The sequence below is a fragment of the Malus domestica genome, chromosome 16, assembly GCF_042453785.1.
Source record: "Malus domestica chromosome 16, GDT2T_hap1".
NCBI classification, from domain to species: domain Eukaryota; kingdom Viridiplantae; phylum Streptophyta; class Magnoliopsida; order Rosales; family Rosaceae; genus Malus; species Malus domestica.
The window spans coordinates 20,445,080-20,589,258 of record NC_091676.1 but is presented as its reverse complement, the minus strand read 5'-3'; the positions used below and the strand labels follow the sequence as shown (position 1 = coordinate 20,589,258).

The 144,179-nt window shown below is 38.3% G+C and overlaps 2 protein-coding genes, 3 long non-coding RNA genes and 2 pseudogenes across 6 annotated transcripts; 4 read left to right on the top strand and 3 right to left on the bottom strand.

Annotated features, from left to right (window-relative positions):
- Positions 1–2,809: 2,809 nt before the first annotated feature.
- Positions 2,810–5,290, bottom strand: MYB23 (myb-related protein Myb4-like). The gene is made up of 3 exons (NM_001294040.1): positions 5,118–5,290; positions 4,586–4,715; positions 2,810–3,844 (listed from the first exon to the last, which is right to left on the bottom strand). The coding sequence occupies exons 1-3, from the start codon at positions 5,248–5,250 to the stop codon at positions 3,295–3,297; spliced, it is 813 nt and encodes a 270-aa protein (NP_001280969.1). The 5' UTR covers positions 5,251–5,290; the 3' UTR covers positions 2,810–3,294.
- Positions 5,291–21,225: 15,935 nt separating this feature from the next.
- On the bottom strand, positions 21,226–23,411 carry LOC139192945 (uncharacterized). Its single transcript, XR_011577523.1, has 3 exons — positions 23,114–23,411; positions 21,838–21,934; positions 21,226–21,603 (listed from the first exon to the last, which is right to left on the bottom strand). It is a non-coding gene; the product is annotated as an uncharacterized lncRNA (long non-coding RNA).
- Positions 23,412–63,704: 40,293 nt separating this feature from the next.
- On the top strand, positions 63,705–114,692 carry LOC103404055 (actin-depolymerizing factor-like; annotated as a pseudogene).
- A 4,208-nt stretch (positions 114,693–118,900) lies between these two features.
- LOC103425741 (cryptochrome-1-like) lies at positions 118,901–129,498 on the top strand (annotated as a pseudogene). The gene is made up of 6 exons (XR_011577140.1): positions 118,901–119,146; positions 125,689–126,251; positions 126,807–127,030; positions 127,140–127,845; positions 127,931–128,603; positions 129,112–129,498. The product of XR_011577140.1 is annotated as a cryptochrome-1-like (transcript).
- A 215-nt stretch (positions 129,499–129,713) lies between these two features.
- Positions 129,714–132,665, bottom strand: LOC139192817 (uncharacterized). Its single transcript, XR_011577237.1, has 2 exons — positions 132,550–132,665; positions 129,714–130,230 (listed from the first exon to the last, which is right to left on the bottom strand). It is a non-coding gene; the product is annotated as an uncharacterized lncRNA (long non-coding RNA).
- A 2,767-nt stretch (positions 132,666–135,432) lies between these two features.
- LOC139192870 (uncharacterized) lies at positions 135,433–136,498 on the top strand. The gene is made up of 3 exons (XR_011577376.1): positions 135,433–135,569; positions 135,682–135,767; positions 136,369–136,498. It is a non-coding gene; the product is annotated as an uncharacterized lncRNA (long non-coding RNA).
- Positions 136,499–141,728: 5,230 nt separating this feature from the next.
- LOC139192900 (uncharacterized) lies at positions 141,729–143,496 on the top strand. Its single transcript, XM_070815791.1, has 4 exons — positions 141,729–141,875; positions 142,494–142,550; positions 142,892–143,016; positions 143,169–143,496. The coding sequence occupies exons 1-4, from the start codon at positions 141,864–141,866 to the stop codon at positions 143,389–143,391; spliced, it is 417 nt and encodes a 138-aa protein (XP_070671892.1). The 5' UTR covers positions 141,729–141,863; the 3' UTR covers positions 143,392–143,496.
- The last annotated feature ends 683 nt before the right edge of the window (positions 143,497–144,179 follow it).

Sequence of the window (144,179 nt, the reverse complement as noted above, 5' to 3'; positions counted from 1 at the left end):
TCTTCATAACATCAGCATAATCCTAGCCTCTTTTGGATTCAATTTCGTCCATCCCTCTTGCTCCATGCATGTGATATTCCTTCCAAGCCCAAAACTGCTCCAAAAAGCTCCAAAATGCACTTTCTTGGTACTTTAGCCCTTTGGACCTACAAACACACGAAAATGGCTTGAAATACTAAATTAACTAAGAAATAACAATATAATTGCACAAGAACAAGCTAACTAAGTCGCATAATACGCTCTTATCAGGCTTCCGCCACGGGCATATTTTCGACCAGACACTTATTCAACTTGGTACAACAGATAAACTTGTTGTACCAGTAAAATAGGAAGGCTTCATGTTCGCCCTTCCGCAGACTCGTCTCCCCTCAACCGGCAAAATGAAGGATGAGGGTGTTGTAGTTCAGAAAATTCTTGTGCAACTTCTGAACGTCCTCTTTTGAGAGCTTTTGACCTTCTTGGCTCAACGCCTCGACGGCCCGTTAGTCGAACAGCGCTTTGAGGTCGAGGTTTGATAGGCATCCAATAAGGTTGCCGTCTATTCGAATGTCAGAAGGAGGAGTCCCGAGGATAGCCGAGATGTCGAGGATGGTAGAGGTTATAGGGCCGAACGGAAGGACCATGGTGTTGGTGGCTGAGCACCAGAAGCTTAGAGCTGCCATAAGGAGTTCTTTATCCATGGTAATCTCCATGATCGTGAACTTGATGGCATCATGGATGCCGAGAGCCTCCTACTCTTTGCCAAAGAATTTTTCCATTTGTACGACCCAGGCCGCTCAGTTAGCGTTGGTCGAAGGCCAGGCTCATTGAGGCTTTGTCTGGCACCACTTTGACCAATCGAATCCTTGCAACAAATGTGTGAGGTAGTGCTTTTTGAACAGATTGATGATGGATGATGGCAATGTGTCCTTGAAAAGTGGGCCCAAGATTCGGTGAGTAGTGTTTAGGTCACTCTCGAAATGCAAAGTCTTGATGGCGTTTCGATCTATGAAGTCCTTGCGCTTGTTGCACTCGTTAGAAAGCTCTGAGATGAAGGGGGCCATGGATGAAGGCTCAAAGATTTCTGAGATGAAAGCTCGGGATTTTCTGATTTTTGAAGGTTTTGAAAACAAAGTGATGAGAAAATTTCAAGGGTTTTGGAAAGCGTAAGGTACAGACTGAAGGGATCCGGGTATTTATAGGCATTTGAGACGGAAGGTTAAACGTTTGATTTTCAAAATCAAGGGTAGAATTGAGCGGGAAAGTTGGTAATCATTGTACATGCTTAGAGAATCAAGGCGAATAGACCAAGGTTTTCGGGGTTTGAGGACGCACGATGGCGTGTTATGGCGGGTTTAGTGCAAGAGAGACGTTTTGGCGATTACATGTTTTCGAGGATCATGATTGAGGGCTACTAGGTTAACCAGAAGGCTGACATGTGGAAGGACAGTTAGGAAATCGAGATCGTGGGGTTATGTCTCATAAATGCGCATGGTGGTATTTCTCAAGAGGATTCAATGATTGTCCTTAGGTCGATTTCACTTCTTCAAGGTCGAGGTTCGAACCAAGGAGTACATGTCGACGACCTCAGAAGCGAAGGGGCAATGTTTAGGCCTAAAAATATTGGTTTGGGCCGAGTTTAGATTTGTTCTCGGTCCTGAGGCCGTGCTTAGGAGTCACTGGGAGGGGGCATTCGGCTTATGGGCCACATAGCCAAGGCCGGTCGTGTTCTATTAGGAATCCATGGGGGTTAAATCTTGATACGAGAAGGAGTTTCGGTATGATAAGAATGTAGAAGTTTGGATTAAATGCGGCTTGATAAGGGGGTTGAGTTCAAAGTCCTAGTAGGAGTAGGACTGGCCGAGATAAGGTTAGATCAGGGGAAGAAGTTCTAGTCTGAGTATGGTTGTGATTCGAGCAGAAGCAGGTTGACTACTATAAATAGAGGGAGGAGGACATCATTAAGCCCTTTCCGATTCAACACACAAATTGCCCTGCGTAAACCCTCGTTTTCGCGAAACCTCTCAACAACCTTGAGATTTTTTATTTTCCTTTTCCGCCGACACATCTTTAGTTTGGATAAACAACACTGTGAAGGCAACCGGCGACATCTTTAGTTTGGATAAACAGCATTGGAGCCGTAGAATCAGGCGGCTGCGGAGCACCTTTAGTTTGGATAAACAACATTGCATCGAGGCTGACTGGTTATTTATCCAAGTCTCGGTCGAGAAGGGTTTTCGAATCCTTATTGATAGAGGTAATCTCATTAGCCTTCTCGGCGAAGTGAGGTGTCACGATTTACTAGGCTCGGCACATTGAACGCCGAGTTGTTTATGATTGGTTATTCACAAGTAGGTTTTAGAGTTCGGCATTCTGACGGCCGAACTACTTTCACAATCAAGAAATACATTTGTTTTGAGTATTTGTGTCCATATACTCTGGTGTTGATTTGGCGTGCTTATACTCTTACGAATATAATCACTGTGACTGAATCCGGGGCCGACGATTTGTGAACTTCGCAGAACTAGTAGCCTTGTCTTCAGGTTCTAGAACCCGAAGACCGAGACATGTTCCTTCCTCGGCCGCAGTTACAAGATTCAGAAGTCAGCAGCACACCCAACGCAACATCAACAAATTTTACTCCTCGGCCGAGCTCGGCCGACGAGTTGGCACGCCCCGCATATAACCGAAGGACGTAGTTAGCTCATTAGTTACTCGGCCTGCACGCCACGTGGACTTGGTAGTTTTTAAGGTCAACAACTATATATAATTCTTTAACACATAATATATGACTGGAGCACTATCAAACAAATTACTGCAAAATTGAATATACATATTAAATATGCATACATTAAAACAATGAATTTTTTATTTCGGAGTAAAAAGGTCCAGCTACATCATTTTCATCATCATCATTATGGTTACACAAACTTTGAACAAATAAAACCTACTAAGGAGGATTATATGTCACCAAAGTCTCTAAAATATTAAATTATTGTAGCTATAAATATCTATACAGAGTAACAAAACTGTGCTCCAAGTCGATTCTTTTGTCTCACATTATTCTGTTCTTTATCCATCTCTTTTCTCCTTTTTATATGATGAAGAGCAAATTAGCTTTAGTTTCTTAGTCAATGCACAAGTGGTAGTCTAACTTTTGGATGTACGAGGACAAACATTGGCCCCCGCAATTGAAATTTCTGTCCAACCTAGCATTTGTTAACGGTCAAATTCAAGATAAAAATATTTAAAAACTTTTTCAAACCACCAATATAAAATATCCTCCTAAACTCCAAAGAGAGAAAATAGTAAAACTCAAAATTCTGGTAATTCTGGCGTTCCCCCATGACCAGTTCTAATGAAAAGATCATACCAAAATTCCATGCCATCATCCATGTTTAGACCAAAACTAAAACCAAATTCCTCCGAATCGTTTTTGGTGATGGGAAACTCCGATATTGGTTCATCATTTGAGGCCTTTGGAAATTGTAATGGGACGCTGGAATTATCAGTTGAAAGTGCCTCTGACCAGAAGCTGTCATCATCAATATCGGGGAAGGTTTCCGACAACTCCATGTTTTCGCCCTTGACGACGATTGTGTCCTGATCGGTACTCAATGCAGCTGAGACTTTTGTGACTGAGGAGGAAACATCACTAGAAGATGGTTGTGGATAATTCAAATTTTCAGGTTCATCAACAAATTGGCTTTTTACATTGGAAGTACTGTTACTACTACTTCTTGTTGATGTTGTTGATGATGTTGTTGTAGTATGATCTTTGAGTCTTTTTTTCAAGTGGGTGTGCCATACATTTTTTATTTCGTTATCGGTGCGTCCTGGTAATCTTGCTGCAATTGCTGACCACCTGAAAACGAAACAAAAGATTTAAATTAAGCATTTGCAAGATAATTTAACTAACAAGTATGTAATTTTGGGAAAATAGCTACAATAACATGCTTTGATGTTTGGTTCACAGTAATGATTATTTTTTAATAATGACAATCACATATCGACGACACAACAACAATATAATGATAATATAATAATGAAAAAAAAAAACACTGATCATTTCTGTAATAAAATGTCAAATGTCAAAATATATTTATTTCAGCTAATTGTCCTAAAATTTTTTGCTTAAATTTGAGATTTGAGAGTTGTGACTGCATCGTAAGACAATCATTTATCAACCTCATGGTTGCATGTTATTTACAATCAAATTATGTCTATTGTGGTGGCTTCCAAATAGAGAATATTTTTTGCCAGCTCCCACTTGCTATTCTCTAACAGAAAATCAGTGCCTTTGATTTGTGTGTCCGAGAAACGATCCTGTATTTTATTTTTTGGTTCATAAGCGAGGCTCGAGAGTAGGGTGTGCATATTTGACCTCAGATCTCGAGTACATGTATAAATGCCCTTCTTCTTTGAAAAAACAAGTCTTAATGAGTTTGATAGAAATTTTCTTATTAATTTGACTATGTTAATCCTCCTTATGATTGATAACTTGATAGTTGGCAGCAGGGTAAAAAGGCTAGATAAACATGCATGTTTTGAAACTAGCTTAATTACGAAAGTTTCATGAAAATTAAAATTTGATGCTTTTATTTACCTGTTACCCAGCATTTCATGCAACTTAATGATAGCTTCCTCTTCTTCTCTTGTGAAGTTTCCTCTCTTAATATCCGGCCTCAAATAGTTTATCCACCGGAGTCGGCAGCTCTTTCCACATCTCAACAACCCTATTTCAAGAAAAAAAAAACAAGTGAAAAAGATGAATCCAAGGCTCAAAGCAATCATAGCAACGTTGCTATTTAGCAGCTATTGAAGTGTTCTTAATTATTATTGTTAATTTTCCAGTTTTAGTTTTTGTTTAATTAATTCAACATGAAACATGCATAAATGGTGTGTAACATTTTTTAGAAAAATGGTACTCTACACTAAATTCATTTAAATTACGAGAAGCAAAATTCGAAGTTGGGTGCAACAGAGGAGAATAAACTTCTATAGCTAGCTAACTTAATCCAGGTTTGCAATCATCATGCAATGCAAAGATGTGGAATACTATCTTTGATTGGAGAACCGATCTTTGTGGCCTATATATCTTTGGAGAAAAAAAAACCCAGATGGGAAGTTGTAATTACCAGCTTGCTTTGGCAGGGCACGCCAATTTCCATGGCCATATTTGTGGATGAAGGATGTAAGAATTTGATCTTCTTCAGAGGTCCATGGCCCCTTCTTCAGTCCCATCTTCTCACAGCAAGGAGCTCTCCCCATTTCTCTCCTAATTAATTTGGGTGAAAAATGCTAAGAATACAGCAGTACTTGCGTTTGAGAGCTCAATATTTCTGAGGCCTTGGCTGGCTATTTATCTTAAGATCCACAGTACACAAAGGGATGTTTGACTGGACCAAGATAGACAAATTAAAAAGAGACTCGCATGTTCCTCGAAGGAGCTCGTAATCTATCGATTAAAATAATAATTAACCTAATTACTAATTAGCAATTCGTTATTATGATTAAGATTTAGAGAGTTGCAGATTACTAGATTTTGGCATATAGATACTATTAAAAGTACGGGACCGAGGAAAGAGGATTCTCTCTGGATCCACATGGTTGGAATTCTAGGATTCCCACATCCTAGTCGTTCATCGTAAATCGTGCGATCAATTTTTGTTAGATAATATTTGTGTTTAATTTTAAATAAAAAAATCAATTGATTTATGACCACATGATATACAATGAATGATTGAGATGTGGGAATCCCTAGGATCCCCACAAAGTGAATTTGGATGGGATCCAATTCTGAGACCAAGGACGTACAGCAGTCAAAAAATCTTGGCCTTGATCTCATAAAATAATCATTGCTACACCCCGGTGTTAGTGCTCCCCCGAGGTTAGGGCCAGTCTTTCACGTGTTGTTCACCTCCGCACCGCACGCTCGCCTTAGATCCAAGTAGGTGCCAGTCCTATCGTACATGTTGCATTAGGCGAATTCGACTCGTGTGCTAGCATAGATTGATGAACAATTAGGCCAATCGTACAGGTCGCATTAGGCAACTCCAACTTGTGTGCTAGTATCGATTGATTGAATCCTTGATTTTACTTACATTACTGTTGAGGTATTGTGATGTGGCATACTTTTGGATTTACTATTGATTTACATTTGATTTCATACCTATATGTAGTATGGTTTTCTAGAAACTATACATGTTTTACAGCAAGGGGTTAGTATGTTAAGAAAATAAATGGTTTTATAAACTTTTGTTTTTGCCTACTCACCCTTCTGTTTTTCACCCCTCCAGGTCCTAGATAGTTGAATTACTCTGTGGCGTAAGAGGATTAGCTGGCGATTTTGACATATCCCTGTTTAAGTGTAGGAACTTATCCCGTTGTGTATTAAGTACTTAACTAGTTTCGACTGCACTACTTTATCATCTATGCTTTGAACATTTGATTCTACTTACTACTGTGCACTCACTTTATTAGTTTAAATAAGTTCTAGATGGAAATAATATAATTATCCACCGAATAAAATGATTTTGAGCTGCTCAACTGATTGAAGTGTTCAAGTCTTCAAAAGTTTTGATGAAAATAATGATTTCTATAGGGTTGGGTAAAAAAACAAATTGTAAATTCGCAAGTGTTCATGAATTTGATCCTTGAAAAGTCAACAAGTTTGACTGCTATTCCTATCTCAAGGGTCAGAGAAACACGCATGGGCGGGTGCTATTCTCAAAAGCACTAACAACACAAAAGACAAATGATTGGTGATCTTACTTATAGGGGTGTGATATCCATATATCCATTTTTACTTCTCTCATATCTTTTTAGTTTTTGACCGTCGGATCTAATAAATTGAAGAAGATTAACGGACATAAATTTAAAAGGGGTGTGTGATAAGTAAAAATGGATGTGTGGATAACACACCCCTACTTATATTATGAAATAATAGCCTTTTGGAAATGAAAACTTTTCATAAATTCAAAATCCGAAGACTTCAGTGCCTCTTGACCTGCTCGGCTAGCACTCGGGTTTTCAGTAAGGTCTTCTCGAATAAACATTTGCATGCATGGATTATTATTGAGAGTATAAATTTCATATAGAGAAAAAAAGAAAGGATCTAAAGTTGTATTCCGCACCAAAAACAGAAAGGACCTAAGGTTGTATCAATCATTCGTTGACTTACGAAGCTCTAATAGTTTACAAATCATTGTAAGTTGTTGCATTAGTTAGATAAATTATATACAGAGTTCATTTAATGAAAACGCGTGATGTGTTAAGTTTTGAACTGAATTTTTAATGTTTATTTATAATTTCATGAATGAGAGCTAAATGGATGAACTATGAAAATTCTGCATCAATCTATCAATAAGAACTCAGTCATGTTGAGCAGAATTATTTAATTTGTACTTTTGAAAACCTCTCTGCAAGTATATGATTGAATTATAGATACAGCTGCAAATGTTTACCTTGTTGACTCGTTTCCATTGAAAGATCGTTGATCCATGATTAAATAAGCAACTTGATCCCATGATTATATATCTTTCAGTCATAATATACCTGTTTATTGACGTTGACTGTATCCCACCTTTGCAAGTAGCTAGAAAAACAAATATACATGTGTGTGTGTGTGTGTGTGTGTTTAGTTGACGAGAAACTTTAAGAGTTTTGCTTTTAATTTTTGTGGCGATTGTAGGTTCTGTGTAGCCAAGCCAAACCCTACATCATGACAGGGAAGATATGCACGTGTTCTCATTGTCCAATAATATATTTAATAAATCTCATTCGCTTGCATTTTGGTGTTGTCAATTTTGAAAATGTCTCACATATATTAAATCCAAGAACAGAAACTTCAAACTCTTAACCGACTTAAGGTCATTGTTTAGGGTTTAGGATGAGGGATATAGGCTGAGTCATATAATGTGTATGTCAGCCATGCATTACTCACTAATAACGAAAATTAAACTTAAGATCTCTCATTTAAAAATAAAAATAAATATAATTTAAGTGGCAGGATTGTTAGTACAATTTCATCTGTCATTAGTTGATTGGTTAAGGTTGTTATACTAGGGTTAAGGTTTTGTTGTACGTGAGCAGTCAAAGGTAGCTTAACAATTAAGCTAGCCTAGTCGGTTTTAGTCCTCCTATATGATAGAATAGAGATATTGGTGTATAAGATGTTGCCACTTGTAATTAGATTAGAAGAGATGTTAGTTAAGGAAGTTAGTTTTGTAGTTGTAAGAAGATAAATACTTCAACATTGTATCACTTGGTTGTTAAGAAATATATCAAGAACATTCATCTTCTCTCTAAGTTCTCTCTCTCTCTCTCTAAGTCTGTTACATTCTTCTTCTTCTTTACTGTATAAGATTGATCTTAATTAACATGGTATCAATCGTCATTGTTGCCTGCGCATAATCTTTGATCCTCTGCTTCCGCTCAGATTGAAGGTGTATTCGTTCTTCTCGTCTTGTGCTTTGGTATCTCTGATTCTCTTCGTCTTCTTATAATTTGGATTTCTAGGGTTTCTTGGGTGGTCGTGATCTTTCTTCGATCATCTTTCCTGCTTCCTTCCGTCTTGCATATTAACTGTTTGCTATAATTCCCCAGAGAGTTTTTCAGACGAAATTTCAATGGTGACTGCAATGCAGCTTCAAATTGTGCAACGCAGCTTCAAATTGTGCAATCTCAGATCACCGCCTTAATCTCCACAATCTCGACTTCGGTTAATGTGAAATTGGATGACTCCAATTATCTCAATTGAAATTTTCAGATACAACTTTTGTTGGAAAGCAATGTTATTATGGGGTTTGTTGATGGCTCGCACCCTTGTCCTCTTCAATTTTCAGTTTCTCCTGCTGAATCTGGTATACAATCTAGCTCTTGTCCTTCTGCTGAACCAGATGCATTTGTGGTTTGGAAAATGCATGATCAGGCTATAATGCAATTGATCACAGCCACTTTGTCACCTGTTGCGTTGTCTTGTGCTATTGGTAGTAAGAGTTCTTAGGATCTTTGGATTCGTATGAAAGAACAGTTCTTTACAGTGTCTAAGACTAGTATTTTTCAAATGAAGTCAAATCTTCAGACAATAAAGAAAGGGTCTGATTCGGTGTCTCAGTATCTTCATAGAATTAAAGAGGCTAGAGATTACTTATCTGCTGCTGGGGTTTATTTTGCTGATGAGGACATAATTATTCTTGCTCTCAATGGGTTACCCTCTGAATATAACACTTTTCGCTGTGTTATTCGGGGACGTGAGAATGTGATCTCTCTTAAAGAGTTTCGATCTCAGTTGCTTGCTAAAGAGGTCATTGTTGAAAACTCTACAACTGCACCCTTTATTACTGCCATGGTTGCTAATAATGTCTCTCATTCTGGAAACAATCAATCACCTAATCTTGCATCTGGGCAGTCTCAATTCTTTTCTGGAGGATACAAGCAGTTTAATGGGAATAAAAACAAAGGGAAAGGCAGGTTTAATCAAGGGGCTCGTTTCTATTCACCCAAACAGTATACTCAAACCCATGTGCTCCTTACACCAAGTCCAGGCATACTTGGTCAATCACCAGTACAATATTTTGGTAATCCAAGTGCACCATTGCTGCCTACTTGTCAAACGTGTAATGTTGAAGGACACATTGCTCCATATTGTCAGTCTAAACCTCCTGATAGAGTTCACTGTCAAATATGTGGCAAGCACAATCACAGCACATGGTACTGTTTTTACAATGACAAGGGTCCTAATTTTGGTGGTCCTACTTGACAGTTCTATCCTTCTCAAGTGCAAACATCCACATATGGTGCTCCAAGTTATAATGCTCTATTTCAGCATTCATCAATGCAATCTCAACCTTTTCATCCTCATCAACAATCTCCACAAGCATTGCATACTGTGATGACTCAGTCACCATCATCACCGTCTACTTCTTATTCTAATTCTCAAGTGTGGATCACTGACTCTGGAGCTACTAATCACATGATTGTCGATCTCAGTAACCTATCTCTGGCATCACCATATCCTACATCTGAGACCATTCAAACTGCCAATGGTGAAGGTTTGCCTGTGTCTCATATTGGTAGCACAGTTCTCAATGTTTCCAAACTGAATTCTGTGCATCCGATTAAGCTCAATTATGTGCTTTATGTTCCGAAGTTGACATAAAACTTGTTATCTGTGCATCGAATTTGTTTAGATAATAATTGCTGGCTAATTTTTGATGCTTTTTGCTTCTGGATTCAGGACAAGGCAACATGGAGGATCATTTCCAAAGGAAAATGCATTAATGGCCTCTATCTAATCCCTTGCCTTTCTGCCACCTCTCATTCCACACATTCAGCTCCATTTCAAGCTAAAGCATTCCTTGGTCAGCATTTTCATTCTACAATTTGGCACAATAGACTAGGTCATCCATCTAATAACATTGGTTCTTTGATGCTAAAGCAAGCTAATATCCCTTGTTCAAAGTTTTCATTACCTGTAATGTGCTCTAGTTGTTTGGAGGGCAAGTTTTATAAACTTCCCTTTTCACTAAGTACCAATAAGTCTGTAAAACCTTTTGCTGTTATTCACAGTGATCTTTAGGGTCCAACTCCTTCTGTTTCCATTGATGGTTATTGATATTATGTGACCTTTATCTATGAATATACAAGACATTGTTGGCTGTTTCCATTGATCAACAAATCTGATGTCTTTGCTACTTTTGTTGCATTCTATTCATTTGTTCTTACTTAGTTTGCAACTGCTATTCAAACCTTACAGAGTAATGGAGGGGGAGAGTATGTTAGTAAGGTTTTTCAGTCATTTCTTCTTGATAAAGGAATTACCCATAAACTTTCTTGCCCACATACACCCGAGCAAAATGGTCTAGCCGAGCGAAAGCATAGGCATATTATTGAAACCACTGTGACCCTATTACAAACAACTAGGTTACTTGCAAGTTTTTGGTCGTATGCATGTCAAACAGCTGTCTACCTCATTAATCGAATGCCCTCTTCTGTGCTAGGAAATAAATCTCCTTTTGAACTCTTGTTTGGTCATCTTCCTGTTATCTCACATCTCCGAATATTCGGCTGTGCATGCTATCCATTGTTAAAGCCTTATAATGATACTAAATTACAAGCCAAGACCACCAAGTGTATTTTTCTGGGGTATGCTACCAAATATAAAGGGTATATATGTTATGAGGTTTCTAAATAGCGAGTTTATATTTGTAGACATGTCGTGTTTGATGAGAATCAATTTCCTTACACAACCTTGTTGGTACACCCTAAACCCTCATATCAATCTTCTTTAATTCATAATTTCCCACTTCCAGCACCTGTGATTTCTAATGACAATGTTGTTTTGCCTATGCCTACTTCTCTTTCATCCTCTATATCACCATCATCTCATACCAATCATGACTCATCATCCTTACCTGCTCATTCTCCCATATCAATCTCTCCCATTCCTTCATCACCACTGTCTTTTCAATCCATTACTGGTTCTTCCAATTCTAGTCCTCAAGTCCATGTGGCACTTGTCAATGGTTCTAAAGCTTTTCCAGAAGAGCCATTTGGTCGTGGTACTTTGCAAGTGGTGTTGGAGGTTCCACCACTTAATTTGCATCCTATGCAAACTTGGAGCAAAAGTGGTATTATCAAGACCAAAGCTTTTTTAGCTACTATTCAGGAGTCTGACTGTACTGATTTGTCTTTTATTGAACCAACTTCTTATAAAACTGCAATGAAGGATCCTACTTGGTTGAAAGATATGCAAGAGGAGATCAGTGCTTTACATAAACAAGGTACTTGGAGTTTGGTGGTATTACCTTTTACAAAGAACTTGGTAGGTTGCAAATGGATATTCAAGATTAAGAAACATTATGATGGCACTATTGCTCACCATAAAGCTCGGCTTGTCACTAAAGGGTTCAGTCAAGAACCGGGTCTTGATTATAGGGAAACCTTCAGTCCTGTGGTTAAACCCACCACGGTTCGCCTAGTATTGGCTTTGGTAACTCAATTCAATTCGCCCCTTAGGCAACTCGATGTAAAGAATGCCTTTTTACATGGCATTTTGGATGAAGAGGTGAAGCCTCTTGGTTTTGCTGATGTCACTACTTCTCACCTTGTTTGCAAGTTGCACAAGTCTCTATATGGACTTAAGCAAGCCCCTCGAGCTTGGAATGACCGATTTACCAAGTTCTTGCCTCACTTGGGTTTTCAATACACTTATTCTGACTCCTCCCTGTTTGTCAAGATAGTTGATTTTGGTATTGTCATATTATTGCTTTATGTGGATGATATTATTATCACAGGGAATGCAGCTGCAGCTATGCAACAGGTTATTAGTGCTTTAACCAATGAGTTTGATATCAAGGATCTAGGGGATTTGCATTTCTTTCTAGGCATTCAAATCTCTAGAACTGCACATGACTTATGTTTGTCTCAATCCAAATATATTTTAGATCTTCTTACTAAAACTGAGATGCTTGAGTCCAAGCCATGTGAGACTCCTTGTTTGCCCTATAACAGGCTTCTCAAAGATGATGGTGCTCCCTATAACAATCTAACGTTGTACAGGAGTGTAGTAGGAGCATTGCAGTACCTCACATTTACAAGGCCGGATATAGCATTTTCTGTCCATCAAGTATGTCAATTCATGCAACGGCCTATGATTGCTCATTTCACTGCTGTCAAACGCATTTTGAGGTACTTAAAGGGTACCCTTCATCATGGCCTCTCTTATTCAAAAGGACCACTGCAATTAGAGGCCTTTAGTGATGCTGATTGGGCAGGTGACCTTAATGATAGGCGTTCTACTACTGGCATGGCTGTGTTTTTAGGAAACAATCCTATATCTTGGTCATCCAAGAAATAATTGACAGTCTCTTGCTCATCCACAGAGGCTGAATATCGAGCCTTGTCCTCTACTTCCGCTAAATTAGACTGGATTCAGCAACTGTTAGTCTTTCTATAGGTTCCTCTCACATCACCCCCTGTTTTATTTTGTGATAATTTGTCAACCATTGCTTTGGCTTTTAATCCGGTTCAACATCAACGTACTAAGCACATTGAGGTTGATGTTCATTTTGTGCTTGAACGAGTTGCAAAGAAATAGCTTTCTGTTCAGTTTGTGTCATCTAAAGAGCAGTTTGCTGATATTTTGACTAAAGGGTTGAGCTCTCCTTTGTTTCGTACTCACTGTACCAATCTCATGCTTCGAGCATCGAATCATGAGTTTGCGCGGGGATGATAGAATAGAGATATTGGTGTATAAGATGTTGCCACTTGTAATTAGATTAGAAGAGATGTTAGTTTTGTAGTTGTAAGAAGATAAATACCTCAACATTGTTTCACTTGGTTGTTAAGAAATATATCAAGAACATTCATCTTCTCTCTAAGTTCTCTCTCTCTCTCTCTCTCTCTCTCTCTCTCTCTCTCTCTCTCTCTCTCTCTCTCTCTCTCTCTCTCTCTCTCTCTCTCTCTCTCTCTCTCTCTCTCTCTAAGCCTGTTACATTCTTCTTCTTCTTTACTGTATAAGATTGATCTTAATTAACACTATAAATAGTCTTCCTTTCTCATTTGCAAATTTTGATGTACATTTGATTGTCGTGGGATAAAATACAAAAATTACAGAGGTTGTCCAAATCTTCTTCTTGTTCAATGCTTATTTCATTTTCTTGTACAAAGTTATCAAGGGTAATCACGGTACATTGAATGCGAGAGAGATTAATAATGTTAACTTGACAATTATTTTTAAACCGATTTATTGACAAATTTATTTGATTAACAATCTCATAGCTAGACTCTAATACAAAAGGGTGGTGCTATTCACATACCTTTCTTCATCTATCACACTAGTCTAACAATTTTTTGCACGACCAGTTAACCCGACTCAAAACAACAAGAAAATAACAGGTTCCGGGTCAACTAGTTAACGAATCGGGTTGTTATAACAGAATCCGATAAAATAACAATTATGACACAAAAACGACACAAACAAGACCCATTTGTCAGGTCTAGACATTAGACATGACAATTTCATTCATGACCCATTAACTCAATACGAAACGACACGAACACTACAAGTTGTCAGGCCCATATATTAGACATGACAATTTCTTGCATGACCCATTCACTCGATACGAAATGACATGACCCATTAACTTGATACGAAATGACATGACCCATTAACGAATCAGGTCATTATCCGGTCACCAGTTAATTAAGAACTCGTTAAGATAATAAGTTTGATACCACATGACCCGTTAAGATAATAGGTATGAAACGAAAACGAAGCAAACATGACAAGCACAACCCATTTGCCAGGTCTATTCCACACAGTCCTTGTAAATTTTTGTCCTTGATCCTCTTCAAATTATTTAATTTGATGGCCCAACATTAAGTAGTATATTTGAAAGATAAAAAAGAGTGTGGATAGCACTACACATACAAAAATGCGACCGCGATCCAATGTCTAAAAAGATTTTTTTTAATTACTTGGCTTTTAATTGGTTCGATTTCATTATCATTGACTAATCCAAGTAAAGCTTTAGTCCAGTTCGTGCACTATATTAATTCTAATGCTGCCCTAGTCATCCCACTTTCTTCGACTTCTTCCTGTTGATAAAGGGCTACCTTCATTTCGTTACTCAGTAACTTAGTTCATGGCTATCTTTTCCACACATTTGTCTTTCTTGGGCCATATGTTGTTGTATTTGCATTCTTTAGTTGCAGTCTCCCCATCCTTTCCGAGCAGTGTAGCTCATCAAGGAGACCTTAATTTTGTTTTTATACTACGGAGATCTTAATTTGTAATATAATTAGTAAAATCCAGAGTGTATATAATGTGAGAAAAACATAGCTGTATAACGAACTACAAAAAAAAATAAAAAAATAAAAAAATAAAAAAATAAAAAATAAAAAAAGTTGTCATTTAAAAAAAAATTGTAATATTTATTTAAAATATTTGTTAACTTTTATTTTTTTTATTAATATGTTAAAAATACGTATTGTATATGTGAACTCTATATGTACTATTGAAAAATATATGAATATAATGTATTAAACGTGAAAAATACATATTTATATAAGATGTTGGTGTTTTAAAAAGTGTAATTAACGAGTCAATAAAATGTGTATGGAAAACAAAATTATTTTTAAAAAATATGCAAGTACATCATACGCATAATATTCGAAAATTTATTATGACTTGCACTACATACTTATGTTATTTGTACGATATTTACTGACTATATGAATTAAGTATGTCATGCCTGCATATATCATCATTTCCAAAAGTTGTTAACGATTCGTCAATGAAGAAAAGGCCTTCTTTCGTTTACCTTGGGTAATTAGATTATTGAGGATTATTTGCACCAAGACTATTTTATGTTCATAATTAATAGACATCCCATCAGTAAATTGCGTATATAGTTTTGGATGGGATTTTTCTTCTACCCTTTGTATCACATACGCAACTTCCACCTTGCTGATTGTCCTAGCAAAAGTTGAAGCTTGCCTTGTCTCGTTACGTAAAGGAGATAATATACTCTAGTGAACAGGTAAAGAATTTTGGGACATGACTCTTATAAGGGTAACTCCAATATCCCAAATCATATCTGACCATGATTGCTATTTGAAGGTCAAATATGTTTTCTTTGTATTCAGTATTTGTAAGTATCATAGCCAACATTCTTGGTAGAAAGTGAGATTAGTACAATGGTATTTATGTAGGACTAGGTCCGGCTCCTAGAGTAGCCAGGCGGCCACCTAGGCCCTCACTCGGGAAGGGCCCCAAGTTTTTTGATATTATATTATATTACACACACACACACACATAAAGATTATAAAAATTTTGAGTATGTTTAAACAAGAAGTTTAGCAACTTTGAATCTTTGTCTAAACACAGTAGCCAATTGTCTCTGCAGAAAGAAGTTTTCCAAAATTAAAGTTGATCAAATCTTATCTTTGATCAACTATGTCACAAGAAAGATTGAACAGGTTAGCTATAGATTATGTAAACTAAGTTAGTCCATTTGCGTCTAAAACGAGACATGTAATATTTAATGATATTTGATGTATAAGTAGACTTTTTCTTCTATTTCGCAAATTATTTTTTTATACATATCAATGTACAAGGGTCAGAGATCAGAAACTCTATGACTCCACTTTGAAAGCTCACCTAGGGCCTTGAGAATTGGCTGGCCTTGTGTAGAACTTGCAAATGAATAAAAGTAAGATATGTATTAGGAAAAATGGAGAAGAATGGAGATATGCCATTTTCAGTGAATATTTTCATGAGAGAGAGAGAGAGAGAGAGAGAGAGAGAGAGAGAGAGAGGAGAGAGAGGAGAGGAGAGGAGAGGAGAGGGAAAATTGTATTGAATCTTGTATTTTTCTTAATGAGAAAGTTATTACATGAAAGAGCATTTATAGTAACTCTAACAGTCTCTAACAAATTATGTAATCTTATTACAAGTGGCAATATCATAGCCATTCATTCCATTCACTCATAATACTCTAACATCTCCCCTCAATTTCATGTTTGGATAAACCTAACATGAGATTGAAGCAATGTGTAAGAAATAGAAGAGCACTTAAACCCTTTGTGAGAATATCTGCATATTATTCCCTGGAAGTCACAAGCTACACTAGTAGTTTATTCTTAGCAATTCTTTCTTGAACAAAATGCACATCCACTTCTATGTGTTTTGTTCTTTTGATGTTGAACCAGACAGAGAGACAATGCAATAGCAGAAATATTGTCACAAAACAATGTAGGAGGAACATATATTGGAACCTACAGAAAAGAGAGTAATTGCTTAATCCAATCCAATTCTGCAACAGTTGTGAATAATGCCCAATATTCTTCCTCTATTAATGATCTGGAAATAGTTTATTGTTTCTTTGAACTCCAGGAGATTGGATTTGATCCCAGAAATACCACAAATCCAATGGTAGACCTCCTATTATTGGGGTCCCTGGCCCAATCTGCATCACTATATGCAGTGGGATTCAAATCACCCTTGGAATATGACATACGAATCTTCATTGTTCCTTTCAAGTACCTTAAGATCCTCTTGACTGCAATAAAATGAAAAATCATAGGTTCTTGCATGAATTAGCACACCTGATGCACTGAAAATGCAATATCAGGTCATGTAAAAGTGAGGTACAAAAGAGCACCTCCTACACTTCTGTACAAAGTTGGATTATTGAACAATTCTTTATCATCTTTAAGTAACCTGTTGTATGGCAAACATGGAGTATCACAGGACTTTGATTCAAGCATCTCAATTTTCTGCAACAAGGTTTTGAGATCAAACTCAGTAGTTAGGAGTCAATAACCTGCTGAATAGCATCAACACTGCTGCATGTTGATGATAATATCATCCATATACAAGAGTCACAATATTGGAACTTGCTTGCTTGACAAACAATGAGGAATCAGAGTATGTATTCTGGAACCCTATAATTGGCAAGAATGCTTTAAATCTCTTCCAAGCTCGTGGAGGTTGCTTAAGGTCATACAAAGATTTGTACAATTTACAAACTAATTCATGATGATTAGAGTCAAGAAATCCTGGATGTTATGCCATTTAAACTTCCTCTTGAAGAATGCCATGTAAAAAGACGTTTTCAACATCCAATTTCCTTAAAGGCCAATCAAACTGAGCAGCTAAATACAGAATTAACCTCACTGTTGTTGGTTTTACCACTGGGCTGAAAGTTTCTCCATAATCTAATTTAGGTTCTTAACTAAACCCTTTTGCCACTAGCCTAGCTTTATGTCTAGCTATGGAACCATCTAGATACTTCTTTATCTTGAAAATCCATTTACAACCAACCAAATTCTTCTTAGTTGGTAATGGCACCAAACTCCATGTTCCGTGCTTATAGAGAGCATCTAATTATTCCTCCATAGCATTCATCCAAATAGGAACCTTAAGTGTAGAGTTATATGTGGATGGCTCAGTGACTGATAGGAGCATATTTATGCGACTTAGTTGGCTTGTTCTTGTGCATTTATGTCGTGTTTCCTTAGTTATTTTAATGTTTAAAGTCATTTTCGTGTGTTTTCAGATTTTATGGACAAAGTAGGCAAGAAGATGCATTTTGGAGCAAAATGGAGCTTGGAATGCATGTCACATATTTGGGCCAAAGTGGATGGACGAATTTGAGAACTAAAGAGGCCAAGAATGTGAAGAATTATGGTCCAAAAGATGAAGAACTCAGCCCAAAAATTTGTCACCCCAACTTGCCTTCATTGCCATGCAAAACAACATAGAATTCCCTTTGGATTCCCATGCCATGCTTGATCACTCTTGTCCCCTACATAATTTCTGATTTCATGCTTTAATTCATTTAATTATTACACTTAATTGCTTGATACCTCTTGTTCCCTTCACCCACAAAATTTTATGCAACTTTCACAACCATAACATGCACCAATTGATGCTCCATCATTCACATTTGGAATCCCATGCCTTGTGTACCACATGTTGCTGCACCTTTGACCCATTTATTGACACATTTTCACCTCCCTTTCCATCTCTATGCAATGTACACAATTATTCATGCCCCCTAGCTACAAGACCACTCCATTTTACCCTTCACACTTTGCATCATCACTTCATTTTCACCCTTGGACCATTGCACACCACATACACTCTTTGCCGTGCATTCTCCCTAGCCTAACTTGATTCTCTAAGGTTTTTTGGGGCCTATATATACATGTTTACACCCCTTGGCAAAGGGTTCACACTCTCATATTCACCATTCATCACAGAAATTCGTCCATACTCACCCTAGGTAGCAAAACACCCAAAAAACACCATTCTAGTGCCTAGAAAACATAACAGCCACTCCACCTTCTTCCACCCTCTTTGCCTAGTTCTCCACCACCCTCCAACCCTTAAACACTCCTCCACACTTACCCTAAACCTTTCCATACCATTCCCCATCCATTCTACATCATAAAACTACCCAAAAATCCGTCCACAAAGCAATCTGCCGCAAGCAAGCAAAGGAGAATTCTTGGATGCACTTGCTACCCAAGTTGGAGCATTTTAGGTGTTTTCTTTCCTTTGATTTTAATGTCTAATTTTATGTATCTTTGCTTTGTGAGTATGAGGAACTAAACCCCTCTTAGTTAGGGGGTGATTCGAAACCATGTTCATACTTGCAATATGATTTGATTACATCCAGTTGTGATTCATAAGTTGTGAATTCAATTTACTTATCCGATCGTATAAAAAATGATTTGTGTATGTTGGTTGAGAGTGCACGCTTAATTTTCATGCATGAATTTAACGCAAGAATATAAGGGAGTTTCACCTAATCGTTATGAACTTATATTCACAAGTAGTGAAGGTTGCTAGTCACAATCACGTTAAGTAAATTCTTGGCATAAGTTTCATGCAAATCATAGTAACGAGTGCCTCGTCAATGCTTATGTTTTTCATAGAACTTAATGATTCTTGCTTGTATCTCTATTATGCAATTCATGTAGGGAACTTGTAGGGAATGTTTTGGGTTGTCGTATGCAATCATCCAATCCAATAACTTGTGGAAAAACTGAGGGTTAATTAGTGCAATTCACGGTTAATTTGGGGCGTTGAGTATTCATAGCCTATCGAAAAGCAACTGGAAATCGTTTTGTATGCAAGCGTGACATGTGTGGAGAAGAACCTCCTAGCTAGCCTTCCATCCATAAGTTTCATTCAAATTCATTTTACAATCTGTTTTGATTCACTTAAATTTGTCTAAGAATTTGTTTACTTTGTTCTTGTCTTAATTTAATTATTTTCGTCCAAAATCAACCCCATCTTATTTCTTTGAGTCATATTAATTAGAACTTGTCTTAGATTATGTTTTTAAGTGTTTTAGTTCATTAGAAAACCAAAATTCGTCCAAGTTTGTGTTAGAGTCCCAAAACTGCCCAGATTGTGTGTTTAAGGTAGTTTTGAGTGTTTAGGGGCTGTTTTGAGTCTTTTGGTTTGTTTTAGTGTTTTAAAGTATAGTTTTGCATTCTTTGAGTCTAGTTAGTGTTTTAAACTTTGTTTTTACGTTTTCAAGTCAGTTTCCAAGTGATTTAGCAATCCCTCCTAATCCCCGGTCTAGAACGATCCCTACTTACATACTGTACTACAATTGATAAAAAGAGGGTTTAATTTGTGTGCTTATATATTTCGCATCAGTGACTGTCAATCGACACCACCAGATTCTTCCATAGTACTAAGTAAAACTTTCTTCTTGACAATTCCATTCTTACTCCTTGTATGCATTGGATGAAGATTCATGGGTAGAACTGAAAATACTACTTGAAGACTCTCAAGCCTAAAGTCAATATCCGCAGGGATGTTGGAAGATGAGTGTGCAGCATCAGTATGGTTTGGGATGAGTTGGTGGATGTACTTGAGGTGAAGCTTAAGGAATTAGAGCCTATAATGTTTGGTGAATGAGTAGGTGAACCTATTTTAGGAGGTAAGGGTATTGGATACTCTCTATGTTGAGAAATAGGTTGAGTTGATGATGTACTTGGTATTGAAGAAACAATTTCATTGTCAAAATTAACAATTGGCAAAGGTATAGAAATGGAAGATTATGTATATGTCATAGTATTGTGTTTAGCTACTGTCAATAAGGCCATATATGGAAATTCTTGTTCATTAAAAATCACATGTCTTGATATGTAAAACATGTGATTTGTAACTACATAGCATATATGACCATTAAACTTAGAGCCATAACCTAAAAGGACACATTTTGTGGTTTTAGTTTGGAACTATTGTAAGGTTTCAGTAGAGGAAAGCATGCACATCCAAAGATCTTTAATTGAGATGTCAAAGGAATTGCACCAAATAAAGTTTCAAAGAGAGATTGATTATGTAACACAAGGGATGGCATCCTATTGATCAAATAATTGGTAGTTTGAACAAAAAATGACTAGAATTGAGATGGTAAGTGTGATGACTGCAATAAAGTCACTATGGTTTCAACAAACTGCCTATGTTTTCGTTCTGCTAATCATTCTATTCATGAGTATAGGGACAAGAAATTTGATGTGTAATACCCTTCGTTTTGAGAAAGGGATTGAAACCTGTTACTCACATATTCCCCACCCTCATTACTTTTTAATGTTTTAAGTGATGCAGAAAACTGAGTAAGTATAAATGAATGGAAGGCACAAAAGATGGCAAATATCTGATTTATTCATTAATGGAAAAATCCAACAGTATCGTGTACATTCACCTATAAAAATGACATAGTACTTAAAACCATATACAGAAATGTAAGGTGATGGTCTCTATATATCACTATGCAGTACATTAAATGGTTTTGTAGCCTAATTGACATTTAACTGAAATAACAGTTTACTAAACTTGCCTTCTAAGTAGCTTTGACACATCACACGTAAGTTGTCTTGTTTAAAGGGAATATTGACTTTTCTAAGTATTAAGGAGACAATGGGATTTGAAGGATGACCTTGTTTGCTCTGCAAAATAGTAAAGTGAACTAGTTGACCAAACAATGGTGAAGGTTGAAGTTGAAATGAGTTGACGGTGGACTAGGATGGAATTGGGTAGAGGCCATTATTGCACATTTCTTTGTATGGCATCCTCCCTGTTGCCTTGTCCTGAATCCAAAAATTGAATGCATACAAAATCAACAAACAATTGTTGTCCAAACAAACTATGCACATATAATAGATTCTAAGACAACTTAGGAACATATAAAACTAAATTACGTTTAAGTTGATGTAATGGTGTTCTTATAATGGTGTTACCAATATGAGAAATATTATAACCTTCACCATTTATTGTCTGCACAAATTCATTAGAAGGATAATGAGTAGCCAATGAAAGATTACCAAACGCAGATGTCATATGATTAGTGGCACCCGAGTCAGTTAACCGCACTTGAGGACTGGATTGATAATGAGACATGCCAAGAACAATCTGTGAATGCTGAGAGATAACAGTGTTAATTGCTTGCATAGGATTCTAAGAAAGAACTTGACCATTTAGCATTGAGAATTGTTGCTGAAACTATAGTACTTTGTCTTTGTGAAAGCAATACCGAGCAATGTGATTAGATTTGCCACAAATGAAGCACTTATCTCAAGGAATGTAGTTACAGTATGGAGCCGTATGACCATCTTGATTGCACAAGTAGTAGGAAATGATAGGTTTAGGATATCCACCATATATAGGCATGGGAAACTGACCAAGAACACCAGCAGTAGGAACAGGCAATACATGAGTTTGAGTAGGCAAATTGTGTTTGGGATAGACATATCTATTATCCTAATTAAATTTGCCCTTGCCTTTGTTCTTATTGTTGTTGTATGGCTTAAAAGCATAGTTAGATTGACCATAATTGTTCCCTTGATATGCCTTGATAGTTAGTTCCTTGAGATGAAGTGGCTTGAAAGGTAGGACCTTTATCATTTGCATCAACCAACATGTACACATGAATGGTGTAGCAGCATTAGTTTCAAGAATTGCCTCCTCAGCAAGCAATTGTGCACAAAATTCTTTGAGGGAAATGACACTTTCTTTTCCTCGAATAACACACCTAAAGTGTTATACTCATATGGCAAACCATTAAGAGCTAAGATAACAATATCTTCATTCTCAAATTTCACTCATGCAACAGACAAGTGGTCCCTTGCTTCTTTAATCTTCTAAAGATACTGAGGCCTAGTACCTTTCTTGATATTCTGTAAATTAGACTTAAATTGAAATACACTGGTCTTAGATATAGTAGAGAAGTTTTCCTTCAATCTTGTCCACAAATCATTAGAACAAGAACTACCAATTGCACAGAAGACTGCAATAGGTGACAGGGTAGCATTAATCAATTGCATAATAGCCCTATCATGCATTTTCCACACTTTATACTCATCAGTTTCAAGATTATTCGAAGGACTACAAGAATTGGTAGAAATATATGGTGATAAATGAGCAGGACATGGGTTTATACTGTGAACAAAACTCATAATTCCATTCTTCCAACAATAATTCCATTTGAAAATGCCAATTCAAGTAATTTGCTTCATCCAATTTCACATTCACAAATGAAGAAACAGTAGAAATTAAAGCAGTAATCGGAGACTGTAAAATCTGAAGTTGCGATGCAGTTACCATTTTCGTAGAAGAAAGGAAATTGTTGACTTGAGCAATTGAACAAACACCTTAAGTGTGCCTAAAGAATTGATGAAGACGATGAAGAGTGGTCAATCAAGAACCACCTAATTTCTTGAGATTGTAGAGGAAATCGACAAAGTTGAACAATCTAGGAGAAAACTGGATCAAAATCTTCTGAGAGCAGACAAAGTTAATGAGTGGCAGCCAATTGCGAATCAATTGTAACGCGAGCAAAGATGGCGACGGATACCATGTAAAGCATGTAAACCAAACATGAACTCACGAAAATGAAAGCTTGTAGGAGGGAGGGAGGGAGGGAGAGAAAGAGAGAAAGAGAGTGAGAGAGGGAAAATTGTATTGAATCTTGTATTTTTCTTAATGAGAAAGTTATTACATGAAAGAGCATTTATAGTAACTCTAGCAGTCCCTAACAAACTCTGTAATCTTATTACAAGTGGCAATATCATGGCTATTCATTCCATTCATTCCTAATATTCTAACAGCAGACAAGCTTAATCAACTTCACTATTTTTATGTTTATAATTGATTGTTTGTCTACAAAAGTGTACCACAAATAGTTTTGAGGTAACCTTAACAACTTGGAATCTTGGAACCAAAATACAATAATTTTTGGAATGTTGCTCTTAATTATTTACAAATAGCTCTTTTTTTTACTTTTTAAAATTATTTCACGATGCTCGAATCTCTATAATATAAGAACGATCCCCGCCTCCCAACTACCAAAATACTAAAGTCTAATTATGTTTGTTCAATGTACGAGTCTTTTTGTGAAATCATTATCAAGAATGGTTAGTAATTTAATAGCAATCAGAACCATTTTCTCTATTTCCAGTCGTATTTTGCGAACTAATCCAAGTCCAAGCAACTGCTATGATTGTTAACATATATAACAGATACATGTGATATAATAACTAGTCTATGTAAAGACTATATATCCAACGCATGCATGCATGTTAAGAAAATTCTACCAATCCAATACAAGAAAAATCAAACCACGTGGTAATATTCTAAGTGCTAAACTCATTGTGAGGCTTAGCCTACTCCCCACACCCTTAGTGTAAAAAATATTGTTTGCTAAAAAAAAAAGAAAAAAAGAAGTACTAGTAGAATATAGTGTTAGCCATAGTGTTTATATGATAAAAACACATAATCATTATCAAGAACAAGAATGAAACACTTACTTGTAGAAGGTACAGTAGCCATGGAAACGTTATGCAACTGAGAACACACTATTGGAAGAAGTTATCTGTCACTTACCCTAGCTGGTAGGTAGCATGGGTGTATGCATGGGGTGCTGTTTAACAACTTGAGTATGGCTGTCATTCTCACTAATTCAAGGGATTGCTGACCTTGCTTTAGTTGTTAGTCTAGTTACTGCCCTTGCTTTAGTTGTTAGGTGATTAGGTGTAACTCAAGGAAGGAAGATTGTTTTTTGTTCCTTGTTTTTCTCTTCTTCTCACGCTCATATATATGAGCTATCTTTGTACTTTGTTTCTTTATAATAAAATATACACTTTCAAATTTCAATATGGTATCAGAGCAGTGATCCTAATCGACCTGCTTCTGAGTAGTTTCTTGAAAGATCTGTGAGTTTTTCCTGATTGTCTATCATGGTTGAAGAGAGTTCAGTGCATGGCAAAGAAGTTAGCTTGCATGCTGCGCCATCTTCATTTCATTTAGATGTTGATGTCAACCCAAATCAACGTCTCAGTTCTGTCTTACTAAATAAGTTCAATTATCTTCCCTGGGAGAGAGCAGTCACTCTTGCCTTGGGAGGACGATCGAAACTTGGTTATGTTAATGGTGTTATTCCAGCGCCTGATGTGTCCTCATCAGATTACAATGATTGGTTGTGCAAGGACCAGTTGGTCATGTCATGGCTACTCAATTCTATGGATCGAAAGATTGCAAAAAATTTCAGCTATGTTGAATCCTCCTGCATCATTTGGAAAAATCTCAAAGAAATGTTTGGGAGTCAAAATAATGTAGCTCGAGTGTTCCAGTTAAAAAAGGATATTGCTGGTCTACAACAGGAAGGAAACTTATTTGTGCAGCACCTTGGGAAGTTAACCACCATGTGGAACAAGTTGAATGTTTATCGGCCACACACTATTGATGCTGCCGTGCTGACCAAGAGAGCTGATGAAGACAAAATATTTCAACTTCTTGCAAGTTTAAGTATTGAATACAAAGATCTCAGGAGTCATGTCCTCATGAATCCTGATCTTCCTTCCTTCTCAAGTGTGTGTGCCACGATTCAAAGGGAAGAAACTCGCAGAAAAATCATGACTGTGGAATTAAAGGCAAATATACCAGAAGCTAGGGTATATCTCTCTAACCACAAAACTAGTGAAGAGAGGGGCTACAAAGGAAAGAAACCTATTGTGAAATGTAGCTACTGTGACACTGGTGGACATACACAAGATCATTGCTGGATTTTTCATCCTAAACTAAAGCCCAAGTTTTCTAGGGACAACTATAAGGGTTTCCCTAAGGGCTCACACAACTCATCTTACAAGGCAAATCATACTGTCACCACTCATTCCGAGGGAGCACAGAAGTTCACCTTTAATCCAGCCATCCTGATCAATGAATTTGCTGCCTTCCTCCTTAAGAAACAAGGTCATGGAGACAATGAAGGATCAACTAGTCAAGGTGACAACAAACAAGCTGCTCTACTAGGGCAATTTGCTGGTTTTTTGGCTGAAAATGAAGGTGTGACACAATAAGATATTCTAGGTATCTTACAATCCTTCTCAACAGCTCTCAAAGTAGGTAATGTGCATGATTATTGGATTATAGATTCAGGAGCTACTAATCATATGACTAACAAGTCTACAAATCTGCATAATTTTGAAAAACTCTCATGTCCATCTCAAGTGTTAGTTGCTAATGGCAAGGGTGCTATGGTGGTAGGGAGAGGGAAAACACATTTGATTTCTAGTGATGTCGAGTCTGAGGCTCTTTATGTTCCCTCATTCCCTTTTTAGCTCTTATCTGTTGGAAAAATCACAAACTCATTAAACTGTTTTGCTATTTTCTCCCCAAAAACTGTGGTTTTTCAGGATATCACCACCAAGAAGACGATTGGTGAAGGTTTTTTCTTAAATGGCCTCTACTACCTTTCCAAGCATGTCCAAATTCCCAAGGTTTTCCAAGTCACGTCAAGCCTGGTTCAAGCACAACAACTTTGGCACCAACGACTTGCACATCCTTCTTATAAAGTTCTGTCTTTTTTGTTTCCAAACCTGTGCAAAGTTACAAGTTCCTATGATGTTTGTCACTTCTCTAAGTTCACTAGATTACCTTTCACTTCCTCCTTGTCTAGGGCTAGTAATCCTTTTGAAATCGTGCATTCTGATGTTTGGGGACCAGTCCTAGAGTCCTTTGACGGATACAAATATTTTGTAACTTTTATGGATGATTTCACAAGGATCACTTGGTTGTATCTCTTGAAATTTAAAAGTGAAGTGCTGGAAGCTTTTCAAGATTTTCATAGACTTGTAAACACAAAATTTTCTTCAAACATTCATTTCTTACGATCAGATAATGGCTCCGAATATATGTCCCATAACATGTCTCACTATCTAAGCACACATGGTATATTACATCAAACTAGTTGTGTTGGAACACCTCAACAAAACGGGGGAGCAGAAAGGAAGAATAGAGATCTACTTGAAAAAACTAGAGCTCTTATGTTTCACTCGAATGTGCCTAAAAATTTTTGGTAACAAGATGTTCTTACTGCTGCATATCTCATCAATATATTGCCTAGTAAGATATTGAACTTTAAATCACCTTATGAGGTCTTGAAAGATAGACAGATCAATCTATCCCATTTGAGAGTTTTTGGATGTACTTGCTTTGTTCACATACAAGCACCAAATCGTGACAAACTAGATCTAAGGGTTGCCAATGTATTTTCCTCGGCTATTCATCCACTCAAAAGGGTTACAAATGTTACAATCCAACAACTAGGAAAATTCAAGAGATGTGAAATTTGAAGAAATCATGCCTTACTTCACTCAACCTCTGAACTATTCTAGAGAGGGGGAGAATTTGCTTGATTTGTTCCCAATACCATATCCAAGTGAAGAGGATACAATAGATATTTCAAGGGACCAAGTATTGAATGAGGTTGATTCTCGCAACCTGCAGAATTCTCCACCTGTGGTTCCTGAAGAACCTATCTCATCAGAACCCTTAAGTAGTCCTTCCAACCAAGAAATTTCTCAATTGCCAGCAACTCAATCTCCCACAGTTCGTCGAAATCCTCCCCGTGAGAGGAAACTTCCATCCAAGTTACATGATTATGTAACTTACAATGCCAGGTATCCCTTGACTTCTGTTATTAATTACAGCAAAGTTCCATCCTCCTTTGCTGCATTCCTCAGTGCAATTTTTGAAACCTATGAACCACAAAGCTTTCAAGAAGCTAATTTACATAGTGAGTATAGAGCTGCTATGGCAGAAGAGCTTCAAGCTCTTCATGAAAACAATACCTGGACTATAGTGAAACTTCCCAAAAGAAAAAAGGCTGTGGGAAGTCGTTGGGTATATAAGACCAAGTTCCATTTAGATGGCACGATTGAAAGGAACAAGGTTGGGTTGCTCGAGTATTTACTCAAACCTATGGAATGGATTACAAAGAGACATTTGCTCCCGTGGCAAAGATGAACACTGTGAGGGTGCTGTTATCTATTGCCATTAATAATGCATGGCCTCTTTTTCAAATGGATGTGAAAAATGCTTTTCTGCATGGTGAGCTTGAAGAAGAAGTTTTCATGAAACTGCCTCCAGGTCATCCTCAATCAAACAATCTAGAAATGGTGTGCAAACTTCATAAATCCATTTATGGTCTCGAGCAAAGTCCACGTGCCTGGTATGCCAAGCTCAGTCATTTCTAGAAAGAGTTGGTTTCTGTCGGAGTAATGTTGATTCTTCCTTATTTGTGCGTTTAAGCACATCAGGTAAACTTATGGTGCTTATTTACGTTGATGATCTCATTGTGACAGGTGACAATATGTCAGAGATTAGTGCTCTTAAACAATATCTCAATCACAAGTTTGCTATCAAAGATCTCGGCATTCTTAAATATTTTCTAGGGATCGAGATGGCACACTTTCACAAGGGTTGTTTTCTAAATCAGCGCAAGTATGTTATTGATCTTCTTCATGAAGCCAACATGACAGATTGTAAACCTGTTCGCACACCTTTGAATAGTAACTTGAAGCTGCAATCTCACGGTGATCTCATTCCCAATATAGAGTACTATCAGAGATTGGTCGGCAAAATCATTTATCTAACTATCACTCGCCCTGATATAGCATATGCCGTGTGAGTCTTGTTAGCCAGTTTATGCATGCTCCAAGCATGGATCACATGAAGATTGTTCATCGTGTGCTTCGATATCTGAAGGGCTCCATTGGTAGAGGGATTCTCATGCGCAACAATAATCACACTCATATCTCAGGATATACAGATGCAGATTGGGCGGGGAACGCTCTCGATTGCAAGTCTATCACTGGTTTCTGCACCTTTGTAGGAGGTAACCTAGTCACCTGGAAGAGCAAGAAACAAAGCGTAGTTGCGCGCTCTAGTGCAGAAACAGAATACCGTGCTATGGCTTCAACTACTTGTGAACTTATTTGGCTCAAAAATCTGTTATTGGACTTAGGGTTTCCTCATCAACAACCTATGTCTCTCTACCGTGATAATCAAGCTGCGATGCACATAGCATCAAATCCTGTCTTCCATGAGCGGACTAAACACATTGAAGTTGACTGTCACTATATTCGAAACCAAGTGCAATCCAAGATGATTAATACACACTTCATTAGTAGTCATGATCAACTTGCAGATATCTTCACAAAAGGATTACCGTTTGCTATTTTTCATCACCTCTTGTCCAAGCTTGGATCAATCGACCCGTTTGATCCAGCTTGAGGGGGAGTATTGGAAGAAGTTATCTGTCACTTACCCTAGCTGGTAGGTAGCATGGGTGTATGCATGAGGTGTTGTCTAACAACTTGAGTATGGCTGTCATTTTCACTAATTCAAGGGATTGCTGACCTTGTTTTAGTTGTTAGTCTAGTTGCTGCCCTTGCTTTAGTTGTTAGGTGATTAGGCGTAAATCAAGGAGGGAAGATTGTTTTTTGTTCCTTGTTTTTCTCTTCTTCCCACGCTCATATATATGAGCTATCTTTGTACTTTATTTCTTCATAATAAAATATACACCTTCAAATTTCAATACACACCAACTCTTCTGCAAACTCCTAGCTTGATGACAACGCTTTATGGGAAGCCTTCTTGTCGTGTCTAGGGTTAGTAGGGACCAGTGTTTATATACTAGCCAAAAAGCCTTAGATTCCGTCCATAAGGGAAAACTAAAACTCTCATTTCTTGGCTCTCAAGTAAAGTATCATAATCATATATTATTAAGGATTCAATCAAAACCTACTTATTATGTAAGACACTTAATGTAGGGTTGATATACAAGAATCAAATCGCAACTTTACTGATTTCCAACTTATACATTCCTATTACACATAGTAGACCATTTATGGTTGATTTATGTTGAATAAATCCAACATATAGGTCTACTGACACCGTTTTCATAACTGTCTATTGATCTTATTAGAGGCTTATTTTGGGTGTCCAAAATATATAGCCGCCATGCAGCCACTAATTAAATACAAAGGGTTCTAATGTTGTATTTCCGCACAACGTACGAATTGGTGTTACAATGAGCAGCACACATCAGTCCAAGTTGCCAATTATGTTTTTTAAAAATGGGAGCCAATGCTCCCAAATAATTATCGTATTAATAATTACAAAATTTCCCTTTTTTTAAACAATAAATTGAATACATGGGACAAGGCAAGCTTTAACTTTTGCTAGGTCAATCAATAAGGTGGAAGTTACGTATGTGATACAAAGGGGAGAACGAAAATTCCATCCAAAACAAAGGGGCAACTCACTTAAATCTTTTTTTTTTTTTAACAAACGATATTATCGTCACTAAGAGGGTAGAGTAGTGGGTTAAGCCTCACAATGGGCTAATAATAATGCAGTTCAAATTTGTTTTTTGCAAGCATCAAACCTAAGGCCTCTTCCTTACAAGTGAAGAGGAATACCACTAGACTGTAGTACTAAGTGGTGACCACTTAAATCTTTTAGCCCATTGCGTTTTAGTCTATATCCCAAGCCCACCAAGGATTTAGTATTTTAATTTGTTAACCTGCAAATTTTGAGCTTTAATAGTTTGGCACCGTCTATGGGAATCACATATAATTTGGTTCTGTTTTCTACCCAGTTGTCTTAGGCCCTTTCTATGGTCATGCTCAAACGAGAGAGGTGACTAGCATAAGAATGAGAGATAAGGCCTTTGCAAGAAGATCGAGATGACCCTTCGAAGAAGAAGATGAGAAAAGAAGGCCAAGCTCGCCAGCCTGGAAGAGAAGATGAACGACATATTTGCTTGTTGGTGAGATGACTGAGGTAAGAAATGTCATCCACGCCTAGAACACCCTGCTCCAAGAGAAGCATGATAATCTCTTAGAATAGATTAAATAGCCCAATGAGAAAATCGACAGCGCATCCCAAGTGGGGGCTAATCCTCTTTCTCATCCTCCTTCTCCGGGTGACGTCGATAGAGGAGGTGAGGATGCCCATAAGGTCATCAATAAGAGGCTTCGAGCAAAAGAGAGTGCTGGGGGAAGAAAGGCGCAAGCCGCTGAATAGACGATAAAGGGCTCGACTGAAACTCCGCCCGACTGCCCTAGCTTAAGAAGCACCTTGAGAAAAGTCATGAGTGAGGAGATGAAGAATGTGTAGGACAGAATGGGAGACATACACCAAGCGTCCAAGACTAAGAATCCAGACTACTACGAAGAAGTAGTTCCCCTGGCACACTCCAAGGAACTGCTTGATGAGTCGACGAGTGGAGATACTTGAGTACTCAAAATGCAATGTTACGAGGGAATTACTGATATGTACGACCACCTGGACGGGTTCATTTATGTTGTTAAGGGCCGAGGGAAAAACGACGATACTAAATGTAGGCTATTCCTAACCACCCTTAGACCATCTCCAACGCTTACTAAAATTTTTAACCCATAAACAGTTTTTCTGCTCCAACCCTTATGTGTTAAATTTTTAGCTCGAGATTAATAAAGAATGAATTTAGAATAATTTTTTTTTTAAAGTATCTTTTTAAAAATAAAAAAAAATTATGTAGACTATCCTAATTTAATTTTATGAACAGTTTGACCTAAAAATATTTAGATTCCAATAAATATTGAAAAATCACTAAATCAACACCATGAAACTCGTAGAACACTATGAAAAAAAATATGAAACACCTGAAATAAAATTTTAAATTACTTTAGTCGTTGGATTTAAATTTGGACCGTAAGGTCCTTCTACATATTAGATCTTAGACGTTGAATTCAATGACTTTATAAATAAAAAATAAAAAATACACCTAAATAGTGGGCTAGCCTACTAACCCAGGAAGAAATCCTGGCCTAAATTGTCACATAAATAAGTTTTTGGTTAAAACTCATATTTTCCCCAAGAGTTTGAGCAAGTTGGGACGAGTTTAGAACCTAAAATTGACGTTTTACTCCAAAGATTGGAGTTAGTCTTAAAGGAACATCTAAGGATTGGTTCAAACAGATTGCCGCAGAATCCATCACGTCCTTCTCAGGGAGAGATTTTTTAGTGTGACCATCACACGAGGTGGTACACCACGTGTCCTTATATAAATGGTTGGTTATGTGTGTTAAAATGTTAATAACTTAAAAATTAAAATTTTCCACCACTTGCATAAAAACATATGGTGTACCATCCGTGTTCCTGTCACAACTAAAAATTTTTCATTCTCAAGGCCATACGGTTTTACTTGACACATATATTATTATCTTCAAAAGGCAGGGAACTGGATCCTTTCCGAGGCAAACCCTTGGGATCCTGCTGAGCGACAAATATGGGTCGTTGGATTTCGATCAACGACTACAATTATAATAACTTTAAGAGGGACCCCCATGTTTGTAGCCATTGGATCGAAATCTAACGGCCCGTATTTGTCGCTAAGCAGGATCCCGAGGGTTTGCCTCGGAGAGGATCCAGGTCCAAAAGGCAGTACACTTGGACTGACTTTACCTCAGTGAATAAGGGTCGAATGAGTCCTTAAGAGATTACATATCTCAGTTCAACAACGAGTATGCCAGATGCAAATGATGCGATGAGGCAACGACCCATAATGCCTTCATGGGGGGATTTGCAACGAGTATGCTAGATCCAAATGATGCGATGAGGCAACGACCCATAATGCCCTTATTGGGGGATTTGCCGGAGGAGATTTGTACTTCCATTTGACTTAAAATCCCCCCAAAACTTTTAAGGACCTGCTTCGAAAAGTGACCAGCTACTCCTGAGCCACACAGCTAAACAAATGAGGATGCAAATCGCTAGCCCAACGACAAGGACAGATCACTTGAGAGCACCGGCTAAGGCAAAATAGGAAGTCATGTATAATCGCCCACCAAACAAGTCAAAGTATGAAAGCTATCAACCCAGCACTGAGCATACCTTCATATCTGTTTTCTTTTTCCTGGCACTAGCTGATCCTGCCGACATGAGTAGGATAATCATGATATCTGGTGGAACGGAAAGCCATGATAGCCATATCATACATGTTAGAGGGCGATTAGATACTTATTAAAACACTACTGGGTAAGATTCACTATCCGCTAGACATACCACATAAGACAATAGTTGTATGGATAGGTGTTTAGGCCCAAAATATTGATTTAGGTCGAATTTGGAGTTACATTCAGCCTAGTGATTTTTTCTAGAATTATGGTGGGTTTTTTGGGTCATGGGCCTCCTAGTTGGGGTCGGTCGAGTCCGATGGCAAGACGGATTGATGTGGATAAGGGAGTAATCGAGACCAAGTATGATGAGGAGTTGTAAACATGCCAGGACTCGGAATGAATCTAGTCCATCAGGAAGGCAGGTTCACAGTCCTATTTGCACTAGGATTGGTCAAGGCCTGGTCAGGTTAGGTTAAGGAATCCTAATTTGACTATGCTTCTGGCTTGCCTATAGTTTGCTGCTATAAATAAACGAAGGTGTGCATCATTCAACGCTCTCCAACTTAACACACAAACTACCCTGTGCAAACTTTTGCTCTACGTGAAACCTCTCAACAACCTTGATATTTTTATTTTCTTTTTCGCCAACACATCTTCAGTTTGGATAAACAGCACTGTGAAGGTAACCTGCGAACACCTTCAGTTTGGACAAACAACACTGTTGTCGTAGAATCAGTCGACCATGGAGCACCTTTAGTTTCGATAAACAGCACTCCGTCCAGGCCGACTGATTATCTATCCAAGTCTCGGTTGAGAAGGATTTTCGAATCCTTATTGGTAGAGGTCATCTCATTAGTATTCTCGGCGAAGTGAGGTGTTACAGATTACTAGGCTCGGTGCATTAAACACTGAGTTGTTTTATGATTGGATATTCACAAGTAAGTTTTAAAGTTCAGCATTCTGATCGCCGAACCACATTCACCAACAAGACATATATCTCTTTTGAGTACTTGTGTCCGTATAGTTTAGAGCCAGCTCGGCATGCTTATACTCTTACGAATATAATCACTATGATTATGTTGGAAATATGCCCTGAAAGTCAATCTTTGGAAGTAACCTTTCAGGACAAATGAATGGATGTATAGATGATTCTTATACATCAAATGGCAAAGACACGAATTAGGACTATCTCAATAAACGATATATGTCTTAAATAGTGTATCCATGGAGGATGGATCGATTGAAGAAGTAATCTAATGATGTTAGACTACAGAGACCTTCTTCACATAACCATAATGTCCAAAAGGTTCCTGGTCATTGGATTGCCGGAGGGATACTGACAATGCTTAGACCGGTACATACTGTGTCTGCTTCAAATGGAAGGATGGAAAGTCTCATCCCATTCGTGTTGTGACACTAAGACAAGTATGTAGGTGCTCATTAAGGTAATGAGTTCACTGAACACAATCGAACAAGAGTACTTGCATGGAGGTCTACTCACATGTCAAGCAAGTAACTCTAATGGTTGGAATAATGTAAGTAGTCCTTTGACCTGAGGCATCGTCGTTGTCTTGTGGTTAAGTACTTAATCTTTGATTATGTCAAAGTCATCCCATCCGCGGGTGTCCACGGCATGATTGGGGTTAAGCCACTTAGTCATGAAGGCAAGTGTATGCGCAACAAGGGATCTCTAATCTTCGATAAGAGAGGAAGAATACTCTAAGATATGATTTGGGAATCTTCGGCCGAAGTATCGAGCGTAATAAAGGAAAGCGTTCCTATACGACTCAATTGAATCATATAAGAAGGAATAATCACATTAGGGGTTTGACATAATATATCCATACCCTAGTAATGTGATTGAGAGTATTGTTTTAGAGAAGGATTGAATTACATTGTAATTCCAACTGAATAGGTTCTCCGAATAAACTTCTACATTAGCTTGGGTAGCTATGACATATGGTTAGATGTCACTCATAGCTTGTGAGTTCTTCTAGATGATTAAATGTAGTCATCAAAGAAGAAAGGTGAATTAAAAGGAAGTTTTAATTCACTAAGTGATTGGATTAAATATAATCAATTGGATTGGTGCCAATCACCTCACTGCCTTGCTAATTAGAACCTAAAAGATTGTTCACCAATACACTATTGTAGTGAGTAATTAATGGATGATGGAAACAATTAATTGGATTAATTAAGTGTTGTGATTAATTTAGAAAGTCTAAAGAAATCATAAAAGCGATAAAGATCGTTTTGGGCTTAAAGAAACGTTCGGGTTTAATTGGGCCTAAACCCATTGGGCTTTTATTCAAGCATTGGATGACTTTAAATAAATGAAAGCCCAAAGCCCAAACAACACAAAGAGGGCCGGCTACTTTAGGTGGAAAGGGTGAGATATTTAGTCAAGTTGTTGACTAGGTTTCTTTTGTCTATATAAGGAACTTTATAGAGATATTGTTCATTAGGGTTTTTGTGTGTTTAAAACAACTAAGAGGCAAAAGAAATATCTCTCTAAAACACATCAAAGGCCGGCCACCTTGGGGTGATTTTACTAACACATCTTTCACCCTTTGGTTATTCCTTCATCCTTCTCACTACACTAGTGGGTGAGGATCTTTAGAGGTTTTCAACTTTGGAAACTTGAAGAGAACCTAGGAGCACTCATTCTTTCAAAGTGGAGGAGGCAAGGAGGGAGGCTAGGCTCAAGGATTTCAAGGAGCAAAGGGCTTGGAGGTGGTCCATCCTTGGTCTTAAGTCTAGATCAAGAGGTATAAGACTAAACCTTCACTTTGTTCTTGGTTCTCTAAAATGTTTTTGATGCATTATATATAAACCTATGAACCTTGAAGGGAATTTGCATGACTATTGCTTTGATAATTTGTGATAAATGCTTCCGTTGCTCATGTATATAAATTTTGAATTGTATATGCATGCTAGTCATTTAGAAATCCCATACATGAATCTCATAGATTTCCCTTCAAGTGGTATCAGAGCCAAAGGTTTATGTATAATGTGTCCTTTTGGATTTTATGCATATGGGTATTAATATTATGTATGACATGATTATTGTTTCATTCAAAGTATGTTTATCTTTTGTTTTTCAATAGTTGAAAAATGTTAGTCAAAAGTTGAGAAAGATATGTATGCAAAAGTGTTTTGTATGCATGAATGAAAAATGAGTTTAGAACTAGTTTGACATATTATTTCTTCATTTAAAAGTATGTTTGTCTTTTTTTTTCAATGGTTGAAAAATGTAAATCAAGAGTTGAAAAAGATATGCATGTAAAAGTTGTTTTGTATGCATGAATGAAGAATAAGTCATGAACAAAATTTGGGGTTTTGTTCTTTGTGGTTGGCACTGTTTTGGGGTTTTTTGAGCATGTGTTTGTGTTTTATTGTAAGACACTCACACATCATTTTAAAGCTAGAAAATAGAAACCTTGTCACTTTTGTTTTTGGGTTTGAAAAATCACCAAGAATACACAAATCTTGAAAAAGTGTTCATGGTTTTGTTCTTGGTGTTCATAGTTTGGTTTTGGGTGAAAATGGTTTTATTTGGTTTTCATGCATAGTTTTATGGTTTTGGATGATGTTCTTACCATCCATAACCATATTAAAACTTATAAAACCCTAGACTTGTCTAGGAGATTTCCATCACTTTTTCATTAAAGCCTTTTAATACCAAAACCAAGTGACAAGTAAATTTGGAATTTCCATCACTTTTGCATTTAAGCCCCTACTAACTAGAAAGTTAAAATATTTGATTTTAATTTTGTTAGTTGTTTAAACTCATAATACTATTATGCCCATATGCACTAAATCTAAATGTTTATGTTGCATTCCATTATGATTATTTAAATGTGTTTAAGTAGTTATAAAATGGGTGACTATGGACTTATGCCTTAAACTATAATTGAGCTATGAGATAAGGCGCTAAAATCAAATTGTTTGAACCTTGGGAATGTGTTTTAATTACTGTTTAATTGGACCTTGTCACGTTTGACGTTAATCTATCTCTCCCCTTTTAGTATATGTAATTTATAGGAATTTGTACAAATCGGTTTGTAATTCTTATTACTTCTTAATCTCTATTCGTTAGTTGATTCCCTCTAGTGCTAGACTAGAGTTTCTTTAACTATTGGTAAGGAGACATTACTAAAAGAGGGTTTTGACATGAGATTAAAGATTAAATGGGTCCAATGCCCTAATTAGCAATGAATGATTGTCTTTCATTTCTAATGGCTCAATGAAAATGTTTTAATTGGATTGATAAGCACGTAATTAAATTGACACAACCTCCCCGAGTTTATATTCAACAATGTTGGCTCGTTCTTGCAATAACCTAATAATTCCATGGTCATCCAAGAACCTAAGATAACTATAAAGTCCAATTTCAAAGGAATGCAAAAACCCTTAGTAGTAGTAGTTACTTCCAATATTTGAAAAATTCGTTTTTGATATTGATTTGTTTTTCTCAAAACAAATAGTGGAAGTATCATACGCTACTAAACCATAATGAATACAATTAGTAGTTATATATATCTCCAATATTTTGAAAAATGTTTTGATATTGATTTGTTTTATGAAAACGAATAGTGGGGATATCATATGCTACTAATTTCATTAACTTTGGACTAGTAGTTGTAATAGGACATTATTTATTTGAATATGATTAAATAAATAAAATTGATGAGACCTTAAAATCCCTCAACCAACATACAATATTAAGTTGAAAGCGTAAGAGTGCTTTGAACACTTTTTCGTGGCCTTCCACCGTGGTAGGCTCCAATCGTTTATGACTTGTACATCGCCTTCACCCTATCATGGGGGAGTGCAAAGTGCATGCTTATACTCAGGAGGAGTTTATTTAAAACATTTGATGAGGTTAAGGTAGGCAACGAGTGTGGCCAACATCGTATCATCGTGAGGTTATGCTTGAACCCCTATCTAAACCGGCATGGTGGGAAAGAACTTAACTAAGAGAAATAATGCCAACGTCGTATCATCGTGAGGCATTACTCTCTAGAGGCCAAAAAGATGGGTAATCACAAGAGGTTGTTGTGAATGGGTAATTGTACCCTCTCATTATTATTTTTGCTAGCCAACATCGTATCATCGTGAGGTGGGCTTGGTAATAGTGAGCCTCCCATAACCCGCTAGGAGCTTTCTTTGAAATCTCCCGGATTCCATCTTGGGGGATATGGAATTTGCCAAAAATGGTGGGTGGTGTCATTCGGTTTAAAGACCCGAATCGTTTGACTTAATCAACAATCAAACTAATTATTTTATTGTTTATGTATTTAGATATGGTTGGAAGCACACTCGCGAAAATACTCGACAAACATTGCCTAGAGGGGCACAATTTCCCATCATGGTATCGTAATGTCAAGATTCTCCTAACATTGGAGAAGATTGTTTACGTACTAGACAAGGCTCCACCTCACATACCTCTCGGCCCTGAGGCTACAGAGGATGAATGTGCTAAGTATGACAAGCACGTTGAGGATGACACACAAGCAAAGTGCTATCTGTTGGCTTCCATGAATGAGGAGCTACAGAGACAGCACGAGGGCATGGAAAGTGCATCTTCCATAATACTCCATCTTACGAAGTTATATGGTGAAGGGACGCGCAACCGTCGTTTTAGCACTGTCTGTGAGCTTGTGAAGACCAAGATGGTCAAGGGGGCTCCAGTACACCAACATGTACTGAAGATGATAGGATTCATTGAACAATTGGAGAACCTTGGTACTCCACTTGACGGGGAATTGGCCAGGACTTTATATTGGCTTCTCTTTCTAATTCATTTGCGCAGTTCGTAATGAACTACAATATGAATAAAATGGATAGTACTCTCTCTGAGTTACTAAATATGTTAGTAACTGCTGAGAAGACTATGAAGAAAGAGAACGTTGTAGGGACTTCTGCATTAGCCTACAACAAGCCATCCTCTTCCAAGTCTAAGCCGCAAGGCAAAGGCAAAGGGAAGGAGAAGAAGTCACCCACTCCTAAGCCTAAAGGAGGAGTGAAGAAAAAGAAGGCAATGAAGCCCAAGGGGACTTGCCACCACTGTGGAAAGGAAGGGCATTGGAAGAGGAATTGCAGGTTATACCTTGCAACTCTTAAGGACAAGCCACAAGGTATGGTTTATGTTCTTATCTTCAATTCTAAATGTTAGATCTTCTAAATATTTATATTTGATATAAAGGGCTAATCACTTGTATAATTGTATATAGGTGGAGGAGCCAAGTAGAAGAGGAACAAGCAAGGAAAAGTGTGGAGAAGAGTTCGGCCACCATGTTTTTTTTTGCTTACTACTTAGGAAGTTTGTTAGGCATTTAAAGATAGTCTTTAAACTTTCTTATTATGATAAGAACTTATTATGTGGCTTCATATGATGGAAGACCACTATTAGTGCCTAAATGTATAAAGGTATTTAAATTAGTCTCTAAATGTATAGAGCTAATACTTTTTGTATTAAACATTATGAATGTTTGAATTATCATATTAATGTAATGTGATGAATGCCTTTTCAATATACTATTTCCTTAAAGTAGTGTTATGAATTGAAAATTGTCTTGTTGTATCCTAGATGAGATACAAGAGTTATATCACTTATTGTAATGTGATAACCAAAATTTAGATTTATCAATTATGGATAGATCTCACATATAGGACATAAAAGGATACAATGAATCTTTAGATTTGGTTCCTTTTGTCTACCTATGATTCTATATGAATTGACAAAAGTCTAGAGAATCCTTTCTTGATGAAAAGGAAGATCACATTATAATGATATAAGTAATAAGAAAAACGTTTCTTATATGGTTATCACTTGAAACACAATGATCAAGATCACTCTTGATTCAATTAGTAGTTTTGAACAACTAATTGGGCATTCTTTAAAAGGTTTTAAAATGTCAATTGTGTTAGTGATTAAACCAAGAAAGAAGTGTCTAAATCTATAAAATGTTTAAAGACTTTAGTCACTTAATAACAAGACATTAACTTAGTGAAGATTGAAACAAATGAGCTTGAAAGGTTTTTTAAGCTACTACACAATGTCTTCTACCAATATAATCCACTTTTATACATTTTGAATGTATGAAATGATTTCTCATTAAAGTCATGAGGAATAGTGGGAGGTGTGAAAATGGATATAAACTTGAATATGATTGGTTTATAGTTGTCTAAAGGATAATAGTACTTGACTATTATTAAGAGTTTGTAATTTTAATTGTTAAAGGACTCAAGCTCTTCAAACGTTAAAATTCTATGTTGTGTGACATTCTAAAGAATAGTCTTTGAATGTTGGTTTCGTCAACCTAGCATAAAATGGTTATATGTTGGGAGTTGTCCATCATTCTCTTTTAAGAGAACAAGCTAAATAACTAAGCATATGGACAAGTTGATGAAACAAAAGGGAATAGTTTCAAAATGAGTCACAACATATGGTTTAACAACAAGACAATCCAAATTCAACATCTCATGTAACAATATTGCTCTATGTAGTTTTGATAAAGAATTATATCAACCACCTAGAAGGAATGGTTGATTTGTTATCCTTAGTAGGAGCCATGCTTCCACTAAAGACTTGGATAATTCTTATATGACTACATTAAAGGTCTTAGTATGACTAAAACTTAAAGTATGATGTATGACACCATATAATTTAAATGAATAGACTTGATAAAGCAAGTCACACATTTCATGGAATTACTTGAGAAGGAATTCTTTTGTGTATGATTCATTTAAAGTTAATGGGAGCAATATGCATTCAAATCAAGAAAAATATAATTGTTATTTTTGAATGAATGCTAAGTTACAACAAGGCCAGTGGGAGTGATGTCATAATTTGAGCAACAAGATATGAATAAAGTCTATTTGATAGACTTGATAAAACATAGATGTTACTCGAAAAATGACAAAACATGACACGGTCAATTTTGAAGTATAGACTTGAAATTGGACTTATTGATATAGCAAGGCTATCTCAATAATGTTATATGGGAATTAAATCTCAAATGTTGTAGATTTAAGAAAGCATTTTCCTATGTGATAGGAAGTCACTTTCATAACCCTTATAATGAATGTGTCATAAAATCACAAAAGGGACACATGTATTGACTTGTGAAGTAGATATCCAAAGGTGAAGAACCAAAGGGGTTGTCACTTTAAGATATTACTAAGTCCTAGGATCAGAACCAAAGCAACTGAAAGAGTATTATTGCCTTTAAGAAAGAAACATCAGAGTGGGACTCTGGAAGCGTGCATTCACTTAGGTTGTTAACCAAAGTGAAAATAACCCATTTTAACAAATGGAACTTCATATTGGATGAAGTACTAATCATATAAATGAATTGTTAGTATTGTACTACAATGGTCTCAATGTTGGAGCAAAGTTTGTATAAAGTATACAAACGAAATATATGTCGATATATAGTTTTAGAAACTGCTTCAAAAGGTGTTTTGAATGGAAGGGGTTCTTTTAGAACCAATGATTGAATCCAAACCATAAGGTCGTTAGTAGGATACTACGACGGAATGGGGCGATAGCTTAAGCCATGGAATCAAGGTCTCATCAAAGTATTCGAACACAATAAAGAGACATCATCAAATGTTTTTGGAAACATTTGATAAGTAAATCCCTTTTAAATAATAAAAGGGATTAATACATAACCAAGTTAACCTACGAGCATAAGCTCTCTCAACAAGATGTATAAGATACACTAGTGATTGACTTTAGTGCAAGTGGGAGATTGTTGGAAATATGCCCTGAAAGTCAATCTTTGGAAGTAACCTTTTAGGACAAATGAATGGATGTATAGATGATTCTTACACATCAAATGGCAAAGACACGAATTAGGACTATCTCAATAAACGATATATGTCTTAAATAGTGTATCCATGGACGATGGATCGATTGAAGAAGTAATCTAATGATGTTAGACTACAGAGACCTTCTTCACATAACCATAATGTCCGTAAGGTTCCTGGTCATTGGATTGTCGGAGGGATACTGACAATGCTTAGACTGGTACATACTGTGTCTGCTTCAAATGGAAGGATGGAAAGTCTCATCCCATTCGTGTTGTGACACTAAGACAAGTATGTAGGTGCTCATTAAGGGAATGAGTTCACTGAACACAATCGAACGAGAGTACTTGCATGGAGGTCTACTCACATGTCAAGCAAGTAACTCTAATGGTTGGAATAATGTAAGTAGTCCTTTGACCTGAGGCATTGTCGTTGTCTTGTGGCTAAGTACTTAATCTTTGATTATGTCAAAGTCATCCCATCCGCGGGTGTCCACGGCATGATTGGGGTTAAGCCACTTAGTCATGAAGGCAAGTGTATGCGCAACAAGGGATCTCTAATCTTCAATAAGAGAGGAAGAATACTCTAAGATATGATTCGGGAATCTTCGGCCGAAGTATCGAGCGTAATAAAGGAAAGCGTTCCTATACGACTCAATTGAATCATATAAGAAGGAATAATCACATTAGGGGTTTGACATAATATATCCATACCCTAGTAATGTGATTGAGAGTATTGTTTTAGAGAAGGATTGAATTACATTGTAATTCCAACTGAATAGGTTCTCCGAATAAACTTCTACATTAGCTTGGGTAGCTATGACATATGGTTAGATGTCACTCATAGCTTGTGAGTTCTTCTAGATGATTAAATGTAGTCATCAAAGAAGAAAGGTGAATTAAAAGGAAGTTTTAATTCACTAAGTGATTGGATTAAATATAATCAATTAGATTGGTGCCAATCACCTCACTGCCTTGCTAATTAGAACCTAAAAGATTGTTCACCAATACACTATTGTAGTGAGTAATTAATGGATGATGGAAACAATTAATTGGATTAATTAAGTGTTGTGATTAATTTAGAAAGTCTAAAGAAATCATAAAAGCAATAAAGATCGTTTTGGGCTTAAAGAAACGTTCGGGTTTAATTGGGCCAATTGGGCCTAAACCCATTAGGCTTTTATTCAAGCATTGGATGACTTTAAATAAATGAAAGCCCAAAGCCCAAACAACACAAAGAGGGCCGGCCACTTTAGGTGGAAAGGGTGAGATATTTAGTCAAGTTGTTGACTAGGTTTCTTTTGTCTATATAAGGAACTTTATAGAGATATTGTTCATTAGGGTTTTTGTGTGTTTAAAACAACTAAGAGGCAAAAGAAATATCTCTTTAAAACACATCAAAGGCCGGCCACCTTGGGGTGATTTTACTAACACATCTTTCACCCTTTGGTTATTCCTTCATCCTTTTCACTACACTAGTGGATGAGGATCTTTAGAGGTTTTCAACTTTGGAAACTTGAAGAGAACCTAGGAGCACTTATTCTTTCAAAGTGGAGAAGGCAAGGAGGGAGGCTAGGCTCAAGGATTTCAAAGAGCAAAGGGCTTGTAGGTGGTCCATCCTTGGTCTTAAGTCTAGATCAAGAGGTATAAGACTAAACCTTCACTTTGTTCTTGGTTCTCTAAAATATTTTTGATGCATTATATATAAACCTATGAACCTTGAAGGGGATTTGCATGACTATTGCTTTGATAATTTGTGATAAATGCTTCCGTTGCTCATGTATATAAATTTTGAATTGTTTATGCATGCTAGTCATTTAGAAATCCCATACATGAATCTCATAGAGGATATGAACGCTACAAGCTGAAACAGGATATGCTCGGCTCAAAATGATCAATTTGGAAAAAAGAGGAGGATCAAGCAGTAGATCAGACGGTCTGACCAGAAAGAAGAAATAGCATTCGTTGATATGATCGAGGTCCAAAGGATGATCTATTCAGCCTTGAAAAAAAGGTCGAAGTTCCCAAAATTCATCAATCCATATCCAGCTTATGTGGAAAAGTTTGAATATCCTAAAGGCTTTAAAATCCCAGACTTCAGCCTTTTTGCTGGCGAGTTATCTCTGTCTTCGTTAGAACATGTGGCTCGAGTCACTGCGCAATGCAGAGACGTTAATAGCAACTTCCATAAACTACAACTATTCAACTTCTCGCTAACAGGTTCAGCATTTCCTTAGTACATCAACCTCCCACTTAATTCCATCCATAGTTGGGAGGAACTGGTCAAAAAGTTCCATGAACAATTCTATCGGCCAAGGATGAAAATGTCAGTCTCATCACTGGCTATGATGGCTTAAGTGTTTGACGAATCGCTAATGGAATACTTAACGACGTTCAAATTGGCCAAAAACTGGTGCCAAGTACCTCTCCCTGAAGTTGAATTCGTCAAAATCGCTCTGAACGGCTTGGATGTGGAATGTAAAAAGAAATTCTTAGGGGCAGGCTTCCGAGATATGTATGAACTGGCCTAGAACGTCGAGCAATATGATTATTTGCTCCGAGAGGAAAAGATCTCGAAGTCCCCATCCTAGGGAATGATTTACAAAAATCCCACGGTTAGCTACACATCAGCCGAAAGCGAGGATTCCCAATATGTTAGTGTGGATGCGGCCAAGATAGTGATAGATAAATCATACGTTTGCAAGGCATTGGCTCAAATTAATTCCAAGGATGCCAAAACCCGCTTGGCCTTTGAAGAGACAATTAAAACATCAAAATTTTACACTTTTGATATCACCAAGGCCGATGCAATTTTAGACCAATTGTTGCTGGCAAAGATCATCAAACTTCAGCCAGGACACAACATTCCTAAGGCCGAAGAGTTGAAAGGAAAAATGTATTGCAAGTACCATGACTCGAATAAGCATACCATAAACAACTGCGTCGTGTTCCGTGATGCTATTCAAAGCTGGATTGATAAAGGCAAGCTAAAATTTCCTGAAAAACATATGACTGTCAACGTTGATCCCTCCCTCTTGGCGACAGTTGGCATGGTAGATGGTCATTTGGCCAAGAGCAAAGGGAAAGGGAAGGCCAAGTTCGTTCCAATACAACATATCCCAAAGCAGAACTCTTGGCCGCGACTCAAGATTAATCTATTTTCCAACGAACCACCCACAGAGTTTTCAGGACCGGCCATAGTCAAATCTATGTCAGACTCCAGTGCAGAAGAAACTGATGGACAAATGGTTTTGTGTAGCAGTTGTAAAGCACGCGTCGTCCTAACTAAACCAAAGGAGAGACCACCTCAGGCTCCAACACCACAGCAACCATCTAAGGCTGCGGCAACACCTCCAAATGAACTCGGGGGAGGCCAGCACTAGAAAGTGTTTGATAGGCTCAGCCCTCAAACACAAATGGAAGGTCTCACCTCAGCCAAACGACGTTTGTGATGAGGACTATTACTCGCGTAACTCCAGCAGCTCAAGTTCATCGGTGAATCAAAAACCCAAGGTTCTAAAAAACGTTAGACGCTAGTCGGGCGATAAGTTAGGGCTTAACGCCTAGATGGCTAGGCAGGATCTAGGCCGGTGCCTAGGCGGCCTAGGCTGATTTAGGTTAATTTCTTGTATATCTTGTAAATAAATGTATATTGACACATAAAAAATTATACTTGTATGAAATCCATTGATAAGATAATAAAAGAATGATAAACTACAAAAAGAGTATCCAACAAAGTCTAAAATTTAAAAACATATTAAGCATCTATACCATATAACTTAAGACATTTTGAATGATTATATCTAATTTTTAAAAAATAATAGTAAAAATCTAACGTAGTGGGCTTGATGGTTAATTATAAAACTACTAGAAAGCCATGCCAGTTATCCCTTAACAAAACCACGCCCGTTGGTATCATCCCCGAAATCCTCTTTCTTTTATTTATGATTTTATTAGTATCCTACTTTGAACTTTGGAGCCAAAACCGGTCTGAGCATGGGTCTTTTATTTATGATTTTATTTGGGTTGGTGACACTTTGAACTTTGGAGCACCAAAACCGGTCAGAGCATGCATCCTTCCCTATCAACCGGTCCCATCTCTCTCCCACCTCCCTCACGTCACTCTCTCACTCTCTCTCTAAACCTACACACTTAACCACCAATTCTTATCATCACTCACACATCACCATCATTTTTGTTTTGGAAAACCGGTTCTCTCTCTCTCTCTCTCTCTCTCTCTTTTTGAACTCTCTGCCTTCTCTCGAAACCATCTTTTCCTCTTAGATTACAGCTCGCTCTCTTTCTCTCCCCTTTCGAACTCTCTGCCTTCTTTCTAAACCACCGTAGCCAAAGAGAGCTCCAAGCACCATCACCAAAAAATCCAATTAAATCGAGACCCCAAACCAGCAAATACAAGACATGCGTAACCAAGGGATCCCTATGATACCTTTGCATGTTAAATTACATGATGGAAAGTAGGAGAATCCAAGTAGGGGCTCTCGGTGAGAGTTGCTCTAATGGAATCGAGTTACAACCTTTGAAAATTGAGCATTTGGCTTGAAGCTCCGGCGAGGGACCCGTCGAACTTAGGGTCCCATGAGCTCGAATTAGTCTCATTCGATACTCAAGTAACTTAACCCATGCTCTGCATGTTAATTTTAAGTTCAAATTCGAGTTTGCAATTTTGGGTTTATGTTTGAAATTTCTTCCCAGGAAACCATTTCACTCTTCCTAGACAGCCGCTTAGACTGCCCAGGCCGCCTAAGAGCGCCTAGGTGAGTGCCTAATAACTCCCCGATTTTTCTTAACGATTCGGACCTAATCACATCGACACACCTCCTCCCAGTGCCTAGGTGCCGCCTAGGCTGATTTTTAGAACACTGCAAAAAACCTTCAAGCCACCTAAGCCACGCGACCAACGTTGGTATAGTTACAATTCTCCCACTAACATGTATACTGCATTATCTAAATATTAGAAACGTCGACGCCAGCAGATAGACTGCATGGCTCAACAATAGGCAGCACAGGCTATTTTAGCTACTAAATGGTAGCTGAAAAAAGTAGCAAGAAGTGGAGATGATCGACAAACCCTGGCAGTCATGTCGAATTACTTCAAGGGAATAAGGTAATTGATAATGACTTTGAAACCACCATTGAAGAGTCCGAGAAGTGCATTAAACTCCTCATTCGGCCAGGGGAGATGAAAGCTCGTTTCGCGCATGTCAGAAAAGAAGCCGAAAGTAAACTTCCCCCATTACCCCCGCAAGGGCCGTTAATAAGAGTTTGAAAGAATCTACACCCTCCATTCCTTGGTGAATCCTTAGAGTACATGCGAGAAATTCACAAGGAACATTCTGCCAATGAGTTGTATGGCCTACCCAAGGCGTGTCAAGAAGTTCTCGACCTGGCACTAACTTGCCTTGATGTTGAACAAATTATCCAGAAAACCACTGATCCAACAATGAAGGCCAGGTTCCAACATATACGTGAAGCTCGGGTCCTCAGCTTCGAGGTTGACCCATACACAGACATAGACACCCTTGAGATCCTTTTTTCTCTTGAGGACCTTCAATATTTACGACGTCATTTCAGAGTCTTCTCGGCCATATCTCTCTTCAGCCTTATGACCGATGAGAATGATCATGTGGCGCATTTGGATGCCTACCTAGATACAAGGGACGCCTGAATCACCTATGAAGAACGAGCCAGTAAAGCACTGCAGGGACAAAATCAAACCCCAACAACGAATAAGCTTGAGGACGACAACCAAAATGAAACAGGTTCATTTTACATACCATAAGAGCAAGTATTCGATGAGGCAAAAGATGATCAGGTCGAGGATGCTTCAAAGCATGATACTACACTCGATAACCCAAAGGACGACAATCAAGACCCGATGGGCCATTCAATCCTCGAAAATATGGAAATCACCATGGTCCATGTTCTACCGGCTGAATTTCAACCAACCACACACCAACTAAATTTCTTAGATGGGGATGTGGTTGCTAAGGAAGCAACACAAGTCGATTTCATCGCCACCGAAGAAGATGGGCAAACGAGTAAAGACGACAAACTTAAAACAGCTCTGGCTGTACTGTTTCCCCGCTCGTCTTCGGTTAATCTTCAACATTTTAAGCCATTGTATGTCACGGCTCACATTGAAGGTTATTGATAGGAGCATATTTATGTGACTTTGTTATCTTAATTTAAGTTATTATCATATTATTGTAGGTCCAATTGGTAAAGATGACAATAAATGGCTAAATGGAGCAATTTGGAGTAGTTTTGGACTTGGATTGGATAGCATGCGTGTGGAGCAGTGGGGCTGGACGTTTTTTACATGCATGTGGAGCATGCGTGTTTTACATGTGTTAAATATGTGCTAAAATCTAGAGGAGTCAAATTTGGAAGCTTGGTACACAAGGAAAGACATAATCTTATCTTACCTTATCCAAACATTATCCTACTTTATCCAACATTATCTCTTATTATCTCCAGCTACAAAAAGAGTCATTATCCTATTCTAAATACTTCCCATCTGATTCTAGGAGTCATAATCCATTCAAACACCCTAATCCTTTTTCTCCTTGGTTTTTGCCGAGCCCTACCCTATATATATGTATTTCTGTCACAGTAATTGGGGGAGAAAAAGAGTGCCACATCCAGCATCCAGAAAAGAGTGCCAAATCTGCCATTCAATCATTGCAGTTTCTAGAGTTATTTCTATCCTTATTTTAAGTTTCAATGTTTATTTTAGATTGCTTTTGAGTTATGATGAACATGTGTAACTAAGTTTCTTTTTAGCTAGAGGTGAATTCGCAGCCATGATCATATGTTTTATATAAATTGATTACATCCAGTTATTGTTTCATAAAACATGAACGCGATTTACTTATCTGCTTATAGAGAACTTATTCTTGTATGTTTATTAAGGGTGCACACTTAGTTTGCATGCAGGGACTTGATGCTAGAATATAAGGGAATTTCACCTAATCGTTATGAACTTATATTTGCAAGTAGTAAAAGTCACTAGTCATGATTGAGTTAAGTAAATTCCTGGCAGGAGTATCATGCTTTTCATAGTTATGAATGTTTTGTCAATGCTTATGATTTTCACAGAACTTAATGATCTTTGAGATGTATCTCTATCATGCTTTCCATAGTTAAGGAAATTGAGAAGACTAATTTGATTGTGTCCCTGAGTCCAATTCAATGAATTTAGGAAAATCTGAGAGTTAATTAGTGTGTTCACAATTAATTTGGGGCATTGTCATTCATGGTTTATAGAAATAATAACTAGAAATCGATTTGTGTGCATATGTTTCATGTGTGGAGAATAATCTTCCAGCTAGCCTTTTACTTATATCTCATACAAGACCTAATTCGTTTGCTGCAATTTACTTTATTTTGTTAAAATTCGTTAAAAAACCCCCTCAGTTCTTATTTTGTGTTAGTCTAGCTTAGTTTTCAGTTTTTAAGTTTAATTCACGTTGATTAGCATCCCACCTAATCCCCGGCCTAGAACAATCTCTACCTGCTCATACTATAATCATCTAAATTATAGGGTTTAATTTGTGTGTTTGTTTCTACCACATCAAATTTTAGCGCCGTTGCGGGGATTAGCAAAATTGCTAATCTTCCGTTTTGTTTTTGTTCGTGTTTTTCTTGTGTTTTTGATTTAGTTTAGTTTTGTTTTCTTTGTTTTAGGTACTAGTTTATGACTCGTAGTTCTCAACCTATTCATGAGCATATATTGGAATTTGACGACGATTTTGAGCAAACTTTGAGAAGGAAAAGGAAGCAGCCAGAATTCAATCCACCTAGTTCTAGTTCCGAATCTGAATTTGAAGCTGAAACTAAAACAGAATTGGAAGAGGAACAAGACATGGCTGTTGACAATCGAACAATCAAGGAACTTTCAGCCTCAGGATTGGACAATGTTGTTCCCCTTTGCATTCAATACCCTATGGCAGTTCAAGGCAAAACCAATGAGTTTGAATTGAAGTCTAGTTTGCTGCATCACATTCCCAAATACCATGTGTTGTCCATGGAAGACTCGAATAAGCATCTTAAGGAATTTGAAGTGGTGTGCTAGAGTATGACACCAATTAATGTGGATGGGATTATTCTGAAGATGAAAGCCTTTCCATTCTCTCTTATAGAAAAGGCTAAAGATTGGCTCTTTGAATTAACACCTGGAACCGTCACTTCTTGGGAAAGCATGAAGAAAGCATTCTTAGAGAAATTCTTCCCCACTTCAAGAATCATTCTTTTGATGAAGAGAATTAGTGGAATTCAATAAGGCCCAGGAGAATCCTTTTCAGCATATTATGAGTGTTTTAAACTTTAGTTGCATCTTGTCCACAACATCAAATGAAGGAAGAGCTTTTAATTCAATATTTCTATGAGAGACTACTTCCACTTGAGAGAGAAATGCTTAAGGCTTCAGCAAGAGGTGTTTTGGTTGACAAAACACTAGTTGCTGCAAAGATATTAATTACAAATCGAGCCTTGAATGCACACCAATACGAAAGAGTTGGAGGAAGAGATCATACACGGCAGAGGCAAGTTAATGAGGTAAGTGCAATTTCAGAACTTCAATCTCAAATGGCTAATCTCTCTACTCTTATGTCACAACTTGTTGAAGGATCCAAGGTGCAAGATGCAGCTACTTGTGGCGTGTGCTCTATGCAAGAATATCTCACTGATTAATGTCCTCAATTGATAGAGAATGGAGGATTGGGAAGTGCTAATGTCGTAGGTTATCAAGGCCAAAATCAACTAAGGTATGACCTGTTTTCCAACACCTATAATAAAGGCTGGAGAGATCATCTAATAATGAAGTGGAATGAACCTCAACAAACTCAACAACAAGGCGGACATAGACAGCCACCTTAGGGGCTCTATCAAAGGCCATATGCACCACCACAGCCTTCACCACAATCTTCCCAAGCAAACCCAGGTTCGTCAATGGATAATGATAACATTCTTCAAGTACTAACTTATTTGACTCAGGGTTTACAAAATCAAGCCAAAAAGATGGGCAAAATGAAGAAGCAATTTGGGCAGATGGCAGAATTCATGGGACAATTTAAAGAACAAGGCAAACTACCTAGCTCAACCATTGTCAATCCAAATGGAGGTTTTGAAACTGCCAAGGCCATTACTTTGAGAAGTGGTAAAGAGATTGGAACCAATGCAAAAATATCCAAACATAGCCAAAAAGAGGACAAACAACTGCTGCTCGAAGAAGAAGAAGTGGACAAGGCCACAACAAGGGAAGAGCAACCCTTGTCGCAGCCTCCCAAGGCTCCTATGCCACCCAATTTAGGTAAGGTTGGTTCGAATTCAACTCATTCTAACACTATTCCACCAAATGAGCCTTTCCCTCACAGGTTTATGCAATCAAAGAAAGAAGATAGTGAAAAAGACATCTTAGAAACCTTCAGAAAAGTACAAGTTAATATCTCGCTTCTTGATGCAATAAAGCAAGTTCCGAAGTATGCTAAGTTTTTTAAGAAGCTTTGTACAACAAAGAAATAGATTCCTGAGAAAGAGGTGGTACATGTAAGTGAAAATGTCTCTGTAGTTTTGCAAAGAAAGTTGCCACCTAAATGCAAAGATCCAGGTAGTTTCACTATCCCTTGTGTTATTGGTAATACAAGGTTTGAACATGCTATGCTAGATTTAGGTGCTTCCATTAATATCATGCCATATTCCGTTTATACATCTATGAATCTAAGAAAGCTTAAAAATGATGGTGTCATTATTCAATTGGCTAATCGATCTAATGCATATCCGAAAAGTGTTTTGGAAGATGTTTTGGTGTAGGTAGACCATTTGATTTTTCCAGCAGATTTTTAGGTGCTTGAGATGGAGGATTCAGCCCATTCTACACCATTGCCAATCTTACTTGGAAGACCTTTCATGAAAACAGCCCAAACCAAGATTGATGTGTCCAAGGGAGCGTTAACTATGGAGTTTGATGGTGATGTGATTAAGTTTAATGTTTATGAATCCGTTAAGTATCCTAATGATGTTCGTTCTTGTTTTGCCATTAATGTGATTAAAAATATAGGGCAGGAACGTTCAACACCTATCAAGAGGGATATATTTAAAACCACCATTGAAAAGGGAATTTGAGTGGACCACACGGGACAAGCCATTGCCCTCAAAGCACCTAAGGCCGAGAGCACCACCTCTGAAATTGTTGACAGTGCTGCTACTTTTGAGTCTTCATCGCAGTACATCGGTGAGCCACCTATTCCAATTCTCATTTCAACTAATAGGTTATTACCTTCTTTGGTTCAGGTGCCCAATCGAATCCAAGCTGGTGGGACAGTTTACATTGACTTTAGGAAGCTCAACTCCATAATCAGGAATGATCACTATCCCCTTCCGTTCATAGATCCAATGCATGGAAGTTTTAAGAGCATGTCTTAGATGATGTACCCCTCCATGCCGCAGGCCATAGTGAACCTTAAATGGAGGTATCGTCTGGCTGGAAGACGTTAAAGCAAGCGCTTCTTGGGAGGCAACCCATGTGTTCAAATAAAGAGACATTGGAATTTCCGGCTCCTTTAACCAAATGTGCTCTCTTTTACCCTTCTCTTTATTGTTTTTACTTCGCCATGATTGTCTTGTTTTAGTTATCTTTATATTGCTTTCTTGGTTAAGTTTATTTTTGAAACATTGAGGACAATGTTTGGTTTAAGTGTGGGATGAGGGGTAAACAGATTGCTTTTCGTGACTTATTTTTTAATTTCACCATCTATCACTACTAATTTTGTTATTCACTATTCTAAAGTGTTTTATTGTGTGTCATAAAAACAAAATTTTGAAAAAAAAAATCGCAAATTTTTGAGAAAATACCAAAAAAAAGTCATTTTTGTTGCTTGTTTATGCCTTAGGGTACCTTCCAATACAATGATGAGGATTTGATTTTTAATTGCATGACTATTAAAGAAAGTTACAAACATGAGTGGAAGTTTGATATGCTCTTTGGTTAAAACTTAGTTGTAGTTGTCATTTACGAATTCACATACAATCACAAAGAAAAAAAAAATCAATTTTTGTAACATGCTTGAAGGAAGAAACTCAAACTAACGCTACAACCCTGTGAGACTTGAGCCTATTCTTTGTTTGGAGATTTATTAATCTGTGATATTCTTGCTTTCTAAAGTCGTTGCATGATCTCATTATTTCGTTGCTTGGTTGCTACTTGGAATGCTTTTTCATCATTTTAGTTCCAAATACTAGAACTCATGTCTGTTTCATTCAAAGCTTAAAATTGATTACATAACAAAGAAAAGAAAAAAGTTGTTTAGTTACCACCATAGCCAAAAAGCCTTATCCCTTGCATATGTATTGTAGGTTTAACCCTTTCGAGCCTTATTTGGCCTATTTTCTTTGTTAGCCTGCATTATCCCTACCTAGCCTAGCATAGGAATATCCACACCCTTGTTCTTAAAGAATACAAACAAATAAGTGTGCGGGAAGGATTTGTTCTTTTGAATCCGGTAAAGTTTAGTGCTTATGTTTTATGTTTCCAAAAAAAAAAAAAAGAGAAAAATGTTGAAAAAGAAAGAAGAAAAAAAATTGAGAAAAGCACAAAAAAAGAGGTTGAAAAGAAGTGAGAATGAGTTCATAAGTGTTGGTTGTTGAACAAGGGTCCAAAAATGTGAATCTGACCCTAAAGTTGTACAAATCTCCCCTTTGTGTTTAAAGTTAGATGCTGCAATCAAAAGTTGAATTCTAAGTGTTGATTTCATTATTTTGCTTACTATCACATTAAGAACCTTTGTTCATCCTTGACCTTTCTTTGTTAAACAATACCTTAGCCCCATTACAACCTTAGACTTTTATCTTGATTGTTATGTTATTCAATATGTGGAGTTTGAAATTGGTATGAGCATATGGAATCCCTGGTTCTCGCTTCTAAGTAGTGGCATTCCGTTCATGAGATCATATACATGTTTGTATTAATAATTCCAGAAAGTGCCTTCTTGGTTATAACATATATGAGTGTTAATCTACATGTTTACATCAATCTTCTCACATATACTTAGTATAGGGAGTGTAGTCAGAAAATCTGTGTGAAAATAGAGAGTATATCTGATGAGGAATTGAGTGAAATCTCTAAGGCATGTTACTACTTTCAAATGTTGTTTTAATTGATTAAATGTGAGCTAGTGAGTGGTTACTGTGGTTAAGTATAAACTCATGAGTAGGATGCCTAAAATCTATGTGAGTAGTGATTTTTAATATGTCTTGTTTCATTGGAAATCCTTGAGGCAATTGTTGGAAGGTTTAGGTTTTGTTTTGTTTTCTTTGTTTTGCTCGGGGACAAGCAAAAGCTAAGTATGGGGAAATTTGATAGGAGCATATTTATGCGACTTTGTTATCTTATTTCTTTGCATTTACTTAGTTAATTTCCATTTATTATCGTAATTTAAGTTATTTTCGTATTAGTGTAGGTCCAATTGGTAAAGATGACAATAAAGGGCTAAATGGAGCAATTTGGTGCAGTTTTGGACTTGGATAGGATAACATGTGTGTGGAGCAGTGAGGCTAAACATTTTTGGTGTTTTACATGTGCTAAATATGTGCCAAAATCTGGAGGAATCAAATTGGGAAGCTTGGAACACAAGGAAAGACATAATCTTATCTTATCTTATCCAGTTTACCTTATCCAAACATTATCCTACTTTATCCAACATTATCTCATATTATCTTCAGCTACAAAAGGAGTCCTTATTCTATTCTAAATACTTCCCATCTGATTCTAGGAGTCATAATCCATTCAAACACCTTAATCCTTTTTCTCGGTTTCTGCCAAACCCTACCATATATATATATGTATTTCTGCCGCAGTAATTGGGGGAGAAAAAGAGTGCCGCATCCTGCATCTAAAGAAGAGTGCCAAATCTACCATTCAATCATTGGAGTTTCCAGAGTTCTTTCTATCCTTGTTTTAAGTTTCAATGTTTATTTTAGATTGCTTTTTAGTTATGATGAATATGTGTAACTAAGTTTCTTTTTAGCTAGAGGTGAATTCGAAGCCATGATCATATGTTTTATATAAATTGATTACATCCAGTTATTGTTTCATAAAACATGAATGCGATTTACTTATTTGCTTTATAGAGAACTTATTCTTGTATGTTTATGAAGAGTGCACTTAGTTTGCATGCAGGGATTTGAATGCGAGTCACTAGTCATGATTAAGTTAAGTAAATTCCTGGCAGGAGTATCATGCTTTTCATAGTTACAAATGTTTTGTCAATGCTTATGATTTTCACAGAACTAAATGATCTTTGAGATGTATCTCTATCATACTTTCCATAGTTAGGGAACTTGAGAAAAGTAATTTGATTGCATCGCTGAGTCCAATCAATGAATTTAGGAAAATCTGAGAGTTAATTAATGCTGTTCACAATTAGTTTGGGGCATTGTTATTCATGGTTTATAGAAATAATAACTGGAAATCGATTTGTGTGCATATGTTTGATGTGTGGAGAACAATCTTCTAGCTAGCTTTTTACCTATATCTCAAATAAGACCTAATTCGTTTGCTGCAATTTACTTTATTTTTGTTAAAATGCCTCCAAAAAACCCCTCAGTTCTTATTTTGTGTTAGTCTAGCTTAGTTTTCACTTTTTTAGTTTAATTCGTGTTGATTAGCATCCCTCCTTATCCTTGGCCGAGAACAATCCCTACTTGCTCATACTACAATCATCTAAATTATAGGGTTTAATTTGTGTGTTAGTTTCTACCACATTAGTTATCCAATCTCCAAAATTTTCGTCGATTGTGGGGCGACGGTTAATATCATACCCGTATCTATTATGAAGGCACTACGACGATCTAACGACAAACTCATTCCTTCAGGAATAACCATGAGCAGCTTCGTCGGCAAGAAGTCCCAGACCAAAGGAATAACTTTGTAAACTAAACAGATTTTAAAACGAATTTTATTAAAGTGAATGGATGGAAAGCTAGCTAAGGGGTTCTTCTCCACACATGTCACACTTGCATACGAAACGATTTCCAATTGCTTTTCAATAGATTATGAATTCTCAACGCCCCAGATTAACCGTGAATTGCACTAATTAACCCTCAAATTTTCCTAAAGTTATTAAATTGGATGATTGCATACAACAACCCAAAGCATTCCCCACAAGTTCCCCACATGAATTGCATAATAGAGATACAAGCAAGAATCATTAAGTTCTACAAAAACCATAAGCATTGACGAGGCACTTGTTACTATGAATTGCATGAAACTTATGCCAAGAATTTACTTAACACGATTGTGATCAACAACCTTTACTACTTGCGAATATAAGTTCATAACGATTAGGTGAAACTCCCTTATATCCTAGCATTAGATTTATGCATGAAAATTAAGCGTGCACTCTCAACCAACACACACAAATCAGTTTTAATTCATGTAGATAAGCAAATTGAATTCACAACTTATGAAACGCAATTGAAAGCATGAACATGGTTTCGAATCCCCCCCTAGCCAAGGGGGGTTTAGTTCCTCATACGCACAAAGCAAAGATAAATAAATTTAAACATTGAAATCCAAAGAAAGAAAACACCTAGACGCTCCAACGATCCAATCTTGAACAGCAAGCACGTCCAAAGTTCTCCTTCTCCTTCCTTGCTGCGGCACAAGACTTGGGGACAGGTTTTTGGTGGTATTTGTATGGGGGAATGGATATGGAATGGTGTGGTAGTGGTTAGGATTGATGGTTGGTGCGGCAAGGGTGTTTAGGGGCAGGAATTATGGAATATGGTGGTGGAAAGCTGCGGCAAAGAGCAAGGGATGATTTTTGGCGTGAATTGATGTATATGAGATGTGGTATTTCGGCCAAAGGGTTAACATGAGTATATATAGGCACTTAAAACCCTAGGGAAATCAGATATGGACTTGAATAACCCAAATCCACAAGGAAAAAGGCTTAGAAATCAGAATCCACAAGGGAAAGGTCCACAAGGTGTGGCAGGTTTGGATAGGGTAAGATAAGGCTTCTAGAAAGCCTTGCAAGGCAAGGAAAATAAGTCTTCTAGAAGGGATAGGCACGGCAAGGATGTGTGTGCATGGATAAAGCTTCTAGAAATAAGGAATGCACGGCAAGGAAGGTTTCCTTGCTGAAATTGGTGTGAATCTTTCTAGAACAAGGATTAAGGTGTCCTAAAGTGTTTAGGACTCCTCTTTGTAGCTGAAACTTTTGCACATTAGGAATAGGAAAACTTGTCTTGATCAATCCTTCTTCTTTTTGGACTCATTTTCCTTCTTTGACTTGGAATACTTCTTTGTTGCTGAAACTCAAGGCCAATTAGGTTTAACTTTCCTACTTCAAGTAGGAAACCTTGTTTGAGTAGGAATCTTCATTCTTCTAGGAATCCATCTTCAACTAGGAATCCCTCGTTGATTAGGAATCCTTCTTCAATTAGGACTCCTTCATGGACTAGGAATCCTCAAATCTTCAAATCTTCAATTTCGTCCAAACCTTTTGTTCCAAGCATGTGCTATTCAATCCAAGCTCACTTTTGCTCCAAAAAGCTCCAAATTGCATCTTTTTGTATAATATGCCCTTAAAACCTGAAAACACATGAAAATAGCTTAAAAGACTACTTTAACTAAGAAAACATAACGAAAATGCATAAGAACTAGCTAACTAAGGCGCATAAATATGCTCCTATGATGTATTTAACACAATACGTTGAAATGAAGCAAAACTTATTTATTGATATCTACGATAAGTTACAAATATGTACATATACATGAATCAAAATAAACAAACAAAAGGGAGCCTTCACAAAGGTTACTCAGGAGAAGTTTCAGCAGTCGGCAGAGCCCCAGAAAGATGAGGCACCAGAGGGTGATTATTCGGAGTCTCAGTACTAGGTAGAACCCCAGAAGGAGGATGCACCGAAGGTTGATTATTTTGAGCTTCATTACGCGATACAGCCCCAAAAGACGAAGGCAATAAATGCCTTTGGAACAAACCCACAAACCTCTGATGATCAAGTAAAATCTGACCATCAGATTCCTGCAACTGGTCGAGCTTCCTCTTCATGTTTGTAGCATAGTCATGTGCGAGCCTGTGCAACTGTTTATTCTCATGCTTGAGCCCTCTGATCTCCTGTTTGAGACTTATCACTTCAGCCGCCAATGATTCAACTCGGCAAGTTCGAACAAATAGGCGTTGGGCCATATTAGACACAGAACATGCACACTGAACACTGAGAGCCAGAGAATCCTTAACAGCCAACTCATCATACCTTTTGGAAAGTAGTCTGTTATCTTTAGGAGTAAGAAGGTTCCTGGCCACCACCGCAGCATTCATATCATTCTTCATCGCAGAGTCCTCAACGGTAAGAGGACCAGTAGGGGATAAGAAGGATGGGCGCCATATGTTGTCTTGAGAAGGCATGGCTGCTTCTTCACCACAATTCAAGTTAAAACGACGGTTGATAGGAGCATATTTATGCGACTTAGTTGGCTTGTTCTTGTGCATTTATGTCGTGTTTCCTTAGTTATTTTAATGTTTAAAGTCATTTTCGTGTGTTTTCAGACTCTAAGTACAAAGTATGCAAGAAGATGCATTTTGGAGGCCTTTGGAGCATGTTTCGGGCTTAGAATGGATAGCAAATGCATGGGCCAAGTGGATGGACGAATTTGAGAACTAAAGAGGCCAAGAATATGAAGAATTATGGTCCAAAAGATGAAGAAAACAGCCCAAAAATCTGTCACCCCAACTTGCATTCCTTGCCATGCAAACCACATAGAATTCCCTTTGGATTCCATGCCATGCTTGATCACTCTTGTCCCCTACATAATTTCTAATTTCATGCTTCAATTCATTTAATTATTACACTCAATTGCTTGATACCTCTTGTTCCATTCACTCATTAGATTTTAGACAACATTTACATCCATTACATGCACCAATTGATGCTCCATCATTCACATTTGGAATCCCATGCCTTGTGTACCACATGTTGCTGCACCTTTGACCCATTTATTGACACATTTTCACCTCCCTTTCCATCTCTATGCAATGTACACAATCATTCATGCCCCCTAGCTACAAGACCACTCCATTTTACCCTTCACACTTTGCATCATCACTTCATTTTCACCCTTGGACCATTGCACACCACACACACAAATTGCCATGCATTTCATCCTTAACCTAACCTGATTTTCTAAGGTTTTTGGGGCCTATAAATACATGTTTACACCCCTTGGCAAAAGGACAATCCCCCATATTCATCATTTTATAACAGAAATTCATCCATACACACCCTAGGAAGCAAAACACCCCAAAAACACCATTCTAGTGCCTAGAAAACATAACAGCCACTCCACCTTCTTCCACCCTCTTTGCCTAGTTCTCCACCACCTTCCAACCATCAAACACTCTTCCAAACTCACCCTAAACCCCTCCATATCATTCCCCATCCATTCTACACCATAAATCCACCCAAAAATCTGTCCACAAGCTTCATGCCGCAACAAGGAGGAAGGGAGATCCATTGATGCACTTGCTTTCTAAGTTGGAGCATTTTAGGTGTTTTCTTTCCTTTGATTTTAATGTCTAATTTTATGTATCTTTGTATTGCAAGAATGAGGAACTAAACCCCCTTAGTTGGGGGGTGATTCGAAACCATGTACATGCTTGCAATATGATTTGATTACATTCAGTTGTTATTTCATAAGTTGCGGATTCAATTCGTTCATCTACTTGATTGATAACTTATTTGTGTATGTTGATTGAGAGTACACGCTTAGTTTTCATGCATGAATATGATGCTAGATTATGAGGGAGTTTCACCTAATAGTTACAATGTTATAATCACAAGTAGTGAAGGTCGCTTGAAAACGATCGCGTTGAATGAATTCTTGGCACTAGTTTCATGCTCATCATAGTAACGAATGCCTTGTCAACACTTATAGTTCTCATTGTGCTTCATGATTCTTGATTGTATCTTTATTGTGCTCATCACGTAAGGAACCTTTGAGGAATGCTTTGAATTGTTGTATGCGCTTTTCCATCCAATTCATTAACTTAAGGAGAACTTGGAGGTTAATTTAAGCGTATCTAATTAACTTGGGGTGTTGAGTTTCATAATTTATTGAAAGAACAACTGAAAATCATTTTGTTTGCAAGTGTGTCATGTGTGGAGAAGAACCTCCTAACTAGCCTTTTATCCATCCTTTTCATCCAAAAACGTTTTACAATCTGTTTTGTTTTAAAGTTTCTGTTTTGTTTTCAATTTTCGTCCAAAACAAATCCCCCTTTATTTTGAAGTCTTAGATTAGTTAGAAAGTGTTTTGATTTGTGTTTCTAAGTGTTTTGATTCAAGTTTTCATCCAACTTCGTCCAAGTTCTTGTTAGGTTCTCAAAACTGCCCAGAAAGTGGTTTTTAGGCAGTTTTGAGTCATTAGGTTGCTGTTTTGAGTTTTATGTTTGTTTAAGTATTTTAAAGTATAGTTTTGCATTCTTTGAGTCTAGTTTAGTGTTTTAAATTTTGTTTTTATGTTTTTAAGTCAGTTTTCAAGTGTTTAGCAATCCCTCCTAATCCCCGGCCTAGAACGATCCCTACTTACATACTTTACTACATTTGATAAAAAGAGGGTTTAATTTTGTGTGTTAACTTATTTTACGCATCAAATTTTGGCGCCGTTGCCGGGGATTAGCAACTTTGCTAATCCCTTGGTTCTTTTCTTTTTGTTTAGTTTGTTTTTGTTTTAGTTTCTGACTTAATTTTGTTTTCTTTGTTTTGTGTTACTTTTGATATTTGATTTAGTTCTCTTTGTTTGATTTCAGATACTAGAGAAGTAAGAGATGGATTTTGCTAGCATTCAAGTTCAATTGGCGAATCTTACTTCTCAATTGTCACAGATTGCCGAAAGTACCACAATGCAAAGTGTCCCTACATGTGGTGTGTCCTATGGGCAAGGATATCCAACTCATCAATGTTCTCAATTCGCTGCAAATGAAGATGCTTGGGGTTATCAAGGCCATAGCCAATCATGGGACATGTTTTCCAACGCTTATAAGTCGGATTGGAGAGATTATTCGAATTACATGTGCAGAGAACCTCAACAATTCCAACATGAAGGATATTGGCAGCCATATGAGGAGTTCTATTCAGGACCTATGCAGCCACCACAACCTCATATACAATATGCCCAATCAAACTCAGACTCGTCAATAGATTACAATCAAATTCTTAATGAATTAAACTCTATGGTGCAGGGCTCACAACAAGAAGAATATCTGCCACCATCGGAGGAGTTCTATCACTGGCCATATCAACCGTCACAGTCACCACAACAATCTGCCCAATTCAATTCAGGTACGTCTTTGGATGATGATATGTTTAATAAGTTACTCACCTCTTTGAACCAGAAAGTAGAAAATCAAAACAAAGAGATACAAAATCAAGCCAAGAAGGCGAGTGAATTGGAGAAGCAACCTGGGCAGATTATGGAGTTCATGGCACAAATTCAAGAGCAGAGTGAACTCCCCAACTCAACTATTGAAAATTCGAAGGAAGATTTTGAAATCCATGATGCTATCACTTTGAGAAGTGCTATGGAGGTTGGAGCTAACCTAAAAACATCCAAACATAGCCTAGAAGTGGATGAGGAGCTGCTGATTGAGGAGGAGGAAGAAGACATACACACGGAAAGGGTAGAACAACCCTTGCCGCAGCCCCTTAAGCCCTCTAAACCACCCACCACAAGTAAGGACGTCCCAATTTCATTTCATTCTAATGTTATTCCTCCGAACGTCCCTTTTCCTTGTAGGTTTTTGATTCCCAAGAAAGAAGAGAGTGAAAAAGACATCGTGGAAGCCTTCCCAAAGGTGCAAAATGATATTCCAATTCTTGGTGCAACAAATCAAGTTCCAGATTGTGTTGAAATGTTCAAAGGACCTTGTACACCAAGAAGAATGATTCAAGCGAAAGTAGTGGCTGGAGAAGATGTAGAATGCATCAAAGAGGATGTGCTTGAGACAACCATTCCTAAAGAAGTTGAATTTTATGACATGGGACAAGTCCCAACCATCACATTCAATCTAGCCAAGTCCAATGTCCCTAAAACTTTCAAAAATGTGGTGTTTGTCATTGAAGGAAGATTTTGGTGAAAACATGTTCATTTAAGCAACATCAATAAGCATGCAATTAACAATTAAAGGCGGAATCATGCTAGCATGCACTTAAAAACAAAACATTACCCATGAAATTCAAAGCCTAGTAGATTGGTGAACCAATAAACAACTCAAAACAAAGTGAGTTGAAATATATACCTTTGTAGATTCCTCTTTGTATTTAAACAAAGGCTAATCACCCAAGAGATAGGGTCTTCATTCCTTGCATCTTAGATCCATGGATTTGGATGAATCTACACCAAGGAGAGCATGGATGATAAATGAGTGACCATGGAAGAATAGATGGCTAGCTACAACTTCCATGGTGGCCGGCCTTTCTAGAGAGAAATGGAGAGACAATTCTCACCAATTTTCCCAAAAAAAAACCTTAATGAATAAAAGGCTATAAAGTCATATTTATACCTTTATTCATTTGAGTGGCAAACTTGTAATTAAAGCAAGTTCACTACCCTTTCTCTATATGGCCGGCCATGGGGGGTTGTTTGGGCTTTTGGGTCTTAGTGAATCATTATTCATTAAGTTGTCATACAACTTAAGTCAATGGGCTTGACGTTCGAAGCCCATTGGGCCTTAAAGTCCAAAACCTATCCCGAGGTCTTTAACGAACTTATTCGTTTGATTAATTAACATATTAATTAATCCTTGCCATAAATAATTAAACTATTCAATTATTCTTACTCATTTAGTTTGTTTCATCCATATCCACCTTATACGGTGTACGATCCATTAGGTTCCTTTTAGCGAGGCAGTGGGCGATCAAAACTCTTTCAAATCGATTATGAATTGAAACTTACTTTCAATTCTCCCTTTAGTGATAATACACTTTTAGGGCTTCCACAAACCATGAGTGACACCTAGCCGTATGTCATGGTTACCCAAGCTAATCAGAAGAGGTTAAGAACCTATTCAGTTTAGGATTACAAATGCAATACGGTCCTTCTCTAATACAATACTCTTGACCACATTGTTTGGTTTGATAGTTTATTCATGTCTACTATCCAATATGAATCTTGTGCATATATGATTACTTTGAATGTGATTTGGAACGCATTCCTAAATCTCATTCATACTCTGGCCAGAGATTCTAAATCATATCATAGAGTATTCTCCCTCAAACAGTTTGAAAGTTAGAGATCCCTTGTTGCGCATTCACTTGCCTCCATGACTAAGTGGCTTAACCCCAACGATGCCGTGGACACCCCGATGAGGTGACTTTGACATAATCAAAGATCAAGGACTTAACCACAAGACAACTGTGATGCCTCAGGTCAAAGGACTACTTTGCATTATCCCAACCATGAGTTCTCATGTGACATAAGTATGAGAACTCTTCGTTGATCCCGTTCAGTGAACTCATTCTCTACTGAGCACCTACGTACTTGTCTTGATGTCACACACACCAATGACTCGAGACTAGTCACTCTCCCTGAGAGAAGACATAGCACGTACCGATCTTGACGGACTGTCAATGCCCAATTGGCAATCCTATGATCAGGAACATTTAGGATGTGTCTACGAAAGAATGGTCTCATGAATCTAACTTCATTAGATTACATTCTCCCAATCACATATTCCTTGGACTTTATTGATCGGATCATATTTATATATATTTTTACTTCGAATTCACTCGTCTTTTCTTAGTTAGTTCCTTATATTTTTGAGCTATTTACGTTATTTTTGTGTTTATAGGATTTGTTATGCAAAGAAAATAAAAATAGAACAAGTGAAATTTTATTCGTGAAAAGCAAATTTAAATTACAATATTGCTAACCCATTGTGACGCTAAATGATAAACCAATATTTAAACTATATATTTCATCATTTTATATTTCTTTTCTTGTCTAATTTATTTGGAAGCTTTAAGTATTTATGATACTTTTGATATATTGTGTTTGTAGGAGTAACATGATCCAAAGAACTTATTTTTCTGCTATGTGGGGCTGCTAGAAACTAAATGAAAATAAAAGGAGAGCATCGGGAGGAGAATATAGAGGAAAGCAAGCTGCCTTTGCAGCTGGAGGAAAGCAGGTCAGCGACAAAGGGATCCAAGGAAGTCAGAAGAATTAGGGGACAGCAACTGGCAAAGCAGAGGAAATGGAGGAGTCCACACGGGGGACGGAAAAAGAATCCAAAGAAAGATGAGAGCTGGCAGCGTGAGGGGAAGGAGGAAATAAAAGGAAATCTGAGGTATGTAGAGAGGGCGGTCTGGGAGCGGGAGAATGGGGCTGCCCTTTGGGCAGCTCGCAGAGAGTGATTGGAAGGTTAGGCGCGGAACAGAAAAATAATTGAGGGAGAGGAGAGGACGGTCCAAAAGGCTGCCCTTGACAGCAGCTGAAAAAAATATAGAAAAATACAAGGAAAGAAGGTGGGCTGCCTTTGGCAGCTGTGAGGATAGGAAAGCTGACGCAAAGAAGAGAGTCAGGGGATAGCGCAGGGAATAGGCGCTGCCTTTGGGCAGCGAGAAAGCACAAGAAAAAAAAGGACCGAGAGGAGTGTGCTGCGATTGGGCAGCGTGAGAACAGGAAGGCAGGGAGAGCGCCAGCACAGAAGCAACACATCTGCCTTCTCTCTCGGTTTAATCTTTCCAAACTTCTATTTTATTTCTGTTTTAATAATGTGTAATTAAATTTTATTTTGGCTAGAGGTTAATTCAAAACCATGAATATATTTGTAATATGAATTGATTACCTTCGGTTGTGATTTCATAAGTTGTGATTTCAATTTACTTATCCGTTCGTATAAAAACTTATTTGTGTATGTTGGTTGAGAGTGCACGCTTAATTTACATGCATGAATTTGATGCTAGAATATAAGTGAATTTCACCTAATCGTTATGAACTTATTTTCACAAGTAGTAAAGGTTTCTAGTCACAATCACGTTAAGTAAATTCTTGGCAAGAGTATCATGCTTTTCATAGTTATGAATGCCTCGTCAATGCTTATAGTTTTCACAAAGTTTAATGATCTTTGATTGTATCTCTATTGTGCTTTTCACGTAGGGGACTTTTGAAGAATGTTTTGAATTGTTGTATGCGTTTTCCCGTCCAATTCAATAACTTAAGGAAAACTTGAAGATTAAAAAAGTGCTATTCACGGTTAATCTGAAGTGTTGAAATTCACAACTTATCGAAAAGCAACTGGAAATCATTTTGTATGCAAGTATAACATGTGTGGAGAAGAACCCTCTAGCTAGTCCGTCATTTATCATTTTGCCTTAATTTTATGTTTTTATCAATTCTGTAATTTAATTAAGTTTAATTTACTTTTCATCAAAACCAAACACCCATCCATTATTAAATTATATTATTTAGTTAGTTTTCTTTATTGTTAGTCTTTTAATTTAATTTCCGTCCATTTCAGTTCCTAGTGTTTAATTTAATTGTTTTCATTATTTTGAGTCATTTTAAGTGTGTTTCGAGTTATTAGAGTTTTTAGCCTAATTTTGTGTCCTTGAGTCTTATTTAATATTTTTAAATTAATTTAGAATAGATTAGCAATCCCTCCTAATCCCCGGCCTAGAACGATACCCTACTTACATCCATACTACAATTGTCAAAAAGAGGGTTTAATTTGTGTGTCAAGTAATTCACGCATCATTTATCGTTTAAGCGTATAACATTTATATGAGACGGCTCAAACAATAATCTTTGCCCTTTATATTAAACCAGATTAGTTTAACATGTGAAATGTCCGTAAAGCATCATCACATGATTGGTTTTAGGGCACATTTCCAACAATCTCCCACTTGCACTAGAGCCAATCAGCTTGGTCATCAGTGATGATACCTCTTCTGTAGTCATTTCATAAATGGCTGAGTAGTAGGCCTAGGCAATGGATATCTATATGTTATCCATAGAAGCAACCTTGAGAATAACGACGTCACCATTATACATGATTCTCAATCATGTGGTTCAGTCTCTCATATGAGTTCGGATCTTGATGAGACCTTGATTCCCAGGCTTGAGCTATCGCCCCATTAGTGTCATAGTGTCAGTACACTAGATACACTTTCTGGTTGGAACCGAATAGAGAGTTCACTAAATGAACTTTCCCATCCAAACAACATTGTTGTAAGCTTCTATATGGCAATATATTTTGCATTCATAATGGAACACACTAAAGTCATTACTTTAATGTTTCCATCCAAATATCTCTTTAGTCATAATAAAGAGATATCCGTGTATCTCTTCATTCATAATGAAGAAACATCCAATGATGGATTAGATTCATAATCTAATACATTTACGCTTCCATTACGTTACTCTAATTCTTCCTCGATCTTTGAGGAATCTATCCTTTAGTATTTCTTAAATACTTAAGGACTCACTTGACAGTTGCCATGGTTCTGATCCTGGGCTTGCACTGATATCGTCTTGTACCGTTCTAGGTACAACTCATATCAATGTTTTTCATACAATATGAAATACATAAATCACCTTTATGCGTATGCATAAAGGATTCTATTTACGCATTATTTCTTTGGGAGTCAAAGGGTACGTTCCCTTTGAGAAGGGCAACTTGCTAGTCACACTAGAGTCATCCTTCTAATTGAAGTTTATCATCATATGAGAAACTTCCTAGCAACTCTTGTCTATTATTTAGGGCTTGATATAATCCAATTATATCCTAAAATCTATCATTATAGATTTCCATCCCATGTTTATAGACTATGTCTCCCATATACATTATATCGTTATAGAATGCTTAAAGTCATAACTTTAACGAAGAAGTATTCTTTTCATTTCCAAAATTAATATATCATATATATATTTATATTTTAGGAACATGATTAACTCCCATAAACATTCTATCTTCATATAATGTTTTAAAGTCATAACTTTAACGAAGAAGTGTTTATTTCATTTCCAAAATTAATATATCATATATATATATTTAATTTTTAGGAACATGATTAACTCCCACTAATCTTTTGTAAACCTAGTAAACAAAAGATTCATTTACATCTTTATGAGAAAGCAAACGATTTGACCTTTCTCTCATAAGACGCTTATAGCTCCCACTAGCTTGCTTAGATTCATGATGGTTGGATCTCTACAACTTATATGTCTTGTGATTCATAGTTTTAGACATATATATTATTAAGACTATCTTAATAATGGTTTCGGAAACCCATATAATGTCCAAACATTGAATCACCATTTAGTTGTAGCTAGCATTCTTCGAATTAATTGAAACTAAGACTACGTCAAAAATGGTTCCTTCAAAGTCAACCATTCTCTTTGATTGTAGTCACCTTAAGCTACCAATTAGCTACGAAGGTTTCATTATTTCGAGTCAAATGGTACTTTACCATTTCCTTGAGTATATATCATATATATACACTCATTGTAGTCATAAGGATTTTCATTCTTAGTTCTTTCGAATTAAGAGGTGCAACTCTATGACTTAGTCATAAAGTTCTAAAAACCATTCAACTGAGACGGTTTATAAATCCTTATCGACTACCTTGGAGCTTGAGGTATAGGAACTAGGTTGTTATATTTGTTGATTACTTTCTTGTCTCTCAAAGAACCATTCTTTGAGTTCTATCCCTCGTTCATTTGCTCTTAGGCAAATCACATTGTAGGATTACAATGAACTACCCAACAAAACAACATTTGTTAGTTGGTTTATAGAAGCGATATCCAAAAGTTAATTTAAGGATATCCCACAAGATTGTTATCTAACAAATATTGCTTATTAGCACACAACCCCAAATCTTAACATGCTTAAGATTTGTCTTTCTTTCCAACTACATCTTATGGAGTCATGAAAATATTGGAAGATCTTCTCATTGACAATCATATTGTTTTAGAAGTATATATCCTATATATGGGTAATAGATAACATCTAACGAACTAAATCTTATTCGAGTTCGTTCTTCTCCTAATGGAGAAATACATTATCTTATGATGCTTATTTCCTTGATATCTTTCAAGGAAACTGTTCTAAAGTGTTACCTTATCTTGGATCAAATCTAAGGAGGTAAATACTTTAGACGTCTTACTCATCAACTTACATTTCTTGAATTCTTTGAAACCTTTTGCAAAGTATTCGAACTTGTGTTTATTCAAAATAAACTATAGTCCAACCGAGAGTGATCTTCGGTGAATGTCATATAACATGAGTAGTATTATGTTTGTGGACAAGTGCCACTAACATCTAAGTGAATTAACCTCAACAACTTTGTGATTCTTTCTTCTTTCCAAAAGAATAAAGATTCGAACATTTCGCCTCTATACAATTTTAACAAGAAGGTATTGGATCCGGATCTAACGATCCAAAGCGTCCATCTATGACCAACTCGTAATTTATGTTTTAGAGGTATCACAACTTTAGTTGGGATTAGTCACTACCTTGCAACCTTTTGGGTTTTAAGCATCATTATTTTCTAAACAGTTAACACTACCATATTATCTTTACTATAGAGATAATTAATTAGATTACCATAATCCAATCATTGATTAATAAAGAACATTGTTTTGTCAAACAAAACATTTATCCATTTCACATAGTGACGGAATTTAGTTCCTTAAAATTTGGAATATAAAGACAATCTATGTTTTTCCAATTTCTTTGGTAGTTCATATGAGGAAGTAAGTACCATTTGCTTTCGCAGAGATCTACATTTGATTCACGTTTCGAATGTGAAGTACTTTCTCTTCTCTCATTAATCTTCTACTTCTTATTAGTCACACTTTTACAACGATTGTAAAACATAGTTACTAATACGGAATCAAGCATTCAAGTAAAAGAACCAACTGTTTTGAACTATTCAAGAACAATTTACAACACCTTCGAAAGGTGTGTTCTTGACACTTACAAGACATTTCTTGCAAATACCCTTTCCAATGTCCATCCTTTCATAAAGAAAGTTTGTTCCCTTGGAGTTATTTCGCTTTCTTCATTTGACTTCTCCTTTGACTACCATAGTCAAGGTCCCTAAACTCCCACTATCTCTCTTGAAACTTATTTCAATTGTGTTATACACATCAAACATTTTGGAGAGCATGTGTTTATTGTACACTACATAGTTTACAATAAACTTAGTGAACGATTAGGATAGGGACACAAAGGTGAAGTCCTTGCCTAGTTCCCGTCTCTAGAAGTGTTTTAACACTTCAACACTTAATGATTCAAAATCATCATAAGTCCATGTTGATGGACTATTTTTGTCAACCAACCATTATGTTATAAACATGATTACAAACTTTCAAGAGTTGTACAAGGCAACTCTCATTTCTTCATACAACAATTTGTAAGTGAAGAATCATGGCACGTAAAGTGTCCATGCCTTTGTGCTTTCTTCTCAAGTTCTTTGTTCATATAACAAAGAAACAAGCACTAAGTGTTTGCATTGACTAAGGGTTGTTCAAAGCAACTCATTATTTCTTCATACAAGGATTTGTAAGTGAAGAACTAATAACACTAAAAGTGTCCTTTTCTTTATGCTAATCTTCGTAAGTTCCTTTGTTCATATAACGAAGGAATAAGCATTGGTTGTTTGTGTTGTCCTCTTCATGATAGACTTTTCTAACATGTTCTTCCAATGATACATTATCATTAGGAAGATTGTGAGGATGAGACTACTTAGGTACATATATAATCCATTTAAGACAATCTTTGGGATTGTGTTACCAAGTCCGGAAACTAAAGCATTCGGTTTTTATTTGTCAAGTGTTGGATAGCTTTTGCAAATATATTAGTAAACAAATACATAACGAATATAAATTGATTGATTTTAAGCCATTTGATTTGGGTCTTTAAATCAAATAGCTACACCTACTATTTTTGGCAAATTCCATATCCCTCATTGGAATTCGAGAGTTTTGGATGAAACTCTTAGTAGGTTATGGGAGACTCACTATTACCAAGCCCACCTCACAATGATATGATGTTGGCTAGCATTAATAATAATGAGAGAGTACACTTACTCATTTGCAACTAATGCAAGTACCCATCTTATTTGGCCTCTAGAGAATGTCACCTCACAATGATATGATATTGGCTCCATTGCACTTAGTTAAGTCATTCCCACCATGCTTAGTTCATGAAGGGGTTCAAGAATAGCCTCACGATGATACGATGTCGGCCATCCTCGTTGCCTACACTCACCTCATCATATGTGTATGGATTCCTCCTGAGTATAAGCATGCACTTTGTACTCCCCCATGATAGGATGAAGCCGGTGTACAAGTCATAAACGATTGGATCCCACCACGGTGGAAGGCCTACGAAAGAGTGTTCTAAGCACTCTCACGCTTATCAACTTAATAATGGTTTGGTTGAGGGTTTTAGGTCTCATCACATATAAACATACATTTTAATCTCTATTAAAACTATTTTGGTCCTATTACAACCATTGGTCCATCTCATTGTTTTTAGTTGTATATAATACTCCCACTATGCTTATAAAACGGTTTTTAAAGCAAGAGTATATGATACTACTAACATAACCTTTGCATTCATTTGATGGACTATATAGTTGCCTTAGGGCCTTAGGATGATTATGAACCTTTGTTTAGATTCAACACGAGCCTTGTGTTGAATCTTGGTCTAGGGATGGTGATTGATTTTAGTTACGCGTTTAATCACATTAAGGCGTGTTGTCTTAGGGCGTTGGACCCAACTACTTCATTTTCATGCATATCAAATAAAGCAAGAAAGAAGTACTTCAAAGTAAAGGTGAGCTTATGCTCATTACAACATTTGCATAAAACAAATTACTTTAAAGTAAAGAAGAGCTTAAGCCCTTTTACAACATTTGATCAAATCAAATTACAACCAAAATTAATCTACACATTCCCATGGTTCAAACAAATTTGAAACGGCCTTTCACATAGCTCAATTATATTAGGCTTAGGTTCATAATCACCCTTTAATTAATTAACACATTAACTAATTAAATTGAATGCAACATTTTCATTTGGTTTTTGTATCCATAAAATTGATTTAAATGGAGCTAAACAAAATGAAAATCCAATTCTCATTTAAAGAGACAAAACAATTTTGTTCTCTACTTAATTTGGGCCATCATGCAATAACCACAACTTATTTGGGTCATAAAGCAATTAACCTCAACTTTTGGGCTATGTTGCAAAACTTTTGGGGTCACTTTGTAAAGACACAAAAGTCCACTACTTCATGTAATTACAATAGAACCCAAAATTTAATCAATGCAAAAACTTCATTAAAGGAGCAAAAGAATTTGTCCTTTAGCGTTTTTGGACCTAAACGTAAAAACGTAAACTTTTGGGCCAAAGTGCAAATACACAAAAGTATCAAAACTTTATGTAATTGCATAAAAGCCCCAAAAGTACTCCCACTTGAGGGAGGGCCGGTTTTGGAAGAAGAAATGGAGTGATGTGTGTGTTGATTTGTAGTTTGACATAAAGCATGCAAGTGCACAAGTGGTGTGTGTGAAAGGGTTTTAATCCTTTCACACCCACCATTATTTCTATTGCCATTTAAACAAATATCTAAAACATTTAAACATTTGAAAATGCATAAAACATAAACTTTATGTAATAAATCAAAACTTTGAATCAAAACACAAACCTTTTTGTTCTTGGCAAAAATGTCAAGAACAATGAAGAACATTCATGAAAAACCCAAAATTTTTCCATGAACTTTTTCCACCCAAAAACATTCCAAAACCATTCAAACTTTAGGGAAATAACATCTAACCAAACTAGGGTACATAGGGGTTCCAAAAGTCACTTGAAAACACTTTTAACAAGTCAAACAAGAACCCAAAAATCCACCCTTTGGATTTGGCCGAATTTTCCCAAAGTCATGGCACCAAATTTTAGCTCCAATATTCATGCTCATATGAACTACATCTACAACATTTGAGATGGCAAATTTTCCAACAAAATTTACATTCAAAGAAACAAGAATAAAGCTTGTAACAATTACAACTTTTAAATCACAAACTATGAACCACAAAACCCAAAAGGATTCACCAACTACTAGACCTAGGCTCTGATACCACTTGAAGGAAGATTTTGGTGAAAACATGTTCATTTAAGCAACATCAATAAGCATGCAATTAACAATTAAAGGCGGAATCATGCTAGCATGCACTTAAAAACAAAACATTACCCATGAAATTCAAAGCCTAGTAGATTGGTGAACCAATAAACAACTCAAAACAAAGTGAGTTGAAATATATACCTTTGTAGATTCCTCTTTGTATTTAAACAAAGGCTAATCACCCAAGAGATAGGGTCTTCATTCCTTGCATCTTAGATCCATGGATTTGGATGAATCTACACCAAGGAGAGCATGGATGATAAATGAGTGACCATGGAAGAATAGATGGCTAGCTACAACTTCCATGGTGGCCGGCCTTTCTAGAGAGAAATGGAGAGACAATTCTCACCAATTTTCCCAAAAAAAAACCTTAATGAATAAAAGGCTATAAAGTCATATTTATACCTTTATTCATTTGAGTGGCAAACTTGTAATTAAAGCAAGTTCACTACCCTTTCTCTATATGGCCGGCCATGGGGGGTTGTTTGGGCTTTTGGGTCTTAGTGAATCATTATTCATTAAGTTGTCATACAACTTAAGTCAATGGGCTTGACGTTCGAAGCCCATTGGGCCTTAAGGTCCAAAACCTATCCCGAGGTCTTTAACGAACTTATTCGTTTGATTAATTAACATATTAATTAATCCTTGCCATAAATAATTAAACTATTCAATTATTCTTACTCATTTAGTTTGTTTCATCCATCTCCACCTTATACGGTGTACGATCCATTAGGTTCCTTTTAGCGAGGCAGTGGGCGATCAAAACTCTTTCAAATCGATTATGAATTGAAACTTACTTTCAATTCTCCCTTTAGTGATAATACACTTTTAGGGCTTCCACAAACCATGAGTGACACCTAGCCGTATGTCATGGTTACCCAAGCTAATCAGAAGAGGTTAAGAACCTATTCAGTTTAGGATTACAAATGCAATACGGTCCTTCTCTAATACAATACTCTTGACCACATTGTTTGGTTTGATAGTTTATTCATGTCTACTATCCAATATGAATCTTGTGCATATATGATTACTTTGAATGTGATTTGGAACGCATTCCTAAATCTCATTCATACTCTGGCCAGAGATTCTAAATCATATCATAGAGTATTCTCCCTCAAACGGTTTGAAAGTTAAAGATCCCTTGTTGCGCATTCACTTGCCTCCATGACTAAGTGGCTTAACCCCAACGATGCCGTGGACACCCCGATGGGGTGACTTTGACATAATCAAAGATCAAGGACTTAACCACAAGACAACTGTGATGCCTCAGGTCAAAAGACTACTTTGCATTATCCCAACCATGAGTTCTCATGTGACATGAGTATGAGAACTCTTCGTTGATCGCGTTCAGTGAACTCATTCTCTACTGAGCACCTACGTACTTGTCTTGATGTCACACACACCAATGACTCGAGACTAGTCACTCTCCCTGAGAGAAGACATAGCACGTACCGATCTTGACGGACTGTCAATGCCCAATTGGCAATCCTATGATCAGGAACATTTAGGATGTGTCTACGAAAGAATGGTCTCATGAATCTAACTTCATTAGATTACATTCTCCCAATCACATATTCCTTGGACTTTATCGTTTAAGCGTATAACATTTATATGAGACGGCTCAAACAATAATCTTTGCCCTTTATATTAAACCAGATTAGTTTAACATGTGAATTGTCCGTAAAGCATCATCACATGATTGGTTTTAGGGCACATTTCCAACAGTCATTGAGTTCTTGTCGGACAAAGCAAGTAAGTCATCTTCTCCAATTTTACATACGTTTTCCACTAACTTGCTAATTTTGATGATTCAGGCACCCACACTAGAATTTACACCATTGCCGGATCACTTCAAGTATCACCTTCCATTCGAAGATCACTTCCATGGAACCTAAGGGAATGTGACGGGAGGTATCGTCCGGCTGGAAGACGTTAAAGCAAGCGCTTTAAGGGAGGCAACCCATTTATTCTGCTTGATTGTCAATTTTATTACTTGTTTAATTATTTTTGGTTGTGATTTTCTATTTTGAAACATTAACAAATATGCAAAGGATTTTAATATTAAACTTCGTGGAAATGAACAGCAAACTGGGAAGTAAAGAAACATAGCATAATACAAGAGAAAGCCTTCACAAAGGCTGCTTGGGAGAGGTCGCAGTAGTCGGCGGGTTCGCAGTAGTCGGCAGAGTTGCAGTAGTCGGCGGAGTCTCAGCAGTCGGTGGGGCCACGGAAAGAGGAGGTATCGGAGGTTGATCAGTTGGAGCTTCACTACGCGGTGCCGCCCCAGAAGAAGAAGGCAGATGCGGTTGGAACAAACCCACAAACCTCCGGTGATCACGTAAAATTTGACCATCAGTTTCCTGCAGCTGGTCAATTTTCCTCTTCATGTTTGTGGCATAACTGTGTGCAAGCTTATGCAATTGTTTATTTTCATGCTTGAGTCCTCTAATCTCCTCTTTGAGACTCTGTATTTCAGCCACCAACGATTCAACGTGACGAGTTTGAGCAAATAGGCGTTGGGCCATGTTGGACACAGAACCCGCACACTGCACGCTAAGAGCCAGAGACTCCTTAACTGCCAATTCATCAGACCGTCTAGCTAGCAGTCTGTTATCTCTGGGGGTGACAAGGTTCCGGGCCACCACCGCAGCGGTCATGTCATTTTTCATCACCGAATCCCCAATGGTAAGAGGACCAGTAGGGGATATGAGGGACGGGCGCCATATGTTGTCTGGAGAAGGAGGAGCTGCTCCTTCACTAAGGTTCAAGTCAAAACGACGGTCGGAAGGGCCAGACATTTTTCAGAGGTGTTAAAGAAAGAGGAGATCAGACAAGTCAAGATCGTAGAAGTGCAAAACGGGAGTTTTTACAGGCAGAAATTCAAGAGTGCTTTGAACGTCCTACATACCTCTATAAAAATCAGCACGCGATGGGATTTCAGAGATCGAAGAGGTGAGCTCAGAAATCGAAGAAGCCATTCGGAGATCGAAGAGGTGCCAGCTTTCTCAAAAGTTGGGCTTGCTCACAAACCACCAATTCCAGATACCGAAGAGTGTCAACTGTCTCAGCCTCGTCAGCACCTATCACACGCAACTCAGCTTTGCGAAAATCACGGGCAGTCTGTCGAAGCACCGATTCCAACCATCTGTCTCTCTCAGCCTCGTCAGCACTTGTCACATGCAATCTCTGCCCTCAACGAAGCTCAGAACTCGAAGCGTAAATTCCGGATATTAAAGAGACCTCTGCTTTATCGAGACGTGTCAGCATCTGTCAATTTGCACATCTGCGTTGCATAAATCACGCGCAATCTGTCGAAATTTTTTTGGAGAAGCGGAATGCACGTGGAAAATACTGTTAAATTATCCCAGGCTTGCCGACACGAGTAATGGAACAATGCCTTCCCAGCCATTAAGAAAATTCTATAAATGTTGAACTTCAAAGTGAAGCAGTCTCACCCAACTTTCAGCCTCACTTAACCCTTCATCCTCTCTGAAATGGCTTTCCAACAAACCCTCTCGAGTCATTCTGTATTTTTCATCCCCTGGGATACCCCTGCAAACAACCCATCCAGAGCACAAGTATTTCATATCATAAGGGTTGAGAGCAAGAGTATCTCATATCATGCTTTCTCCCTGTCCTTTCTCCAGCCAGCTCTTGCTCTCGAGTACTCATCATCTTATGCTTTCGCTTTGTTTCTCACTTATAAGGGAAGTGAAGATGATACCTCGAAGCATGTGGAGACAACGTGCTGATTCATCCTCAACTAAGGACAAGGAGAAAGAGAGCAAGAGGTGGGCACTTGGAAAGATTGAAGAAAGAAACAGACCAACACCTCTCCCTCGTGCCTGCCCGTCGTGCAGAAGAAACAAGCAGAGAAGAATGCAGCTTGCACAATCATCCCAGCGGAAGGAGTCTGAGATGAAGAACTAGAGAAGCTGCCACATCTGCTTGGAGAACAAATAAGGAACTGCAACATCACCAAAGAGCAAAGCTTCGCCGTACAATTCCAATCCAGTTCAAGATCAAAGCTGTGGAAAGTCAACAAGATCAACTATCTCCAAAACCAGATTTGCGTTCTTAAACTCTACTCTGTCTGGTTTTTACTTTGCCATATTTGTCATGTTTATTCGTCATTTGTTATTTGCTTGTTTTTGGTGTGAGTATATGCTTGAAACATTGAGGACAATGTTTGATTTAAGTGTGGGGGGGTAACCATTGTTTTGCATGAAATTCGTAGAAATTTATCACCCATTACTTCTAGTGTTGTTCCTTGCTGTTTTAAGTATTTTTAAGCTGTTTTGGAGTGTTTCAGTGTGTTTTGACATAAAAATCCGAAAATTCATAAAAATTTGAAAAATTGTTTTGAAAATCCAAAAAAGAGTTGTTTTTGTGCGCTTATTTGTGTCTTAGGGTACCTTCCAACACAATGATGAGGATTCGGTTTGTAATTGCATGACTGTTAAAGAGAGTTATAAACATGGATGAAAGTTTGATTTACTCTTTATTTATGCGTGGTTGTGGTTATAACTTATGAAATCACATGTAATCATAAAAGAAAAAAAAAATTAGTTTTTGTAACATGCTTGAAGGAAAGAACTCAAACTAACGCTACAACCTTGTGAGACTTGAGCTTAAACGTTTATTTGGAGAGTTAAAATCTGTGCATTCTTGTTTTCTAAAGTCGTTGCATGATCTCATTATTCTTTGCTTGGTTATTACTTAGAAGGCGTTTCATCATTTAGTTCCAAATGCTAGAACTCATGCCTATTTCATTCAAAGCATGCTATTGATTTGCATAAAACATATTCAAGATGAAGTTGTGTAGTTACCACCACCAAAGCCAAACTGCCATATATCCCATATCGTTATATGTTTAAGTTAACCCCATTGAGCCTTGATAGCCTACATTCTTTGTTAAACCACATTATCCTTACCTAGCCTAGTTTAGGATCATCCATACCCTTGTTCTTGAAGCATGGTAAAACACGATTCAAATTGAATTTCTTTTGATTAATGTATGGCAGAAAACAAGTGTGGGGGAAGTGTGAGTTATTATGCTTGTTGAAAAGAAAAGAAGAGTTGAAAAAAAAAAAAAAAAAAAAAAAGAAGAGTTGAAAAATATGCGAAAAAGAGTTTTAAAGTGCTGCTTGTTGAAGAAAGGGTCCAAAACATAGAATTCGGCCCTAATTATTGCTTGAATTTTCCCTTCGTGTCTAAAAGCTGATTTCTGCAATCTAAGTGAATTCTAAGTTTCAATTTCATTACTTTACTTGCTATTGCTTTAAGAACGATTGTTATCCTTATCCTTCATTTGTTAGCCATCACCCTAAGCCCCGTTACAACCCTTAACTTCATCTTGAATGTCATGCGTTTCAATATGTGAAGTTTGAAATTGATATGAGCATATGGTGTCACTGGTTCTCACATCTAAGTAGTAGCATTCCATTCATGAGATCATATCTAAACATGCTTATTAACTCCAGAAATTGCTTTCTTTGTGATACATATATGTGAGCGTTCGTTTTCATATCTACATCAATCTTCTCACATATAACTAGTATAGGGTGTGTAGTTAGAAAATCTGAGTGAAAATTGAGTGCATATCTTGTAAGGAATTGAGTGATTTCTCTAAGGCATGTTACTACATCAAAAACGTTATTTTAATCGATTAATTGTGAGCAAGTAAGTGGTGACTATGATTAAGTACGTGCTTAAGTGTGAAGATGACTCAAATCTGTGGGGATAATAATTTTTAACATGTCATGTGCATTGGAAATCCCTGAGGCAAATGTTGGAAGGTTTAGGTTGTGTTTTATTTACTTTGTTTCGTTTTATCTCTTTGTTTTGCTCGAGGACTAGCAAAAGCTAAGTGTGGGGGAATTTGATAGGAGCATATTTATGCGACTTAGTTGGCTTGTTCTTGTGCATTTATGTCGTGTTTCCTTAGTTATTTTAATGTTTAAAGTCATTTTCGTGTGTTTTCAGACTCTAAGTACAAAGTATGCAAGAAGATGCATTTTGGAGGCCTTTGGAGCATGTTTCGGGCTTGGAATGGATAGCAAATGCATGGGCCAAGTGGATGGACGAATTTGAGAACTAAAGAGGCCAAGAATATGAAGAATTATGGTCCAAAAGATGAAGAAAACAGCCCAAAAATCTGTCACCCCAACTTGCATTCCTTGCCATGCAAACCACATAGAATTCCCTTTGGATTCCATGCCATGCTTGATCACTCTTGTCCCCTACATAATTTCTAATTTCATGCTTCAATTCATTTAATTATTACACTCAATTGCTTGATACCTCTTGTTCCATTCACTCATTAGATTTTAGACAACATTTACATCCATTACATGCACCAATTGATGCTCCATCATTCACATTTGGAATCCCATGCCTTGTGTACCACATGTTGCTGCACCTTTGACCCATTTATTGACACATTTTCACCTCCCTTTCCATCTCTATGCAATGTACACAATCATTCATGCCCCCTAGCTACAAGACCACTCCATTTTACCCTTCACACTTTGCATCATCACTTCATTTTCACCCTTGGACCATTGCACACCACACACACAAATTACCATGCATTTCATCCTTAACCTAACCTGATTTTCTAAGGTTTTTGGGGCCTATAAATACATGTTTACACCCCTTGGCAAAAGGACAATCCCCCATATTCATCATTATATAACAGAAATTCGTCCATACACACCCTAGGAAGAAAAACACCCCAAAAACACCATTCTAGTGCCTAGAAAACATAACAGCCACTCCACCTTCTTCCACCCTCTTTGCCTAGTTCTCCACCACCTTCCAACCATCAAACACTCTTCCACACTCACCCTAAACCCCTCCATATCATTCCCCATCCATTCTACACCATAAATCCACCCAAAAATCTGTCCACAAGCTTCATGCCGCAACAAGGAGGAAGGGAGATCCATTGATGCACTTGCTTTCCAAGTTGGAGCATTTTAGGTGTTTTCTTTCCTTTGATTTTAATGTCTAATTTTATGTATCTTTGTATTGCAAGAATGAGGAACTAAACCCCCTTAGTTGGGGGGTGATTCGAAACCATGTACATGCTTGCAATATGATTTGATTACATTCAGTTGTTATTTCATAAGTTGCGGATTCAATTCGTTCATCTACTTGATTGATAACTTATTTGTGTATGTTGATTGAGAGTACACGCTTAGTTTTCATGCATGAATATGATGCTAGATTATGAGGGAGTTTCACCTAATAGTTACAATGTTATAATCACAAGTAGTGAAGGTCGCTTGAAAACGATCGCGTTGAATGAATTCTTGGCACTAGTTTCATGCTCATCATAGTAACGAATGCCTTGTCAACACTTATAGTTCTCATTGTGCTTCATGATTCTTGATTGTATCTTTATTGTGCTCATCACGTAAGGAACCTTTGAGGAATGCTTTGAATTGTTGTATGCGCTTTTCCATCCAATTCATTAACTTAAGGAGAACTTGAAGGTTAATTTAAGCGTATCTAATTAACTTGGGGTGTTGAGTTTCATAATTTATTGAAAGAACAACTGAAAATCATTTTGTTTGCAAGTGTGTCATGTGTGGAGAAGAACCTCCTAACTAGCCTTTTATCCATCCTTTTCATCCAAAAACGTTTTACAATCTGTTTTGTTTTAAAGTTTCTGTTTTGTTTTCAATTTTCGTCCAAAACAAATCCCCCTTTATTTTGAAGTCTTAGATTAGTTAGAAAGTGTTTTGATTTGTGTTTCTAAGTGTTTTGATTCAAGTTTTCATCCAACTTCGTCCAAGTTCTTGTTAGGTTCTCAAAACTGCCCAGAAAGTGGTTTTTAGGCAGTTTTGAGTCATTAGGTTGCTGTTTTGAGTTTTATGTTTGTTTAAGTATTTTAAAGTATAGTTTTGCATTCTTTGAGTCTAGTTTAGTGTTTTAAATTTTGTTTTTATGTTTTTAAGTCAGTTTTCAAGTGTTTAGCAATCCCTCCTAATCCCCGGCCTAGAACGATCCCTACTTACATACTTTACTACATTTGATAAAAAGAGGGTTTAATTTTGTGTGTTAACTTATTTTACGCATCAACGGTCGGATGGGCCAGACATTCTCAGAAATGATGAAGGAGAAATGAGGTACAATAAATCTTTGAAGTAAGGGGAAAATTCCTACAAGCAATAACTCTCTGAATGTACTTCTTGCACACAATTGGTGCCCTTATAAAAGAAAGGGCAACAGAGCCGTTGGTTCAAAAATCGAAGAGGCACTACTCTCTGGATTTCGAGAAGCAAATTTTCCTGAGTAAAATATGTCGATAATCCCCACATGCAACATCAGCTCCTCGGGTACCACAGATAACTTTGCCAAAAATCTCTGACAAAGTTTAGACACATAAATTTTGAAGGTCCAACTACCCTACTATTACCCACAAGGGTAAAGGAACAGCACCACTGCTTGATAACTGGAAAGTCTCTATGTGTGTCAACCTTCGTGCTTCGTGGCAAGGCAGAATGGCAAAAATGCCCAACCTTTACTCACATTCGAGAAAACACTCTCAACAAGATTGCTTGCTCAAAAATCGAAGAGGCACAGCTCTCCGAATCTCGAGAGCCAAACTCCTAACAGGATTACTTGCTCAAAAATCGAAGAGGCACATATCTCCGAATCTCGAGAGCCAGACTCCCAACAGGATTACTTACTCAAAAATTGAAGAGGCACCGCTCTCTGAATCTTAAGAGCCAAACTCCTAACAGGATTGCTTTCTCAAAAATCGAAGAGGCACCGTTCTTCGAATCTCGAGAGCCAGATACCTGACAGGATTGTTTGTTCAAAAACCGAAGAGGCACCGCTCTCCGAACTTAAAGAGCTAGATTTCCTTGGATAAAGTTTGTCTGCAATCTTCACACGCAACATCAGCTTTCCAGATACCACAGGCCATTTTTTCAAAGTGCTCTAACAAAGTTAAAACACGTGAATCTTGCAGCTCCCACTACATTGCTATGACCGAGAAGGGTAAAGGAACAGCGTACCACTCGCTGTTGAGATAATTCCTATATATGTCGACCTTCATCCCCCACAGCCATGTAGACCTGCAAATAAAAAAAATGCTCAACTTTTCTTCACATTCGAGAGGGCACTCTCAGCAGAGTCTCTTGAAATACTCAGCTTCTTTCCCCCTCCCCCGATAATACTTCTGCAAACAAGCCACACCAGAGCAAGAGTATCTCATATCATCAGGATTAAAAGTAAGAGTATCTCATATCATGCTTTTTCCCTGTCTATTCCTTTGGCCTTGTTTTTACCTACAAGACAAGGAGAAAAAGAGCAATCAGTCAGCACTTTGAATTAAGCTTCCAGTCAGGAACTGACTGCATGGAACCCCTTGCCTGATTACTTACCTGGCATTGCTCTCAAGAACTCATATTTAACATCTTATGCTTTCAGAGAAGATACCACATCTGCCTGAGGAACAGATAGGGCAAGTGAGAAGGATATAAGAAAGCATGTGGAGACAAGCGTAACAGAACACGTGCCAATACAGTCACTACTTTGTCAACAGCAAAAGTGTTGGAAATATGCCCTGAAAGTCAATCTTTGGAAGAAACCTTTCAGGACAATAAATGGATGTATAGATGACTCTTATACATCAAATGGCAAAGATACTATTTAGGACTATCTATATAAACGATATATGTCCTAAATGATGAATCAATGGACAATGGATCGATTGAAGAAGTAATCTAATGATGTTAGACTAAAGAGACCTTCTTCACATAACCATCATGTCCAAAAGGTTCCTGGTCATAGGATTGTCGGAGGGATACTAACAATGCATAGACCGGTACATACTATGTCCGCTTCAATTAGAAGGATGGAAAGTCTCATCCCATTCTTGTAGTGACACGAAGACAAGTATGTAAGTGCTTATTAAAGGAATGAGTTCACAGAACACAATCGAACGAGAGTACTTGCATGGAGGTCTACTCACATGTCAAGCAAGTAACTCTAATAGTTGGAATAATGTAAGTAGTCCTTTGACCTAAGGCATCATCGTTGTCTTGTGGTTAAGTACTTGATCTTTGATTATATCAAAGTCACTCCATCCGCGGGTGTCCACGGCATAGTCGGGGTTAAGCCACTTAGTCATGAAGGCAAGTGAATGCGCAACAAGGAATCTCTAATCCTCGTTAAGAAAGGATGAATACTCTAAGATATGATTCTGGAATCTTCGGCCGAAGTATCGAGCGTAATAAAGGAAAGCGTTCCTCTACGACTCAATTGAATAATATAAGAAGGAATAATCACATTAGGGGTTTGACATAATATATCCATGCCCTAGTGATGTGATTGAGAGTATTGTTTTAGAGAAGGATCGAATTACATTGTAATTCCAACTGAATAGGTTCTCCGAACAACTTCTACATTAGCTTGGGTAGCCATGATATATGGTTAGATGTCACTCATGGCTTGTGAGTTCTTCTAGATGATTAAATGTAGTCATCAAAGAAGAAGGTGAATTAAAAGTAAGTTTTAATTCACTAAGTGATTGGATTAAATATAATCAATTGGATTGGTGCCAATCACCTCACTGCCTTGCTAATAAGAACCTAAAACTATTGTTCACCAATACACTCTTGTAGTGAGTAACTAATGGATGATGGAAATAATTAATTGGATTAATTAAGTGTTGTGATTAATTAGAAAGTCTAAAGAAATCATAAAAGCGATATAAGATCGTTTTGGGCTTAAAGAAACGTTCGGGTTTAATTGGGCCCATTGGGCCTAAACCCATTGGGCTTTTATTCAAGCATTGGATGACTTAAAATAAATAAAAGCCCAAAGCCCAAACAACACAAAGGGGGCCGGCCAAAGGAGGGAGAGAAAGGTCAAATGTTGACTTGTTTCTTTTTGGCTATAAAAGGAACTTTATAGCAAATGTTTCATTAGGGTTTTTTGAAGTGTTAAAAGAACAAAAGAGAAAAAGAAAAATATCTCTCTAACACTCAAAGGGCCGGCCACCATAGGGGGTTTTTAGCTAATCATCTTTTCACCCCTTTGGTTATTCCTTCATCCTTCTCACTACACTAGTGGGTGAGGATCTTTAAAGGTTTTCAATTTTGGAAACTTGAAGAGAACCTAGTAGCACTCATACTAAACAAAGTGGAGGAGGCAAGGAAGGAGGCTAGGCTCAAGGACTTCAAGGAGTAAAGGGCTTGGAGGTGGTCCATCATTGGTCTAAGATCTAGATCAAGAGGTATAAAACTACTCCTAAACTTTGTTCTTAAATAAATTTGTTTTTGATGCATCTTACATAAACCTATGCATCTTGAAGGGGATTTACATGACTAGAGCTTTGATAATATATGTTGACATGCTTCTGTTACTTTCGTATATAAATTTTGAATTGTATATGCATGCTAGTCACTAGAAATCCCACATGAATCTCATAGAATTCCCTTCAAGTGGTATCAGAGCCAAAGGTTATGTATGATGTGTCCTTTTGGATTTTATGCATATGGGTTTTAATTTTATGTATGACATATTATTGCTTCATTCAAAGTATGTTTATCTTTTGTTTTTCAATTGTTGAAAAATGTAAATCAATAGTTGAGAAAGATATGTATGCAAAAAGTGTTTTGGATGCATGAATGAAGAATGAGTTTAGATCAAATTTTGGGGTTTTGAGTCATAGGGAGGGCACGGCAAAAATGGGTTTTTGGCTAAGTGTTTGTGTTTTTATTTTGAATCACACACACACTCTTTAAAGCTAGAAAGTAGAAATCTTGTCACTTTTGTTTTTGGGTTTGAAAAATCACCAAGAATATACAAATCTTGAAAATGTGTTCATGGTTTTGTTCTTGGTGTTCATGGTTTGGTTTTTGGTGAAAATGGTTTTACTTGTATTTCATGCATTGTTTTGTGGTTTTGGATGATGTACATACCATCCATAGCCATCTCAAAATTTATTCAAACCTAGACTTGTCTAGTTAAATTTCCATCACCCCTTTTCACTAAATTTCCATCCTCCTTAATGTGGCCGGCCTCCCTAGTGGATTTATCCACTTGTGGGGCTATTTTGTAATCTTTGAAAAGTTGATATTTACTTTCAAGTATTTACGATTTGACCCCTAACTTTTCATATTTGCATTTAGGCCCCTACTTTTTGAAAAGTTAAAATATTTTATTTTAATTTTATTAGTTGTTTAAACTCATAATAATATTATGCCCATATGCACTAAATCTAAATGTTTATGTTGCATTCCATATGATTATTTAATGTGATTAAGTAGTTAGAAAAAATGGGTGACTATGGACTTATGCCTTAAACGATAATTAAGCTATGAGATAAGGCGCTAAACTCAAATTGTTTGAACCTTGGGAATGTGTTTTAATTACTGTTTCAATTGGACCTTGTCACCTTGGACATTAATCTATCTCTCCCTCTTAGTATGTGTAATTTGTAGGAATCTGTACAAATCGGTTTGTAATTCTTATTACTTCTTAATCTCTTTTAGTTAGTTGATTCCCTCTAGTGCTAGACTAGAGTTTCTTTAACTATTGGTAAGGAGGCATAACTAAAAGAGGGTTTTTTGACATGAGATTAAAGATTAAACGGGTCCAACGCCCTAATTAGCAATGAATGATCGTCTTTCATTTCTAATGGCTCAATGAAAATGTTTTAATTGGATTGAAAAGCACGTAATTAAATTGACACAACCTCCCCGAGTTCTTATTCAACAATGTTGGCTCGTTGTTGCAATAACCTAATAAGTCCATGGTCATCCAAGAGCCTAAGATAACTATAGAGTCCAAATTCAAAGGAATGCAAAAACCGTAGTAGTAGTAGTTACTTCCAATATTTGAAAAATTCGTTTTTCATATTGATTTGTTTTTTCTTAAAACAAATAGTGGGAGTATCATACGCTACTAAACTATAATGAATACAATTAGTAGTTATATATATCTCCAATATTTTGAAAAATGTTTTAATATTGATTTGTTTTATGAAAACGAATAGTGGGGATATCATATGCTACTAATTTCATTAACTTTGGACTAGTAGTTATAATAGGACACCATTTATTTGAATGTGATTAAATAAATAAAATTGATGAGACCTTAAAATCCCTCAACCAACATACAATATTAAGTTGAAAGCGTAAGAGTGCTTTGAACACTTTTTCGTGGCCTTCCACCGTGGTAGGCTCCAATCGTTTATGACTTGTACACCGCCTTCACCCTATCATGGGGGAGTGCAAAGTGCATGCTTATACTCAGGAGGAGTTTATTTAAAACATTTGATGAGGTTAAGGTAAGCAACGAGTGTGGCCAACATCGTATCATCGTGAGGTCATACTTGAACCCCTATCTAAACCGGCATGGTGGGACAAAACTTAACTAAGAGAAATGGTGCCAACATCATATCATTGTGAGGCATTATTCTCTAGAGGCCAAAAAGATGGGTAATCACAAGAGGTTGTTGTGAATGGGTAGTAATACCCTCTCATTATTATTTTTGCTAGCCAACATCGTATCATCGTGAGGTGGGCTTGGTAATAGTGAGCCTCCCATAACCCGCTAGGAGCTTTCATTGAAATCTCCCGGATTCCATCTTGAGGGATATGGAATTTGCTAAAAATGGTAGGTGGTGTCATTCGGTTTAAAGACCCGAATCGTTTGACTTAATCAACAATCAAACTAATTATTTTATTGTTTATGTATTTAGATATGGTTGGAAGCACACTCGCGAAAATACTCAACAAACATTGCCTAGAGGGGTACAATTTCCCATCATGGTATCGTAATGTCAAGATTCTCCTAACATTGGAGAAGATTGTTTACGTGCTAGACAAGGCCCCACCTCACATACCTCTCGGCCCTGAGGCCACTGAGGATGAACGTGCTAAGTATGACAAGCACATTGAGGATGATACACAAGCCAAGTGCTATCTGTTGGCTTCCATGAATGAGGAGCTACAGAGACAGCACGAGGGCATGGACAGTGCATCTTCCATCATACTGCATCTTACGGAGTTATATGGTGAAGAGACGCGCAACCGTCGCTTTAGCACTGTCAGTGAACTTGTGAAGACCAAGATGGTCAAGGGGGCTCCAGTGCATCAACATGTACTGAAGATGATAGGACTCATTGAACAATTGGAGAACCTAGGTACTCCACTTGACGGGGAATTGGCCCAGGACTTCATATTGTCTTCTCTTTCTGATTCATTCTCGCAGTTCGTAATGAACTAAAATATGAATAAGATGGATAATACTCTCTCTGAGTTACTAAACATGTTAGTAACTGTCGAGAAGACTATGAAGAAAGAGAACGTTGTAGGGACTGCTGCAGTAGCCTACAACAAGCCATCCTTTTCCAAGGCCAAGCCGCAAGGCAAAGGCAAAGGGAAGGAGAAGAAGTCTCCCACTCCTAAGCCGCAAGGAGGAGTAAGGAAAAAGAAGGCAAATGAGCCCAAGGGGACTTACCACCACTGTGGAAATGAGGGGCATTGGAAGAGGAATTGCAGGTTATACCTTGCAACTGTTAAGGACAAGCCACAAGGTATGGTTTATGTTCTTATTGTCAATTCTAATTGTTAGATCTTCTAAAATTTATATTTGATATAAAGGGCTAATTACTTGTATAATTATATATAGGTGGAGGAGCCAAGTAGAAGAGGAACAAGCAAAGAAAAGTGTGGAGAAGGGTTCGGCCACCATGTTTTTGCTTACTACTTAGGAAGTTTGTTAGGCATTTAAAGATAGTCTTTAAACTTTCTTATTTTGTTAAGAACTTATTAAGTGGCTTCATATGATGGAAGACCACTATTAGTGCCTAAATGTATGAAGGTATTTAATTAGTCTCTAAATGTATAGAGCTAATTTTGTTTTGTATTAAACATTATGAATGTTTGAATTATCATATTAATGTAATGTGATGAATGCCTTCTAATATATTATTTCCTTAAAGTAGTGTTATGAATTGAATATTGTCTTGTTGTATCCTAGTTGAGAGATACAAGATTTATATCACTTATTGTAATGTGATGACCAAACTTTAGACTTATCAATTATGGATAGATCTCACATGTAGGACATAAAAGGATACAATGAATCTTTAGATTTGGTTCCAATTGTCTACCTATGAGTTCTATAAGAATTGACAAAGATCTAGAGATTCCTTTCTTGAAGAAAAGGAAGATCACATTATAATGATATAAGTAATAAGAAAAACGTTTCTTATATGGTTATCACTTAAACCACAATAATCAAGATCACTCTTGATTCAATTAGTAGTTTTGAACAACTAATTGGGCATTCTTTAAATTGTTTTAAAATGTCAATTGTGTTAGTGATTAAACCAAGAAAGAAGTGTCTAAATCTATAAAATGTTTAAAGACTTTAGTCACTTAATAACGAGACATTAACTTAGTGAAGATTGAAACAAACGAGCTTGAAAGGTTTTAAAGCTACTACACAATGTCCTCTACCCGTATACTCCACGTTTATACATTTTGAATGTATGAAGTGATTTCTCATTAAAGTCATGAGAAATAGTGGGAGGTGTGAAAATGGATATAAACTCAAATATGATTGGTTTATAGTTGTCTAAAGAATAATAGTACTTGACTATTATTAAGAGTTTGTAATTTTAATTGTTAAAGGACTCAAGCTCTTCAAACGTTAAAATTCTATGTTGTGTAACATTCTAAAGAATAGTCTTTGAATGTTGGTTTCGTCAACCTAACATAAAATGGTTATATGTTGGGAGTTGTCCATCATTCTCTTTTATGAGAACAAGCTAATAACAAAGCCCATGGACAAATTTGATGAAACAAAAGGGAATAGTTTCAAAATGAGTCACAACATATAGTTTAACAACAAGACAATCCAAATTCAACATCTTATGTAACTATAACGCTCTATGTAGTTTTGATAAAGAATTATATCAACCACCTGGAAGGAATAGTTGAGTTTCTATATCCTTAGTAGGAGCCATGCTTCCACTAAAGACTTGGATAATTCTTATATGACTACATTAAAGGTCTTAGTATGACTAAAACTTATAGTATGGTGTATGACACCATATAATTAAATGAATAGACTTGACAAAGCAAGTCACACATTTCAAAAGGAATTACTTGAGAAGGAATTCTTTTATGTATGATTCGTTTAAATAACTTGTGTTAGGTAGAGTTGTTGATAGTCTCAAAATAGTTGAGACATCATCAATAAGCTAATGGATCTTAATGATTGTCAATAGATCCAAGACAAGTTAGTGGGAGCAATATGCATTCAAATCAAGAAAATATCATTGTTAAGTTTTTGAATGAATGCTAAGTTACAACAAGGCCAGTGGGAGTGATGTCATAATTTGAGCAACAAGATATGAATAAAGTCTATTTGATAGACTTGATAGAACATAGATGTTACTCGAAAATTGACAAAACATGACACGGTCAATTTTAAAGTATAGACTTGAAATTGGACTTATTGATATAGCAAGGCTATCTCAAGGATGTTATTTGGGGAAATTAAATCTCAAATGTTGAAGATTTAAGAAAGCATTTTCTTATATGATAGAAAAATCACTTTCGTAACCCTTATAATGAATGTGTCACAAAATCACAAAAGGGACACATGTATGGACTTGTGAGTAGATATCCAAAAGTGAAGAACCACAGGGGTTGCCACTGTAAGATATTACTATATCCCTGGATCAGAACCAAAGCAATTGATAGAGTATTATTGCCTTTAAGAAAGGAACATCAGAGTAGGACTCTGGAAGCGTGCATTCACTTAGGTTATTAACCAAAGTGAAAATAACCCATTTTAACAAATGGAACTACATAATGGATGAAGTACTAATCATATGAAGGTATTGTAAGAATTGTACTACAATGGTCTCAAGGTTGGAGCAAAGTTTGTATAAAGTATACAAACGAAATATATGACGATATATTGTTTTAGAAACTGCTTCAAAAGGTGTTTTGAATGGAAGAGGTTCTTTTAGAACCAATGATTGAATCCAAACCATAAGGTCGTTAGTAGGACACTACGACATAATGGGGCGATAGCTCAAGCCATGGAATCAAGGTCTCATCAAAGTATTCGAACACAAGAAAGAGACATCATCAAATGTTTTGGAAACATTTGATAAGTGAATCCCCTTTAAATAAAAAGGATTAATACATAACCAAGTTAACCTACGAGCATAAGCTCTCTCAACTAGCATGTATAAGATACACTAGTGATTGACTTTAGTGCAAGTGGAAGATTGTTGGAAATATGCCCTGAAAGTCAATCTTTGGAAGAAACCTTTCAGGACAATAAATGGATGTATAGATGACTCTTATACATCAAATGGCAAAGATACTATTTAGGACTATCTATATAAACGATATATGTCCTAAATGATGAATCCATGGACAATGGATCGATTGAAGAAGTAATCTAATGATGTTAGACTACAGAGACCTTCTTCACATAACCATCATGTCCAAAAGGTTCCTGGTCATAGGATTGTCGGAGGGATACTAACAATGCATAGACTGGTACATACTATGTCCGTTTCAATTAGAATGATGGAAAGTCTCATCCCATTCGTGTAGTGACACGAAGACAAGTATGTAGGTGCTCATTAAGGGAATGAGTTCACTGAACACAATCGAACGAGAGTACTTGCATGGAGGTCTACTCACATGTCAAGCAAGTAACTCTAATAGTTGGAATAATGTAAGTAGTCCTTTGACCTGAGGCATCATCGTTATCTTGTGGTTAAGTACTTGATCTTTGATTATATCAAAGTCACTCCATCCGCGGGTGTCCACGGCATAGTCGGGGTTAAGCCACTTAGTCATGAAGGCAAGTGAATGCGCAACAAGGAATCTCTAATCCTCATTAAGAAAGGATGAATACTCTAAGATATGATTCTGGAATCTTCGGCTGAAGTATCGAGCATAATAAAGGAAAGCGTTTCTATACGACTCAATTGAATCATATAAGAAGGAATAATCACATTAGGGGTTTGACATAATATATCCATACCCTAGTCATGTGATTGAGAGTATTGTTTTAGAGAAGGATCGAATTACATTGTAATTCCAACTGAATAGGTTCTCCGAACAACTTCTACATTAGCTTGGGTAGCCATGATATATGGTTAGATGTCACTCATGGCTTGTGAGTTCTTCTAGATGATTAAATGTAGTCGTCAAAGAAGAAGTTGAATTAAAAGTAAGTTTTAATTCACTAAGTGATTGGATTAAATATAATCAATTGGATTGGTGCCAATCACCTCACTGCCTTGCTAATTAGAACCTAAAACTATTGTTCACCAATACACTCTTGTAGTGAGTAACTAATGGATGATGGAAATAATTAATTGGATTAATTAAGTGTTGTGATTAATTAGAAAGTCTAAAGAAATCATAAAAGCGATATAAGATCGTTCAGATTTAATTGAGCCCATTGGGCCTAAACCCATTGGGCTTTTATTCAAGCATTGGATGACTTGAAATAAATAAAAACCCAAAGCCCAAACAACACAAAGGGGGCCGGCCAAAGGAAGGAGAGAAAGGTCAAATGTTGACTTGTTTCTTTTTGGCTATAAAAGGAACTTTATAGCAAATGTTTCATTAGGGTTTTTTGAAGTGTTAAAAGAACAAAAGAGAAAAAGAAAAATATCTCTCTAACACTCAAAGGGCCGGCCACCATAGGGGGTTTTTAGCTAATCATCTTTTCACCCCTTTGGTTATTCCTTCATCCTTCTCACCACACTAGTGGGTGAGGATCTTTAGAGGTTTTCAATTTTGGAAACTTGAAGAGAACCTAGGAGCACTCATACTAAACAAAATAGAGGAGGCAAGGAAGGAGGCTAGGCTCAAGGACTTCAAGGAGCAAAGGGCTTGGAGGTGGTCCATCCTTGGTCTAAGATCTAGATCAAGAGGTATAAAACTACTCCTAAACTTTGTTCTTAAATAAATTTGTTTTTGATGCATCTTACATAAACCTATGCATCTTGAAGGGGATTTACATGACTAGAGCTTTGATAATATATGTTGACATGCTTCCGTTGCTTTCGTATATAAATTTTGAATTGAATATGCATGCTAGTCACTAGAAATCCCACATGAATCTCATAGAATTCCCTTCAAAAAGTATCCCATATCATCAGGGTCGAACGTACTCTAGATTTGATGGACTTGTTTTGACCCTCAAATTCTTGAGTCGACCTTATACTCTAGAGGAAACCAAAAAACCCTCCAGCCCAGTTCAAGAGTAAGCATGTGGAAAGTTATTTCTTCAAAAGAAAAAGTATCTCATATCATCTCTTCTTCATTTGCTTCTCCTTATCCTTGTTGCTGTTTACGACACAAGAAGAATGAGAACAATCAACTGGAAGCCAAAGTCGAACCTCCGATCCAAGTTGCTTGCTTGGAAGTTTAATTGCTTACCTTGTCTGTTACCTCATTCGGCAAATCTCCTAGCTCGGCGACTTGGATGACTCCTACTATAGGGTTTGTATGGCACTTGACCAAGCCTGAAACTATAAGTAAGCTTCAAGTGAAATTGATGCATTACCTTCTTCATCTTCATCGGTTAAAGATACCACCCCTGGATGAAGGAAAAGTACTTCCAGAGAAGATGCCACATCTACATATGAGATAGATAAGGCAAGTGAAAATGATACCACACTTCGGTACTTAGAAGTTTCGTGATTACTTAATGGCTTGGATCTTACAAGTCCCCAATCGAGAAGCTTCCCTTACTCGAGAACTTAGGGGAGCACTGTTTGTACCATACTTAACCAATCCCAAAAAAACTGAGCACCGGTAAACGTTATACTGTCAAGGACCCAGAAGAGTTTCCCTCCAACCAAGAGGCTAATCACAGCACAACATGTGTCGACATCAGAAGCCAATCATAGCGCGACACGTGTCAACATCAGAAGCCAATCACAACACGACACGTGTCAATGTCAGAATGAAACTAGAAACTCTCTTCTATAAACATAGATCATTCTCTCACAATATTGCCTAATGTCATTTGTACTAAATCATTCACTAGTACCCACTAAAGGAGAGCTTGAACATATTTACTTATGTAAACCCTTCACAATTAATGAGAACTCCTCTACTCTGTGGACGTAGCCAATCTGGGTGAACCACGTACATCTTGTGTTTGCTTCCCTGTCCCTATCCATTTACATACTTATCCACACTAGTGACCGGAGTAATCTAGCGAAGGTCACAAACTTAACATTTTCTATTTTACCAAAGTCTCCACTGATTTTGTGCATCAACAGAAGCCATTGATGAAGAACTGAAGAGTTTCTGGGTTGAGAGTTTTTGGGTTTTCTGGGAATTTGAAGGCCAAAGGCAAGAGGGGTTCAGGAGTTTTTGGAAGCGTAGAGTTTGAATGAAGAAAAGATGAGTATTTATAAGCGTTGTAGGCATAACATTAATAGTTTGATTTTCAAAAAGAAGGGAATGAACAATCGGGGAGTTTGTTGGTCATTATGGATATTCAAGGGATCCAGGTGAAAGGACCGAGGATTTCGTAGTTTGAGAACGCACGATTGCGTGTGGTGGCGGATTTGATGGAAAAGAGACATTTCGGCAATTGCACGTTTCAAAGGTCATTATTAAAGGCTGATAGGTTAACTGAGGAATCGACACGTGGCAAGATGTTTAGAAAAATCGAGGACGTGAGACGATGTTTCATAAATGCGCACGGTTGGGATTCTCGAGACAATCCAATGTTTTCAGAAATGCCAAAGGGCGGTTTCGCTTTTTTAAGGCCAAGGCTCAACCGATGATTGTAGGTCACCGACCTCAGAAGCGAGGGGGCAATGTTTGGGCCCAAAATATTGATTTGGGCCGAATTTGGAGTTGCATTCGGCCTAGTGATTTTTCTAGAATTATGGTGGGTTTTTTGGGTCATGGGCCGCTTAGTCGGGGTCAGTCGAATCCCATGGCAGGATGGATTGATATGGATAAGGGAGTAATCGAAACCTAGTGTGATGAGGAGTTGAAAACATGCCAGGACTCAAAATGAATCTAGTCCATCAAGAAAGCAGGTTCAAAGTCTTATTTGCACTAGGATTGGCCGAGGCCTGGTCAGGTTAGGTTAAGGAATCCTAATTTGACTATTCTTCTGGCTCGTCTGTAGTTTGCTACTATAAATAGAGGAGGGTGTGCATCATTCAACGCTCTCCAACTCAACACACAAACGCAAACTCTCGCTCTACGCGAAACCTCTCAACAACCTTGAGATTTTTATTTTCTTTTTCGCCGACACATCTTCAGTTTGGATAATGTGAAGGCAACCGGTGAACACCTTAAGTTTGGACAAACAACACTATTGCCGTAGAATCAGCCGACCACGAAGCACCTTCAGTTTGGATAAACAGAACTGATCGAGGTTAACTGATTATCTATCCAAGTCTCGGTCGAGAAGGATTTTCGAATCCTTATTGGCAAAGGTCATATCATTAACCTTCTCAATGAAGTGAGATGTTATAGATTATTGGGCTGGGCGCATTAAACGCCGAGTTGTTTTATGATTCGATATTCACAAGTTTTAGAATTCAGCATTCTGACGGCCGAACCACATTCACCATTAAGACATATATCTCTTTTGAATACTTGTGTCTGTATAGTTTGGAGCCAGTTCGACATGCTTATACTCTTATGAATATAATCACCGTGACCAAACGCGGGGCCGACGATCCATGAACTTTGCCAGACTAGCAGCCTTGTCTTCAGGCTCTAGAACCCGAAGGCTGAGACGTGTTCCTTCCTCGGCCACAGTATCAAGATCAAGAAGTCTGCAATGCCCTCAACGCAACACCAACAAATTTTACTCCCCGGCCGAACTTGGCCGTCGAGTTGGCACGCCCCGCACACAAACGAATGACGTAGTTAGCTCATTAGTTATTCAGCCTGCTCGCCACATAGGCTTGGTTGTTTTTAGGGTCAACAATAAGACAGGAAACCCCCACGCCTTTTTTTTTAACTTTTTGTTGCGCCCCCATCTCTAAAAGGCGAGGGTGGCGGCCTCGATTTGGTGCCCCTCCAAGATCCCCTTGGGTTTATTGAATTTGTGTATCTGTTAAGTCTTTGGGTTTTGAAGTTCTGATGACTGGGTTTGGTTTGCTTCTGGAAACTAATTAAAATTTGGGCCTTATTTATGTACTGAATTTTCCATTTTCCCTTTTGTTTGTTGTATAAATTTTAGTTAGTAATCTGCTTGTTGCAAATGTTTATCTTGTGGGTTTTATACGAAAAGCTTTTACTGAAGAATAATTGATCCATATTTGCACTGCAGTAGGAAAACAGGAAAAAGAAAGTGTTAATCTTGCACAAAATTTTCTTCTGTCAGTCTTTTTTTCTTTTCTTTTCATACAGTAGATCTTCAGTTGTGGCAGTAAATTCTGCTTTTTTTTTTTTTTCTTGACAATGAGTTTTTCTTCACAAATTTGATGTTTTTTTTTTATTTTTTTTATTTTTTATATTAATGTAGCTGATGTATAACTCCGCCTATGTAATTACATTGCCGGTCCCAAGCCCGGATAAAGGAGGAGGGGGAGGGCGTCAGGTAGTCGACAGCCGGCACTCCATGATCACGTCGAATCCTTATGAAAATGAATCCAGAACAAAATCGCGCTAAAGCTAGGGCGTCACCCGTAAGTGGCGCGCTGTGTGGCCCGAGCACAGTGATAAGTGAGCAAGGGTCGCTGTATCTCCATCGGCACCCGGATGCAGTGTTAAATGAGCAAGGGGGCCGTAGAAACTTCTTTTCAAACGACTCCACTCAAAGTTGTTTGGGAGCATATGCTCCTATCAACTTTACACGGGACACACAAAAGAAGTACTTTGATCCTATTAGACGGGGGAGGGTGAAGAAGCTAGGACAGAAGGGTAGAGTTCAAGAGAGCAAAATGCGTTTAGGAACGTGGAATATAGGAACCTTAACGGGAAAATCTATGGAAGTAGTGGAAGTTATGGTGAGGAGAAGGATAAATATTATGTGCCTACAAGAAACTAAGTGGGTTGGTAGTAAGGCAAAGGATCTAGAAAACTCAGGGTTTAAACTTTGGTATTCGGGCACAAATAGAACGAGAAACGGTGTTGGCATCATCGTGGACAAGACCTTGACACAAGATGTTGTAGATGTCAAGAGGGTAGGAGATAGAATCATGGCAATCAAGATTGTAATAGGACAAGAACTTATCAATGTGATTAGTGCGTACGCACCTCAAGTAGGGTTGGATACGAGTTCGAAGGAGAAATTTTGGGAAGACCTTGGAGACTTGGTGCAAGGAATTGCTCAGACGGAGAAGTTATTTATAGGAGGAGATCTAAATGGACACGTGGGCAGGGAGACAGGCAACTATGGAGGTTTTCATGGTGGCCATGGTTTTGGGGAGAGAAACGAGGATGGGGAAGCTATCTTGGATTTTGCAATGGCATATGATCTCTTCTTAGCCAACACCTTCTTTAAGAAGAGAGAAGAACATGTGATCACCTACAAGAGTGGGTCGTCAAAAACACAAATAGATTTTCTTCTAATGAGGAAAGGGGATCGTATAACTTGTAAGGATTGCAAAGTTATACCAGGAGAGAGCGTGGCTAATCAACATCGCTTGTTGGTGATGGATGTACATATCAAAAGAGGGAGACAAAAGAACAAGACTTGGAAGTGCCCAAGGACTAGATGGTGGAATCTAAAAGAAGAAAAACAAGCCATTTTCAAAGAAAAGGTAATCACCCAATGTGTGTGGGATAGAGAGGGGGAAGCTAGCCAAATGTGGGATTCCATGGCTAGTTGTATCCGAAAAGTAGCAAAAGAGGTATTAGGAGAGTCCAAGGGCTTTGCCCCACACCAAAAGGAATCTTGGTGGTGGAATGAGGAGGTACAAACAAAGGTGAAGGCTAAGAAGGAATGTTGTAAAACCTTATACAAGGAGAGGACCGATGAAAATGGTGAAAGGTATAGAAAAGCGAAGCAAGAGGCGAAGAAAGCGGTCAGAGAAGCTAAGTTAGCGGTTTACGACGATATGTATAAACGACTAGATACCAAAGAAGGAGAGTTGGATATCTATAAACTAGCTAGAGCAAGGGAAAAGAAGACAAGGGACCTAAACCAAGTGAGGTGCATCAAGGATGAGGATGGAAAGGTTCTTGCTACAGAGAACGCTGTTAAAGACAGATGGAGAGGTTATTTTCATAATCTTTTCAATGAAGGACATGAAAGGAGTGCTTCTTTAGGGGAGTTGAGTAACTCAGAAGAGTGTAGAAACTACTTTTTTTATCGTCGAATCCGGAAGGAAGAAGTGGTTGTAGCTTTGAAGAAGATGAAGCATAGAAAAGCAATAGGCCCAGACGATATACCAATCGAAGTGTGGAAAGTTTTGGGAGAGACAGGTATAACATGGCTCACTGACCTTTTCAATAGGATTTTGAAAACGAAGAAGATGCCAAATGAGTGGCGAACGAGCACTTTGGTGCCTATCTACAAGAATAAGGGCGACGTACAAAATTGCATGAACTATAGGGGTATTAAGTTAATGAGTCATACAATGAAGCTCTGGGAGAGAGTCATTGAGCATAGATTGAGGCAAGAGACACGGGTTTCGGACAACCAATTCGGGTTCATGCCAGGGCGCTCAACCATGGAGGCAATCTATCTCTTACGAAGATTGATGGAAAGATATAGAGATGGGAAAAAGGATTTACACATGGTCTTTATAGATTTGGAAAAAGCGTATGATAGGGTCCCAAGAGACATTCTTTGGAGGATCTTAGAGAAGAAAGGAGTACGAGTAGCATATATCCAAGCTATAAAGGATATGTATGAAGGAGCAAAGACTGCCGTAAGAACTCATGAAGGACAAATCGAAAGCTTTCCCATAACTGTAGGATTACATCAAGGCTCATCCTTAAGTCCTTACCTTTTTGCGTTGGTAATGGATGAGTTAACAGGACATATTCAAGATGATATTCCTTGGTGTATGCTTTTCGCAGACGATATAGTGTTGATAGATGAAACTCAGGAAGGGGTAAATGCAAAGCTTAACCTTTGGAGAGAAGTGTTGGAATCTAAAGGTCTTCGCCTAAGCCGATCAAAGACAGAATATATGGAGTGCAAGTTCAGTGCAGATGGAGGCCAAAACGAGTTAGGGGTGAGGATCGGAGATCAAGAAATACCAAAGAGCGACCGTTTTCGTTACCTAGGATCTATCTTGCAAAAGAACGGAGAATTAGATGGAGATCTCAACCATAGAATACAAGCTGGATGGATGAAGTGGAAGAGTGCATCTGGCGTGTTGGGTGACCGCCGTATGCCACTGAAGCTCAAGGGAAAATTTTATAGGACGGCAATAAGGCCGGCGATGCTGTATGGCACAGAATGTTGGGCGGTGAAGCATCAACACGCACACAAAATGGGTGTAGCGGAGATGAGGATGCTTCGTTGGATGTGTGGGCACACGAGAAAGGATAAGATTAGGAATGAGGATATCCGGGGTAAAGTAGGAGTAGCCGAAATTGAAGGAAAGATGAGAGAAAATCGGTTACGGTGGTTTGGACATGTGCAAAGAAGGCCTACTGACGCTCCGATTAGAAGATGCGACTATGGGACAGAGGTTCAGGGCCGAAGGGGTAGAGGAAGACCTAGGAAAACTTTGGAAGAGACTCTAAGAAAAGACTTAGAGTACTTGGATCTAACGAAGGACATGACACAGGACCGAGCACAATGGCGTTCTAAGATTCATATAGCCGATCCCACTCAGTGACTTGGATTTTCCAAGTCTCCAACCGAGAAGTTTTCCTCACTCGAAAAATTAAGGGAACACTACCCCAACCTACATGCTCCACTCAGAAAGCTTCAACATACAAGCTTCAACAAAAGAAAATTCAAAGAACTTAGCGAAGAAGGCTTTGGTGTATTTAACACAATACGTTGAAATGAAGGAAAACTTATTTATTGATATCCCCGATAAGCTACAAATATGTACATATACATGAGTCAAAATAAACAAACAAGATGGAGCCTTCACAAAGGTTGCTTAGGAGAAGTCTCAGCAGTCGGTAGAGCCCCAGAAATAGAAGGCATCGGAGGGGGATCATTCGGAGCCTCAGTACTGGACAGAACCCTAGAAGGAGGAGGCATCAGAGGTTGATCATTTGGAGCTTCATTACGCGGTACAGCCCCAGAAGACGAAGGCAATAAATGCCTTTGGAACAAACCCACAAATCTCTGATGATCAAGTAAAACCTGACCATCAGTTTCCTTCATCTGGTCAAGCTTCCTCTTCATGTTTGTAGCATAGTCATGTGCGAGCCGGTGCAACTGTTTATTCTCATGCTTGAGCCCTCTAATCTCCTGTTTGAGACTCATCACTTCGGCCGCCAATGATTCAACTTGGCGGGTTCGAGCAAATAGGCGTTGGGCCATATTAGACACAGAACCTGCACACTGAACACTGAGAGCCAGTGAATCCTTAACAGCTAACTCATCAGACCGTTTGGAAAGTAGTCTGTTATCTTTGGGAGTGAGAAGGTTCCTGGCCACCACCGCAGCGGTCATATCATTCTTCATCACGGAATCCCCAACGGTAAGAGGACCAGTAGGGGAGCCGAAGGATGGGCGCCATATGTTGTCTGGAGAAGGCGGGGCTGCCTCTTCAAAAAGGTTCAAGTCAAAACGACGGTCGGAGGGGCCAGACATTTTCAAAGGTATTGAAGAGAGAAGAGGTCGGACAAATCAAGATCTTAGAAGTGCAAGAATGGAGCTTCTACTGGTGGAGATTCAAGTGTGCTTTGGAACTTAATGCCATCCCCTATAAAAAGCTGCACTCGACGGAGCTTCAGACATCGAAGAGGCGCCTGCTCAGAAATCGAAGAGGCGTTTGCTTTCTCAAAAGCTGGGCTGCTTAGAGACCACGAGGGTTGATCTCATAAATCGAAGAGGTGTTTGCTTTCTCAAAAGTTGGGCTGCTCAAAGACCACGAAAGCCGATCTCAGAAATCGAAGAGGCGCTCGCTTCCTCAAAAGCTGGGCTCCTCAGAGACCACGAGGGCCGATCTCAGAAATCGAAGAGGCACCTACTTTTCCAGCCTTGTCAGCACCTGTCACACGCACACTCAGTTTTGCGGAAATTATGGGTATTCTGTCGAAGACTTCTGGGGAAGTAGAAAACACATGAATCTTACTGTCCAATCACCCACTTCCCACACGCAGCAATAGCTCATGGGTACCACAGATAACTTTGCCAAAGTTCTCTGCCAAAGTTGAGCACGTGAAGCTTGCAGCTCCCACTACATCGCTCTGACCAAGAAGGGTAAAAGAATAGCAAAGAAACAGCACTAACAAAGTTTAGACCCATAAATTTTGAAGGTCTAGCTACCATATTATTACCCACAAGGGTAAAGGAACAGTACCACTGTCGGATAATTGGAAAGTCTCTGTGTGTCAACCTCTGTGCCTCGTGGCAAGGTAGACTAGCAAACATGCCCAACCTTTACTCACATTCGAGAAAACACTCCCAATAAGATTGCTTGCTCCAAAATCGAAGAGGCACCGTCCTCCGAATCTCGAGAGCCAGACTCCCAACATGACTACTTTCTCAAAAATCGAAGAGAGGGTAAAGGAACAGTACCATTGCTGGATAATTGGAAAGTCCCTGTGTGTCAACCTCTGTGCTTCGTGGCAAGGTAGACTAGCAAACATGCCCAACCTTTACTCACATTCGAGAAAACACTCCCAACAAGATTGCTTGCTCCAAAATCGAAGAGGCACCGCCCTCCGAATCTCGAGAGCCAGACTCCCAACATGATTACTTTCTCAAAAATCGAAGAGACAGTGCTCCCCGAATCTCGAGAGCCAGACCCCCAGCATGATTGCTTTCTCAAAAATCGAAGAGGCATCGTTCTCCGAATCAATCGAAGAGGCGCTCGCTTTCTCAAAAGCTGGGCTGCTCAGAGACCACGAGGGCCGATCTCAGAAATCGAAGAGGCACCTTCTTTTCTAGCCTTGTCAGCACCTGTCACACGCACACTCAGCTTTGCGGAAATTATGGGCATTCTGTCGAAGACTTCTGGTGAAGTAGAAAGCACATGAATCTTACTGTTCAATCACCCACTTCCCACACGCAACAATAGCTCATGGGTACCACAGATAACTTTGTCAAAGTCTGCCAAAGTTGAGCACGTGAAGCTTGCAGCTCCCACTACATCGCTCTGACCAAGAAAGGTAAAAGAATAGCAAAGAAACAGCACTAACAAAGTTTAGACACATAAATTTTGAAGGTCTAGCTACCATATTATTACCCACAAGGGTAAAGGAACAGTACCACTGTTTGATAATTGGAAAGTCCCTGTGTGTCAACCTCCGTGCTTCGTGGCAAGATAGACTAGCAAACATGCCCAACCTTTACTCACATCCGAGAAAACACTCCCAACAAGATTGCTTACTCCAAAATCGAAGAGGCACCGCCTTCCAAATCTCGAGAGCCAGACTCCCAACATGATTACTTTCTCAAAAATCGAAGAGACACTGCTCCCCGAATCTCGAGAGCCAGACCCCCACCATGATTGCTTTCTCAAAAATCGAAGAAGCATCGTTCTCCGAATCACGAGAGCCAGATACCACATACCACTTTTTCAAAGTGCTCTGACAGAGTTAAAACATGTGAAGCTGGCAGCTCCCACTACCGTGCTATGACCAAGCAGGGTAAAGGAATAGCATTACTACTTGTTGTCAGGGAGACTCCTATATATGTCGACCTCCATCCCCAACGGACAGGCAGACCTGCAAAAATGCTCAACCCTTCCTCATATCTGAGAGGGCACTCCCAACGAAGCCTTTCGAAATATTCAGCTTTCTTTCCCCCCGATAATACCTCTGCAAACAAGCTATACTAGAGCAAGAATATCTCATATCATCAGGGTTAAAAGCAAGAGTATCCCATATCATGCTTTTTCCCTGTCTTTTCCTTTGGCCTTGTTTTTACCTGCAAGACAAGGAGAAAGAGAGCAATCAGTCAGCACTTGAAATCAAGCTCCCAGCCAGGAACTGACAGCCTGGAACCCCTTACCTGATTACTTACCTGGCATTGCTCTCGAGTAATCATCTTCAACATCTTATGTTGCCAGGGAAGATACCGCATCTGCTTGAGGAACAGATAGGGCAAGTGCGAAGGATACAAGGAAGCATGTGGAGACAAGCGTAACAGCACACGTGCCGATCCATCCATTACTCTGTCAAAAGCAAAAGTATCCCATATCAGCAGGGTCGAACGTACTCTAGATTTGATGGACTTGTTTTGACCCTCAAATTCTTCAGTCGGCCTTATACTCTGGAGGAAACCAGAAAACCCTCCAGCTCAGTTCAAGAATAAGCCTGTGGAAAGTTACTTCTTCAAAAGCAAAAGTATCCCATATCATCTCTTCTCATTTTTCTTCTCTTTATCCTTCATGCTGCTGCAAGATGGGGAGAAGGTGAACAATCAGCCGGAGCTCTGATTGCTTACCTTGTCTGTCACCTCTTTTAGCAAATCCCCTAGCTCGGCGACTTGGGGGACTCCTACTACATGGTTTGTATCGCGCTTGACCAAGCCTGAAACTACAAGTAAGCTTCAAGTGAAATTGATACATTACCTTGTGCATCTCCACCAGTTAAAGATACCACCCCTGGATGGAGGAAGAGTACTTCCAGAGAAGCTGCCACATCTACCTATGAGACAGATAAGGCAAGTCAAGATGATACCACACTCCGATACTTAGAAGTTTCGTGATTACGAGATCATTCTCCCACAATATTTCCTAATGTCATTTGTTCTCTAATGTCATTTGTACTAAATCATTCACTTGTACTCACTAAAGGAGAGCTTGAACCTATGTACTTGTGTAAACCCTTCACAATTAATGAGAACTCTTCTATTCCGTGGACGTAGCCAATCTGGGTGAACCACGTACATCTTGTGTTTGCTTTCCTATCTCTATCCATTTATATACTTATCCACACTAATGACCGGAGCAATTTAGCGAAGATCACAAAAAGCGACCGTTTTCGCTACCTAGGATCTATCTTACAAGAGAACGGAGAATTAGATGGAGATCTCAACCATAGAATACGAGCTGGATGGATGAAGTGTAAGAGTGCATCCAGCATGTTGTGTGACTGTCGTAGGCCACTGAAGCTCAAGGGAAAATTTTATAAGACGGCAATAAGGCCAGCGATGTTGTATGGCACAGAATGTTGGGCGGTGAAACATCAACACGTACACAAAATGGGTGTAGCAGAGATGAGGATGCTTCGTGGGATGTGTGGGCACACGAGAAAGGATAAGATTGAGAATGAGGATATCCGAGGTAAAGTAGGAGTAGCCGAAATTGAAGGAAAGATGAGAGAAAATCGGTTCCGGTGATTTGGACATGTGCAAAGAAGGCCGACTGACGCTCCGGTTCGAATATGTGACTACGGGACAGAGGTTCAGGGCCGAAGGGGTAGAGGAAGACCTAGGAAAACTTTGGAAGAGACTCTAAGAAAAGGCTTAGAGTACTTGGATCTAACGGAGGACATGACACAAAACCGAGCGCAATGGCGTTCTAGGATTCATATAGCCGACCCCACTTAGTGGGAAAAGGCTTTGTTGTTGTTGTTGTAATGTAGCTGATGTATCAGTCTGAGGTTTCATTTTTGTGTATGCGGGTGTCGAATTTTGATAAAATTCCTTCCGTTGCATGTTGAATCTGATGTTCAGCATCCACACAGTTGGAACTACGAATTGAAATTTTGTTTTCTATCATCAATGCTTGTGTAATTGCAAATGGTAACTTTTATGTTTTACTTTCTTCAAAATAACATGACACTAACTATCCGGAAGTTAGAATAACATCTTCGAAAAGATTCAGCATTATGCATATTTAATTTATTCTTGTATAACAACCTAGTTCTTGTTCTACATTGACGGTTTTTGTAAATGATATTTTGAAATAAAACTATGATTTTGTTATGCTCTCCAAAAATAACAACTGGTAGTTGATGCTGCTTAGGGCGAGTATTTAACATTGGTTTTCACTATAGGAAAATGCTTCATCTGGTATGGGTGTTGCTGAGTACTGTAAAAACATGTTCTTAGAACTGCAGAGAAAGAAGGCCCATCGCTATGTGGTTTTTTATGATTGACGAGAAGAAAAAAGAGGTAGTGCTTGAAAAGACTGGAGGCACGGCCGAAAGCTATGATCATTTCACCGCTTCGTTGCCTGAGAATGATTGTCGATATGCAATTTATGCCTTGATTTTGTCACTTCAGAGAAATGCCAAAAGAGCAAAATACTTTTCATTGCATGGTTAGCTTTGTTCAGAATTCTTTAGTTAAAGTTAATGTTTCTGATTCAAACTGCAGTTGACATTGTCTATCGAACTTATTGATGCTAGTGACTAATTGATGCTATGGATCATGTTGATAATTTTGGGTCATTATATGATATCTCTCATGTGAGTGATAGGAGCATATTTATGCGACTTAGTTGGCTTGTTCTTGTGCATTTATGTCGTGTTTCCTTAGTTATTTTAATGTTTAAAGTCATTTTCGTGTGTTTTCAGATTTTATGGACAAAGTAGGCAAGAAGATGCATTTTGGAGCATTTTGGAGCAAAATGGAGCTTGGAATGCATGTCACATATTTGGGCCAAAGTGGATGGACGAATTTGAGAACTAAAGAAGCCAAGAATGTGAAGAATTATGGTCCAAAAGATGAAGAACTCAGCCCAAAAATTTGTCACCCCAACTTGCCTTCATTGCCATGCAAAACAACATAGAATTCCCTTTGGATTCCCATGCCATGCTTGATCACTCTTGTCCCCTACATAATTTCTGATTTCATGCTTCAATTCATTTAATTATTACACTTAATTGCTTGATACCTCTTGTTCCCTTCACCCACAAAATTTTATACAACTTTCACAACCATAACATGCACCAATTGATGCTCCATCATTCACATTTGGAATCCCATGCCTTGTGTACCACATGTTGCTGCACCTTTGACCCATTTATTGACACATTTTCACCTCCCTTTCCATCTCTATGCAATGTACACAATCATTCATGCCCCCTAGCTACAAGACCACTCCATTTTACCCTTCACACTTTGCATCATCACTTCATTTTCACCCTTGGACCATTGCTCACCACATACACTCTTTGCCGTGCATTCTCCCTAGCCTAACCTCATTCTCTAAGGTTTTTGGGGCCTATATATACATGTTTACACCCCTTGGCAAAGGGTTCACACTCTCATATTCACCATTCATCACAGAAATTCGTCCATACTCACCCTAGGTAGCAAAACACCCCAAAAACACCATTCTAGTGCCTAGAAAACATAACAGCCACTCCACCTTCTTCCACCCTCTTTGCCTAATTCTCCACCACCCTCCAACCCTCAAACACTCCTCCACACTTATCCTAAACCTTTCCATACCATTCCCCATCCATTCTACATCATAAAACTACCCAAAAATCAGTCCACAAAGCAATCTGCCGCAAGCAAGCAAAGGAGAATTCTTGGATGCACTTGCTACCCAAGTTGGAGCATTTTAGGTGTTTTCTTTCCTTTGATTTTAATGTCTAATTTTATGTATCTTTGCTTTGTGAGTATGAGGAACTAAACCCCTCTTAGCTAGGGGGTGATTCGAAACCATGTTCATACTTGCAATATGATTTGATTACATCCAGTTGTGATTCATAAGTTGTGAATTCAATTTACTTATCCGATCGTATAAAAAATGATTTGTGTATGTTGGTTGAGAGTGCACGCTTAATTTTCATGCATGAATTTAACGCTAGAATATAAGGGAGTTTCACCTAATCGTTATGAACTTATATTCACAAGTAGTGAAGGTTGCTAGTCACAATCACGTTAAGTAAATTCTTGGCATAAGTTTCATGCAAATCATAGTAACGAGTGCCTCATCAATGCTTATGTTTTTCATAGAACTTAATGATTCTTGCTTGTATCTCTATTATGCAATTCATGTAGGGAACTTGTAGGGAATGTTTTGGGTTGTCGTATGCAATCATCCAATCCAATAACTTGTGGAAAAACTGAGGGTTAATTAGTGCAATTCACGGTTAATTTGGGGCGTTGAGTATTCATAGCTTATCGAAAAGCAACTGGAAATCATTTTGTATGCAAGTGTGACATGTATGGAGAAGAACCTCCTAGCTAGCCTTCCATCCATAAGTTTCATTCAAATTCATTTTACAATCTGTTTTGATTCACTTAAATTTGTCTAAGAATTTGTTTACTTTGTTCTTGTCTTAATTTAATTATTTTCGTCCAAAATCAACCTCATCTTATTTCTTTGAGTCATATTAATTAGAACTTGTCTTAGATTATGTTTTTAAGTGTTTTAGTTCATTAGAAAACCAAAATTCGTCCAAGTTTGTGTTAGAGTCCCAAAACTGCCCAGATTGTGTGTTTAAGGTAATTTTGAGTGCTTAGGGGCTGTTTTGAGTCTTTTGGTTTGTTTTAGTGTTTTAAAGTATAGTTTTGCATTCTTTGAGTCTAGTTAGTGTTTTAAACTTTGTTTTTACGTTTTCAAGTCAGTTTCCAAGTGATTTAGCAATCCCTCCTAATCCCCAGCCTAGAACGATCCCTACTTACATACTTTACTACAATTGATAAAAAGAGGGTTTAATTTGTGTGCTTATATATTTCGCATCAAATTTTTGGCGCCGTTGCCGGGGATTAGCAACTTTGCTAATCTCTTGGATTGTTTTCTTTCGAATTATTGTATTTTGTTTAAGTTTCTGTTTAAGTTGCTGATTTGTTTTGTTTTCTTTGTTTTTAGGTACTAGTTTATGACCCGTAGCTCACAACCTGTTCGTGAGCATATCTCCGACTTTGACGGTGATTTTGAGAGGACTTTGAGAAGGAAAAAGAAATTGTAAGAGTCTAATCCTCCTAGTCCCGAGCCTGAATTAGAAGAGCAAGAAGTTGAGGTTGAAGAGAAGGCCACGGCACAAGTGGGTGGAGAAGAGCAAGGTATAGCCATGGACAACCGTACGCTCAAGGAGCTTGCCGCCTCGGGTTTAGATAATGCCGCACCATTGTGTATCCAATATCCCATGGCTGCTCAAGGTAAAACCGAAGAGTTCAAGTTAAAGTCAAGTTTGCTCCACCACATTCCAAAGTTCCATGGGCTGTCCATGGAGGATCCGAACAAACATTTGAAAGAATTTGAAGTGGTGTGCTCAAGTATGACTCCGGTTACCGTTGACGGAAGTATTTTAAAGATGAAGGCTTTTCCATTCTCTTTAATGGACAAAGCCAAGGATTGGTTATACGAGTTGGCTCCCGGTACAGTTACATCTTGGGAGAGTATGAAGAGGGCGTTTCTGGAGAAGTTTTTCCCAACTTCTCGCATCATTCTTCTTCCTAAAAAAATAAGTGGAATTCAACAAGATGAAGGTGAGTCTTTTCCTACATATTATGAACGATTTAAATCACTTGTTGCTTCTTGTCCACAGCATCAGATGAAGGAGGAATTGCTTTTGCAATACTTCTACGAAGGGCTCCTACCACTAGAACGTCAAATGCTCGATGCCTCGGCAGGTGGAGCATTGGTAGACAAAACGCCTATGGCTGCAAAAATCTTGATTGCTAATCGAGCATTAAACGCTCAACAATACGAGGGTGTAGGCCAAAGAGGACCCCCACGGCAACAAGTGCATGAGGTAAGTTCCACTTCCAATATTCAATCTCAGTTAGCTAATCTTACTTCTCTTGTTTCACAGATGGCCGAGGGAATGAAGATTCAAGGACCCATGGTGTGTGGTGTATGTTCTATCCAAGGACATGCATCCGAAAAGTGTCCTCAACTCATTGAGAGAGGTGGATGGGAGAGCGCTAATGCCATTGGGTTTCAAAGCCAAAATCAGCCAAGACATGATCCATATTCCAACACGTATAATCCGGGGTGGAGAGACCATCCAAACTTCAAATGGAGAGAGCCACACAAGCCCAACCACAAGGAGGCTTTAGGCAACAACCCCCGGGCTTCTACAACAAACCATACGCACCCCCTCAAGTCCAACCACAATCTGCCCCAAATAATTCAGGTAATGCTTTGGATAATGATACACTTGTTAAGTTACTAACCACTTTGACTAATGGGCAGGAAAATCAAAACAAAAGAGTGGACCAACTAGAGAAACAAATGGGGCAGATTGCCGATGTTGTTGGGCAGATTAGAGACCAAGGAAGGCTTCCTAGTTCTACCATTCCAAACCCGAAGGGAGGCTTTGAAAGTGCAAAGGCCATACTCTTGAGAAGTGGAAAAGAGATTGGGGCAGGTTCTTCATCAAAAACAGGTCACAAAGAGGATGAAAAACTTCAATTTGAGGAGGAGGAAGCATGCCCACCAACGGCAAAGGTGGACACACCTATGCCGCAAGCCCCCATGGCTCCAAATCTGTCCAATTCATTCAATAAGGGTAAGAATGTGTTAAATTCAATTCCGACTAATGTTTTTCCTTTGAATGTCCCCTTTCCTAGCAGATTTTTGCAATCAAAGAACGAAGAGGAGGAAAAAGATGTTCTAGAGACATTTAGAAAGGTGCATGTCAACATTCCCCTCCTTGATGCCATAAAGCAAATCCCGAAGTATGCCAAGTGTTTAAAGAAGCTTTGTACAACAAAGAAACGTGTCCGGGAGAAAGAGGTGGTACATGTAAGTGAGAATGTCTCCGCCATCTTGCAACATAAACTACCCCCCAAATGCAAAGATCCGGGGAGTTTTACAATTCCGTGTGTCATTGGTAATACCCGTTTCAAATCTGCCATGCTTGATTTAGGTGCTTCTATAAATGTTATGCCATATTCCATTTATGCATCTATGAACTTAGGAGCATTGAAAAATGATGGTGTAATCATACAATTGGCCGATAGATCTAACGCTTATCCATATGGAGTTTTGGAAGACGTTTTAGTGCAGGTTGATCATTTAATCTTCCCGACGGATTTCTATGTCCTCGAAATGGATGAATCGGACCATGCCCCTTCATTGCCCATCCTCCTTGGAAGGCCATTCATGAAAACGGCTCAAACGAAGATTGATGTGGCCAAAGGATTAGTCACTATGGCATTTGGTGGTGACATGATTAGTTTTAAAATTTCTGAATCCATTGAGACTCCTAATGTTGTTCATTCTTGTTGTGCCATTGATAAAATTGAAAAGATAGGACTGGACCGTTCAGCACCAAGCACAAAGGATGCATCAACAACCATGCAAGACGAGGGAATTGGAGTGGAGTACAAGGACCATACGGCCACTGCCCTCACAATGCTCAAATTGGCCGAAAGCACCATGGGGAAGAATGTTCACATTGCTACCACTTCATCACATCACATAGGTAAGCCACCTAATCCAAATCCAATTCCCATTAAAGTTGATAGGTGGTTCCCTTCTTTGGTGCAGATACCCAAGCAGATCCCCGACGGTGGGCACAGGAACGTGAACCTTAGGCAACACAACACACCCATCAACAAACATCACTATCCATTTCCGTTCAAGGATGCAATGTACGAGAGCTTTGTAGAACAAGATGTGGAGGAGACAACCCACTATGCCGTGGGTTCCCATGAAGGTTGATCAAGGTGTTCATCGTCCGGTTGGAAGACGTTAAAGCAAGCGCTTTAAGGGAGGCAACCCATTTATTCTGCTTGATTGTCAATTTTATTACTTGTTTAATTATTTTTGGTTGTGACTTTCTATTTTGAAACATTAACAAATATGCAAAGGATTTTAACATTAAACTTCGTGGAAATGAACAGCAAACTGGGAAATAAAGAAACATAGCATAATACAAGAGGGAGCCTTCACAAAGGCTGTTTGGGAGAAGTCGCAGTAGTCGGCGGAGTTGCAGTAGTCGGCGGAGTCTCATCAATCGGTGGGGCCACGGAAGCAGGAGGTATCGGAGGTTGATCAGTTGGAGCTTCACTACGCGGTGCCGCCCCAGAAGATGAAGGTAGATGCTATTGGAACAAACCCACAAACCTCCGGTGATCAAGTAAAATCTGACCATCAGTTTCCTGCAGCTGGTCAATTTTCCTCTTCATGTTTGTGGCATAATTGTGTGCAAGCTTGTGCAATTGTTTATTTTCATGCTTGAGTCCTCTAATCTCCTCTTTGAGACTCTGTATTTCAGCCGCCAACGATTCAACGTGACGGGTTCGAGCAAATAGGCGTTGGGCCATGTTGGACACAGAACCCGCACACTGCACGCTAAGAGCCAAAGACTCCTTAACCGCCAATTCATCAGACCGTCTAGCGAGCAGTCTGTTATCTCTGAGGATGACAAGGTTCCGGGCCACCACCGCAGCGGTCATGTCATTTTTCATCACCGAATCCCCAACGGTCAGATGACCAGTAGGGGATATGAGGGACAGGCGCCATATGTTGTCTGGAGAAGGAGGGGCTGCTCCTTCACCAAGGTTCAAGTCAAAACGACGGTCGGAAGGGCCAGACATTTTTCAGAGGTGTTAAAGAAAGAGGAGATCGGACAAGTCAAGATCGTAGAAGTGCAAAACGGGAGTTTTTACAGGCAGAAATTCAAGAGTGCTTTGAACGTCCTGCATACCTCTATAAAAATCAGCACGCGATGGGATTTCAGAGATCGAAGAGGTGAGCTCAGAAATCGAAGAACCCATTCGGAGATTGAAGAGGCGCCAGCTTTCTCAAAAGTTGGGCTTGCTCACAAACCACCAATTCCAGATACCGAAGAGTGTCAACTGTCTCAGCCTCGTCAGCACCCATCACACGCAACTCAGCTTCGCTAAAATTATGGGCAGTCTGTCGAAGCACCGATTCCAACCATCTGTCTCTCTCAGCCTCGTCAGCACTTGTCACATGCAATCTCTGCCCTCAACGAAGCTCAGAACTCGAAGCGTAAATTCCGGATATTAAAGAGGCCTCTGCTTTATCGAGACGTGTCAGCATCTGTCAATTTGCACATCTGCGTTGCGTAAATCACGCGCAATCTGTCGAAAATTTTTGGAGAAGCGGAATGCACATGAAAACTACTGTTAAATTATCCCAGGCTTGCCGACACGAGTAATGGAACAATGCCTTCCCAGCTATTAAGAAAATTCTATAAATGCTGAGCTTCAAAGTGAAGCAGTCTCACCCAACTTTCAGCCTCACTTAACCCTTCATCCTCTCTGAAATGGCTTTCCAACAAACCCTCTCGAGTCACTCTGTATTTTTCATCCCCTGGGATACCCCTGCAAACAACCCATCCAGAGCACAAGTATTTCATATCATAAAGGTTGAGAGCACGAGTATCTCATATCATGCTTTCTCCCTGTCCTTTCTCCAGCCAGCACCTGCTCTCGAGTACTCATCATCTTATGCTTCCGCTTCGTCTCTCACGTATAAGGGAAGTGAAAATGATACCTCGAAGCATGTGGAGACAACGTGCTGATTCATCCTCAACTAGGGACAAGGAGAAAGAAAGCAATAGGTGGGCACTTGGAAAGATTGAAGAAAGAAACAGACCAACACCTTTACCTCGTGCCCGCTCGTCGTGCAGAAGAAACAAGCAGAGAAGAATGCAGCTTGCACAATCAACCTAGCACAAGGAGTCTGAGATGAAGAACTAAAGAAGCTGCCACATCTGCTTGGAGAACAAATAAGGAACTGCAATATCACCAAAGAGCAAAGCTTCGCTGTACAATTCCAATCCAGTTCAAGATCAAAGCTGTGGAAAGTCAACAAGATCAACTATCTCCAAAACCAGATTTGCGTTCTTAAACTCTACTCTATCTGGTTTTTACTTTGCCATATTTGTCATGTTTATTTGTCGTTTGTTATTTGCTTGTTTTTGGTGTGAGTATATGCTTGAAACATTGAGGACAATGTTTGATTTAAGTGTGGGGGGGGGGGTAACCATTGTTTTGCATGAAATTCGTAGAAATTTATCACCCATTACTTCTAGTGTTGTTCCTTGTTGTTTTAAGTATTTTTAAGCTGTTTTGGAGTGTTTCAGTGTGTTTTGACATAAAAATCCGAAAATTCATGAAAATTTGAAAAATTGTTTTTGAAAATCCAAAAAAGAGTTGTTTTTGTGCGCTTATTTGTGTCTTAGGGTACCTTCCAACACAATGATGAGGATTCGGTTTGTAATTGCATGACTGTTAAAGAGAGTTATAAACATGGATGAAAGTTTGATTTACTCTTTATTTATGCGTGGTTGTGGTTATAACTTATGAAATCACATGTAATCATAAAAGAAAAAATTAGTTTTTGTAACATGCTTGAAGGAAAGAACTCAAACTAACGCTACAACCTTGTGAGACTTGAGCTTAAACGTTTATTTGGAGAGTTAAAATCTGTGCATTCTTGTTTTCTAAAGTCGTTGCATGATCTCATTATTCTTTGCTTGGTTATTACTTAGAAGGCGTTTCATCATTTAGTTCCAAATGCTAGAACTCATGCCTATTTCATTCAAAGCATGCTATTGATTTGCATAAAACATATTCAAGATGAAGTTGTGTAGTTACCACCACCAAAGCCAAACTGCCATGTATCCCATATCGTTATATGTTTAAGTTAACCCCATTGAGCCTTGATAGCCTACATTCTTTGTTAAACCACATTATCCTTACCTAGCCTAGTTTAGGACCATCCATACCCTTATTCTTGAAGCATAGTAAAGCATGATTCAAATTGAATTTCTTTTGATTAATGTATGGCAGAAAACAAGTGTGGGGGAAGTGTGAGTTATTATGCTTGTTGTAAAGAAAAGAAGAGTTGAAAAAAAAAAAAAGGAGTTGAAAAATATGCGAAAAAGAGTTTTAAAGTGCTGCTTGTTGAAGAAAGGGTCCAAAACATAGAATTCGGCCCTAAATATTGCTTGAATTTTCCCTTCGTGTCTAAAAGCTGATTTCTGCAATCTAAGTGAATTCTAAGTTTCAATTTCATTACTTTACTTGCTATTGCTTTAAGAACGATTGTTATCCTTATCCTTCATTTGTTAGCCATCACCCCAAGCCCCGTTACAACCCTTAACTTCATCTTGAGTGTCATGCGTTTCAATATGTGGAGTTTGAAATTGATATGAGCATATGGTGTCACTGGTTCTCGCATCTAAGTAGTAGCATTCCATTCATGAGATCATATCTAAACATGCTTATTAACTCCAGAAATTGCTTTCTTTGTGATACATATATGTGAGCGTTCGTTTTCATATCTACATCAATCTTCTCACATATAACTAGTATAGGGTGTGTAGTTAGAAAATCTGAGTGAAAATTGAGTGCATATCTTGTAAGGAATTGAGTGATTTCTCTAAGGCATGTTACTACATCAAAAACATTATTTTGATCGATTAATTGTGAACAAGTAAGTGGTGACTATGATTAAGTACGTGCTTAAGTGTGAAGATGACTCAAATCTGTGGGGATAATAATTTTTAACATGTCATGTGCATTGGAAATCCCTGAGGCAAATGTTGGAAGGTTTAGGTTGTGTTTTTTTTTACTTTGTTTCGTTTTATCTCTTTGTTTTGCTCGAGGACTAGCAAAAGCTAAGTGTGGGGGAATTTGATAGGAGCATATTTATGCGACTTAGTTGGCTTGTTCTTGTGCATTTATGTCCTGTTTCCTTAGTTATTTTAATGTTTAAAGTCACTTTCGTGTGTTTTCAGATTTTATGGACAAAGTAGGCAAGAAGATGCATTTTGGAGCATTTTGGAGCAAAATGGAGCTTGGAATGCATGTCACATATTTGGGCCAAAGTGGATGGACGAATTTGAGAACTAAAGAGGCCAAGAATGTGAAGAATTATGGTCCAAAAGATGAAGAACTCAGCCCAAAAATTTGTCACCCCAACTTGCCTTCATTGCCATGCAAAACAACATAGAATTCCCTTTGGATTCTCATGCCATGCTTGATCACTCTTGTCCCCTACATAATTTCTGATTTCATGCTTCAATTCATTTAATTATTACACTTAATTGCTTGATACCTCTTGTTCCCTTCACCCACAAAATTTTATACAACTTTCACAACCATAACATGCACTAATTGATGCTCCATCATTCACATTTGGAATCCCATGCCTTGTGTACCACATGTTGCTGCACCTTTGACCCATTTATTGACACATTTTCACCTCCCTTTCCATCTCTATGCAATGTACACAATCATTCATGCCCCCTAGCTACAAGACCACTCCATTTTACCCTTCACACTTTGCATCATCACTTCATTTTCACCCTTGGACCATTGCACACCACATACACTCTTTGCCGTGCATTCTCCCTAGCCTAACCTCATTCTCTAAGGTTTTTGGGGCCTATATATACATGTTTACACCCCTTGGCAAAGGGTTCACACTCTCATATTCACCATTCATCACAGAAATTCGTCCATACTCACCCTAGGTAGCAAAACACCCCAAAAACACCATTCTAGTGCCTAGAAAACATAACAGCCACTCCACCTTCTTCCACCCTCTTTGCCTAGTTCTCCACCACCCTCCAACCCTCAAACACTCCTCCACACTTACCCTAAACCTTTCCATACCATTCCCCATCCATTCTACATCATAAAACTACCCAAAAATCCATTCCACCCTCTTTGCCTAGTTCTAATCGTTATGAACTTATATTCACAAGTAGTGAAGGTTGCTAGTCACAATCACGTTAAGTAAATTCTTGGCATAAGTTTCATGCAAATCATAGTAACGCGTGCCTCATCAATGCTTATGTTTTTCATAGAACTTAATGATTCTTGCTTGTATCTCTATTATGCAATTCATGTAGGGAACTTGTAGGGAATGTTTTGGGTTGTCGTATGCAATCATCCAATCCAATAAATTGTGGAAAAACTGAGGGTTAATTAGTGCAATTCACGGTTAATTTGGGGCGTTGAGTATTCATAGCTTATCGAAAAGCAACTGGAAATCGTTTTGTATGCAAGTGTGACATGTGTGGAGAAGAACCTCCTAGCTAGCCTTCCATCCATAAGTTTCATTCAAATTCATTTTACAATCTGTTTTGATTCACTTAAATTTGTCTAAGAATTTGTTTACTTTGTTCTTGTCTTAATTTAATTATTTTCGTCCAAAATCAACCCCATCTTATTTCTTTGAGTCATATTAATTAGAACTTGTCTTAGATTATGTTTTTAAGTGTTTTAGTTCATTAGAAAACCAAAATTCGTCCAAGTTTGTGTTAGAGTCCCAAAACTGCCCAGATTGTGTGTTTAAGGTAGTTTTGAGTGCTTAGGGGTTGTTTTGAGTCTTTTGGTTTGTTTTAGTGTTTTAAAGTATAGTTTTGCATTCTTTGAGTCTAGTTAGTGTTTTAAACTTTGTTTTTACGTTTTCAAGTCAGTTTCCAAGTGATTTAGCAATCCCTCCTAATCCCCGGCCTAGAACGATCCCTACTTACATACTTTACTACAATTGATAAAAAGAGGGTTTAATTTGTGTGCTTATATATTTCGCATCAGTGAGAAATGGGGATCAACACTATTTTTTCTCTCCATTGAGCTTCTACTTCCATTTCAATTCTCATGTGATACTATTGTGCCAATTTTTCAGGTCACCTTATGTGTCATGTATCCGTGCTAAGATGCTCTATGTGACATCAAATGACAGGTTCAGGAGGGAGTGGATGACATCCATTATGAAATCCATGAAACTTACCCAACTGAGATGGAACTTGAAGTGCTTAGAGAACGTGTACACTGAGCAACTGTTTTAAATGGCTTTGGCAGATTAGAGAAGCTCCTAGGCTTGTTTCTGAATTTGAGCATTATATGTTCCTTGCAAAAGCTAGATGTAGTTAAATATAATCCACACCCAGGATGGCTGATTATGGGCTCTGGCTATGATCTATGATGGACTTCTTTATTACTATGATGCTTCTCAGGTGAAATGGATATGCTTATGGATAATGATAATTTGACCTATGTTATATAAAATAGGTATTGATACTTATTTGGGTTGTCTTCCTTGCATTACATTACCCCTTAGCATGGTTATTTTGTTTTGCAACGTGTTAATTCAAAATCTGAATGGACTGGCTATAGCATTTATCACTATGAAGTTTTGGCCTTATATCACATATTGTCATTTGTGATAGCTGAAAGGATCTGTTTGTTGCTAAAGAATTATGTGTTCGGGTTGTTCATCTGAGAAACAGATGTCCTTTGGTATTGTTGAGTACATTGCTTGTAATTAATCAAGCTCGAGCTTGATAAGTTTAACAAACTAGCGTAACTTGTGGCAAGATATGTCATGTAAAAGTTGTCATCGAAGCTGAATGTCAGATAGTCAGTTTTACGCTTTCCATGTGTGTTTTATTGGACACTAGTTTAGTTCTTACAAGATTCTATGTCTTGTATTGAGCCCAGTATCAGTCTGTAAGCTTAGTATAATTGGCTCCTCCACGCTGTATCACATATGTACCATGTCAGCAGTGTACCAGATATATACCATATCAGCAGTGTATCAGATATATACCGCATCAGTAATGTATCCGATATATAGTTTAGAAATAGGTATAGGAATTGTTGTACATGCTTTGATTTAACGCACTCAAAACCTATCCAAGGGCTTTGATATGTGGCCAAATATTCTTTGATATTCAGGCAAAGGAAGGCAAAATGTTGGTATGAAATAGTTTGGTGATGCTTGTATCAACACTTGAGGAAAAGAACAAATTTAAAACTGGATAGTTATCCCTTCTCGAATTCAGGATAAATTAAAGATGGAATAGGTATTGTTTTGGTTTCTCAAAAGCCAATCACATTTTCTTACTCAGATGTGATCATCTTGTGTTTTGATCCAACAAAAATTTTTAGGTGCTCCACGATACCCGGTACTCTATGTGTTTTCACCGTTAGATCTTGATTTTTATATTTTTAAATAAAGATCTATCTTAATCCAATAGTTAGGGAAGATAAATTTTCTACTTAGTCACAATATGAGACTAGATCACTTAACTTTAATTCTCCCCTTTCCTCCACCTTTGCTCATCCTGTTTTTTTCTCTTAGTATTTCCCTTCTATTTCTAACAATAAATCAAAACTAATACCTAAAAGGGTTTTTATCTCAAATGGTCCCTAACATTGATCAAACACATCATTTTGGTCTCTAACATTGAAAATCAATAGGAATGGTCCCTGAGATTGATCAAACACATCACAAATGGTCCTTCCGTTAAAAACTCTTTGGGCATTTTTCAAAACTTTGTAACTCAAGGGTTTTTCTTAAACAAATAGGTATAATCTTGTTCTACACTTTCCTATCTTCATTTTGATATATTATGGGTCGAATTTGGTTAAGAAACGATTGAGTTATGAAGCTTTGAAAATTGCCCAAAGAGTTTTTAACGGAATGACCATTTGTGATGTGTTTGATCAATCTCAGGGACCATTTCTATTGATTTTCAATGTCAATGACCAAAATGATGTGTTTGATCAATGTTAGGGACCATTTGTGATAAAAACCCTACCTAAAATGAAATAAAAACTGATAACTAAGAACAATTTCCATCAAAACATATGATTAAGGCCCAACAACATTAAACAAGGCCTAACAAAAGCTAAACCCCCTTCATTAAAGCATGTTATCTCATACTCTCTTGGTTTATTCTTGGCCACCTACAGTACTAAATCAGGTTCATAGTTGGACTTGAAATTTCATTTGGACGGGATATGCTGATTCTTGTGGATTTTCTATTGTGGCATGAAAAAAATATTGTGTTCCTTTAAATGAAGGAGGTCTTAGCATTCGTAATTTTTTAGTTTTAAATAAGGTCTTTTTGTTGAAAAAGTTTTGCGATATTTTGGTTACCTCATTTATGGCTTCACTGTTTTTTCAAGGTCTGTTTTTTAATTCCTTTGGATAGCCATGTTCTACATACAAGAGTTCCTCCATTTGGCCCGGTTTACGCCCTCTTTTTTTCAGATATTTTTCATGGCTCAAAATGGGTGATAGGTATCGGTGAAAATATTAATTTTTGGCATGCGAGATGGTTGGATTTTCCAATAGTTGATAGGCTTGGTATTCCACTAACTTTATGCAAGGCTTTTCGAGCTAAAGTTTCTGATTTTATTGTGGATGGTTTTTGGACTTCCCCACCTACTTTACATTCATGGCTAGCGCCCATTTGGGATGATATTTCTTCAATGTCTGGGATTGATAAAAATATTTTTTGGATGTCTACTTCAAATGGTGACTTCTCTTTATCTTTGGTTTATGATTTTAAGCATAATAAACAACTAGTGGTTCAATGGGATCGATGGGTTTGGCAATCTTGCTTTCGCCCTAATATTTCAGTTACATTGTGGAAGTATTTACATGGTAAGATGTTAACTGATGATCTCTTGCAGTGAAGAGGTTTTGCTATAGCATCTATGTGCTCTCTTTGTTGTGAAGGTATGGAAACCGCTTCACATATTTTCTTTGAGTGCTCTTTTGCACATCAAATTTGGTCCACTATTTTGGAATTATTCAAAGTTCAATATTTATTTCAAATATTTTTAGCTTTTTCCATTATCCTTTACAACAAGGTTTTGGAACCGAAGTGAAGCTACTTTGGTGGGGGTATAATTGGAGTTGATTTTTATTCTATTTGGCATGCCCGCCGCTGTTCGTTTTCATGAGGAGGTTGTTTCCACCAATGATGTTGTAAGGTCTATTAAATTTCAACTCCTTGAAATTGATACTCTCAATTCCGGTTGTATGAAGAATTATGTGGAAGAGCTTTGCATTCTTGATTATATTGGTGTTCATGGACGTCCTGCCAAGGCTCCAAAAATTATTGAGGTGTTGTGGTGCCCGCCATCTCAACCTTGGATCAAAGTAAATATTGATGGTGCTATAAGAGGTCCCCTTAGTGTGGCTGCATTTGGTGGTATCTTTTGGGATTTTACGGGTCATTCTCTTGATTGTTTTGTGAATTTAGTAGGCTTGACCTCTTCTTTGGATGCCGAACTATGCACTGTTATTCATATTGTATCTTTGGCTTGAGATAGAGGTTGGTATTCATTATGGATTGAATGTGAGTCCTCATTGGTTGTTCATCTTCTTTCTTCATCTTCACCTTCTTTGACATCTATCCCTTGGAGGCTTTTGGTCAGTTGGCATAACTGTCAAGTTTTACTATCCTCCATGCAAGTTCAAATTTCTCATACTTTTAGGGAGGGTAATCAAGTTGTTGATTGTTTGACCAATTATGGTGTTGATCACCCCGGTGTTTATTGGTGGGCTTCATGCCATCCTTGTGCTGCATTTGCTTATTCTCGTAAACTTTCTAAGCTTCCTTGTTATAAGTTTTGCTGGAAGAGGTTTTGACTTGTTTTTATGAATTCTATAATGGTTAGGGTTTGGCCTCATGTCCCCACTTGACATATTGTATTTTTCTTGTTTATCAATAAATTCTCCTCAAAGTCACTTCCCATGATAGCAAAGCTGAAGTGGGATGGACTTTGCAGCCAAATTAAAAAAATAAAAAAAATAAAAATCCCCATCATTAATTCAAAAAATTCAAACATAATATGTTAGTTAAAATCTCTAAAAGCATGTGCTGTGGTTTATTGTTGAGTTTCATGATACATTGAACTTATATTATTTGGCAAAGATTCTTAGCGAGTATGCCGACTATTTTAACAGCTAGATCTTTATTTTTATATTTATAAATAAAGATCTAACAACTAAAACATCCGAATATGGGGGACAAGGACTCTTTGGCTGAGCTTGCACTTCCGACGCATGAAGGTAAGGTGAAAATGACTATTTTGACCTAGGAGAAGTAGGCATGGATTCACCGCTACCATGACATTTGGTGCCAATGATACAACAATATCTTTAAGTTTCTCATGGATGGAGAAACAATATTTGTAAGTCTTTGTTCATATAAAGTTGTATCATTGGCATGAGATGTTACAATAACAGTATACAATTTGCTCTAGTAGGTCATGGACAAAGACCTAACCCTTTTAACCTTATCTCTTGTGTTTGCAATATTATTCACAAACCACAATCATTGTCACTATCTCCACGTGATGTTACATCAAACACCCACATAAATCCATTCCTCCAACAATCGACAGACATAATTTGACCTCCTGCAAACTGTAAACACTTCTGCAATATTCTTTTCCCCTTTGTCCTGGAAAAAATGAGTGTAAAATATATGCATCTTTTAAACAAAAACTCTATAATTGCACACTAATTAGAGACTTGAAAGCCGATCTACCATTGCAGGTGGAATTGTGTTCAAGGAGAAAAGCTGCACCAAAATGCATGAAGTGTTATTTGAATAATCTTGAGTAAGTTCCCTATGCAAATTTTGAAAGTTGTTTAATTGGTATAAGTTCCCAGGTGGGATTCCATGGCTAGTTGTATCCGAAAAGTAGCAAAAGAGGTATTAGGAGAGTCCAAGGGCTTTGCCCCACACCAAAAGGAATCTTGGTGGTGGAATGAGGAGGTACAAGCAAAGGTGAAGGCTAAGAAGGAATGTTGTAAAACCTTATACAAGGATAGGACCGATGAAAATGGTGAAAGGTATAGAAAAGCGAAGCAAGAGGCGAAGAAAGCTGTGAGAGAAGCTAAGTTAGCGGCTTATGACGATATGTATAAGCGACTAGATACCAAAGAAGGAGAGTTGGATATCTATAAACTAGCTAGAGCAAGGGACAAGAAGACAAGGGACCTAAACCAAGTGAGGTGCATCAAGGATGAGGATGGAAAGGTTCTTGCTACAGAGAACGCGGTTAAAGACAGATGGAAAGGTTATTTTCATAATCTTTTCAATGAAGGACATGAAATGAGTGCTTCTTTAGGGGAGTTGAGTAACTCAGAAGAGTGTAGAAACTACTCTTTTTATCGTAGAATCCGGAAGGAAGAAGTGGGTGTAGCTTTGAAGAAGATGAAGCATAGAAAAGCAGTAGGCCCAGACGATATACCAATCGAAGTGTGGAAAGTTTTGGGAGAGACAGGTATAACATGGCTCACTAACCTTTTCAATAGGATTTTGAAAACGAAGAAGATGCCGAATGAGTGGCGAATGAGCACTTTGGTGCCTATCTACAAGAATAAGGGCGATGTACAAAATTGCATGAACTATAGGGGTATTAAGCTAATGAGTCATACAATGAAGCTCTGGGAGAGAGTCATTGAGCATAGATTGAGGCAAGAGACACGGGTTTCGGACAACCAATTCGGGTTCATGCCAGGGCGCTCAACCATGGAGGCAATCTATCTCTTACAAAGATTGATGGAAAGATATAGAGATGGGAAAAAGGATTTACACATGGTCTTTATAGATTTGGAAAAAGCGTATGATAGGGTCCCAAGAGACATTCTTTAGAGGATTTTAGAGAAGAAAGGAGTACGAGTAGCATATATCCAAGCTATACAGGATATGTATGAAGGAGCAAAGACTGCCGTAAGAACTCATGAAGGACAAACCGAAAGCTTTCCCATAACTGTAGGATTACATCAAGGCTCATCCTTAAGTCCTTACCTTTTTGCGTTGGTAATGGATGAGTTAACAGGACATATTCAAGGTGATATTCCTTGGTGTATGCTTTTCGCAGACGATATAGTGTTGATAGATGAAACTCATGAAGAGGTAAATGCAAAGCTTAACCTTTGGAGAGAAGTGTTGGAATCTAAAGGTCTTCGCCTAAGCCGATCAAAGACAGAATATATGGAGTGCAAGTTCAGTGCAAATAGAGGCAAAAACGAGTTAGGGGTGAGGATCGGGGATCAAGAAATACCAAAGAGCGACCGTTTTCGTTACCTAGGATCTATCTTGCAAAAGAACGGAGAATTAGATGGAGATCTCAACCAGAGAATACAAGCTGGATGGATGAAGTGGAAGAGTGCATCCGGCGTGTTGTGTGACCGCCGTATGCCACTGAAGCTCAAGGGAAAATTTTATAGGACGGCAATAAGGCCGGCGATGCTGTATGGCACAGAATGTTGGGCGGTGAAGCATCAACACGTACACAAAATGGGTGTAGCGGAGATGAGGATGCTTCGTTGGATGTGTGGGCACACAAGAAAGGATAAGATTAGGAATGAGGATATCCGGGGTAAAGTAGGAGTAGCCGAAATTGAAGGAAATATGAGAGAAAATCGGTTACGGTGGTTTGGACATGTGCAAAGAAGGCCTACTGACGCTCCGGTTCGAAAATGTGACTACGGGACAGAGGTTCAGGGCCGAAGGGGTAGAGGAAGACCTAGGAAAACTTTGGAAGAGACCCTAAGAAAAGACTTAGAGTACTTGGATCTAACGGAGGACATGACACAGGACAGAACACAATGGCGTTCTAAGATTCATATAGCCGATCCCACTCAGTGACTTGGATTTTCCAAGTCTCCAACCAAGAAGTTTTCCTCACTCGGGAAATTAAGGGAACACTACCTCAACCTATATGCTCCACTCACAAAGCTTCAACATACAAACTTCAACAAAAGAAAATTCAAAGAACTTAGCGAAGAAGGCTTTGGTGTATTTAACACAATACGTTGAAATGAAGGAAAGCTTATTTATTGATATCCCCAATAAGTTACAAATATGTACATATACTTGAGTCAAAATAAACAAACAAGAGGGAGCCTTCACAAAGGTTACTTAGGAGAAGTCTCAGCAGTCGGTAGAGCCCCAGAAAGAGAAGGCACCGGAGGAGGATCATTCGGAGCCTCAGTACTGGACAAAACCCTAGAAGGAGGAGGCATCAGAGGTTGATCATTTGGAGCTTCATTACGCGGTACAGCCCCAGAAGACGAAGGCAATAAATGCCTTTGGAACAAACCCACAAATCTCTGATGATCAAGTAAAACCTGACCATCAGATTCCTTCATCTGGTCAAGCTTCCTCTTCATGTTTGTAGCATAGTCATGTGCGAGCCGGTGCAACTGTTTATTCTCATGCTTGAGCCCTCTAATCTCCTGTTTGAGACTCATCACTTCAGCCGCCAATGATTCAACTTGGCGGGTTCGAGCAAATAGGCGTTGGGCCATATTAGACACAGAACCTGCACACTGAACACTGAGAGCCAGAGAATCCTTAACAGCCAACTCATCAGACCGTTTGGAAAGTAGTCTGTTATCTTTGGGAGTGAGAAGGTTCCTGGCCACTACCGCAGCGGTCATATCATTCTTCATCACGGAATCCCCAACGGTAAGAGGACCAGTAGGGGAGACGAAGGATGGGCGCCATATGTTGTCTGGAGAAGGCGGGGCTGCCTCTTCAACAAGGTTCAAGTCAAAACGACGGTCGGAGGGGCCAGACATTTTCAAAGGTGTTGAAGAGAGAAGAGGTCAGACAAATCAAGATCTTAGAAGTGCAAGAATGGAGCTTCTACTGGTGGATATTCAAGTGTGCTTTGGAACTTAATGTCAGCCCCTATAAAAATCTGCACTCGACGAAGCTTCAGAAATCGAAGAGGCGCCTGCTCAGAAATCGAAGAGGCGTTTGCTTTCTCAAAAGCTGGGCTGCTCAGAAACCACGAGGGTCGATCTCAAAAATCGAAGAGGCGTTTGCTTTCTCAAAAGCTGGGCTGCTCAAAGACCACGAAGGCCGATCTCAGAAATCGAAGAGGCTTGCTTTCTCAAAAGCTGGGATGCTCAGAGACCACGAGGGCCGATCTCAGAAATCGAAGAGGCACCTACTTTTCCAGCCTTGTCAGCACCTGTCACACGCACACTCAGCTTTGCGGAAATTATGGGCATTCTGTCGAAGATTTCTGACGAAGTAGAAAGCACATGAATCGTACTGTTCAATCACCCACTTCCCACACGCAACAGTAGCTCATGGGTACCACAGATAACTTTGCCAAAGTTCTCTGACAAAGTTGAGACACGTGAAGCTTGCAGCTCCCACTACATCGCTCTGACCAAGAAGGGTAAAAGAATTGCAAAGAAACAACACTAACAAAGTTTAAACACATAAATTTTGAAGGTCTAGCTACCATATTATTACCCACAAGGGTAAAGGAACAGTACCACTGCTGGATAATTGGAAAGTCCCGATGTGTCAACCTTTGTGCTTCGTGGCAAGGTAGACTAGCAAACATGCCCAACCTTTACTCACATTCGAGAAAACACTCCCAACAAGATTGCTTGCTCCAAAATCGAAGAGGCACCGCCCTCCGAATCTCGAGAGCCAGACTCCCAACATGATTACTTTCTCAAAAATCGAAGAGAGGGTAAAGGAACAGTACCACTGCTGGATAATTGGAAAGTCCTTGTGTGTCAACCTCTGTGCTTCGTGGCAAGGTAGACTAGCAAACATGCCCAACCTTTACTCACATTCGAGAAAACACTCCCAACAAGATTGCTTGCTCCAAAATCGAAGAGGCACCGCCCTCCGAATCTCGAGATCCAGACTCCCAACATGATTACTTTCTCAAAAATCGAAGAGAGGGTAAAGGAACAGTACCACTGCTGGATAATTGGAAAGTCCCTGTGTGTCAACCTCTGTGCTTCGTGGCAAGGTAGACTAGCAAACACGTCCAACCTTTACTCACATTCGAGAAAACACTCCCAACAAGATTGCTTGCTCCAAAATCGAAGAGGCACCGCCCTCCGAATCTCGAGAGCCAGACTCCCAACATGATTACTTTCTCAAAAATCGAAGAGACACCGCTCTCCGAATCTCGAGAGCCAGACCCCCAGCAGGATTTCTTTGTCAAAAATCGAAGAGGCATCGTTCTCCGAATCTCGAGAGCCAGATCCCCGACAGGATTGCTTGTTCGAAAATCGAAGAGGCACCACTTTCCCAACTTCAAGAGCTGGATCTCCTTGGATAAAGCTTGTCTGTAATATTCACACGCAACATCAGCTTTCCAGATACCACAGACCACTTTTTCAAAGTGCTCTGACAGAGTTAAAACATGTGAAGCTGACAGCTCCCACTACCGTGCTATAACCAAGCAGGGTAAAAGAATAACATTATTACTTGATGTTAGGGAGACTCCTATATATGTCGACCTCCATCCCTAACGGACAGGCAGACCTGCAAAAATGCTCAACCCTTTCTCTTATCTGAGAGGGCACTCCCAACGAAGCCTTTCGAAATATTCAGCTTTCTTTCCCCCCGATAATACCTATGTAAACAAGCTATACTAAAGCAAGAATATCTCATATCATCAGGGTTAAAAGCAAGAGTATCCCATATCATGCTTTTTCCCTGTCTTTTCCTTTGGCCTTGTTCTTACCTGCAAGACAAGGAGAAAGAGAGCAATCAGTCAGCACTTGGAATCAAGCTTCCAGCCAGGAACTGACTGCCTGGAACCCCTTACCTGATTACTTACCTGGCATTGCTCTCGAGTACTCATCTTCAACATCTTATGCTTCCAGGGAAGATACCGCATCGGCCTGAGGAACAAATAGGGCAAGTGAGAAGGATACAAGGAAGCATGTGGAGACAAGCGTAACAGCACACGTGCCGATACATCAACTACTTTGTCAAAAGCAAAAGTATCCCATATCAGCAGGGTCGAACGTACTCTAGATTTGATGGACTTGTTTTGACCCTCAAATTCTTCAGTCGGCCTTATACTCTGAAGGAAACCAGAAAACCCTCCAGCCCAGTTCAAGAATAAGCCTGTGGAAAGTTACTTCTTCAAAAGCAAAAGTATCCCATATCATCTCTCCTCATTTTTCTTCTCTTTATCCTTCATGCTGCCTGCAAGATAGGGAGAATGTGAACAATCAGTCGGAGCTCTGATTGCTTACCTTGTCTGTCACCTCTTTCAGCAGATCCCCTAGCTCGGCGACTTGGGGGACTCCTACTACATGATTTGTATCGCGCTTGACCAAGCATGAAACTACAAGTAAGCTTCAAGTGAAATTGATACATTACCTTGTGCATCTCCACCTGTTACAGATACCACCCCTGGATGGAGGAAGAGTACTTCCAGAGAAGATTCCACATCTACCTATGAGACAGATAAGGCAAGTCAAGACGATACCACACTCCGGTACTTAGAAGTTTCGTGGCTACGAGATCATTCTTCCACAATATTTCCTAATGTCATTTGTATTAAATCATTCACTTGTACTCACTAAAGGAGAGCTTGAACCTATGTACTTGTGTAAACCCTTCACAATTAATGAGAACTCCTCTATTCCGTGGACGTAGCCAATCTGGGTGAACCACGTACATCTTGTGTTTGCTTTCCTATCTCTATCCATTTATATACTTATCCACACTAATGACCGGAGCAATCTAGCGAAGATCACAAAAAGTGACCGTTTTCACTACCTAGGATCTATCTTGCAAGAGAACGGAGAATTAGATGGAGATCTCAACCATAGAATACAAGCTGGATGGATGAAGTGTAAGAGTGCATCCGGCGTGTTGTGTGACCGTCGTAGGCCACTGAAGCTCAAGGGAAAATTTTATAGGACGGCAATAAGGCCAGCGATGTTGTATGGCACAGAATGTTGGGCAGTGAAGCATCAACGTACACAAAATGGGTGTAGCGGAGATGAGGATGCTTCGTGGGATGTATGGGCACACGAGAAAGGATAAGATTGGGAATGAGGTTATCCGAGGTAAAGTAGGAGTAGCCAAAATTGAAGGAAATATGAGAGAAAATCGGTTCCGGTGGTTTGGACATGTGCAAAGAAGGCCTACTGACGCTCCGGTTCGAAAATGTGACTACGGGACAGAGGTTCAGGGCCGAAGGGGTAGAGGAAGACCTAGGAAAACTTTGGAAGAGACCTTAAGAAAAGACTTGAGTACTTGGATCTAACGGAGGACATGACACAAAACCGAGCGCAATAGCGTTCTAGGATTCATATAGCCGACCCCACTTAGTGGGAAAAGGCTTTGTTGTTGTTGTTGTTGTTGTAGTTGGTAAAGGCTCAATTGATCCACAAATACTGAAATTTGAGGGTATTTTTAGCAATTCATACTGTTGGAAAAACTTACAGTTTATAATTGTGAGTTGCTTTATGTATTTTCTGTGATTTAGCACCTCGAATCCGATTTTGTGATTGATTAGTACTTCATGTTTGTAATTACTGGGGGAAGGATGGAGAGTGATTTTTGAGACTTTTGTGAAGCTTGATAGTGAAATTTGATCTTGAAGAAACCAAATTAGGCGGTATGGGTAGCGCTAAGACTATAGTTTGGTTTAGGAGGGACCTGAGGATTGAGGATAATCCTGCCTTAGCAGCTGCTGATAGGGATGGTAGTGTTTTTCCTGTTTATGTATGGTGCCCCAAAGAGGAAGGGCAATTTTACCCAGGTCGAGTTTTGAGGTGGTGGCTGAAGCAGTCTCTTGCTCATTTGGACCAGTCCTTGAAATCCCTTGGGGCAGAACTTGTGCTTATCGAAACTCAGAGTACTCTTGCTGCTCTCTTGGTCTGCATTCAAGCCATTGGTGCTACCAAAGTCGTATTCAATCATCTTTATGGTATGTTCCGGGACCTCTCGCAACAGTAGTTTCAATCAATGAACTGATAATTTAATTTTCAAATTGAATAGCGAAGCTTTTTGAGTTTATTTCTTTTTGATGCCCTATCTGATTATATATTGAGATCTGGAAATCTTAATCCTTCATCGGATGTCTATATTTGTATTGTGTTTTAGGACTTGTGGTAGTCATCCTTAAAGTTTTGCCTCTGCATGGTTGGAACTGTTAAGCTACCACCGATCCGAAAAGCTAAGCTGATACGAATTGAGTCAGTATAAAATACAACAAAATGAACGAATTTTCCATGATTAACATGAAGATTTTTCTTCTGTGAGATCTTTCACATATCTCACTCGTGAAATGGGCTCAAAGATTTTGTTTACTTATAATCTAAGGCACATATCAGAAGTCTTATCGAAAACCATTTTATTAAGTTGACAATCAGCTTAGTGCTGGAGAAGAGAACCCTCATCTGTCATGCTTGCTATTGTGTTGATTCTTCTTGCAGGGATAGTTCAAGGCGTTTCCTTTCTTTATTTATTTATTCCATCCCTGATCCCGTTTCACTCATTGTTGATCACAACATCAAGGGAAAGCTGGTGGAGCTAGGCATTTCTGTGCAAAGCTTCAATGCAGATCTGTTGTATGAGCCATGGGAAGTATATGCTGGAAAAGGACAAGCTTATACAACCTTTGAGGCATACTGGGATAAGTGCTTACACATGCAAAGGGAGCTCGTGATACGCTTTCCTCCATGGAAATTGATGCCGGCAACAGGTACTTTTCGACTTCCAAAGATCTTTGTGCGTGTGTGTTTGCTTGTTTGTGTTTTCAGGCAAACAATTAAAGAAGAAGATTTTACTTCAATTATGGTTGTTAGTGACAGAAACCGTAGCAAAATCTTCACTCGAGTAACTGGGTCTCGAAAATGAAACGGAAAAGTCTACAATGCCCTCCTAGGAAGAGCATGGTCTCCAGGTTGGAGCAATGCTGACAAGGCTCTAAGTGAATTTTTAGAGTTGCACCTGCTTGATTATTCAAACAACAGGGTGAAGGTTGGGCAAAACTCCACATCACTTTTGTCCCCTTATCTTCACTTCGGAGAACTGAGCGTGAGGAAAGTTTTCCAATCAGCTCGAATGAAGCAGATAATGTGGGCAAAAGAAGGGAACTCTACAGGGGAAGAGAGTGTGACTCTTTTTCTGAGGGCCATTGGGCTTAGAGAATACTCACGGTATCTATGTTTTAACTTCCCGTTCACTCATGGGAGACCATTACTGAGCAACTTGAAGTTTTTTCCGTGGCAAGCTGACCAGGCCAATTTTAAGGCTTGGAGACAAGGTCGGACTGGTTACCCTTTGGTTGATGCAGGAATGAGAGAGCTATGGGCAACTGGGTGGATACAAAACCGAATAAGAGTGATCGTTTCAAGTTTCACTGTGAAAGTTCTGCTTCTTCCCTGGAGATGGGGAATGAAATATTTCTGGGACACGCTGATGGATGCCGATTTAGAAAGCGATATCCTTGGTTGGCAGTATATCTCAGGGAGCTTACCAGATGGCCATGAGCTTGAGCATTTGGACAGTCCAGAAGTAAGTATTTACTTCTGTAATGCTGTTCACACAGAATCTTATTTCACTCTTTTCCTTTCTAATTTTTATGAATTTTCGGATTTAGGTTCAAGGCTCAAAATTTGATCCAGAGGGTGAATATGTAAGGCATTGGCTGCCTGAGTTAGCACGTTTGCCAACCGAGTGGATCCATCATCCTTGGGAATCACCTGATTCTGTGCTTAAATTCTCAGGTGTAGAGTTTGGATTTAACTATTCGAAACCTATCATTGAGCTAGATTTGGCTAGAGAACGCTTCACGAAGGCCATATTCAAGATGTGGGATATGGAAGCAGCAGCAAAGGCTGCAAGCGCAAATGGCACAGATGAAGTTGTTGTTGACAACTCTGCCAGTGAAGATTTGCCTATCCCAAAGGTGATATTAAAGAAAACCTCTCCTTGTCCTACTGACTCCTATAATGATCAGAAGGTACCGACACGTCAAAATTCCAAGAGCAATCAATGTAATAGGAAGAGATCGAAATTTATGCAAGACGAAAGCCCACTCCCAGATAATCGGCACAATCCTAAGAAAGTTGGGCCCTCAAGAACAAATGAAGGCGTGAGCTCCACTGCCAAATCTTCAATGTCTAAGAAGCAGACAAATAGCAGAAATTCATTTTCTGTTCCACAGTCATATTCCGCATCAGAAGGCAACCCTTTTATGGAGTGTGAATCTTCTGAGATGCAGCAGTCATGGCAAGAACAGATTAACATGGAGCAGACTTCAAGGAAAAATGGTAACTAATAAAAAATCGTTAATCGGTTGATGATTATTTGGGATACTGTTTCAAATTCACTCTACTAGATGAATTTCTTCAGTTCTCGATATGACTTGAAATTTTACTGATGCTTCCATCAGTCTCCGCACGCACGGAGACCAAAATCAATTGTCTTTAAATCTAATTTTGCTTTTGGTGAGCATAGAATGTTTGCTCTTTGTGAACTTCGGTTTCAAAAACATGTTTCCATACATTGGTCAAGATTATAATGCTCTTGGATTTTACATGTATCAATATAAAAGTGAGATTTACATATTGTACTAGAGGTGCAAAGTTGCGTATGTATTTAGCCTGGTTGTTCCGGTAGGGGGATGTATGACAGATGACTCAAAATCTGAGAATTTCTCTGCATTTTCTTTCTCCTATTCAATGATTAAAAATTTATAGTAGGTGGTTCTGTTTTCTGTGTCAGTATTTCTGTTGAGGTTCTATTTAATTACATTGTTTCAAACTTCTGTGGGTGTAGGAGCCGTGGAAGATGAAGGCCTCTGATTCAGAACTCATCGCGACTTTACTAAGTTCATCGAGAAAGAGGACGGTTCTGGATATTGCAGTAAACACGGTAAAATGTTTCCTCTTGGTATGACTGTAGTTCGTATGTAATCTGTGGTATATAAACGAAGGGAACACTGGCTGATATCAGATGTGCAGACGGGACGGGACGGGACGGGACGGAACGGATGTTCTGTGTATGTTTGGTACGCGCAGGACGGAACAGGATGGTTGTTCCATTCTGCGTTTGGTAGTGCATGGACGGAACGGAACCAAAAGCTTAAAATGACTAAAATACTCATGTTCCTTCTGTTGTTTGGTACAATTTTATGCGTGGAACGGGACAAGACTTTTTATTTTTTTTATTTTTTTTAAGTTGTTCAAATTTGAACACTATTATCCATTATTGTTTTTCTTGGTCCAAATTTTATTCGGTATATGTTGTGTTCCACATGCAAATCCCTCTAAAATTTGTAATTTATGTCTTCTATGATTTGTTGATGAAGTCAGACTTCCTCGAGCCAGTGAATATTGGAAGTAATGAGATCGTTAGCATGAATAAGACGGCTAAGATGGTTCTGTTCATGGTTGCCATGAAATGTTGAAAAATATATAAGTTTAATGAGCAAGCATGTCGTACACGTTTTAGGGTTTAAACATTTAGAACTTAAATAGGTTATATTACAATTAAACATTGGTACTCAGCTTATGTGGAGGATCGACACCTCTTTCACGTTTTAACTGAAAATTTTAACCAACAATTACATTTTCTTAACCACAAAATTCTACATACCAAGCATTAAATCCATGACTTTGGACACCAATGACTTTGCTCGGGAAGCAATTGCGCCTCCAGATTTCTGCCCGCTGGTATTACCGTTTTGAAGATAGTAAGGACGAGGGGGGCTCTTGAAGCATTCATCTCTGCATGTTTCATGGACGGTTGAGGGGGAAATGTCATGAAACCCTAATTGTTGACCCTTTCATTTAATGCATGGTGTTGCATTGGATCCAGCGGCTTCACGCCTATAATTAGTGCCCCATTAATTTGCATCCCATTCTTGCTAAGAGCCTTCTGAGCATCAGAGTAACTCTGCACCACCAGCAAAGTGAATGGTTAACAATTTTCAATAGCAGTTGCATTCTTGTAGGATACCTAGCCAAACTGAGCAAACGGAGAGTACAAAGATGGAATACAGGTAAGTCTTTGGCAACCAGAGACAAACATGGTCTTCATCCATTTTCGCTCATATACGCATGGCGCACACATAATGGTGTTACAAATTCCTTCCATGCCATAAGCCAACAGCAGTAGCAAATAATTATAATGTGATCCTGTGATTACTTCCTTAGACATAAGTATTACTGATAATCTTAATCAATATTATGCCTCCGTGAGGCTATGTCTGCAACCAAGGCCAATAAGCGATCTTACTTTTGACATACATGGCAACATCCCGCCAATAATAAAGCCCAACTTTAAGCAGAAGTGATGCACAATGCCATTATTATATTTGACAGAGACAAATCCATACATTTTACAAGTAAAACATCTTTCATAACACATAAAAAAAGATAAGTCATAAAAACAAACTCAGCTATTTCCAACTGCTCAAAAATTTTAATTTATATCAAAGTTTTGGTTAGTTTTACTCCCAATTTCAAGGGCATTTCTTACAGAGAGTCAATGAGTTTGACTTGCAAACTCTCCAATTGCCGAATTCTTGGTAACATTACCAGTTCAAAGAGGTGAAGAAATGAAGAGAAGATCAATGCTTGATATAAGAAATTTGATTCATCAAACTCAAAATAATGGAGAAAAAAGAACCTAATATAGAATGTGCATCCAGTTGGCATCTCTTGGACCAGGAACATGTTTCAAAATCACTCCACATTTTTCAAACTCCTGTATAACTAAATTTGTATCAGCTGGAGAGAATCTGGAAGAAAAAATAAGAACACCATCAGAAGCCTAAATGTGGATAGCTGGGCAAAAATTACATTGTAATTACTCAATAAGTTAGACAAGCAAGCCATAACTTTAGCGATTGAAGACTTGAAGACCAAGTACAACCAAATAAGCTTCAATCAGTTGAACGACTGATCTAAAAAGTTGGACAGAGCTATGTGATAAAACAATACAATAAAGTGTTCCACGTGTTCCCAACATTTTTCTTTAGAGTACATAACAAAACATTTCCATGGTCCTTAAAACTGTGAACTAGAAGCTCAGTATAGCAATTCACAAAAATTAACTTCTATTCAACAGACATGCATAGAAAATATCAAACACCATTATAGCAAGTTTAAAATGCATTGTAGTGGGATATTTGATTCATGCATATCGGGAACCTCTAATAACTTGGAAACCAAGATAATTTTTTTTTAAAGAAAACTCTTTCCTTGGCACAACAACCACATGGAAATAAGGCCAGAGCCTTCTCATTTCCTCCTCAACTCATAATGGCAACAGCTGAAGTCAATTAGATGAACTACTATATATGAAGTCAATAGCAGATCGAACCAACCAAAGCAGACCAAAACAGGTAGTGGAAATTACAAATGTTTTGCATATTAACAGGATGTTAATGAAATCGAAACAAGCAAATCAGAAAAGAATAATAATGCCACTTCAAATTTACATCAAAATTAGGACCTCCTGGAAGCAACTTGAACACTGAAAAATCGAAACAGGGGGAGTGGAAGCAAATAAACAGAGGCGGATCTTTGGTTGCAGATGCAGTATTGGGCAGATCAAAGCACTACAACATACAAAGAAATCAAAACAAGCAAATCAGAAAAGAATACAAAGAAATCGAAGCACTATAAAATACAAAGAAATTCAGCAGAATTAGGAATTAGGTGTTAATAAAATCGAAACAAGCAAATCAGAAAAAGAATAAAAATGTCACTTCAAATTTACATCAAAATTAATTAAAGATATGAACAGAGGGTCAGGGGTGAGAGCCCTAGCCAACCAACAATGCATGATGGTTGGGTTGATTAGCACTGCATCAATGTTGAAAAAATATAGAAAACAGGCAGCTGCATGCACCATCTCAATTGATCAAGATTTCAGAACATGGAATGACTTGATGGCAACCCTAATTTTGGTTTTGCATAGCTAACCCTAGACAAGTACTGGACCCTTTAACTTTGCCGCCACTTAGGGGTCAGGATTTGTAAGAATATAGGTTTAGTTTCAACAATTACGGCATGGAAGGTGGACGAGTCAGTCCGTCCAAATGGGTAGGGTTTCCAATTGTGAGCCTCCAAAAAGTGGTATGAGGACTGAGAAAGCTACGTAAATACTCAAGAAACACCAAACACCAAACCAAGAGAGAAACAAAAAGTACTACAAAATACAAAGAAAGAGAGACCGAGAGGCTATACAATCACAATCAGATCGAACCTGGAACGGAGATGCAGAGCTGAAGTTCACGGAGAGGCACACAGAAGAGGATGAGGAGGAAGGTTGCGAAGGGGAGATGTAGGGATGAAGAACTTCACAGTGGCAGGAGAAGAGAAGAGGATAGATAGGGTTTGTTGAATGATTTAGAAGGTGTAAATATTGAAAAAGTTAAGGGGTATTTTTGTCTTAAATTTTATGATTTTTGTGTTCCACGAGATCGCAAAACCCATTCCAGGGGGAGGGAGAACCAAAATTTAACCCATTTTTCGTTCCGTGGGACACGCGTTCCACATAATTTTAGCGCACCAAACATGGGACGGAACGCGTCCGTCCCACTCTGTTCCGTCTCATCCCACGTACCAAACGCACCCTTAAATACAAAGACACTTTTCTCTTGTGCGCATGGACTCCTCCGCGACTTGTAGAACCACTTGAACGATATGAACGGAAATGTTGCAACCGAATATCAACGTTATGTTAGTGATGTTCATATTCATCAAATTTTTTTAGGTTTTTCGTATGCAATTTACTTCTTGCACTTGTATTTCAAGTTTTTTGCATTACGCAATTTAATTCACACTTTTGTCCTTTAATTATTTGTTTTACACATTTTGCTTTTCTTTTCATCTCTTCCATTCTATTTACCTCCGATGCACCTTTATTTTTACACTCTATCGTAATAAGATCAATTTTAATCTCATTTATTTTCAATTCCTTCTACTTTCAATCTTCACCTTCACCATTGCACTTCAGTTAGTGGTTCATTCGAAGCCATGTTTCTAATGTAAATAAAGAATTTAGGTCCAGAAGATATTTTTCCTTGGACCTTACAATCGTTTGATTAGAAATCAAATTTAAGGTGCGCACATTTAATGCTCTTGACGATTGATTACTTTTAGGCCTCCCGGTCCGGCCCACAAGAAGCAACAGTCGTGACAAATGATCCTGTTGGAAGTAACCACTAATCTGAATTTCTAATAGGGGTGTGATATCCACACACCTCAAATTACTTCCCACACACCCCTTGTTAATTTTTGTCTGTTGATTTTCTTCAATTCATCCGATCCGATGGCCGAAAATTAAAAGGATGTGTGAGAAGTAAAATGGGGTGTATAGATATCACATCCCTTTCTAATAAGAGATAGCCGGCCATACATTAATTTATAATAAAAATTAAATAAAACAGAAAATACCATGGCCACACAAGCATTGTTTTGCAGTGAGTGGTGCATGATTGTCCAATAGGATCTTCTTCAGATTCTTTTGGTGAAAATCTTAAATATTCGTGAATCATGTTCATTCATCGTACATCGTGTAGTCAGTTTTTGTTAAATATTGTTTATGTTTATTTTTAAATAAAAATATTTAAAATGCTTTCTGACTGCATGATATACGATGAACGAACACGATTTAAAAATTTGTTTCACAAAGCATGCACGATATTTTCATTGTGGGCATGCAAAGTTCTGCATGGCATTTTTTTTTTGTTTTTTGTTTTGGGATTTTAACTAATTAAATAAAGCACCATATCGTACTCTTTTAAATATATACCAGTCCATTTCTGTTGAATCCATCAAATAAGCTTATTTGAGGAATTCTTTATAGGGTTCACTCGACATTGTAGTTCAACTATCTAATTATCCATCTTTTAGTTCTTCCCCAAATGTAATCTCTACCAAAAATAATCTGAATCCAAAACCATTTGACGGGTATAATAAATGGAAGTCATAATAGTGTTTCATTGAAAACTCATACTCGTCTGTTTTCTTCACTATGGTTGGATGTCTTAGGGCTAGTTTGAGATTGCTTAAATTTTGTTCAAAATAGCTTTTTTAAAAAGTTAGGGCTAAAATTGTGGTATTCCTCTTCACTTGAAAATAAGAGGTCGTAGGTTCGAATCTCGTGGATAGTGAATTCGATACCAAATTAGGTTGCCCATTGTGTGGTTTTGCCGAACTCCCTCTCCCCTTAATGTAAAAATATCAATGTACTAAAAAATTGTGTTTGGTAAAATGGAAAATTTTTTTTTTTTTTTTTTTATAATCAAAATCATGGGTGTAAAGTAGTATAAAGCAGCAACAACTCTACCCATGCTTCTAAAAGAAAACCTTTTCTATAGGAGACATGTGAGCAGTACCAATTAATGCCACTTTTATATTGACAATTCTACCCTCGTCTCTTCATTTTTGCTAAAAGATCTTTTAGCACTATAGTTTACCAAAACACTTAAATGCTTTTTTTCATATTTATTTATTCTCACAACACATCAATAGCAGTTTTGGAAAAAGAAAAAAAAAACATCAATCCCAAACTAGCCCTTAAAGGCCCATTTGTTTGACCGGATTAGGGAGGACTGGACTGGACTAGACTATAGTCCTTTGTTTGGTCTGCACCAGGATTAGGTTTAATGGGCTTAGCATGAACTCGCTTGGATTATACGCCTCCTTAGCCGTTCTTAACGAGGATCCCCAATTTTGGGTAGACTCGTAAGCCAGAGAAAACCACGAGAGATTTTCTGCATCTTCCCTCATCGTCCTCATCTCTATGTGCTCCTTCATCGTCGTCCTTGCCGTGCTCCCTCATTGTCGTCCTCCTCACCCTCATCTCCGCGTCTTCCCTCATCTGCATCTGCTCGCCCTCATCTGCCTCGAATTGTTTGGTAAACTTCGAATCTTCGATTTATTTCGTCGATTTGTGTTGCAGATCGTGATATTATTGAGCTTTATTTGATTTTGTTGTTTTGGGTTTGAGAAATTTTCAATCATAGACCTCTGCACTTGAACAAATTAGGGTTTTGATATTTAGGTGAAATTGAGATTAGAATTTGGGGTTTTCATAAGATGAGATGGAACTTGGGAATTTAGGATGCCAAAGTTGTCAAAATTGCAAGTCCTACCCACATTCTGTTTTTGAAGACTTATTTCGGACTAAAGGGAGCTCTCGGAGATAGGATGTTCGACTTAGTTACCCAGCAACGTAAAAACGGAAAGCTCACCTTTGAAGACTTAGTTATTGCCAAAGTAATTTTTTTTCCTGGAAAATCTTGTGAATTTTGCGCTTTTTGTTTCGTATTTTTGAGTTTTATCATATGCCCATTTGCTTTATTTTGCTTCCCTTTTTGTGGGTTTTTAGGGGATTTATGAGAAGGGAACGAAAGATGACACTGAAGAATTCATATATCAGTTGTTAGACGTATCCGGGGATGGCATTGTGGGAAGGTAGAATTGGAACTCCAACTTTATCGAGAATATATGATATAGATTCATATATTGATTGCAATTGGTTGAAGTATGTGGTTTTGTTATATCCTGTCTACAGAACCAGTTGTTGTGTCCTGTAGTTTTGATTCTGTTGGTATGGTTTTAGTAAGTTTCACAGCATGATTTTCGTCAATTTTGTGGAATAGAAACGCAACTAGCATTTGAATGATTTAAAGTTGATAGAAATAAGAACATTGTCTTAAAGTATGGCATTGTCGTATTACATGACTTGCGTTATACTTGTTACTGTGGCTTGCAATTCATAGGAGTATATGGGTGCTACGTTAAGTAGTTTAGTTACTGTTGTTTACTTTAAGTTCACAGTGTGATATTTCTTTCGATTCGTTGAATAAAAACGTACTAGTAGCCCCTTCAATAATTTAAAGTAAATAGAGATAAGAACATATGGCATATTGCATGACTTTGGTTTACTTCTTGTTGTGGCTGCAGTAAGGATGGAAGAGTTTCGTGATTTCTATTTATAATGTGATAAGAAGTACGTCTTTGTATTATTTTTATGTCTTGTCTGATGTGTATGATATTAGGAATTTAAATTCAGGTCAGATTTGGAATGTGTTCTGGGTGCAATGTTTGACAATATATTCAATATGGACAACCCTGAAGTGGATCAAGTGCACATCAGGGCAGTGTCGTTGTATTTCCTAATGCTGCAAAGTTTACTAAGCATGGGAGTCTTCCATGTGTGTACTCTGTGTGTGTGTGTGTGTAATTAAATCACAGATTGTTGACATATATCCAACAGGTATGCCTTCAGTCATGATTACCAACTCCATTGGGGGGGGTGCGCTTTCCATTCCATAATAATGCATTGCGTGCACCCCATATATTGGACACCAACGGGAGACACAAATCGAAGGCACTTTTGGACATTTCCTGAGCAGCACAAGACAACCACTCTCTAAAACTCACCAGCGGTGACTCTCGCACTCTTAAACCCATCCCAGCAAACCAAACTGCAGAGGCAAAATCACAATCCCAAAAAATGTGCTCAATAGTCTCTAGTATACTCCTGCAAAAAACACAATCCACTTCATGGATCACTTTCCGCTTTTCTAGCTTTATGTGTGTGGGAAGGCGATCTTGACAACCCCTCCACACACATATCTTCACCTTCCCAGGTACTCGAGCCCCCATAATTTCCTCCACAACACTTCCTCATTTCTGTTAACCCCAGAGCACTCAGTCTCTACACCCATTAAACTCACATCCTGCCGAGCTACATGGTAGGCGCTCAGAACCGAGAAACGCCCATACTTTTCATGATGCCAGATTAACCTATCATTAATAAAGCGACAGCTCAGTGGAATGCTTTGAATGAGTTCCACCTCCTCCGCATTAAAAATATGTTCCAGCACCGATCGGTCCTATCTTCTCATTACCGGGCAAATTAACTTGTCTACCATTGTCTCCTCATCCCAAATCGCCGGTGGGGGAGTAATGACTCTGAAAAAACTCTCCCGTGGAATCCATTTATCCTTCCATACCCTGATATCTGTTCCGTTTCCACCTGCCATCTCATCGCTTTGCGAATTACACTCCACGTGGCTGCTATTCTCTTCCAGCAATAGGAATTATTAGCTTTGACACAAGCGTTCAAGAAGTCAGTGTTCGGAAAATACTTCGCCTTGGAAACCTTATAAGCTGCTAGGGACTCAGCGCCATGAACAAATCTCCATGCTTGTTTGGATAACGACGCTATATTGAACGCATATAGATCACGGAGCCCTAGCCCACCCTCATTCTTCGGTTAACATAACAATCACCAATTTAACCAATGCACTTTCTTTTTCCCCGGATCACCACTCCACCAAAACTTTGTGATCATCATGTTTAACTCTGCACAAAAAGTTTTTGGAAGTAAGAAACAATGCATCGTATACATCGGTAAAGCATGGGCAACTTTTTTTTGTTAGAATTTCTATCCCGGCACTGCTCAATAACCCACCCCACCATCCATTGAGTTTCTTCCATAAACGATCTTTAACATAGGCAAACGTCTCTTTCTTCGATTTTCTAATGAAGACAGGCAAACCCAGGTAGCGATCATGAAACGCCACTCTTTGTACTCCAAGATAATCAGCTAGCAACTATTGATCATTGTCCGTAAGGTTTGGGTTGAACGATACACAACTTTTATTAAGATTCACTGCTTGTCCCGAGGCCATTTCATACGTCCGTAAAACACTTTTAATATTACCACATTCTTCAAGCGTCCCACTAGCAAATAAGAAACTGTCATCCGCCAAGAATAGATGGTGAATCATGGGAGCATCTCAACAAACCTTAACTAGTAAGCCGGCCCTCACTTTCTTGTTTCAAAAGCAAAGCCGAAAAGCCTTCCGCACACAAAAAAAAAAAAATTGAAAAGGAGAAAGCGGGTCTCCTTGTCTAATCCCTCGGTTAGCTTGTACATATCCCACCGGTTCCCCATTAATCTTGAACAAATATGAAACCGATGAAATGCATACCATAATCAAACAGATCCATTCCTCTGAAAAGGCCAACCTGCGCATCATTGCCTCTAAGAAATTCCATTCAAGGCTGTCATACGCTTTGCTTATGACAAGCTTGAGTGTCATGACTCCATTCCACCCTGATTTATGTTTGTGCATAAAATGCGCAATCACAACAGCCATAATGCTATTACTAGAAATAAGACGCCCTGGGACAAAAGCACTCTACGAAGGGGAAATAATCAGAGGGAGGATATGCTAGCATATCCTCCCTCTGATTATTTCCCCTTCGTAAAGTGCTTTTGTCCTAGAGCGCTAGTAGAAAAACATGTTTGCGCGACGCAGCAAATTTCGTCGCTCAAAGTATGTTTGCACGATGCTAAACACAAAACGTCGCGCAAAGGACTTTTGCGCAACAATACTTTGCGCGACGAAAGATGACGTCACGCAAAACAGCTTTGCACGACGCAAAAGTTTATCCGTTGTGCAAACATCCTTTGTGCGACGTTTTGTGCATCGCGCAAATAAAGAATGCTTTCCCGCTTTTATGACAACTTTGCGCGACGCACGTAAACATGAGTCGCGCAAACCTGTTTTGCGCGACGCACGTGAACGTACGTTGCGCAAAGTTGACTTTGCGCGACGAAGACATGCGTTGCGCAAAGCTGTTTTGCACGACGCACGTGCACGTATGTCACGCAAAGCTGTTTTGCGCGACGCATGTGCACGTGCGTCGCGCAAAGCTGTTTTGCGTGATGCACGTGCACATATGTCACTCAAAACAGCTTTGCGTGATGCATGTTTACGTGTGTCACGCAAAGTCAATGACTTTTTTTTTCCTTCACTTATTCAGCTTTGGGAGGCAGAAACTGCAAACCCATTTGCAGCAGCTACCTCCATCCCCCATCTCTCTTCAAAACCTTCTCCAATCCCTCCCTTGCTCATAAATTCAACATACAAATACTTCATCTATTTTCATCATGCAATCCCTCCCTTGCTATTTGATGGAGCCGAAAAAGCAGAAAATTGGAAAGGTAGAGAAACTGAGAATTGAAAAGTGGGAAGAATGAAGGATGCTGCTTAATGGGTAATTGGGGATTTATGTGAGAAACTGAGAATTTATAAGGAAACCGATGAGAATTTATAAAAAAATTAAAATAAAAAATTAAAGACTTTGCATGATGTATGTGCTTTGCGCAAAGCTGTTTTGCGCGTATGGTCAAGGAGTGTAGCTGTAAGAAATCAGTTCGTTTTGTGATATCCACTTGTGTAAATATTTTTAATTGATGATCGAATCAGTTCGTTTTATTCATATAGGGTCAAGAAGTGTAGCTGTAAAAAATCATTAAAATCAGAGTTAAAATAACCGTTAAATCGGGATTTTTCGTTTATAATCGTCAAAAAGTTTTGTCCCGTTACTTGATCTCTGCATGGTTTTTTTTTGCGATTTTTGGCGTATGTGATCTCGAAGCATATACAAACAAGTTTCACAGTTTGACCGTTGAAACTAGTTTCGTACAATGCGTATCCCATCAAAACATTAGATTCACAAAAACTTGGAGTTTATTTATATTTTGATTAAGTATAACATAAGATTTTGTGGTATCCACTCGTGTCAATATTTTAAATTAACAATCGAATTAATTGATTGTATTCATATAGGGTTAAAGAGTGTAGAGGTAAAAAATCATCAAAATCAGACTTAAAATAACCGTTAAATCGTGATTTTTCGTTTATAGCCGTCGAAAAGGTTTGTCCCGTTACTTGATCTCTGAATGTTTGTTTTTTGCAATTTTTGGCGTATGTGATCTTGAAGCATATACAAACAAGTTTGACGGTTGGATCGTTGAAATTAGTTTCGTACAATGCGTATCCCATCAAAACATTAGATTCACAAAAACTTGGAGTTGATTTATACTTTTATTAAGTATAACATAAGATTTTGTTGTATCCACTTGTGTGAATGTTTTAAATTGACGATCAGATTGTTTGATTGTATTCATATAGGGTTAAAGAGTGTAGCTGTAAAAAATCATCAAAATCGGACTTAAAATAACCGTTAAATTGTGATTTTTCGTTTATACCCGTCGAAAAGTTTTATCTTGTTACTTGATCTTTGAATATTTGTTTTTTGCGATTTTTGGCGTATGGGATCTCGAAGCATATACAAATAAGTTTGATGGTTGGATTGTTGAAACTAGTTTTGTACAATGCATATCCCATCAACTTCAATGGTATATATATTTACTAAGTAGATTTTAATTTATTTATTTTGTACTTATAACACTTGAGAAATTGAATGATATTTATGTAGAAAAAATTATTGTGGGTTTTTGTTAGATAAATATATTATTGTGGTGTTTATGTAAAAAAAAGATCCATTAATTTGATCGCAAAACCAGTTTGCGTGACGTCAAATTGTATACGTACGTCGCGCGAGCTGTGATAAATTTCGCGGTCCAATAGTTAAAAATAGGCGGTTTTTTTTCAATTTTCCCAGACTTCGGACAAATATTGAACCCAAACTTGAACCCTCCCTCCCAAATCTCAGTTTCTCGCATAAATCCCCAAATCTCCCTCTTTCTTTCCCCGTAGACCCCAAATCTCCCTCTCTTTATTTCCCCGTAGACCCCAAATCCTGTCTTTCCTCTTGGGTCGTCGAACCCAAACGACCTGTGTTTCCTGTTGAAAAATCTTGAACCCAAACGACAGGCCGCCACGGGAATCTCGAAGCCGACGCGAATCAAGTCCCAAAATCAAGGTAAAGGTTTCTGATTTTCGATGGGTTTTTGTTATTTAGGGTTTTTGTCATAAATTTATCTGTTACCAAATTGCTCGGGGTTAAGTTTCCTTTTTCGAAGAAATGGGTTTTTGTTATTTAGCAAGAAGGGTGGCTTGATGGCAGAGCTAGCTAGGAGAAGAATCAAGGTGCTTGAGGATAAAGGAAAACAAAGCTTCAAAACTGCTATGAAGGCAGATCTCGTCATCGCCGGGTCAGCAGTGTGTGCATCATGGATTGGTGAGAACCATTTTAAGAAATTCCATGTTAATATATTTGCTATCAATACCTCCATATTGTTTTCAGTGACCTGATGTTGTATGTACCTATATAGATTTTGTATCTAACGTTGAGTGTTGTGCTTGTATAGTTACGGATTTCAGTACCTTTTTAGCCTCCTGAAGTACATGTTATACATGTAAAAACAGTATGCTTTCCCATAGAGATTAGTCAGTTTCTTCTATAATTTTTTGATAGGATTATCATTTAGCAACATGTTAAATTGGTCCGATGCCTCCAATCTCCCAGAGTGATTTCCATGTAAATAGTTACAGCACTGTATGGATGGAACAACATATATTGCCTAAATAATTTATTCTGTATTGGAATTATGTGGTTTTCTATTCACCAACTGCTGACCTCCGTTACTTCATTCACTTTCATACTAAGAGCAATAAGGTCGTTTATGTCAAAGAACTTTTGGGATTCCTATCTCAGCATTCAAACTTGTCAAAGTCAGTGTTGTGGACTCCAGCAACCACACGTGTAGCTGCATTATACTCCGCAACTGATGTTTATGTCATGAACTCTCAGGTGATCCATCTTCTTAGTCTTTTAGTAGTTTATGTGAACACAGAACTGCTCCTAAATTATACTTATTATGGATTTTGATGGCGGAGTCCCATGTCATAACAGAATCAACCATTCATGTTTGTATTGGTTGCTTGAATAAAAATATTTTGTGAGTGTTTAGTTTTTAATCTGTAACACAACTGAGACAGACACGTAACGATATGGTATCTTTGACAGTATTAAGTGAGAACACCAGATAGATTTCAGGTCTTTATAAATCATGTGAAAATGAAACTACTGTCAATAAATGTTATGAAATGGTTGATTTTGATCTCTATCTGGATATCATTTTGTTTTATTACATATGAGGTCTTTGCAACAAAAAGTTATTGAATATGGGAGTTGCTCTGTCCACTGTATGCACAAGTTGTATTCATGAATTCCATTGGTGATGTATGAACTAGGCAGACCACCAAATGTTACTGTTCTGTTCAATATGTATGTAGCGGTTCCAATTTATTGCGTTTGTAACCCATTTCTCATTTCAGTTGAATATGTAATCTTGATTTATGCTTGTATGCATTTGATCAATTATTCTATATCATTTAGAATTAACACAGTTTGTCAAATGGTGCACAGGGACTGGGAGAAACTTTTGGGAGAGTGACATTTGAAGTCATGGCATTCGGTCTTCCGGTATGACATTTTATTCCTCATCCCACTTGGATGATAGTTTTTTTATACTGCAGCTAACATTTAGTCTCCCTAATCGAACCTCAAATATGCAAAGGCATGCTACTATATGACTGCTTTATGACATAATCTTTCTTTTTCGGCTAGGGATAGTATAGCTGTTCTTTTTTGCATCGTGAAAACAAAATGGTGTTTTTTAGCGTTGTATGCCTTGTTCCGGTTTCTCCTCGAAAACAACAGAAACAGTTATAAAAGATAAAGCCTCTTTTGAAGCAAAATGACATTACTAATACTGATCTCAATCGTTTGATTAAATATAATTCTTATGTATTTGCTTTGATCAGGTGCTTGGAACCGAAGCCAGAGGCACAAAAGAGATTGTTGAACATAATGTAACAGGTCTGCTTCATCCTGTGGGGCATGACGGAACTCGTGGCCTCGCCGAGAATCTTCGGTTTTTGCTTAAAATGTGTGCAATCAAAGCATTCCATCTAACCATAGATGTTGAAGAACTATAGCTGTTTACTTTCCCCAGGCACTAAATTCTAAATGTTGTTCTCTCTTTCAGTTTTATTTTATTATTATTTTTATATTCATGTTATTTCTTTTTTGTTTGCACAGCAGAGGTCGATGCATTGAAGGCGGAAGTTACAAACCTGAGGGCCGAGGGCGAGCAGATGAAGGCGCAGCTGAGGGCCCAGGGCGAGGAGATGAAGACATGTCTCGGGAGGGTGCAAGAACTTGTACAAGCCATACAGATGTTCGGCCTCCAAATCTCACTACCAGCACCTCATCTTGCTCCACCTTCGACCTTAAAGCCATCTGGCCCCGCCAATCCCAATAGCCTGATGTATTAAACCTAGTTCACTTGTAATTTTTTCTTTTTTGTTTGGACATCTTGTATGTACATTTTCATATATTTTATAATTAAATACTTTTGCTTGGTTAATTAATTATTCTTTAGAATTTAATTACAATATTTATAAAAAATTAAAAAAAAATTCACTAAAACAAAAATAATTATTTTTTACTAAATAAAAAAAAGGGTTTGCGCTACGCACGCCCTAGGATGTGCATCACACAAAGTATCTTTGCACGACGTAGGATGCGTGTCGCGCAAAGTGACTTTGCACGACGCACGACGCATCGCACAAAGTGACTTTGCACGACGTAGGTGTGCGTCGCGCAAAGTGACTTTGCGCGACACATGTTATTTATTCGTCGCACAAACCCTAGCGTTACTGCCTTAGCGCGACGGTTAGTGAGCAACCAAGGTTGCATCATGCAAACCCTTGCGCAACGATTTTTGACTTTGCGCGACGAATGTACGTACGTCGCACAAAGTGTTTTTTTTTACTAGTAACCAAAGCTACTACAAAAGTCGCTTATTGTATCGGCGGTTGGTGTCTGTTTTATATAAAATACTAGCGAATAAGACATTTATGACACCCTCCTTACATGGTATCGGAATTACTGACAATGTATAAGCGACATAAATTGTCTATGTCACTTATAATCGACATAGACTGTTAATGTCACTTATAACCGACATAGCTTTTAATCTTTTTAAATGGTGGTGTCATATAAAAAGAAAACCATGTCGCTTTCAACTAACATAAAGTTAGTGTTGGT

Excerpts from the sequence above, each read along its gene's own strand:
- LOC139192900 (XM_070815791.1), top strand. Across the intron at positions 142,551-142,891 it reads TCATGGCATTCGGTCTTCCG|GTGCTTGGAACCGAAGCCAG; the intron begins GTATGACATTTT and ends TGCTTTGATCAG. Across the intron at positions 143,017-143,168 it reads CTTCGGTTTTTGCTTAAAAT|CAGAGGTCGATGCATTGAAG; the intron begins GTGTGCAATCAA and ends TTGTTTGCACAG.
- MYB23 (NM_001294040.1), bottom strand. The coding sequence starts at position 5,250 with ATGGGGAGAGCTCCTTGCTGTGAGAAGATGGGACTGAAGAAGGGGCCA. Across the intron at positions 4,716-5,117 it reads TGCCCTGCCAAAGCAAGCTG|GGTTGTTGAGATGTGGAAAG; the intron begins GTAATTACAACT and ends TTCTTGAAATAG. Across the intron at positions 3,845-4,585 it reads CATGAAATGCTGGGTAACAG|GTGGTCAGCAATTGCAGCAA; the intron begins GTAAATAAAAGC and ends TTTCGTTTTCAG.